This window comes from Chionomys nivalis, chromosome 7, assembly GCF_950005125.1.
Source record: "Chionomys nivalis chromosome 7, mChiNiv1.1, whole genome shotgun sequence".
Taxonomy (NCBI): Eukaryota; Metazoa; Chordata; class Mammalia; order Rodentia; family Cricetidae; genus Chionomys; species Chionomys nivalis.
This window is the reverse complement of record NC_080092.1, coordinates 34,287,699-34,431,877: the sequence shown is the minus strand read 5'-3', so window position 1 is coordinate 34,431,877 and position 144,179 is coordinate 34,287,699. Positions and strand designations below refer to the sequence as shown.

Sequence of the window (144,179 nt, the reverse complement as noted above, 5' to 3'; positions counted from 1 at the left end):
TATAAGCACTAATACTGTTTTGCAGAGACGCATTGTTCAGCCTAACAAACACAAACTGTTATTAGTGGTACATTTGTTAGCACTGATGAGGCCTAGATCACCCAGATTTGGCAACAAGATGAAAACAGGCTGAATTTTCCCCCTTCTAAGCTGTTCAGCTTCTGAAAAAAATTAGTATAATGTGTTGAATGCTCCACACAAGTCTAAATTAGTCTTAAAAACTCCTTTGTGATTCCTCTCCCATTGAAGACTTTAAATATCGTTATCCTTCTTTAATAGAACAATTCGTCAATGCAGTCCTCTAAAAGGTAAGCAATGGAGACAAACTAGACGGGGGGGGGGATGGTGATACAAAGAACACTCCAGCAGAATTAATATACTGATATTGTACTAGGCACTTAGTAGGTGCTTAAGAAATGATGTTCTATTCGCTGGAATTCCTTTGTGTTTACAGAGTAAGTCCTTTCAGTACTGTAGGAAGATTTTAAAAATCAGGAATGCTTAATCATCGTTTTCAGTTTTATTTGAGGACTTGGGAGCTCCCAGGAAAAAGATTTCCTTTTCAGACTCCTGCTTCAGACTTCGACACAGCACCACCTACTGCCAGCGTGTGGCATCTTTTCTCACATCATCCCCAAAGCTCTACGCGAAGATCAAAGCATTTGTTTACCAACATTCTACCAGACCTACTGTGTGGGACAGACTCTACTGTATCAGACAGACCCTGGGCATCTAAGTATGATCAGAGACTCAAGAATAAATAGGGTGCGCCGGGCAGTGGTGGCGCACGCCTTTAATCCCAGCGCTCGGGAGGCAGAGGCAGAGGCAGGCAGATCTCTGTGAGTTCGAAACCAGCCTGGTCTACAAGAGCTAGTTCAAGGACAGGCTCCAAAACCACAGAGAAACCCTGTCTCGAAAAGCCAAAAAAAAAAAAAAGAATAAATAGGGTGATGCCCACCCCAGATACAGGTACCTTCCCCATCTGCACTCAGACACGCGCGCACGTGCGCGCGCACACACACACACACACACACCCCTAACACAGGCCCCAGGCCTCTCTTAGCCCTGACCTCCCTGTGTTGTGTTGGAACCTTTGATCTCTGGTCATAAAAGCAGCTCCAAATTGGAGAGCAAACAAAGCTTAGGTAGGTTCTCAGCTCAAGGGTGCTCACCCTACAGCAAACAGGTTGTATCCTCTTGTCAACCGGAAATGCAATTAAGCTATTGATCTGACTGCAAAATGGGCATTGATAAATCAATACAATGCAGATGTCGTAGATAAACGTTGCACGTCATCAGGAGGCACACGTGTGTGAATGATTCCGACATGGACTGGTATCGGGGATCTCCCACCTCAATGTCTAAGAATGCCAAAACCCAGTAGGATGTATAGCGGCCTTTCCCCCCTAAATTACTGCTGTTCTCTCATTCATTTCACAGATACCTTTTGTGTGCCTGGCTGGATGCCTGGTCTGGGCACACTGGGACAACGGAGCCTCCTCACTGTTCCCAAGGGCTCATAACCTAGAGAAAAACTAGCAGAATCTTCTCCTTGTGACATGGGACACCCTGGTTCAGGAAAACCCCTGTGGTGTGCATGCTGCAGTTTGCAACCTCAGTGACATCAGTGGCCTCTGAGATCGGCCTTTGTTCCTAGCTCGGCTCGGCTTTATAGCTGAGAGCATATAGGCTTTGAAAGGCTTGGAGTGTGGGGGAGGGGATGGCCCTGGCAACTGTGAGGCCCTGGGTTCTGATCCAGGACATCCATGTAAAAAGCCAAGCGTATAAACTTAGCTATAGAGAGGTGGAGATGAGAGAGGCCCTGAAGCCTTTGGTGGCGCACACCTTTGATCCCAGCACTTGGGAGGCAGAGGCAGGCAGATCTGAGTTCGAGGCCAGCCTGGTCTATAGAGTCGAGTTCTGGGCTACACAGAGAAATGCTGCCTTGAAAACAACAAAGAAAAAGAAAGAAAAAAGAGGGCTCTGAAGCTTCTAGCCAGCAGACTAACTGGTGAGTGAACTCCTAAGTCTGTGAGAGACCCTGTCTCAGAAAACAAAATGAATGGCTAGTAGGATGGTCCAGTGGGGGAGGGCACTTGCCATCAAGACTACCAACCTGAGTTTGATCCCTCGGACCTACACGGTGACAGGAGAAAAGCCATTCTGACCTCCACACATGTGCTGTGGTATGCACATGTACACACACACACACACAAAGAAAGGCTGAGTGAAGAGGCAGCAAATGTTGAGTGGAATTTGAACCCAGAGCACCAAGTTTTAAAGCTATACTTCTTCATGGCAGAGCCTGAGACCTGACCTTGGACTAAGGTTTCCCTACAACCACAGACATCATCCATCCCAGAGCAGTCAAGTCCACCAGCTACAGAAGAATGGGAAGTCCTGAGGGAGCGCTGCCTGACCTTAACAGCCCAGGACTGAGGCAGCCTCTCATGGGCAGGCGGACTGGATATTCAGATACTCCAAGCACCTACCCAACGTCCATGACCACCAATGCCCTTCTGATAAGAAGCCTGGTGCCGTGTAGGCACACTATGCAGTGAAGGACTGGCCCATGTCCCAGTCCCACCACAGGATGTAAAGCTCAATTAACTTCAGACCAATTAGGATGATTTTGTTCCTTCTGTTGATGGATGATTTAGAAAGAAACACATGACAAAATTCTGGCCAAGGAGACACTGCTCAGAAACACGGGACTGCTGGAGGAGCAGCCGGGAGCGGTCTCTTAGCGCTTAAATAGAGAGGCACAGATCGTTTCCATCCGCCAGACTGGCAAAGCACCAGGAGACTGAGAACACGTGTTGGAGTGGGGAAGTGGGCCCTTTAAATATTGCTGACGGGAACATGAACTGTACGGATCCTAGAAGGGAATTTGAAGATCGCTGTCAAGGTTAGTAATGTACGTCCCTTTTGCCTGAGCCATTCCACCTCTGGGAATTTATTCTACAAGAATGCTAACATATTCGCAGAATTGGTTATAATAGCATACTGAAAACAACCTAAATATCTATCAAAAGATGACAGGTTAAACAAATAAGGTTAGATCCACAGAATGCAATATGACATCGCTATAAAACCATAGTAAAGGTACATTTTATATGTCAAAATATTTCGATAGGCGATAAAAACAAAATGTCAGAAAATGCATACAATATGCTATTGTTTGGGAAAATAGGGAGAGAATAGAGAAAACCATACATTTATATTGTCTTGTTCATTGTTACATAAAGTAGTTATGGAAGAATATGAAGCCCAATTTACAAACAGATAAAGGCAAGACTACAAGGGACGCATTCTATTATGCGCCTTTTACATTTACAAACTTTTGCAGGTAACACTTACTCAAACAATTAGGTATCTGAAAAAGAGAGTGGAGGGCTTGCTCCAGATGGCTTAGTCAGAAAATTAAGCATGGGCGCTTGGATCCCCAGAACCTGCATGAATAGTCAGGGGTGGTGGTACATGCACTTAGAACCCCCCCACACACACACAGAGTTGTGGAAGCAGCCGTAGGCAGAATCCTAGGGCCTGATGGCCAGCCAGACGACCTAGTTAGAAAGTTGAACAACCGCTGAGGTTGTCCTCTGTCCTCTACACACTGTACACACCCACAGGGGCGGGGGAGCACAGCCATTACAGTACACACCTGAGTCCCAGCACTCCAGAAGCAGACCCAGAAGGATTGCCACTAATTCCAGGACAGGCCGGTCTACCTACTGAGTTCTAGGACAGATAGCAGGGGTCTTCCGCTTTTCTCCCTGAGGACATCCCCCTGTAAGAACATGGGCTAGCAGGACCAGTTGATGTCTGTAAGGAAACATTCCCTGCTGAACTTAAGAGGACCACTGCACACACAAAAGCACAGCGGCTGTGATTGCTCAGGAGAAAGCCAGACAAGAGGCCAGCATGGGTAGAGAAGGGAGCCATCAGTGGGCAGAGGAGGGAGTCATCAAGTCCCACCCCTAACTGAAGAGTCAAATTCATCCGCGAGCATCACATATTGAGTCCTTAGCAACCGTTATGTGATGGGTCAAGGATGAGTCTGAAAGCCTTAGGCCCTTGTTCTCATCATGTCTGTCCTTTACTGGTGAAGAACTTTTTAAAGTATGGCTTAAGGGCGGGGGGAGTGGGGGTGGGTGCTGGAGAGATGGCTCGGAGATTAAGAGCATTTACTGCTCTTGTAGAGGACCTGGGTTCAAGTCCCAGCACTCATATCAGGTAATTCAAAGCCACCTATAATTCCATTTACAGAGGATCCGACATCCTCTGGCCTCTCCAGGCACCTACTTATACATGATGCAGATCAACTCACAAATACAAATAAATAAGAATGATAAATATTAAATAAATAAAGTATAACAGAAAACCTCACCAACACACTAAATCAGGAAGAGAGAATTCCAGAGCATGTAGACAAAGCTGCCACATTAGGCCATTCAGATAGTAATAAAGGAACAAAAATTTTGAACAATACATGCAAGACCGGGGCTGGAGAGATGGCTCAGCAGTTAAGAGCACTGGCTGGCTGCTCTTCCAGAGGACCCAGGTTCAATTCCTAGCACCCACAAGGCAGCTCACAACTGTCCAGTTCCAGGGGATGTGACATCTGACACCTTCACACCAATTCATACAAAATAAAGCTAAATAATTATATATAAAAAAAAGACATGCGTACTCTGGGACACAATTAAAAGATAATAGTTACATATTTTTTCTCTAGAAGAAGGTACAGATTAGAACCATAGAATCCTAATGCTATCGTCTGAATGTGAGTGTCCCCAACAGGCTCATGTGTTAAAATTCTTTATCCCCAGATGTCCATGCTGTTGTGGAATCTTTGAATTATAGACTCTAGCTGGCGGATATGGACCTCTAATAGCAGATCTTGACCATTATAGCCGGGCCTTACTTTGGTCCAAGCTTCCTGTCCCCTGATCCACCAAGATGTGAGCCGGCTACACCGCAAGCTCCTGCCACCACAGACGGAAGCTGATACTCTCACCACATTGGCCACCTGTCAATATGGCCAGACAGTCCTTAAAACCATGACACTGTGTCTTTGTTTCTGTCAGGTATCCATCACATCGACAAGAAGTAACTAATATCTACACACTAAAAGGATCAAACAAATCCCAAATTGCACACATACATGACCATAAAAGCACTGCCCCATGCCATATGAGAGCTGAAATACCAAAAGATAGAACAAAGATAGAACATTGAAAACTGCAACAACTCACTTAGAAAGACAAACAACCGAGGGGTACTGATGAGTTGGCCACGTACCTGTCTAGCATGCACAAAGCCTTGGGTTCAATTCCCAGCATCACAGAAAACTGGCCATGGTGGCACATGCCTACAATCCTAGCACTTGGGAGGTGGAGGCAGGAATATGAGACGTCCAGGATCATCCTTGTTTATATAACAAATTTTAAAAATCTTATCAAAAATATATACACATTTATTTGTTTATAATATGTGTGTATGTGTGAGCATATACACACATTATAGATATAGAGATAGATTGATAGATAGATAGATACACACACACACACATATATCAACAAAAAAAAGGCAAACTTACCAGGATAGCAGCAGATTTGCAACAGAACTCAGAGCTAGGTGAGCATGGAATGGCATTATTCGAGCCCTGAAAGAGAATAAGTGCAATCCAGATTGCTATCCCAGCAATTATCTTCCAGAATAAAAACAGAAATAAAATCTTTACAAGATAAGCATAAACTAAAGAATTCATGGTCACTAAGTCAACACTAGAGAAGACACAGGAAGATCTGCAGAGATGAGAGAGATAAGCACGACCAACAGCAGCACAGGAAAGAACTAAATCCCACTGAAAGGGTAAATAAGGAAATGAAAATTAGGAAAGCATCATATATTAGGGACAAAAAAATCTCAAGAACTAGTATATACTTTTCAGTTATAACTCTGAACATGAACACCCTTAATGCTCCAAAGAAAAGGCGCAGACTAAGCCCAGCATCGTGGTACGTGCCTGCAATCTCAACACTTGGGAGGCTGGGGCGAGAATATTGTGCATCCAAGGCCAGCCTTGGCTACACAGAGAAACTCTGTAAAGGGAAAACTATGGAGGCTGGACAGATGGCTCAACAGTTAAGAGCTCTTTAGTGACCTAAAGCAACTTAGGGGGGAGTTTATTGACTTTAACACCTCCAGATCACAGCCCATCACTGGGGGAAGTCAGGGCAGGAACCTGAAGCAGAAACCACGAAAGAACACGACTGGCTAGCTCATTGCAGGCTTTTGTATACAGACTAACACCATCCGCTTAGGGAATGGGGATGTCCATGGTGAGCTGGGTCCTCCCACATCAATTATCAATCAAGACAATTTCCCACAGACATGCCTACAGGCCAACTGAATCTGGGCATCCTTCAACTGAAATTCCCTCTCAGATGACTGTAGGCTCTGTCAAGGTAACAGTTCAAACTGACTAGGACACTAGCCCATGCCACCGGGAGGGTGAGGAATCAACCTCATGGTCATGTGGGGCAGGCCCTTGAAGGAGATATTAAGACACTGTCCCTTTCTGGTGTAAAACACAAGCCCCAGGGAAACCCCAAAGACTGTGATGAAAAAGCTCTCCAATGAAGATCTGCTAGCAAACAGTGGTCCAAATGGGGAGGCACTGGAAGCCTCTTTCATGACTGCAACCAAAACAAACAAAGCAAGAAGGTTTCCTGGTGTAATTGAAATAGTCAGAGACTGTCAGTTCTGACGTGGAGCTTGGGAAATAATCTGTAACTGGTACATAGGAAGTAAAACAAATGAAAGAGAGATGGAGCAATTATTAATTTCTGGGGACATTAAAAACTGTAAAAGAGAACAGTGTAATCCTAGTACTTACAGTAGCATGTGGCTCACTGTGAAAGATGGCTACGTGTACATAAAAATGTAAACATTGAATACTGATTCGACCTGGATAAAGATTTAATGTGCTCCAGAGGATGGAGGAGGGGCTCTGGGGAGGCAGAGAGGCTGTCTCCCCTTCCACAAAGGGAAACTCAGTGAACGGATCATACCTAACCACTCTTAGAAGTCAAGAAATGGCTGCTAATTTCAGTTGTACAGAAATGTGGCGAAAACGTAAACAGTAGAATAAAAGTGCTTAAATATTGGAGCAGGTGCTTCTTCGTGCTTCAGCAGACGCCATTTTCTTTTAAGTTCAGTGGTGGTTGTATTTAGGTACCCATGTACCTAGAGCCTGGATCATTAAAAAGTATCTAGCTAGAAAGTGGCAGATCTCTGAGTAGGTGAGATCTGTTTACATTTCCTGTCAGCTGTGACTCAACTGAAGACCCAACACCTGACTTCAGGAACTTAAAATCCAGCCAAGACCCAGAAAATGGCTGCCTCTCCTGCTGCGCTGTGACATGGGGAACACAAACACGCGGCACATGCTGTGTCATGTAGGCTGCAGAGCTAGGGGCAGGTTGTTTAGACAAATGTATGCACACACATACACACACACAGAATCTGTATCAGCACACACCCCTTGAAGTAGCCTGTCGATTATCAGCAGGCTCGAAGGTCATTAGAACGAACCTTCTTCCTCAGAATCAGAAGATTGTAAAAGCAGGAACTCAAACAATAGAACTGTGGTTACTGATCAAAAGCATGGACAAGTCTGAGTCTCATTCCTGCATGGAGACATGGCATTCTCAACTGCCCACAAGATGGCAAGAATGTTAGAAGCCATACACATAACACTGTCCCCTTTTAAAAGCTAATCCAATGGACCTACCAATCACCTAGACAGGAAGTGATCCCCAGGAAGCTGTTCCATAAACTTTAAAAAGGAAGAGAAGGGTTGCCACAATGGTCTCTCTGATCACTAGCCGGTCTCTGTTCCTCAGTATTCCCTTGGTCGTGCCCACGCTCATGCCTTGAGGGTGCCCACTTGGCAACCAACTCCATCTCCTACACTACGGCCTGTGGATTCTTTGACAGAGATCACAGGGACCAGGGAGCTGAGGCTATCCCACAGCAAGATCCCAGTAACATTCCAATCAACAATTAAGAGAAAATTCGATATAATCCTTGCTGCGTCTTTCCTCCTCTCCTCATCTCCTCCCTCCCACCTTTCTCTTCTTTTGACACAGGGCCTCATGGAGCCCAGGCTGGCCTCAAATTTGCTATGTATTCCAGAGGGGCCTCCACCAACTAAGTTATAGTTGGACAGTAATTCAGCCTCTGGACTCTCCATAGTTCCCACCTCTTCCAAGTATGTTCAACTGCCAACTGAAAAAATTATATCTTTTTTTTAAATTTTCATCTTAACAATTATTAGCATACGCTATACAAATATAAATGCTGCAACAGTTCAAAACAATAAGGTGTTGGCAGTTATCTCCAAGGTAAATTTTTTTTGGTAAGCTATGCAAGTTGTAAATAATTATATACTGTGTTGGTTACTATTTTGCTATTGCTGTGATAAAACACTGTGACCAAGACAACCTATAGAAGGAAAGCTGTAAAGGGGCTTACAGTTTGAGGGAGCACGGCAGCAGGAACAGCTGAGGGCTCACATCTCAAAAACTGCATGCAGGAGACAGACAGGACACACTAGAAATTGCGTTAATTTTTTGAAACCTGGAAGCACACCCTGAGTGGCATGCCTCCTCCAGTAAGGCCACACCTCCTAATCCTTCCCAAACAGTTCTACCAACTGGGGACCAAGTATTCAAACTTATGAGCCTATGGGAGCTGTTTCCATTCAAACCACATGTACTAGATTCTGTTTTCAAACACCTCTCTCTCTCTCTCTCACGCGCGCACACACACACACACACACATTATACACACACAGTATGTGGGTGTAAAAATTTGTACTGGTTACCCTTCCATTGGTGTGATAAAACACAAAAGTGACTTATGAGAGAGTATATTTTGCCTTGTGGTTCCAAAGGGATAAGAACCCATCGTGGCTGCAAAGCGTGGCAGCAAGCACGGGCATGGAGGCTGGAGCAGGAAACTGAGACCTCTCATGCTTAGCCACAGACATGAAGCAGAGAGAACTGTAAGTGGTTAAAGAATTTAAACCCTCAAAGCCCTCCTCTGGCAGCATTTTTCCTCTGGCAAGGCCATATCTCAAAAACCTCCCAAAGCCATCAAATGGGGACCAAAGTTCAAATGCTAGGTCAATGAGGGACATTTTTCATTGAAACCACCACAAAATTGATCAATATCAGATTGTAAATTAGGAAAGAGCTTCATATGAGGCCTTACAAACTGCAGGTCAGGAAACATGGATTTGGCAAAATGAAGGTGTTTTCCAAGAAGAGAACAAGGGCCTTGGGTTTAGGGAAAGCAAAGTCCTACAATGGGTGATACAAGCGAGGGTGGAAGTCTAGGAGTCCACAGTCGATGGGTCAAACTGTGGGCACAGCTGCAGTCAAAAACCTGCCAGATAATCCTGACTTGATCTTAAAATGTTCTATCTCTGACCAAAGTTATTCCATGAGCTCATCAAACTCACTAGAAGATTGAAATAAAACCTACCAAGTCACAGTTCTGGGCCTCTCTGCAGGGAGAGGAGGGATGAGGTTGGGGGTGGGTGGAGGCAATCCCGGGGTTTGTTCTAGTTCTCCAAGGAACAATGGAAGCAATTGTATAAGGACAAAAAATAATTTTCCTTCTGCCTTCTCAAGTTCTAAGCTGGAAACCCTGTAGGAAAAGACAGATGAACCAGAGGAAAATCAAACAGAAGGCATGAGCCTGTTGATCTCATGCACACATGGCAAAGGCGTAAGGTCAAAGGAATTCAAAAGCAGCAACTCAGAACTCTGACGCCTATTGCACGTTTACTAGGGAAGTGTTGAGAGTGGCAAGAACCTGAAGTCTCTAGGAATGACCAACCATGGGAGAGAAATATATGGAAATTAATCAGTTGATAAACTACTCAGCAAGACTTGCTATATAGATCCCCTCAGTGTAGGCTGCAGGCTAGTAAGGATGTAAATTTTCATCTCTGGTGGTTGACTTCTGGCAAAAAGCTTGTATTGGATCTGTTTCTTCTTATCTCGTGGGTGTGTGTGTGCATGTAGGTACACATGTGCATGCATGCAGGTGGAAGCCAGAGGCCAACCTTGAGTATAATTTAGGGTATCATCTACTTTGTTTCTTTGTTATTATTTTTACACTTATTTATCTACCAACTTCTCAGGAAGTCGCCATGTATGTGCCACAGCACGTGTGTGGACATCGGAGGGCCATTTGCAGGAGTCAGCTCAGCCCCTCCACCATGCAAGTTCCAAGTTCCAAATTCAGGACATGAGCTTTGGCAGCAAGAGCCTCCATCTGCTGAACTTCTGCCTTGCATTTGGCTCTTACTGACCTGCAGTTTGCTGAGGGGGCTAGGCTGTCTGGCTTGTGAGGCCCTGAGATCCACCTGGGTCTGCCTCCCCCGCTCTGGAGTTACAAATGTGCACTGCCATGCCCAGCTTGTGTTCTTTGGGTTCTGTGAGATCAAACCTGGGTCCTTGTGCTTGCTTGCCAAGCACTTTACTGATTGTGCTCTCTCCCCCAGGGCTCTTCTCAATGACCTTTAGCTGAGAATATATCTTCCAAAGTGGACCATTTGTGAAGAGCACATTCTGCTGCTTCATAGTATAGCACAGGAACCAAGTATCTAGCTCAGGGTCAGCCTGACCAGACTCTAAGCCCAGCTATGTGACCTCATACCAGGCATCACCATACACACATACACACACACACACACACACACGTATGTTTGGGAAGGTCAGCCTTAAGGTCAGTCTCAAGCGAGAGAGGCAAGGTAAAGGGCAAAACACACCCTTAAGTTGGACTTCCAAGCCTAGAGTCCTAGCTAGCGTCATCCATTCCTCTTCAAAGCCTCCATCTTCTCACTTGCTGGCTAGACACAGAGAGTTGAAACTAAATGGTATCAGGAAAGTTCCTAGCTGCTGTGCTGGCCTCAGCTCCACGTCCTATCAAGTCCTGAACCTTGGGTGACCCCACTGCCAAGTCCACAGACTGCTGTGGAGTCTGAATCCTGCTCCCAACCCTTACTGCTCTGGGACAATGGTCTGTACCCTGTCGCTTGTATTTTAAATAAACACTGATTGGCCAGTAGCCAGGTAGGAAGCAGAGGTGCAGTGACCAGACAAGAAGTAGAAGCGGGGGCAATGAGAATTCTGGGAAGAGGGAAGTTTCAGTCTGCAGTCGTCACCCAGACACAGAGGAAGCCAGACACAGATGTGACTGCCTCGCCAAAAAAGGCACCAAGCCACGTGGCTAACATAAACAAAAATTATGGGCTAATATAAGTTATAATTAGTTAATAAGAAGCCTGAGATAATAGGCTAATCAGTTTATTAATTAATATAGACCTCTGTGTAATTTCTTTGGGACTGAATGACTGCGGGACCAGGTGGGACAGAAACCTCAGTCAACACCCGACCCTTCCTGAGCCCACCTCTAGAGCCACTGCCATGTGAAGGCCCTGAGGCCTCCCAGGCCCACATGCCACCTCCCTTCCTCCCTCAGAACTGACAGTTGGGGTATTGTTTCCCAGTATGGCAGAATACAAGTCAACAATTTCAACAGTCATGGCTTTCAGAACAGTGCCCCCTCTGATCCCAGCCAGGCCCCAGTTGCCTCAAACCCTCTCTTCACATGCCCATGTTCTCAAAGCCTACGTCTGGGCTCTGGGCCAAGTGGCAGCTGCCACCCTCTGAGGACAGATTCCCCTGAGGTTGCCACCCACCTTGCTGGGAACCAGGCTCCCTGTCAGAACACCACATTTCAGAGGCCACAGGTGTCCGCTCACCTTCCTCCCTCTCTTTAAACCACTCTACACAAAGCCGCTTTTATCTGGTTCAAAAGATAGGCCTTAAAAGCTTTCAGTCTTTGCAGTGGCTTCTCAGGTTCTGGTCTCTTTCAGATGATAATAGTTTTAATTATAACAATCATTATAGCATAATACCTCCAATTTAGGCAATCAGCTCCATTCAGAGTATTCAAATAGAGGAGGCTGAGGGTGTAGAACTGAGACTCACTCTGTATTGGTCCCAGAAAAGAAACTCCTGAGCATGACAGGTGCCCGCTGCTTCCTGGGGCAGAAGACTACTCTGTGTAGAAATGCCTGAGCCATCCCCACCCCAAAAACAGACCTCCAGGGAACCTCCCCCCCGGGGATTCCAAAACAGGAATTCCTGAGACCTCTGCAGAATAACCCTAGATGTGTCCCTGATACCCAGAGAAGATTTTAAGCCCCTGGTCCTCTCGTACCAGGCTCCACGCTCATCTTGCACAAGATGCTTGTATGCTCCATCTGCAGCTGGCCCAGACATGCACTCTCCCTGCATGTAAGATGCACCCAGGCCTGGTGAGGTGGCTCAGCAGATAAAGGTGCTTGCAACCATGCCTGAACACCTGAGTTCAATCCCCAAGACCCTCATGGCAGAGGAGCAAATCAACTCCCACATCCCACAAGCTTCCCTCCAACCTCCACTCGCACACCGTGGTAAGCATGTCCCAATTGCAATAGATAAGTAAATATAATCAAAGAAAGAACTGCCATGCCAGTCGGGCACCATTTGGCTAATAATCACATGTAGTGATTGAATAAAAACGGCCCTCATAGCCAGGTGATGATGGCATATGGCTTTAATCCCAGCACTTGGGAGGCAAAGGTAGGCAGATCTCTTGAGTTTGAGGCCAGTCTGGTCTAGAGAGTGAGTTCAGGACATCCAGGGATACACAGAGAAACTCTGTCTCGAAAAACAAGAAACAAAAGAAAAAAAGACTGCTCCCCATAGACTTATATATTTTAATGTCTAGTCATCTGGGAACAGAACTACTTGAGAGGTATTAAGAGGTATGGCCTTGTTGGAGGAAGTGTGTCACTGGGGTGTGGACTTTGGGGGTTTCAGAAACTCAAACCAGGCCCAATGTCTCTCTTCCTGCTGCCTGTGGATCCAGATGAAGAACTCTCAGCTACTTCTCCAGCACCATGTCTGCCTGTGTGCCACCATGTTTCCCACCATGAAGACAATAGACTAAACCTCTAAAACTGCAAGCAAGCACCAGCTAAATGCTTTCCTTTTTAAGAGTTGCCATAGTCATGGTGTCTCTTCATAGCAACAGAACACTGACTGCAATGGTAGAAATAAAACGCTGCAGGTCCCCGAGTGGCAGTAGTGGGCAGCGGACGATGAGGGGCAGCAGGTCCCAGGCAGGGAGTCACAAAGCAGGTGAGAGACCTCAGCGGGTCAGCTGGTCCCACAAGGAGGCACAGCAGGTGAGAGACAGAGACCTACAGGCACGCCATGTAGGGTAAGGTTGGATATTTATTTAGTGGGTTATGGAGAAGAAAGGGAAAGGGGGAAGAGGAGAAGGGGGACGAGCAGAGAGAGGCAGAGAGAGAGAGAGAGAGAGAGAGAGAGAGAGAGAGAGAAACACAGAGAGAGAAACAGAGAGGGGGAGGAGAGGAAAAGAGAAAGAAGAGAAGCTACCTCTTCGGGAGAGAGATGGAAAAGAAGGAGCTCAGGCTGGAAGTGGAAGGAAGATCCGCTTGCCTCTTTTGGATTGGGGAGAGAGCGGGTGGGGCTTGTCTCTTAAATGGATAGGACAGACCATTACACTAACTAAAACACCACGTTAGCAGGTTGACCAGTTGTCCCAACCCATCTGAAATCTCAATTCCAGCTCATGTGCTTTTGGAATGTTCCTAGAAGTCCCAATCAAACTAAGATAGTTGGTCACCTAATTTGCAGGGCACAGACATTCAGCAGTGACCACACCTTCACCGAAGCTCACCAAGCTAGAGGACTAGAGGGAAATGACAGCCTATCAGACACCAACACGGTTATCTTAGTGTTTTAAGGATGCTAAAGCAGTTACCATAAACAGGGTAACTTAGTAATGGGGTGATGGCTCGGCTAGTGACATGCTTCCTCACATGCGTGAGGACCTGAGCCCAATTCTCTAAAATGCACATTTTAAAAAGAAGTCACATGTGGTGGCACACATTTATAACCCCAGTGATGGAGAATCAGAGGCAGGGGAACTCTGGACTTGCTGGCCAGCCAGCCTAGCCTACTTGGTGAGCTTCAAGCCAAAGAGACTGTCTCAAAAAACCAGCTGGACAGTGGCTGAGGAATGATTACAGCCGAGGTTGTCCTCTGGCCTCTGGGGGCGCACACCTACACACATACACACCTACACACATACACACCTACACACATACACACAGAAAAAGGAAATCAAACATGGAAATCATTCCCTCACACACTAGGAAGCCAGAAGTTCAAAATCAAGATTTGCTGGTGCTTCCTGCAGTCAGTAGCAGAGCTAAGTCTCTCTTAGCTGAAGATAGGGGCAACCATCTAGGAGCTCTGGGCTTTGGGTCACATCACTCCAATCTCTGTCTCCATCTTGGCACGATCACTATCCCTACTTCTCCCTGAGTCTCTACCTCCATCTAAGATATTGGATGTCTTACATTAAAGTTATTTACTTTAATACTCAACTGCAAATCTAGACAGGATTTCATCTCAAGATCCTTAACTAATTACATCCACAACAAAGCCTGTTTTCAATCAGCTCACAGCCCAAAGTTCTCATTGTACGTGTATTTGGAGGAACACTACTTAGCCTATTATAAGAATGAATTCATAAATGCCAGTTGGGATCTTATAAAAATCTAATGAGAATTGGAAAGCCTTATTCAGCCATCCATCCATCCATCCATCCACCCACCCACCCACCCATCCATCCACCCATCCATCCATCTATCCATCCATCCACCCACCCACCCACCCATCCATCCATCCATCTATCCATCCATCCATCTATCCATCCATCTATTCATCCACTGCATAAATGTTCACCTATTTCACATCCTGTTTATAGGAATCCCTCTACGTGGTGAGTGGGAAAAAAGAGTCAGGCATGAGGTTAGCTCCAGGAGAAACTAACCAACAGCTTCCTAAAAACAGGACATAAAGAATAACAGGTGATGGTAGTCACCCCAGCTCGGTCTGGTCAATATCAGGAAAATCATGTGTAAAGATACTTGGGGATTGTTAACTGTAGCTCGTTAGGCTTAACACCTTCAAAGATCTCCTCCCCAAGAAAGTATGCACAGTGTTTCCCTTCACTCTGTAAACTTAACAACTTTAGAGATACCTAAATCATTAAACATATTTATATTAGTTACTTTGTTATTGTGATAAAATACCATAACCAAAAGCAACTTAAGGAGAAAAGTATGTTTTATTGTTCCAGAGGGACAGCTCATAATGGCTAGAGAAGCAAGGCAAGGGGGACAGGGAACAGAGAAAGCACATCTCAACTGTACGCATAAAGGTACAAAGAGAACTAGATGTGGGGTGAAGGCAGAACCCTCAAAACTCATCCCCAGTGACACACTTCCTCCAGCCAGGCTCCATCCACTTATGACTGTATAACCTCCCCAGACAGTGCCATCAAGTGGAGACAAAGTGTTCAAATATGTGAGCCTCTGGGGGACATTTCTCATTCAAGTCATCTTCCGTCTGACGCATGGACTTAGAACAGACTGAAGTCTCGATAGCATGAGCTGAGAAAAGCATATTCCTTCCCCAGGAGTCAGAGGTAGGTGGATCTCTGTAAATTTGAGGCCAGAGTTAGATAGCGATACCCTGCCTCAAAATTTTAAAAAATTACATATTTTATATGTGTGTGAGAGGCAGTGTGGCCCTCTAGCAGAAGGCAGAGGATAACCTGCAGAGATGGTTCTAGCAGAAGGCAGAGGATAACCTGCAGGGATGGTTCTAGCAGAAGGCAGAGGATAACCTGCAGAGATGGTTCTAGCAGAAGGCAGAGGATAACCTGCAGAGATGGTTCTAGCAGAAGGCAGAGGATAACCTGCAGAGATGGTTCTCCCCTCTACCTTGTGGTCTCAGGGGTCACACTCAGATCATACAGCTTGGGAGAAGCACTTCCACCCACTGAGCCATATTGCCAGCCCCGGTTGCACTTTCTTACAAGTGGATTCTCACCCTCTCATCTCAACTAGACCTCCATGGTATCCCGATTTTCTGTGGGGGAAAATGTGTGTTTCCAGTTCTCTGACCCCCACAGTCAGTGTCTTAAACCCAATCTTCCTCTCTGGGTAAAACAATGCCCCAACCACAGACCTTTTAACAGACTGAATTCTTGGTAAAATGGGCTCCTGAGAAAAGCATGCACGCCTCCTTTCCCAGTGCCCATAGCAGAGGAGTAGATAACAAGGAAAAGGAAGATGAGCGCCATGCTTATATCTCCTGCTTATAGCAGAATGAAATATTCCCTTTCTCCCTAGCCTTCTACTCTTAGATCCAGAGCAGTCACCAACATAAGCGTTGGAACCACAAAGGAACCTTTCTTTCCTTGCCACCAACAGTTGCTCCCTTATAAGGAGCAGGCAACCTGGGACTCATAAACCTTGGGTCATTACTAGCCAACGTGTTCCTTTCCCCAGGACTGTAACCTTTCCGGTAGCCACAGCTGGGCCACAGCTCCCTTCGAGATAAACGTGCACGTCAGGGTTAATGCATTCCCCAATCACATGCTCTCACAAGGAGCCCCGCATGTGTAACCTCAGCTCTGTCTGGCTTCTTCTCCCATGCCATGCCCAGAACATTGCAGAAGACAGTGGGGCTTGGCTTTCCCATCCCTCTTCAGTCTGAAAACTGACTCCTCCCAAGGCCCAGGCCACAGACACCTGTTTGGTACCCACATAGCTCCTGACTTAGATGTTCTATCCCAACTCCAAACACCAAGTCACCAAACTGGACACAGGAGAGTGGCCTCATCACCTCGAAGACAATCACTTGTGTAAAAATTAATCTGCTTTTTTCCTCCATGTTTCCAATCCTGGCAGAGCCCCCTGTGTCTTCAGACATGGTTCCCCAGCCACCAGAGGACACATGAAACTGAGATGCACCCCCAAAAAACTGACACATCCATAGAGTCTGAACCCCTTTCTCACTCTCATACTCTAGCCTCCCAGCCCCTCCCGAGATGTGCCCCCAGCACTCCAGGCCTGGGAAGGTCAGGATGTCCAGGGTTATTCAATTTACTGCTTTGTTTGTTCCGTTTTCATTTTGACTTTGGTCCTTCTTGGCAAGGGCCTGTGGCCCAGGCTGATCTGGTACTGGCTATAAAGCCCAGGAGGCCTTCAAAGGAACTCAGTCCTCCTTCCCCAGCCTCCCAAGTGCTGGAATCCCATGTGTGAGCCATTCTTTCTTAAAAGGCCATAAAGCTGGGTTTGGTGGTACACCTGTGTAATCTCAGTACTTGAGAAGTTCGGGGCAGGAGGAGTTTAGCAAGATCAAGGCCAGGCTAATCCACATAGTGAGTGCTGGGTTTGCACAGTGAGATTTTTGGGGTTGTTTCTTTTTAAAGGGGAGACACTAGGGGCTGGAGAGACGGCTCAGCAGTTTCGAGCACTCACTAGTCTTACAGAGAACAAGGGTTCAATTCCCAGCACCCACAAGGCAGCTCATAATAGTCTATGAAAAAAATACTTTTTAAAAAGAAGCCAGGAATTGACAGCAGGAGCTTTGCAGCTAAACTTTGGGTTCAAATCACAGGTTCCTTTTCAGTAGCTCTCTACCCATTGGCAAACTTGCTGCTCTACTTTGCTCCTCTGTCTCTATGGTAAACACCTTGAGCAAAAGCTACCTGGGGAAGAAAGGATTATTTCGGCTTACATGTTGTACTTCATCACCAAGGGAAGCCAGGGCGGGAACTGAAGTGGACCCACAGAAGAACGCTATTCACTGGTCCCTCGGTCAGCTCTCTTATACAACCCAGGCCCTCCTACCCAGGGGCAGCACCAGCCACAGTGGGGTGGGTGGGCCCTCCCATGTCATTATTAATCAGGAAAATTCCCCACAGACAAACCCACAGGCCAACCTGATGGAGGTCATTCCTCACTCTAGACTCCCTCTTCCCAGGAAACTCCAGTTTGTGTCAAGTCGACAAAAAGCAACCAGGACATGGCCAACACACAAGCTGACCCTCTCTGTAGCCTGACTTCTTCATCTGTGAAAACAGCTAGAGACATAAGGATGGCTCAGTTCACCTGAGATGACTTAAATCAGACCAGGAGCATTGCCACATACCTTAAGTCTCAGCACTCAGAAGAGCTGAGGCAGAAGGATCACCGGAACAAGCTCCAGACCAGCCTGGGCTATAGAGCAAAGCCCTGTCTCAGAAGAAAAGAAGAAAAAAAAACTGCCGGGCGGTGGTGGCGCACGCCTTTAATCCCAGCACTCGGGAGGCAGAGGCAGGCAGATCTCTGTGAGTTCAAGGCCAGCCTGGTCTACAAGAGTTAGTTCCAGGACAGGCTCCAAAGCTACAGAGAAACCCTGTCTCGAAAAACAAACAAAAGAAAGAAAGAAAGAAAGAAAGAAAGAAAGAAAGAAAGAAAGAAAGAAAGAAAGAAAGAAAGAAAGAAAAGGGAACAAAGATGGAAAAGAGGGAGGGAAGGCTGGTTTTGAGTCATTCTTTTGACAATCATTTTCTGTTTCCCATCATGCTTTTCACTTGGCCTTCCCAGCACTCCATGCAGTTGGTTAAGTGCCTGTCTTCTGCATGAGGGTTATTTGCTGACTGCTGAGGCGTAGGCCCCATGAGTGAGCACAACCCGACGCCTGGCATGGTGCCCGGCACACATGGGCACTCAATAATGAACACTTGTTGATTAAAAAGTAATAATCACCTGCTGCTTATAGCTTTTAGGGTCATTGTCCTGGTGGCAGGGCTGAGCAGGAGGTAGGCAGTGGGGACAGATTCGGCAGTAACTAGTTGAGACCCTGCCAAGGACAGGTGGGTAGGGCAGCCGGAGACCCTCCCAAACACAGCCAGGGATGAATTAAAGCCGGAAGCGCCACACAGCCATGGACAGGTTTCTCAAACTTTCTTTGCTTGTATTTCTCCACCTCTAAAATTCCAGCGGGACACCTTCAGTCTAGTTAAAGCAATACCCCCCAGCGGGAAATGCAGAGAAAAGCTGGACCCCACTCTGGCGGCTCACAGAGGCTCCTGGCAGTACCTGGCATCTGCGGTGCCATCTGTAGCGTATGTAAATCCATGCAATTAATAGTCCCCAGAATCTTACTGCAGCCATTTTTCTTCAGGAATGTGTTTGGATGCAGAACTGGCGGCATGTTCTAGAGACACATTTACATTTTCTTATCTCTAGGAGTTCAACTGCCGTAACTAATGCTAGATTAATATGTTGCTCGTTGAACAACTTCTTTAAGCAACATCACTTGCACAATCTGGGGGTGAGGGGGGAACAAGGCCAAGGTTGAGAAGGGCCAGGCAAGATAAGCGGGGCTAATGTCTATGTCTCCCTCAAGACTAATTTCTGTGTCTCCCTCAAGAGTCTCGCTATATTGTTCTAGCTGAGCAATTGAGTCTGAGCCAAAGGATCGATTTTCTAGCCCCAGTAAACCTGGGTCTTGGCCAGGTCAAGTCCATGCAGGATACCTGGAGGAAAGTTCCTAATCCCCACCCTCAACAAGGCCCTGACCTACCCAGGCTCTAAGTCACCTAGCTCCAAAATTCTGTATGAGGTAAATCTCTACATACAGCTTAAAGGAACCGAAATCAAGAACCAGTCGGGGAGGGGCCTGCTGAGGAGAAAGAAGTCTGGCTTCCAGCAGCTGTCCCCGCTGGCCACGCAGGTATCCAATGTCCTCTAGTCCCCCCTACCTACAATTGTCTGGGCTCTCTTCGGGCTCTGGGAATAGCACCCATGCCCATGGCAAGCACAGGGTGATAACTATCCAGAAAGGCTTAAAAACTGAAGGCTCGGGGACATTTCTCCATCTCCCTGCGAGCAAGACAGACAGAGCGTCTCTGGAGTCACACTCAAACCCTGGGGAGTGGCAACTCCACCTCCACACTAGATATCACCTTGTGTTCTACACATGTAGCTTAGAAATCTACCTCAAATCTCCCAGGACTTGAAAAACCCAACCACTAATATCTTCCTCCCCACCTGTACCACTAAAAGCCTCATCTAACAGGATGTGATGACACACCTTTAATCCTAGCGTGTGGGGAACGGGCAGAGCTATGTGAGGTCAAGGCCCCCTGGTCTCCACAGTGAGTTCCATGCAAGCCAGGAGTCTCTCTGTCTCTTTGTCACTCTGTGTCTCTCTATCTCTCTCTGTCTCTGTGTGTCTCTCTGTCTCTGTCTGTGTCTGTCTCTCCTCCCTCCCTTTCTCTCTCTCCCTTTCTCTCTCTCTCTCTCTCTCTCTCTCTCTCTCTCTCTCTCTCTCTCTCTCACACACACACACACACACACACACAGCCTCATTTACCAGGAAGGGACTGAGGGTCCTGGACCCGGCAAGTCTGAATTCTTCCTTGTGAAGGTGTCCACCCAGCAATACCTGCTGCTCAACATTTTGTGGACAGTCGGGTGCAACCAGACGACACAGGAACAGGAGGTCTCACCCCTCCTTCTCCAGTTTGGTGGTCCTAGAAAGGCTCATCAGGGTCTACAGAGGTACTGCTGGCCAGATCCCCCTGCAATGCCTTGGCTGGGAACAGGGAGGTTAATAAAAACAGGAAGAGGGGCTCCCGAGGGACAGTTCTTGGCTGCCTCTGAAGTTTACAAAAGCAAGGCTTCTGATGCGTCAAAGGCGCCCGTCAAGGCCAGGGTGAATTATTACGCTGCAGGTTAGCAGGACACTCTGTCTGCAGCGCCTTGGGACTTGGGTAATTGTATTTTATCTGTTTGCCAAGAGTTTTCAGTAAACTCTTTTAATGTACTTTAAACCTCAACAGCCCCAAATAGCAATGCATGCCTTCCTAGCTTATGCACCGGGCACTGAATAAACACAGGGTGATGTATGGGGCTGGCAAGAACGCTATTTATATATTTACACCCTCTCCCAAAACACACATTCATCTTAATGACATGACTTAACACATAACCAAAAAAGGAGCCCTGTGAAGGTCATGGTCACAGATGCTTCTCCAAGATGGCTCCTCAGCTTCTCCTCTCCCCAGACATCAGAGGAAATCAGACATCCTGCTCTTCCCTTGGGAACCAGAACCTGACAAGAAAACCATCTCAGACCTCACTCCCCCAACTACAGGGACCAAATAACATGTGGATCCAATAACACTCACACACGGACCTCAGCAACAGGACACCCCACATCACATTGCATTCAATCCTTCCTCTAACCAGGACAAGTGGAGAAAGAATAGGGAAAAGGGAGAGGCAGAGAAAGAGAGGGACTGTGGAGCTGATGAGGGAGGAGGAAGGAGGACCCAAGGAGTGGACACATAGGAAAGGGATGTAGACAGGAAAAAGCTGAGCTTATGTGGCCTCCATGATCCTACCCCAACTCTTCAAACCAAGGGCCCTATTCAGGGAGCAGAGGTAAGGAAAGCCAGAGACCAGATCTCAGGTCCCATTCAGCCCCCTGTTCTTGGGAGGACTTGAGGGTCTCCTCTTCTGTCCCCTCAGATCTTCATCTAAAGCACAGGGAGTTGGACCACATCCTTTCAAACATTCTTCACTCTCAACTCACCACTGCATGCGGGTCCTGTCATTGGTCTCCCTGGACCACTCTGACCCTCCCACAGCATAGCCTCTGAATAGGAGCCACAGAGAACCCATTAAAATGTAAATCAAGCCGGGTGATGGTGGTGGTGGTGGTGGTGGTGGTGGTAGCGCCTTTAATCCCAGCACTCGGGAGGCAGAGGCAGGCAGATCTCTGTGAGTTTGAGACCAGCCTGATCTACAGAGGGAATTCGGGGACAGGATCCAAAGCTATGGAGAAAAAAAAAAAGAAAAAAAAAAGATGTAAATCAATTGGTAGCTCAGTAGGTAGAGGAGTTGCCTAGCATGCATGAAGCCCTAGGTTCAACCCCCAGCACTGTATAAACAGTGCACAATGGTCCATGATTTTTATCCTAGCACTCAGGAGGCCAGAGTTCAAGGTGACCCTGGAATAAATAGCACACTGAAGGCCAGCTGTGGATGCATAAGAACGATCTCCAAAAAACATGCATATACATTACATATATTACTCAGGGTCTGGTGAGTCCTTACCCAGAATGCCCCTCCTCAGAATTTTCCCTATGGCCTACTCCTCCACCTTCTCCATAAAACCATCACAGGCAACCCCATCCTGAGGCTTCACCTTCCTCTGATTTCTATTCTCTACTTTGTACTTATAGTTGTGCCCTGCTTGTATCCTGAAAATTACGTTCTTCTTCTCCTGAATTAAGCCTCTCTTGTGGCCTGAACCACACTTGCATAGGACATCACTGACCTAAAGGGAAAAGTCACCTGGGAAGCAGTTCTGACCACCAGCGGGGACCACCCTTTCCTCTCTCAATGTCACTCTCCCATCCTGTCTGAAAAGACTGTGTTTTTATTCCTGAATGGCATAGCAAGTGAGAGAGCCATACCCTTCTCTCAAGCCATGAGCCTCTGAGCGGCTCCTGTCCCCGTTGGCTAGGGCCTCGGACAATGGCTAGAGGGGCCAGCCCTTCTTGCTCCAGAGGCCACACAATGTCCTAGACTAGAGAAGTCACTAAGTCAGAAGACGAGTCTTGACAGTGTGGAGCCCGGAGCAAGAGTCTCACAGACTTTCTGACTGTGTCCCTAGCACTCAGTGGCAGGATCCGGGCTCCAGGACACAGGGTGTGGTTGTCTGAGAACACGGCTGAGGTGTGGGCCACAGCATCTGGAGATGTGACACTTGGTTTTCAAAAAAAATGAGCCTCGTGCTGCTGACACTAATGACTCTCGGATCTGTCACCCTTAAAAATATCCAAAGTCACCGGTTGTCGCTGCATTTTTAGCACACTCTGACTATTTCCAAGCTGAATGTAAGGCGGGGGTGCTAGGGTTCAAATACAACCAGGGATCATCGCTGAGCCAGCTGCTACCTCCCCACCCCCATGTACCCTGGACTCCCCAAGGCTACTTCTTGACTTGAGGGTCACCTGAACTTGATGGGTTTCCTCTCTCCTCTGAGTAACTTGGGCTGGCATAGAGAGAGATTCAAAGACTATATAGGGAGGATGCAGGGGTTCATACTCTCCTGCAGCCTGCTCCTCCCCAATCATGCAGGGGAGGACAATAGATGCTGCAGTGATTGATATTATATTATATTATATTATATTATATTATATTTATTATATTATATAATCATATTTATATATGTAGCTGATACTATATAATATTATAATATGATGGTATATTATAATAATATGATATAATAGCTAATATTATAGTACTATGAACTTGACAGGATCTGGAATCATCTAGGAGACAAACTCCTAGGTGTGCCTATAAGGAAGTTTCTAGAATGGACCAACCAAGTTAGGAAGACCTCCTCGGTGGGGGTGGTACTATCCCATGGACTGGGATGCCTGGCTGACTATAAAGGACAACGTGGGCTGAGAAGCAGCATTCATCTGCTCTGCTTCCTGACTGTGGGTGCAATGTGGCCAGCCGCACTTGACCTGGCCAAGACTGGACAGTAGAACTGCCCTCCCACCATGTCCTTGGGTCTCAAGGACAAAACGGGAAACTCCCAGTGCGGGCCACACACCCTCTCCCATACAGCTTGGTTTATGGATTTTTAGGTCCTCCCCATCACGGCCAAGGATGGTTGGGTAAATAAATCTGACTCCGTTAGACCTTCGAGCCAGAAGGTCAGAGAGGATTTAGCCCCTCTGCTGCCGTCAACAGTGAGTTTCAGCAAAGGCAGCTTAAATCATGAAGCCTTTGGGGAGAAGCTGTGGGGTGATGGATGTACTCACTCTAAGGGCTAGATGGGAGCTGGAAATCAAAACGAAAAAGGAGCACATGCTAGACAGAGTGGCCTCTGTCCAGACCCCTGCCAGGGACTGCCATGGCCGTCTCAGAATGGGCCAGCAGCCAGCAGACCGGCATTGTCGGACTTAGCTGTCCAGTCTGGGTACAGAGAGTTGTGTGACTGGTGAGCGCAGGACCAGAGATGGCCTGTCACAGGCTCACATGGTCTTCCAGCACTGGCCTTCTCTACCTCAGGAGGAAGTTAAGGCCATCTAACAATCCGGCCTGTGAGCAAGCGGAACAAGTGTCTCTTTTACGTGAGTGTTGAGGCTTCTCAAAGTCAAGGGTACAAGAGATCCCAGACCAAGAGGAGCTGCCTCCAAGGTTTAAAATTGGATGCCCTGTCCTATAGGGGCCTAACTTCCCAGGGAGTTCTCAGCTGCAGTTGGAAGGAGGACTCTGGGGTGTGGCTCACTCAGGAGTTTGGAGAAGAGAGAATGGTTAAAGCTGCTTTCTGGATCCCTGGGGGTAGTTCAGGCAGGCAGGGACAAGAGAGACAGCACTGTCCATGGCTAATCTCACCCTAGTTTAAAATGCCTGTTGTCCTTGGAGTAAAACCAGGGGCACGGTCCTGGAAGCTCTGCAAGGAAGAGACACTGTAAACATCATAAAGAGCCCAGACAGTGGCCCTACAACAGGAACTTCCCGTCTCTTCTCCCCTTCAGCTCTCTGCCCCTCTGCTTCCTCCATGGTTCTTCCTTCTGCTTCTCCACTGTTCATACCCATCCATTCGTAGCCACTCCTTTCTTCTTATTTTTAAAAATATTTCATTTTATGTGAATGAGTGTTTTGCCTGCATGCATGACTGTGCAGACAGTGTGCATGTCCGATGCCCACAGAAGCCAGAAGAGGCTATCAGGTTCCCTGGAACTGGAGTTACAGTTGTGAGTCACCATGTAAGTACTAGGAATCAAACCTGGGTCCTCCATGCTCTTAATCACTGAGTCATCTCTCTGGCCCTTACATCCTCTCCTTTTCTTGAAATGAAGTCTAGTATTGACCGAGGCTGATCTTAAACTCTCAGGTTGAAGTGATCCTCCTGCCTCAGTCTCTGTATTCGTTACTTTCTCATGACCGTGAAAAACACTGACATGAAGCAACTTAAGGGATAAAAGGTGTATTTGAGTTCATGGTTCAAGGGGACACAGCCCATGATGGTAGAGAAGGCACGGTGGCAGGAAAAGGTCTTAGCTGCGGAAGCAGAAGGATGTGACTGCTTGCCCAGTGCGGAGCCCAGCCCAGGGGATGGTACCACTTACACTCAGGATGAGTTTTCCCTCTTCAGTTAAACCTCCCTAGAAACGCTCTCACAGACATGCCCAGTGCCTGAGTATCCAAGTTATCCGCATAGCTGAGACCGTGGCACACGCCACCTTACCTCGCTTGGTCCATTTTTATGGAGGGTAGCTCAGCATGTGCCATCTCTGCAGTGGCTCTGTTATGAAAGGACCTTCCTGCTAAACAAAGCGCCGCCACCAACAGAATTCTCTGGCACTGCAAAGTCTGTGAGGGCAAAGCCAAGGCCATGTGTTCCCAGGGCTAATCCCTGTTGTCTGCATAAGTCATTCTTAAAATTTTTCATGGATGACTTATGAAATAAAATTGGCATGGACATCTGACTATGGAACCCCAATTTTAAAAAAAAAAGTATAATTCTAAATAATACAAACTAAAACGACATCTTGATATTCATTGTCTATAAATAAAACTTCAGCAAGAATTACATTATAATGAAACATAGGTGGAATAGCAACAAATGTTTTGAAAGTCACTAAGTTACAACTGGAAAGCTTTTAAAAATAAAGCCTTGGAGCTGCAGATATGTCCCTGCTGCTCAGAGCACATACTGCTCTTGCAGAGGACCTGAGTTCAGTTCCCAGCACACATACCAAACCCCTCACAACCTCCTGTGACTCCAGCCGCAAGGGGATCTGATGCCCCCTTCTGGCCGCCACAGGTACCACATCATTGTGTGTGTTCCATGTACACGTGTGCACACACCATTGAAAATAAAGTAAATCTCCAGGCATGGTGACACACACCTTTAGTCCTAGCACTCGGGGCGCAGAGGCAGGCAGGTCTCTGAGTTTGAGGCCAACCTGGTCTGCTAAGTGAGTTCCAGGATGTCCAGAGCTATGCAGAGAAACCCTGCCTCTAAAAACCAAAAACCAAAACAAACAAAGTAAATCATTTTTTAATGAAACAGTACTGACATCAGAGCTCAAACACCACAGCCACAAACAGACACAAAAAAGATGGATAGAAATGCTCCTGCCGGTGCCTTCCACCTGTGAGTGATAGATGAAGACGATTGGAAATGATGGAGACGTTATGGACCTAAGAAGTGTGACAAATGGACCAATGGCTGGCATGGGGAGGAAACTGTTTCCTACGGCCACAGTAACAGCAGCAGACTGGGTAGGTCAGAACAGAAGTCTGCCAGGAGGAGAGGGCAGCAGGGCAGAGGAAGCAGCTTCCTCTGAGGTCCCCTGCAGGAGTCTGTTCTCAGGCATCCCTGCCTTCTTACGGCCAACCCTTGCTATTCCTTAGTCTGGATGCTTTGTTTCCATCTTCATACAAGAACACTAGTCACAATGGGTTAGGTCGCCTCTCATGACTCCACCTGAACCTGGTTACTTTTCCAAAGGCTCCAGTTTCCAAATGACGTGACGTTCACAGAAGCCTAGACTTCAACATATCATTTGGAAAGACACAATTCAACCCATAAAAGGGCCCAAGGGCAAAGCAAGAGATGCATTTCCTTATTAAGAAATAAAAAGGAGCCAGGTGGTAGAGACATACACAGAGACAGGTGGATCTCTGAGTTAGAGGCCAGCTTGGTCTACAAAGTTAGTTCCAGAAGTTACACAGAGAAAAGAAAGAGGAGGAGGAGGAAGAGGAGGAGGAGGAGGAGGAGGAGGAGGAGGAGGAGAAGAAGAAGAAGAAGAAGAAGAAGAAGAAGAAGAAGAAGAAGAAGAAGAAGAAGAAGAAGAAGAAGAAGAAGAAGAAGAAAAGAGAGGGGAGAAGGAAGGAAGGGAAAAAGGAAGGAAAGGGAGCTGAGTATGTTGAAGTATGCCTTTAATCCCAACACCCAGGAGCTAGAAGTAGGAAGGTCTCTGTGAGTTCAAGGACAGCTTGGTCTACAAAGTGAATTCCAGGACAGTCAGGGCTGTTACACAGAGAAACTCTATCTATAAAAAAAAACAGAAACAAAAACAAATAAACAAAAGAAGACATAAAAAGGAAGTGTTTGGGAGATGGCTCAGTTGGTAAAGCACTTGCTTTGCAAGTATGAGGAGCTATGATCCCTAAAACCCATATGAAAAAGCCAGGCACCAAGACATGTGTGTGTAATTCCAGCACTAGGGAGAGAGAGACAAACAGAATCCCTGGAGCTTGCTGGTCATCTGCCCCAGCTAAAGAAGCGAGCTGTAGCTTCAATTAGAGACCGTGCCTCAAAATAGACGGTGGAGAGAAACGGAGGAAGGCACATAACATTGACCTCTGGCCTCCACACACATGCACAGTGTGCCTGCATGCACACACACATACAAACATGTACACAAATATGCCCATGAAAAAAGACACGTGCTTTTTGGAAGGCTGCAGTAGTGTCGGGTGCAGTGGCTCAGCCTCTCTGCAGCCATACTGTGACATCCACAAATAAATGGAATCAATATCCTACTCGACTCTTAACAAATCTCCTCTATAGTATTTACTGTGGCTCCTGTTTTGTTTCTGTTCTTACTTGTTTATATATTTATCCTTTCTTTGATCAATGGACTAATGGCTTTGTGGGTTTCCTCAAAGTCCTACTTATTGGGTTTGCCCATCAATTCTCATTTTTTTTCCTGTCTCATTTAATCAGCTTTATTATGCATTAGTTTCCTGACAGTCCTGGCTTCTTTCTTGTATCTCTAAGACCTTTAGAGACTTGGGTTACTAAGAGCATGTATTTTTCTTACTGGGTTTATTGTTATGTGTTTCCTGTGCATGTTTACATGTGTGTGGGCACACATGTGTGCAGGTGCACATGCATGTATATGAGCATGCATGTGGAGGCCAAAGGTTGACATCCCATGTCTTCCTTGTTCACTTTCCAGCTTGCTCTGGTAATTCCACCACTGTCTCTTGAGCATGGGAATTACAGGCAAGCTGTCATTCCCAGCAGCTTTCATAGGTTCTGGGTATTCAAACTCTGACCTCACATGAACATGTCAAGCACTTTGCCCACTGAACCATCTCCCCAGACCTGTTCACTGTGTTTAATTCTCCCTAGAGATGTGAGGCTTTAGAATAACACAATTTTGCTAAATGAATTGTTTGCTAACATCCCATGTATTTTAATACAGTGTTTTTGTAAAGATTTACTATTATTTTTAAGTAAGTGTGTGTGTGTGTGTGTGTGTGTGTGTGTGTGTGGCTATGTGCATATGATCACAAGTGCCAGGGAGGCCGGAAGAGGGCATTGGATCCGTTGAAGTTAGAATTACACACATTTTTGAGCCATGCAAAATGGATGCTGGGAACTAAACTCAGGTCCTCTGCAAAACAGCATACAGTTTTAACCGCTGAACCATCTCTCCCACCCCTGTACAGGCATATCTTCTTAATCATTCTGACTTTTTTGTCCTGGATTTTCTTCTTGGCTTTTGTGCCTTTTAAGGTAATTTTTAAAAAATACCCATGTAGTAAGGTACCCAACATTACATCTTTTATTTCTGTCTAAATTTCTTGAGGGGGGGGGGCTGGAGAGATGGCTCAGTGGTTAAGAGCATTGCCTGCTCTTCCAAAGGTCCTGAGTTCAATTCCCAGCAACCACATGGTGGCTCACAACCATCTGTAATGAGATCTGGTGCCCTCTTCTGGCCTGCAGGCATACACACAGGCAGAATATTGTACATAATAAGTAAATAAATAAATATTTTTAAAAAAATAATAAAATAAATAAATAAATTTCTTGTGTGTGGTGGAGACCTATGAGCCTACTGGAGGATTTTGGAGACCCATAACCACCAAACAACCAAAGATACAGCTAGCCTGGACGCTGTATCTCCTGTGGCATTCGGCTGGGCCATGCTCAGAGCACTCACGCTGGCTTCTTGCTCTGTCCCCACTAGCTCCCATGGTCACATATGCATTTGCTCTAGTGACGTGGTCCTGCCTGTTCATAACACACCCTCCTGCCTAAAGAGAGAACACAGGGTGAGTACCGCTACAGAGAGAGAATCTTGTTATTCTCTGCTGCTTCTGGTTCTTAGCTGTGTTATTTTACTTCTCAGAGCATTCTGCCTTAGGCTAGTTCTTATTCACACCTCTGGGCTTAGTTTAACAGGTGGAATGTGAGCAGACACTAAGCTCCAGGCTCTATGCCAAGACCTAACACACATTACTTTGCTTAACTCTCACAATGACCTACAGGCTAGCCCTCTGTTCCATTCCACAGAGGCAGAGATTGAGGTAGAGAACGTTCACTCATTCTCAGTCCCTCAGACTAGGGAACAGGGTTTTAAACCTGGAGCCACCTGACCTCTTCATCTTCAAGGCTTTGACTTTAACGCCACTGACCTGAAGTCCACCTCTGCCCCTGGAATTTCTACCAACCCACCTGGGTTTGTGGCTCTTCAGCCATAGTCCTCCAGCTGGACTGGTTTTTAGTTGCTCACTCTTGGTTTCTGTCACTAGATAAGGAGATTTTGGAGGTTGTCCTGGAACTTGCTTGAAGTCCCAACACTCAGGAGGCAAAAGCAGGTGGTGTGAGTCATTTGAGGCCAGCCTGGTTTACAAAGCAAGTTCCAGGACAGCCAGAGATGTTAAACAGAGAAACCCTGTATCCAAAAAAAAAAAGCATTTAGGTTGTAAAGGACATAGAATTCAATATGAAGTCAATAAATACTGGCTGGACTAATGGATAAATGAATAGATGGGCAGATAGGTAGGTGAACAGATTTATGAGTAGATGAATAAGTAGATGAACAGAAAAATGAACAGGTTGATAGAAAGATGGGTGGGTGGTTAGATGAAAAGACATAATGATAGATAGATGAGTGAATAGATAGGGGATGGACAGGTAGGTTGAGGGATGAGTGGACACATGGATGGGTGGATGGAAGGAAGAAAGGATGGATGATGGACGGATGGGGGATGGATGGATGGGGGATGGATGGATGGATGGGGGATGGATGGATGATGGATGCATGGATGATGGATGGATGGATGGATGGATGGATGGATGGATGGATGGATGGATGGATGGGGATGGATGGATGATGGATGCATGGATGATGGATGGATGGATGATGGATGCATGGATGATGGATGCATGGATGATGGATGCATGGATGATAGATTGATGGACGGATGGACAGATGGATGGATGATGATGGATGGATGATGGATTGATGGACGGATTGATGGATGGATGAATGGATGATGGATGGATGGATGATGGATGGATAGATAGAGTTGGTGAACAGGTATGATAGATGTTAAATGCTGGGAAACAGACAGTAATAACACATCTGGCCTCCTCAGGAAGCAATCACTCTAGAAGAGGAAAAGCAAGCCAAGGATAAGATGCCAGAGCCTGGGAGAGGATGAAGTGTACAACAGCTTAGTGTGACCAGCTGGCCAAAGGTTGGTTCACAGGCACAGGCTCAGTGAGAGCTCCTCAGTCAAAGGAATTCCAGATCTGGAACTGTCCCTGGACTGGATGCTTCTTACAGTCTGCCCTAACCCCAAGACGAGAGGGTAGCCTCCCTACTACAGTCCCTTCTGCCTGTTCAGCAATCTGAACTACTAGATAGGATTGTGTTTGCTAAGGGACAAGCAGGCCCCAGCAAACTGCAACACGCTGCAGGTGAAGGGAGAGACCATTCCACCATTGCAGTTGCAGCTACCAGCAGACCAGCACCCAGCGGAGGGTGTCTTGGAGCCCAGGCTTGGTTTAGCTACAGCAGAAAAGAGCAGAAGTTGCAGGGTGGGAAGCTAGTTTAGGGCCTTGTGATAATCTTCAGAAAAGGGAGTTGAGAGTGTTTACAAATGATGTACACAGAGCCGCAATCGCTATGGTTACCTTGATGCTACAGGTGAGAGAAGGGTACACAGTAGAGATTAGGCATCTCAGTCTCTGGCTAGCCACAGCGATATTACGCTTGTCTTGGAGGGTCAGGTGCCCCCAACATAGCAGGAATAGGGAGTTGAATCCCCCCAAGGAGCTGCTGCCTCTCTAGAACAAGTCTGTAGAAACCCAGAGAAAATTCGGGGCCCTCGGGTGGCAGAAGCGGGTGTAAAACAGGCTGAAAATTACAAACTGTCAGAGAAGTTTTCTGCCTAGTTACACTTTAGCTATTTGGATCCCCAACATTAATTTGAATATTAATCATTTTGAAAAAACACATTCACACAAATATTTTTTTCCTTTTAAACACCTGTCACCAAGATCCTGATAAATGGTTTGCTCGGCAGCACTGCCTGCACCCTGAATCCTGAATGGCAATCCTTTTTCTGAGAACCCCACAGATTCCTCCTTCTACAGGGGCCTTGGAAAGTGCTGACTCTCCCTCTTGGCAGGTCCGGTGGCTCTGCTCTACCCATGACTTCCTCCACAGGAGGTAACTCTGCTTTTCAGCCATCTCCTCTACAAGACATCGTCCACCAGCTCTCGCACGCTGATTGCTGGGTAAGTCTGCGGACCACTTCCTAGCCAAGGTAACCAAGCATCCCAAAGATGCTGAGTCCTCCATTGTCCTGCATCCCTAGGGACATGTAAGCTGGGCCTGTGAGTCTGATCCAGAGGACACTGGAGATAGTGAGGATGTCCTGTCTTAGACTCTCAGCCTTATCTGGTCAGGCCTCATAGGGGAAGTTCTGCTGAGAAGGTTCTGGATATTAATAACACTCACGCTAACAGGCAGAGTGCTGATGATGCTCATAGACATGATGGTTAGCACTTATTAAGCCTTCTCTACCTGTCAGGCCCTATGCTACCTTTTCAAAGGCTTCATGTCATGCAACCAGTGCCACACAGTTCCAGGAGACACGACTGTGTCTCCCCTCCATTACACAGCTGAGAAAACAGAGGCCTGGCCACATGGCAGCATCAGAAATGAACCTAGGTCTGAGCTGAGGGCTTGAGCCACGCTGCCCTCACCAGATTCTCTCACTCCCATGGTACTTGGTACTTCAGCTTGGTCCTACAACCCTGACCACTGGTTTATCCTTCCTGGCTGCCTTCCCTCGTACCTCCCCATCTGTTCCCATGAAGAGAGTATTGTATCTCCCCATGACCTCACCAGCAGCCCCCTGACACCCAGATACCGTTCTTACTGCCACCCCAGAATCCCCTCCAGCTACAGGTCAGAATCCCCATGTAGATGAGGGCTTTTTCAGTGGAGCAGGACTGAGAGACCGAGCCCTTCTTCCTAGGGATCCTGGTTGAGTACATGCTGTGGCAACTGACCCTCCTCCCTCCTCCTTCTGGTCTGAGGGTCCAAGGCTGCTCTCTGATGAAACCTTGATTCTCCTGCCCTCACCAATGGAGTATCTCAGACAGAAGTGTATGTCAGAGCCAGTTTTACACCGGGGTCAGAAGTTATTGTCACAAGCAGCTACAGTGGCTCCTGGGAATAGCATACCAAGGGGTAGGGGTGGAGGGTGGTGAGAGACTGAACCCCGGGCAGGCTGCCTGGCATGTGATCTGAGGCTGGACTGCCTTTGCAGAGGTGGAAGGCAAGTACGGACTTACCCTTAGATAGCAGAGCTCTCTGTGGTTTGTTGAATGCAATTCATCATTTCATTTCCTCCTCCCAAAAGCACAGTGTGGGGAGCAGACTCTGAAATAGTATGCCCGGCTTATAACTGGACAAGCTGAGCCTTATTATCTTGTTCTGGTGGTGGTGATGGTGGTGGTGGTGGTGGGCAGCAGTGGTGGCAGTGGGGGGTGATGAGGGGGTGGTGATGGTGGTGATGGTGGGGGGGGTGGCAGTGGGGGGATGGGGGGTGATGAGGGGGTGGTGATGGTGGTGATGGAGGGGGTGGCAGTGGGGGGTTGGGGGGGTGATGAGGGAGTGGGGGGGTGTACGCACATTCAGGCACACAAGGGTGAACATATGTGCAAGTGCATGTGGAAGTCAGAAATCAGCTTCAGATGCTGTTCCTCAGGACGCAGTCTTCTTTGGTTTTTCTTTTGGTTTATTTATATATTACTAATAGTGTGTGTGTGTGTGTGTGTGTGTGTGTGTGTGTGAGAGAGAGAGAGAGAGAGAGAGAGAGAGAGAGAGAGAGAGAGAGAATTTAGGTGGCATTTCTCGTCTTCCACTTTGTAAGGTCTCTCTTACTGTTTCTACCCCGATACACATACCAGGACAGGTGGCCTGCTAACTACAAGGCAAGTCTCCTGTCTCTACCTCCCTTTCCACCACAGGAGTACTGGAATCAAAGGTGCATGGTACCAGCTCTGTTCTCTTTTAACCCACATTCCAGGGGTCAGACTCAGATCATCACTCCCCTGGGGCAAGCGCTTTCACAAGCTAAGGCATCTTGACAAGCCTTGTTTATTGAGGCAGGGTCTCTCAGTGAGCTAGAACTTACTCGTTCATCTAGGCTGGCTGCCCAGCAAGCCCCTGGGATTCTCTTGTCTCCAGGCCCCCAGAAGAAGTGTATGTCACTGTGCCCAGAGTTAAACTCAGGTCCTCGAGTTTGCAAAGCAGGCACTTGGCTGACTGAGCTCTCCCCTGTGCTTTGAGACAAGATCCCGCTGGCTTTGAACCTACAAGGCCCATCAGCAAATTCTCTTCTGTAACTCTCTTCCTAGCATGAGGTCACTCAAAGACGCTTTCTCAAGCAAGGTAGACACTTGTCTGCATTTGTGATCATGCTGAAGGAGTCATTGTGACCCTATCCATGGCTTACCAAGCAGTTGCATGCATCTCTAATTCAGATTTGAGAGGGAGAAGCCAATTGCCATTTGTGACCAGCTCATTCTCAGAAGCAAGCAAGCTCCTCCATGACAAATTAAAGTACTTGTGACCCCCCCCACCCTAAGGCAGACTTGGTCCCTTGCAGTCACGTCCTGAGTGCCATGGTGGCCCGTGCTGGGCCCCTGCTGCACGGCCAGGGCCTCCCTCTGTGCCCCATGGGATGGAGAAGCTAATTTATTTGGATATGTGACAGCTAACAGGCTTATCTAACTATAGTAAAATAATTTTCTGAATTATTCATGTGATATTTGAAATCATGATTGTAGGAACAAATTAGCTGCCCCAAAACTGGAAGTGAAGTCTCCTCATTAATAATGCATTGGGCAGGGCAGAGGGGTACAGAGGACCGAGCCTGGAGCACATTGAAGGGAAAGCCTGGCTCCCAGAGGGCCCCTTCCCACACAGGCATCACACGCAGGGAAGCCTGGGTGACACACGAATATCATCTCCCTTTGAGGATGGGTCTGCTGAAGAAATCTTTTTCCATTACCTACCCCTACCTGGACAGTATCCTCAAGACTTGCCTTTCTCATCCCACCAAGAGTGCTCCCTCCGCCCCCTTAGATGTTCCAAGAGCCAGGAAGGCCTGGCTCTGAGCTGTGCCGGTCCTTCTGAGCTAGAAGAGTCTAGCAGAGAGTACCAGTACCATGTTGTCACCCTCCCCCTCTCATTCCTCTCTCGTCCTGGAATATCTGTAGGGAAGTGGGAAGAATTAGGAGGGCCAGGAGATAATGCAGTATGTAAGAGTGCACCAGTGAGGACCAGAGTTCAAATCCCCAAGCACCCACATAAAAAGTCCGTCATGATAAAATACATGCCTATGATCTGAGCACTATGGGAGAAAGAGACAGAAGAATTGCCAGGGCTTGATGGAAGCTAGCCCAATGCTAGGTTTAGTGAGAGACCTCATCTCAAAGTCATAAAACAGAGAGTGATAGGCAGGATATCCCATGTCCTCCTCTGGCTTCCACATGCCGGCATGTGGACACAGGTACCCACACGTACACAAGCATACACACAACACACACACACTTTCTCTATGTGGCCAGAGACGACACAAGACCCTAAAGTCACAGCTATCTGGAAGGGACTCACTAGTGAAGCAAGGTCACCAGTACCAACTCCTATTTCCCCCTTCTCTGTTAGATCTGGTTTGCATTGGTTGGAGGATGTTGCATAACTTTGCAACTGTAAAATAATCCTGGCCAGTCCAGCAGCCCCTTCACCTAAGTGTCCCCCTTTGGCCAATGAGACTAGTGACATCTGATGCCAGGAGACCATTGTAGATGGAACTAATGAGAGCTCAGCCAGAGAGGCTCTCGGGTAAGTACCAGTGTAGCACGGTGAATCAGTGTGCCCGATTAATTCATTTGCCTAATTATACTGTAATTGTCCCACAGCAAGCAGACAATTACAATATCAGTAATGTTCTCTTTAGCCACAGTCTCTAGTGCCAAGTTATGGCTCATGTCCTGGGTCTTCCAGGCATCCTAGATAGGAGAAGTTGGCGATGAAGAGTCTCCAACCTTCTGCCTCCAGAGGCCAGTTTAGAAGACCATGTGGTTCTATACTCGGGACTGGATCTAGCCTTGCAAATGATTAGCCAGTGCCCTGTCTAGCTGTAATGCAAAGAATTTGCTAGAACCCCCCAAAAGCTGCATTCGCAGATCTAGCTGGAGCCCTTGCAGGCCCCTGCACTGAGGGCAGAGAGCAGGAGAGCTGTGAAAAGGGACGCATGGTCGTCACCTGGGGCCTTCGTCATGCTGGAAAAGGTCTTACCCCTGTAGGTCAGAGAGCTGGCCCTCCAGGGGGGCTCATAGGATGGGGATGCTTTGTGTTGTTTTAAATGACGTCATCTTATCCCGCCTCTTACCCACAATGTCTGGAACCACATCTAAAGGCATCACCAGCTATGAGCCCACTGGTCACCCGCAGCCAAACAATCTGGCCATGCACCAATAAAAGGGAAGTCTCCATCCACAGACAGGAAGGAGAGACAGGCAAGCTCAGGTCATCTTGCTTCTTAATAACTCAGCTGTGAAGGTACCTCACTCCTAAAGGTGGTAAATAATCTCTGTGCTTTTTAAAAAAAAAAAAATTAAAAAAAGGCAGTGGTGGTGCACACCTTTAATCCCAGAACACAGGAGGCAGGGATGGCTCTGTAGGTAAAGTACGGCTACACAGTCATAGGACCTGAATCCAGAGATCCAGAATCCACATGAAAAGTCAGACAAGGAGCACCTGTCCACTATTCCTGAGCTGAGGAGGCAGGCGCTGAAGGCTGGAGTTTGCTGGATAGCCAGTCTGACCAAGTCAGCAAGCTTCAAGTTCAGTGTGAGACCTTGTCTCAAAAATTAAAAGAAAGCTACAGAGAAACCCTGCCTCAAACAAGAAAGAAAAAAAGAAAGAAAGAAAGAAGGAAGGAAGGAAGGAAGGAAGGAAGGAAGGAAGGAAAAGAAGAAGGAATGAGAGAGGGAGGGAGGGAAAGAAGGAAGGGAGGGAGGGGGAGAGAGAGAGAGAGAGAGAGAGAGAGAGAGAGAGAGAGAGAGAGAGAGAGAGAGAGAGAGAAGAAACAGAAGGAACGGGTCAACTGTTAAGAGAGCACCGGCTGCCCTCCCAGAGTTTGGGTCCCAGCATCCACATGGTGGCTAACAACCATCTGTAACTCCAGCTCTAAGGGATTCAACACCCTCTTTTTTTTTTTTTTTTTTTTTTTTTGGTTTTTCGAGATAGGGTTTCTCTGTGACTTTGGAGCCTGTCCTGGAACTAGCTCTGTAGACCAGGCTGGTTTCAAACTCACAGAGATCTGCCTTCCTCTGCCTCCTGAGTGCTGGGATTAAAGGCATGAGCCACCATCGCCCGGCTTCAACACCCTCTTCTTGCCTCCACAGGCACTAGGCAGGCACACAGTACATGGACGTTCAGGCAAAAACTCACACACATAAAATAATAAAAATTAAGAAAGGGAGAAAGAAAGGGGGAATGATTAAGGAAGACACCGACACAGCGTCACACACGTGATAACACACACACAAAATGAGTATCAAGCATGTTTGAAATCCATGTCAAATGGTAGCACCGAGTAAAGGCGTTTGCCACCAAAATGACTTCAGAGCTGAGCGTGTACACCTGTCAGCTGTTGCGACCTCAGCCAGGCAGGTGACTTTGAGTGATGGTTTGAGCCCAGAACAATGACAGAGGCCTCAAATGTTTAGGAGGCCTACTGGAAATGAACTGTTCCTGGATTCCTCCTGGCAGGACTTGTGGCACCCCCCTGGTAATCCAAGGCTGACAGAGAAGGGTGGGTAAGGGACAGTCAGATACCTGGTTCCTTGCAAATTCTGGCCCAAAGTAATTGCAACTATGGATGGGTGGCATTTCCCAGCAGCCCTTGCAAACTTACTCATCTTTCACAGATCTCAGCTCCTGCATCACCTCCTCCCAGGAGCCTTCTTCCTGTGCTCAGTGACTAGGCCTGACCGCCACACTGTAGGCTGTCCAACACCATGGGTGCTTCCGCTCAGGTGGCATCAGACTTCACAGATGGCTCATGGCATGTGCTCAGTCAACACTCCTGGACTGGGTGAGGGAGAGCTGAGTGGATGTTTCTCCATCTTTGGGCTGTAAACAGAGAAGAGGCTTTGGAACTGACCGTAGGTCAGAGATAAGGGTCACAACAATGGGGCTCCACCCCACTAGGCCCTCAGTTTCAAGCACAGTAACAGAGCAGACACCAACATCTGGAAAGGTCCCACTCCAGGAGACCTTCACTCTGATGATGGAGACAGGAAGCAACTCAAGGAGTCTCCACTCGGGTACCCAGGGAAGCTGTGTGCAGAGATTCCAGCTGAGGAGGCTGCAGCTGGAGCCCGTAAGAGACACTAGTGGTGCCACTAACTTTAAAAGCAACTAGCCAGAAACCTCAGTGGTCAGGAAGAGGAAAACAGAAAGAGGCCTGGACCTCTCACCGTTGCCAAGCCAGCGTCAGTCCGTGAGGCATAAAGTAGGTCTCCGGCTCCCCAGCGGGAAGGAGCTGTGTATTTTTATAACTGGGTTTGAATACTGTCGGGTGATAAGCGCATAACACTTCTGTCCCCTAGGGTGTGGCCTCAATTTATGAGCCTTATTTCTGACTGAAGGAAAGAAGCTCTGGATCTAATGACACTGATATCCAAAGATCCTCTGAGCCTCAGAATGTGGCACTAGAAAATCAGACATATCATCAAGGTGGGTGGCCTGCACGGTAGGTGCCCAGCCAGGCTCAAGCCTAGGAACCCATGCCTTCAGGAGGGAATGTCCAGCTGTGGCTGTCTCCTGTCTTCCTTCTCCTCCACAGCTTATCTCCCCTGGCTAACTTGGTCTTCTCATCTAATGATTCCAAAAAGCAGGCTGGCCTCATAAGGAATGAGAGGTTATAAAGAGGGGGCCCCAAGGGCACCTGGAGCACCAACAACTCCTCATCCCTTTTCCTGGGTTCCACACATAGAGTTCATGACACTACAGAGACATTAGGGCCTTCAGAAAGAGGCTCATCTAGCCCAAGAGACAGCCTAAGGAGTGGCAGGTGACAGAGGCATTCTAAGGTGGCAGTCGGTCCATCCCACATGGCCAAATCAGACTGAGCACGCCCGTGCTGTGTAAGATAGGAGCAGCCCCACCCACTGGGCCTTCACTACCAGGTGGGTAAAGAAGGTGCAAATGCTTCGGAAGGCCTCCCTTCTCAGTGCACATCCACCACTTACTGCATTTCCCAGGAACCACTGAAGATAGGTGCGGTCACAAGCCTGAATTGCCACCAATGGTACTCGCCATTGTCAACTTGACTGTTTAGAATCGCCTAAGAGACGTACTTCAAGTCATTTCTAGAGAGGTTTAACTGAGAAGGGCAGACTCAAGACTCATTCTTAATGTGGGCAGCACCATCCCACAGGCTGGGGTTCCTGGCTAAAGACATGCATCTCTCTCTCTCTCTCTCTCTCTCTCTCTCTCTCTCTCTCTCTCTCTCTCTCTCTCTCTCTTTCTCTCTCTCTCTCCTTCCTGACTATGGACACAATGTGACTGGCTGCCTCACGGTCTAGCCTCCATCAACAAACCCAACATGAGGGACTGTACTCTCAACCCATGAGCCAGCATAGACTCTTCCTTCCTTAGGAAGGGTGTGTGTGTGTGTGTACATAAATGTGTGTGCATATATAGGTGGCAGGCTTGTGGAGGTCAGAGGTCCACCCTGGATGTCATTCCTCACCTTTCAGCTTCAGGCTGGAACATCCCCTGGCCCCTAAAATCTAGCTCCTTTACCTCTCACAGCCATGGGGAGAGAAGCCCCAACACTCCAGGAGCCTGAACCTGACCTCTACACAGAAACCCTTCAAGGGGCTCTTTGTGCCCTCTGGATCTCAGATCCTCAACCTGTGACAGAGAAGTGCTGGGAGCTGCCCATGGTGCTGTCAAAACTGAATGGCACACTGTTCTGCTTGCTTTAAAGTCAAGCAACAGTGGCACTTTTGTTTGCCTGCCTGCCTGTCTTTATTTTTATTTTCATCCATCCATTCATCCATTCATCCATCCATGTCTAGACAAAGCCTCTTCATGTATCCCTCTCAGTTAAGGATGACCTTGAACTCCTGTTTCTCCTGTCTCTACCTCCTAGTGGCGATGTAGTAGAATTGCAGGCACATACTACCATGCCCAATTTATGTGGTGCTAGAAATTGAATCCAGGGCTTCATTCAAGGAATCTACCAACTGAGTCACATCCCCAGCCCCACTTTGGTGGTGGTTGTTGTTTTCATAATGGAACCCCGAGTCTGGAGAATTGACTGTCACATGGCCCCAGACACCTGCCTCACTGCAGACAGTGACGACCTAAGGCAGTTGTCCTGTTGCTCAGAGTAACTTGCGATTCTCTTACAAACAGCACTGTGAGGATGACCTGTGGGCCTAGGAAGGAACCCCTCACCTCAGATATGTACAGTAAAGGATGGCAAGGGTTTAGCTGAGGGGCTACCCAAAGCCACTCTGCAAACAAGCACTAGTTCAATTAAAAATCACCCAGTATTCTTAGTGGGACACATCCAAGATGGAGAGGTGGTATTCTTGCATCTCTGTGTTCTTCTCTCTGCAACATCCCAGAAGCAGCGGCTAGACTAACCTATGCTTCAGTCAGGGCCCAGCAGCTAATGCTAGCCAGAGAATATGGCCAGACAGTCCTTCACTGACAGCCATGCTCTTTCAGGGTAGCAGTCTGTCTTAGTTAGGGTTTCTGTTGCTGTGAAGAGATACCATGGCCTCAGCAACTCTTATTAAAAAAAAAAAAAAAAAAAAAAAAAAAACATTTAATTGGGGTGGCTTACAGTTTCAGAGGTTTAGTCAGTTATCACATGGTGGGACACGGCAGCATGCAGGTAGACATGGTGCTAGGGAGGTAGCTGAGAGTTCTACATCTGGATCCATAGGCAACAGGAAGTCAATTGTGTGTACCACATTGGGTCTCAAAGCCCACCCCCACTGTGACACACTTTATCCAACAAGGCCACACCTACTGCAACAAAGCCACACCTCCTAGTAGCGCCACACCCTTTGGGGGACGTTTTCTTTCAAAGCATCACACAGTGATACAGTGAACTACCTGACCCAATACCATGTGATTCTGCCGAGCTCAGCAGGTGGATGGGCTAATGAATGGCCCTGCTCTCTGAGATGGCGACAATACTACCACAGAAAGTCAGAAGGGCTGCCAACTGTCCCACTTGGAGGGCTGTCAAGAGACGGCTAGTGAGGTAGACCACCTGGAAGATGGAGATGTTAGGGTCTCAGTGTGAGCAGGTACAGGGCACACTCAGAGAGCCCAGAGTCCTCCCACTTCCCCAAAGAGGCCATCATACTTCATACACTTAGCAGACTGGCCACAGAGACACCAGCAGTTTGCAAAGCATTGGAGGCCAGGTCAATCAGACAGGTGCCCACAGTATCTGCCAGCACAGAAGCTCCAGGGGCCTCCTTCTGCAACCTGAAACTCATTAAATGTCTGGAGGGGTTACCAGGCCCAGAGTCATTACGAGAGACATCATTTCAGCTGCTCCTTGGTCCCATGGTTCTAAGGAATTGCTTTAGCTTTTGGCTTTTGTTTTGTTGTTGTTGTTGTTGTTGTGGTGGTGGTGGTGGTGGTGGTGGTGGTGGTGGTGGTGGTGGTGGTGGTGGTGGTGGTGGTGGTGGTGGTGGTGGTGGTGGTGTGTATGTGTGTGTGTTGTACATGAAAAGGCAGTACCCAGATTTGCCAGAAGACGGCATCAGATCCTCTATAAGCGCGGAACTCAACCTTGGCACCATCTGTACAGACCCCTGGACTCTGTTTAATGCTGAAAACATCTCCACTCTGCACAAAACGCCTGATCTGCCCTCCCCTGCCCACCATTCCTCACTGTCCTCTCCCACTTTAGTTCAAGTCAAGAAATAGTTCCCTTGCCTTCACCCAAGTGGCAGGCAATAGCTTTCTTCTCTGCCTGACAATGAATCAACTGACAAGCACTGTGGCAAGCCAGAGCCTAAAGGTCACCCTTAGTTCTAAATAAGCTGATTTAGGGACCATGAGTCAAATATGGGGACAAGAAGCCGGAAAGATAGCTCACTAGGTGAAGGTACTTGCCACCAAAGCTGAGGGTTCGAGTTCAATCTCTAGGACCCACGTGGGAGAATGAGAGGACCAACTCCTACAAGATATCTTCTAGTTTCTATATGCATACACATGTTAATACATAAATATCATACACATACATATACACTTACATACACAAAGACAGAAATCCGGGGTGATAGCTCAGTCAATAAAATGCTTGCCTTGTAGGCTTGGGTACCTGAATTTGATTCCCCAGAACCCGTGCTTTTGTTTTTGTTTTTGAAATCCAGTCTTGGAGGACCGTGCTTAGAATCTTACGTGGGGGATTTTGATACATTTTCTTTCTAGGGCTTCCTGGCCATAGCTTCTTTGGTGAATTCCAGACCAATAACTGCCCCTGACAAGGTGACTGACACCTGAGGCTGATGCAAAGGATTTCCACACACACAGCACTAGAAAACAAAAATAAATCTGAGGAAAACTGTTTTTTCTTCATGGTCTGCCTTGCAGTCAGTCACTCAGGAGACCTGGAGAGCAGTCACAAGTACATGCTGGCCAAGGGCTCTGGAGCGAAGAGACCAATGGGGGCAGCTGCTTCTCAGCACCCATTGGGAACGAAATCCAGGACACCTCCACAGATACCTAAATCTATGGATACTCAGGTTCCTTCTACAGAACAGCGCCATGTTTGTACATAGCCTCTGCTCATCCTCTGGGTACCTAACATGAGTCTGGATGACTTACAATGCCTAAACAATGTAAACGCGGTGCATGGAGCTGTCATACCGTGCTGCGTGGGGAATACTGACAAGACAGGCGCTGCCACAAGTTCAGTACAGGTGCATTTCTCCCCCAGGAATTTACAAGCTGTGGTTGATTAAATCCATGGATGCAGAACCCACAGACTAATAAGGGGAAGACTAGGGATGTAGTTCAATGGGTAGAGTGCTTGCCCAGCATACGTGAAGGTCCTGGCATGGTGGCCCATACCCACAACCCCAGCACTTGGGAGGCAGAGAAAGGATGATCAGAAGTTCAAGTCCATCCTCAGCTACCTTGTGAGTTTGAGGCCAGCCTGAGTTGTATGGTACCCTGACTCGATAAATTAACTAATTAATTAAAAAGGACTGTAAGCCAGGCGGTGGTGGCGCACGCCTTTAATCCCAGCACTCGGGAGGCGGAGGCAGGCGGATCTCTGTGAGTTCGAGGCCAGCCTGGTCTACAAGAGCTAGTTCCAGGACAGGCTCCAAAACCACAGAGAAACCCTGTCTCGAAAAACCAAAAAAAAAAAAAAAAAAAAAAAAAAGCAGACTGTATACACTACGTTCACTTTGTCTCTGTTGGGAAAAACAAGAGGTGAACCAAGAAGCAAGGAAGAATGGGGAGCCAGACACATGGGAAGTGACATGTTCCTTACGTTGACAGCATTTGCAAAGTTACAAGCTGGCAGGGGAGTGTGGTGGTTTGAATGAAAATGGCCCCCACAGGCACATGTGGAATGGCACTATTAGGAGCTGTGGCCTTGTTGGAGTGGGTGTGGCCTTGTTGGAGTGGATGTGGTTTTGTTGGAGTGGGTGTGACCTTGTTAGAGGAATTATGTCACTGTGAGTAGGCTTCAAGGTTTCAGAAGCTCAAGCCAGGACCAGTGGCTCACTCTCTATTCCTGCTGCCTGCCGATCTAGATGATGAACTCTCAGCTACCTCTCCAACACTGTCTGCCTGAGTGCAGCCGTGCTTCCCATCATGATGATAATGAACCAAACCTCTGGACTGTAAGCCAGCTCCAATTAAATGTTTTCCTTTGTAAGGGTTGCCACGGCATGGTGTCTCTTCATAATAATAGAATCCCTGAGACAAAGAGAGAAGGCAGAACAGGAGTGGTCAAGACCACGGGTTTTCAGAACAGACCTCAGCCAGTTTCTTGCTTCACCCCTTCTAACTCTATATCACGTAAGCTCCCTAGTCTCTTTGAGCCTCCATCTCACCCTATATAAAATGGAGGTAACCATGACCCTGCCTCCTGGGGAGGCTGAGAAACCAAATGAGATCATTCACTTTGAGGATATAGCCCAGTGCCTGGCCCTGGTGGTGGTGGCCATGGAGTGATCACAGAGCCCTTCCTTTAAGGTACCGCAGTACAAGAGGCAGGAGGTCACTGAATGTGACACATGGGAGCAGAGCTGGGTTTTGGGGACATTTATGAGCTGCTATGACAAAGGGTTTGGTCTGAAGGAAGCAGCGTGGAGGTCAGTATCCAGGAGAAAGCGACATTGCTCCCGAATGAGGGGCAGGAAGGAGAAGGAGAGGGATGAGAGTCTCAGGAAGGAACACGGCCTCAGCATGCATGAAATGGGCAGGGGTGGCAACAGGCTCATTGAAAACCCAGGACACACCTGTAATCCCAGCACATGGCGGGGACAGAGATGGGGGATCCAGAGTTCAGAGTCATCCTTGGCTACATTATAAATTCAAGGTCAGCCTGGGTCACACGAAACCCTTTCTCAAAATAAGTAAGTAAATAAATAAATCTCTGCCTTTTGGCTCCTGCACTCTGGTGGACCAGACAACAACAAACAAGGTTCAAGAGCAAAGCACAGTGTTTTAAAATGAAAATGAAAGAAAAGGACCGGCAAGATGGCTCAGCCAGGAAAGATGCTTGCCACCAACCCTGACGACCTGAGTTCAATCTCTGAGTCCCATACTATGGAAGGTGAAAATCGACTCTAGCAAGTTGGCCTCTGACCTACACACACACATAGACACATACACACACACACAAATAATAAATAAATAAATAAATAAATAAATAAATAAATAAATAAATAAAGGAACAGAAAGAAAACGGTGAAGGGGAATGAGCGGCCACATCTGAGTAAAGCTGTGGTCAAATCAATTGAGAGTAAAGGAGAACAATGGACAGGAAATAAGGGTAGGCTGGGGCTGGACTGCTGTGGAATAAGGCTGTGGTTAAAGTAGGGAACCGTGTGTCCCATTGGCTGAACCTCCACACTCCCCAGGGGTCCCCCAGATTCACACTTACATCCCCATTTGAGCTATGGAGGTCATCCCAGCTGGCCTAGAACTGGTCTGGGCTGTGTTACTGGCCTAGTGGGTGGATCTGTACACTGTACACAGCTGGGGCCTCGGCACAGCGGGGAGTTTCGCTGGTAAATAGGATTGCTTCACAATTACAGGTCTGAGGCATTTCCAGCAATCTGTACCAGCTCAAGAGCATCATTTATTGATAACAGGGAGATGGATGATTGGCAGCTGGCCTTAGAGAGGCCTTCAAAAGACAGCACCATCAAACAGGCTGGAGCTACCGCGAGAATCCACCTCTGGCCGACACGGTCTAAGAAGCCCTCGCCAAGACTCCCGGTCAGAACTCCTATCCGAGAGTCCCACATGCATGCCGCTAACCCAGGATAGAAGGTACAGGAGAATGGCTTTTCCCACAGGGACACCTCCCGGTTCAGAGCAGTCTTTCCGGACCATGCTGCAGTGGCAGCTCCTTTGTGGAATGCTGCTGCTGTGTCGCAGCCTGTCACACAAAATCAGTAAGTTTGGAAGCATCAGTGCACGGGTCTTGTGGATCTTCAGTCACCACACCCTGGCTAACAGCTGCGGTGGGTGTGCGCTCAGCCCTCTTCCTGCCTCTGGATCACAATGAGAGTTTCTCTGCTACTTTAAATTACAGGCTTGGATTAGGCCACACGACAACCCCCCTCCGTGTGTGTGTGTGTGTGTGTGTGTGTGTGTGTGTGTGCATGTGTACACTCTGGGGAACCAAACCCAGGGCCCTCACGCATGCTAGGCAAGCATTCTACCACTGAGCTACATCCCCTACATCCCCAGGTCTCACTGCAGTCGCCTTCAATTTTTTCCTCTCACTCTGGACTCCAGAACTAGGCCCTGCTGATGAGACAAGGCCAGCAAAGCTCCCAAGAGCTTCCAACCTGTAGGGGGAATAAAAAAGTTCTCTGAATTAAAAACCTGTGGCCATGGAAACTGAAATTTAAAAATCCGACTTTTCTAAGCAAATTGAAGCTTATGCAATTAAGCAAATGAATGGCTAACGAAATGATTATAAAGCACTTTGCAGAAAGCCCATGTAAATGAAGGCAGAAGATAATGAGACATGGCAATGGTCTCCCTCTTATCACTTGTTATTGGGAGGGTGCTGCTCTAAGTCCTCCTGCAGGGACACAGGGCATCAGTATTCAAAGACATGTCAGTGTCTCGACAGCTCCAAAGCTGAACCCTTTGGGAGAAACTGGAGGTCTTCACCGCAGGGCGTGAGATTTGCTTGTAAGTCTAGATGTCCGTCTTATCTCATTGGGCAGGCAATCAGCCTGGCTTCATATAGGACAACTGGGGGAGCCTCAAGCAAGGGAACCTCGAAGACCCTCTTCCCCAACAAAGCAACCTGCAGCCAGATGGACTTAAAACTTCTGATGCTTGAGAGTATCTGCACGTGCCCCAGATAGCTGGGAACAAGGACTCCGCAACGCCTATGTCCATCACAAAGATGGCAAAGCAGACATCACTGTGAGCTGCTGGGTGGAAGTAGCAAGAGATAGAGCTGTCCTCCGTCGGCTTGAACAAAAGAAAGCTTCTCATAGGGAGAGGGACTCAAGGCAGCGGCAGCTGAGCACCTCGGAAGGAGACTCTGGGGACAGGTATGCTAGGAGCAGAAGCTTCACGGGAGCAGGTGAGCACTGCCCTACTTTTACTGCTTATTTCAAAGCGTGAAGTTCCCATGGCCAAAATCAGTAGGCCTCCTGCACTGCCTCCATCCCTTCCCTACAGTTCCACCCTGGACATCCAGGTCTACCGTGTAACATGGTCTCTAGCTCCTCACAGGTCAGGACCACAGGCCATCCATCAGTTCAAAAGAAACTTCTAGAACTACCTCCATCCTATTTCCTTCTACCCCAGATCCATCTGTGCTTGAGGGTACCTCGGGGAGCAAACAGTCATTCCATAGACTGATGCTCCACCAAGCATGCCTCCCCTGTCTTCCACCATTAAATTCTCCAACTGTGCTCAACCACAGACGGGACGTCTAGGTCACATTCCCTCCCTAAGGCTCGGGTACCACTGCAGAAAGGGGAACAGAAAGATTGCAAGAGCCAGAGGTCAGGAAGGACCAGGGTGAAAACGTGTCTCCTGAACACGACAGGACCACTGTCATGTGCTTATGATGCATGAACTCACAGCACCTGAGGTCGCAGCACAAGACCTGCAGCAGATCAAGACAGTCAGTGTTTCTAGCATGGAAAGGGCGCTCATGAGACCCCAGCCCTAACTGAGGCGCTACGAGTAATTTATGGCTTCTGGGGGAGGGAGACCCGGTTTTTTTTAAGGGTGTGGGTCTTAGTAGGCTGACCATGCTCCAGTGGATGGCTCTACACCCAGGAAGATACATACAGACACCACAAACTGGAGTCGATGGGCTAATTGTTTACAAATATATATACATATATTAAAATGTTAAATATTTGTTTAAATATATGTATTTTTTTAAAGAGGACAAGAGTTGGGGGGGGTAAGGAGGTGGGGGTAGACCTGGGAGGAGTTAGGGACAAGCTGGAGTGAGGCTGAGGAAAATACATATATGAAATTCTCAGAGAATAAAAATATTTTAAAGATTTTTTTCCCCACTGTAGCTACAACTTATCAACAAATAAACTGTAATGTGTGGGTGGCACTTGGGAAATGGCTCAGTGCGTGAGCGTGTTTCCAGCAAGCGCCTTAGCCCACTAAGCCATCTCATCAGCCCCACTTTGGGAAGGGTTGGACCTCGGGTTGGTCCTACAAAGAGAAGCCCTAGTGAACACAACGTCAGACTTGGACAAAGCCCTGCCAACTCTGGCCTCCATGCCATCCTGATCTCCATGCTAGCCTGGCCTCCATGCCATCCTGGTCATGCTGGAGCAAGCATTAATGCACTCAACCAACAGACAAGGGAACTGAGGCTGACAGAGATTAAGATGACCAAGTCTTGGTTCCAAGCTGGTCTTAGACACTCCGATCTTACAATCTTGAATGGACTTTGAATAAGATGAGCTTGGAATTTTTCTGGAGCTTTGTGGTGGCGAATGCTGGAGTCAGCCCCAGTTCCCTTCCCTAAGCACCACACAACTCAGTTCTGTCTGACCTCCATAGCCCACCAGGAGCCCAAGCTCGTGAGCACCGCATCACAGGGTCTTCTAGGCTTTAGTAGTCTACATAGGAGTTTGTTAAATTTGATAGGGCTTTGTCTTGTTAATAAATCAGTAGTGTACAGGGCTAGGATGTAGCTCAGTTGGTAGAGTTCTTGCCTACCATGTGCGAAGCCCTGGGTTCCCATGCCACCACCACATAAGGCCAGTTTAGTAGCACACGCCTACAATCCCAGAACTGAGAAGCAGAGTCATCCTTGGATACCTCAAGGCCGGTTTGAGCTACATTAATCCCTACCAGAAAGAAAGAAAGAAAGAAAGAAAGAAAGAAAGAAAGAAAGAAAGAAAGAAAGAAAGAAAGAAAGAAAGAAAGATGGCAATAACTGTCAGACAACAATTTTTTTAATCTTATTTATTTTCTTAATGTATGAGTGCTTTGTATGTACACCTGCAGGCCAGAAGAGAGCATCGGAGCCTATTATAGGTGGTTGTGAGCCACCATGTGGATGCTGAGAATTGAACTCAGGACCGCCAAAAGAGCAACCAGTGTGTTCCTAATCCCTGAGCCATCTCTCCAGACCCCAGGCAACATTTATGAATTGCTTGTTATATGCCAGCTACTAAGGAAGAAATGATTTATAAGGCAAAGAATTATCAACGCTAGGGAAGGATATATGGGACATCAAATACAACTTTTTTAAAATACCACATTAAAAATATTTTATTACATTTATTTGCGTGTGCACAAGTGTGTACATATGCATGCACATGCGTGTCTATGCTAGTGCACAAGTGTGGAAATTAGAAGACAACTTATGAGAATCAGTTCTCCCTTTCCACCATGTGAGACCCTGGTATCGAACTCGAGACAAGAGGCTTAGGGCAATCTCTGTTACTCACTGAGCCACCTTAGAGGCCAGAGCACAACTTCTTTAATGTCTTTAAACTGACCTGATACCATCATGGTGTCACATGCATGAGCAACTGTGTTAGCCCCTGGGCTCCTCTAGCAGGGAGGAGGCTGAATTCAATCAGGTACTGGAATGGTGGACCCAGTACCTGGGTCCCTTCTCCATCTGTCCTTTAGTTTCTGCCCTTTGAGAGGGATCCAGGAGCCTTTTCTTGCTGCCAGGAGCTGGGTACAGGGCCCAGAACACGCTCAGCCTGCCCCAGCCCAGTGCCCTTGAGTGGCCCCTCCTTCCCATGCTCTGTTGGAGATAACCCTGGTACCCAACTAACCATGGAAAGCACTTAAGAGATGTAAGTGCCCATGATTGGGGCCCATAAATTACCAGGGACGAGCCCTGAGTGCTGTAATGAGTCAATTGTGCAGCTTCTCCATAACGAACAATTATCTCCTTGGCCCTGCAGCCACCCACTCTCACCCCGAAGAGTGCAGAAGCCACTGACCGAGGTCACTGGGCTCTTTGGAAGGTTGCAGGTGACAATCAAAGGCAGCACTGGGTCCCTGATCAGATGCTGACTGAAAAGACTGTAAGGCACCTTTGGGGATGTTTGACAAGGAATTAGTGTCAGGAAACTATTATGTGCGATCATGGCATTACAGTTGTATATGAGTGTTTATCTTATTTTCACAGATGCAGACTGAAATAGGGATAAAATAGTGTGATGTCTGTAATATGGGTTTTTTTAGTTTAATAGTATATATGCATTTATCATGTAGATCGGGGATGTATATTACAACACTTATGTGAAGGTCAGAAGACAACTTAGGAAAGTTCTCTCTATCCACCCAGGGATTAGAACTCAGTTTGTCTGCCTTGACAGCAGGTACCTTTAACCACTGAGTCCTCTCACCAGCCCCATGCAATGTGTGCTTAAATAATTTGGGAAATGCCAGCCAGTAGTGGCGCATGCCTTAAGTCACAGCACGTGGGAGGCAGAGGTAGGCAGATCTCTGAGTTTGAAGCCAGCCTGGTTTACAGAGTGAGTTTTAGGACAGTCAGGGTTACACAGAGAAACCCTATCTTGAAAACCCAAATAAATAAGCAAAAAGCTAATAAAAATGCCATAAGACTCCTTATTCTGTTACTATAAAAACTTTATGAAACTGCTTCAACATTGAAACATGAAATCTGGGGAGATCAGAATCTGTCTTCTGTCAGTGTTGCATATACTGTGTGGGACTTTCAAAAGAGGAGAATCAACCCAAATGTCATTTTAGGCTCTCTGGCAGCAGGGAGGGACAGCTTCTGGAAACTGAGCCTTGAACCTCCATTCAGAAGCATATTTATTGATTGTACACAAAGGCTGTGTTTGGGGTACAACAAGTTCCTCATACCAAAGCCCCTTCGATCTATTCTATATGTTCTCTGAAGGAAACCATCACAGCCTGTAACCTTGGTCCTTATTGTGTAGTGTTTGCAGTATCCGATAATGCAGGACCTCCAAGTGAGCCTCGATAGTCCTGTTACTAAAGCCATGCAATGGATAGAGAAGGCTTTCAGAAAAACAACTCTATAAATCATAGACAACTATCACTCTTCTCTGCTATGATTTTTCCAAGGTCTAGGTACCTCCAGCAAACACTATTACATCCTACTGTTGCTTAGATACAGTGAGAAACAATTACTTCATTCTAATGTTTACCCTAGATACAACAACTCTACTAGATTCTACAGACTTACCAGGCCATGAGCATTGGTATTTGGCCCCATTTTATGCTACCCCCTTTCACATAAGAACTGTGTCTTTGCGCTGACATTAGGAAACACTGTTACCCTCTCTGACACAAGAACTGTGTGTGTCTTTGACTGACATTAGGAACCACACATTCAACCAGACACCATGTAGCACACACACACACCTGCAGTCCAAGTACTTAGGAAGCTCAGGCCCAAGGATCATGGGTTTGAAACCATAGTGGCTACATAAGACTCTAGACTCTGGGCTGGGCATGTTGGTGCCCACCTTTAATCCTAGCGCTCGGAAGGCAGAGACAGGCAGATCTTTGTAAGTTCGAGGCCAGTCAGAGCTACACAAAGAAATCCTGTCTCAAAAGACCAAAAATAATAGATAGATAGATAGATAGATAGATAGATAGATAGATAGATAGATAGATCGATCTAGGCTCTGTTTCAAAGAAAGGTGCCAGAAGGGGGGGGGGGGCAGCAATGAGTGGTAGCTCACACATACAATCCCAGTGCTTGGGAGGCAGAGACAGGAAAACTGTCATGAGTTTGAGGCCAGTCTGTTTCACAAAGTGAGTTCCAGGCCGTCCTGAGCTACAGTGTAAGATAAGAGGGGAGGGGAGAAAATGGGGGGGGGATGCACATCCAACTGTTAGGGGATAACTTACAAATATACCTATTGTTATATTTAATAAGGTGGCTGAGCCTTCTCCCCACCACCTGAATGTCCCTCTGAGGAAGCACCCACCAGGCCAGCCTCTAGCCAGGTCCCTCCTGCCTGGCCCAGGCTTCCCCAGCCTCTCTCCACCCTGACAAGGGACTCATTCGCCTGACCATTTATCCTCAAATTGATTTTACTATAAACCCACATGGCACTCCCCTCCCAGGCCAGGACAAGAAACCTCTATTGATCATATTGGGATAAGGTTTGTTGTTTAAAAAAAAAAAAAATGCCTGAAACATCGAAATGGAGTGGGCTCTTTGTGGGTTCATCAATCACCCGAGATAATGCCGCAAATGATCAGGGCTCCTTAACCACCTGGAAAATACGGCTCCAAAAAGCAGCTCTGAACAAGGAGTCCCAGCTCCCTTCCACCCCAACCCATTCCACCTCTCCCATTCCCCATCTCCCCGACCCACCCCACTCTCCCCACCCCCATGGCTACCATTTAAACAGCGCCATCAATAAATATTGCTCTTTGCTGAGCAAAAGAGGGAAGCTGTGTCTGTCCCCTTCAGAAAGTTTCCTCAAAGTCACTTTGCCCCAGTGGCAACATGGTGGGTTTTTTTTTCCTCAAGCAGTAAATACATCCCAATTACGAGCCATGTCATGTTAGCTTTTACAGTTCACTAGTCACAAACTTTCTGGAACGTCATTGCCAACCAGCGTCTTTCCCTAATCGGAATTTATGGTTCTGTTTGGCCCACGAGTCAGAAGAAGGAGGGTCAGAGAAGTTCTGTTGTTCAGGGGCGGGAGGGCTCCGCTCAGGCCCAAGGACGGATGCCCTGCCTGCTCTCAGCTACAGTGGTTTCTGTAGAAACCTGTCCCCTGAGGTCTTCTTCCTCCTGACCTTGGCCACCACTCCTAGTTCGCCTTCTCAAAGGTTCCAAAACCCAGTGGCAGCAAAAAACACTCAGGAAAAGCCTGTAGTCACGAGTTCTCGAGAGGCCTGAGCTTTGACATGCAGACCTGAACTCTGAGCCCCTAGGAGCTGGCTTTCCCTGGGATCTACCTGCGCAGCCTAGGTGACTTTATCTCACGCCTACATTCTCGTCCCTTCGTGCTCAGAGTGGGCCATGCAGCTGATGAGCCTCAGTAAGTCAGATCAGAGCAGGGAAGATACAGAGGAGCTGGGGGGATGGCTTGCTGGGGACAGTGTTTTCTGCACAAGCCTGAGGACTTGAGTTTGGAGCCCCAGAACTGGTGATGTCAAAGTTGGTGTGATAGTGTGAGTCTAGAACTCTAGTGCAGCGGTTCTCAACCTAGGGGTCAAATGACCCTTTCATGGGGGTCACCTAAGACCATCAGTGTAGGCGGAGACTGCTCATTCACTTCCTGGCCACTCAAACGTAAACAATCACACAGAAACTGTATTAATTACAACACTATTAAGCCTATTAGCTTAGGTGTATTCCTAGCTAGCTCTTACATCTTGAATTAACCCGTTTCTATTCAGCTGTGTATCACCACAAGGCTGAATAAGGTTCTGGCTGGCGTCTTTCTCCTTCGGAAGCTACAAGGCATCTCCTTGACTCTACCTACTCTCTCTATATATATCTTTTCCAGCCTGGTTATATTCTGCCTGACATAGGCCAAAATGACTTTATTCATTAACCAGTAAAAGCAACATATATACAGAAGGACATACCACATCACATCAGAAAAGAGATATTCATTACAATTTATAACAGTAGCAAAATTACAGTTATGAAGGAGCAGCAAAAATGATTTTATGGTTGGGGTCACCACAACATGAGGAGCTGCATTAAAGAGTCACATTAGGAAAGCTGAGAACCACTGCCGTAGTGGAAGCAAGCTCCAGGTTCAGTGAGGAACCTTTTCTCAAAAAAAAAAATAAGACGGTGGGCTGAAGAGATGGCTTCTGGGTTAGCAGCGACTGCTGTTCTTACAGAGGACCTGATTTTAATTCCCAGCACCCACAATGGGCAGCTCACAACCACCTGTAACTCCAGCTCCAGGCATCAGCGGCCCTCTTCTGGTCTCCATGGGCCTGAACTCACGTACATATAACCACACAAAGACACACATACACACAACTTAAAATAATCTTTAAAAGCTAAGATAAAAAGCAATAGATGAAAATTCCTGAAGTTGGCCTCTGCCCACCACACTTGCATGGACAAGCACACTCACACACACATGCACATGTTATGGAAACCTAACACCAAAGAGTCTCCCGGGTGCTGGGAGAGGTGAGAGAACCCCTCTTTGTGCATATGCTGGGAGAGAGGGTAGGAAGATTTACATGTGGCCAGGACCCATGGGAAGACTGAGAAGGTCACACACACAACTCCTTACAGCCTTTACAGGTTGGATAACAGTACTCTAACCCCTGTCTGTGCAATCGTCCGAGAGTGGTCTCTGAGTCCCCAGATCATCAGGGAAGCAGCCACCACAGTTATGCGTGTTTACAGGACATTTGCAGGTAGATGTCCATAGGACATTTCTTTCCACAATATGACCTTTGAGCCGAAGACTGTAACTGTTTCTCCCTAGGGTTTGTCTCTCTAAGACAAGAGGAAAGAGTTTGACGACAGGCAGGAATCAGCACACTTAAACAAAATTTAACTTGTTCTCTTTCTACATAATCATATAGTTTCTAGGCAAAGATTTCCATTAAGCCTCTAACACAGAGTAATAATTTGATTTTGTTAGGTGTATATACCAGAGGACAAATTAGGGGGCTAGAGAGATGGTTCAGCAGTCAAGAGCACTGACTGCTCTTCCAGAGGAATCTAGCACCATCATGGCAGCTCAAAATCCCCTGAACTCCAACTCCAGGAGATCTGACATTCTCCGAGGACACTGCACAAATGTGGTACCCATACATATAAGGGCTATACATACATACATACACAAAATAGATGCCCATTATTGTCTCTTGACACACACACACTCCCTCACACACTCTTACACACTCTCTCTTACACATATACTCACACACTCTCTTACACACTCACACTCTCGCTTACACACAAATACACACTGTCTCTTACACATGCGCGCACGCGCACACACACACACACAAAGGAGAGGGAAGACAGAATCTTCCCTAGCCTTAGCCTATAAGGAGATGGTGGAGACAGAACAAGGTTCTTCTCCGTAAAGTAGCTCATCTGAAGCGGTGACGGCACAGTTATACCTGGAACATCCCGGGCTGGGAGACAAAGGACACAGGGATCCACCTCTAGGAAGCTTCTGGCCAGATTTGGGCAAATTCCACATCAGAAAGAATAACAACCTCATAGAGAGTCTAACACATGGGGGGGGTCCATGATGGAAGAGGACAGGAAGGATACCCTCACAGAGAGTCTAACACATTGCGGGGGTCCATGGTGGAAAAGGGCAGGAAGGCAACGAAAGATCTTTTCTGTACCAAAGAATGCCAGCTAAGGCACAGAGAGAAAATGCTACAACTAGGAAGCTGGTGGGGGCAAGGAAAGAGAGGGTGGTGGTATGGGGGTGGTAATGGGGGCATGCCTAACCTACAATATACATTTTACGAGATTTTAAAAATAATAAAATAAAAATCAAAAAAAAAATAAAAATAAAATAAAAATCAAAAAGGGAAGTAAAGGGAGGAAGAAAAAGGGAAGGAGAAGAAAAGGAAAATGAAAAAAAGAAAATAGGGAGTAGGGGAGGGAAAGAACAGAAGGGAGGAGGAAGGAAGAAAGCACTGGATCCAACAAGGATTATGAATACAATCTAAAACTGTGGTTGGGGTGCAGCTCAGTGTAGAGTACTTGCCTAGCAAGCTGGAGGCTGTAGTTTCTGGTCCTCAAAATCAAAACAGGGTAATTTTTAAAAGGCTAAAACTCAGGCTCTCTGTGAGCTGGCATTGAGAGGAAAGGATCTAGGAGTCCCACAAGACCAGGCCACTAGGAGAACTGTGACAGAAACTGGACCATGGTCGGGCTCAGGGTTGGGACAGCATCCAGAGAAGGCTCTGGACAATCAGAGCTCATCCCAGGGTGTGGTACACGAGGGAGCTAGTGAGGGTCCCATCCTGGGACCCAGATGCATTCTGGAGTCAGGCAGGGTCCAGGGCCCACAGGGCAAGGACGGCATGTACAGCCCCCCTTCCCCTGCACAGGGCTGGGCCCCAGCTGGCGGGTTCTGTCACTCCTATTTCACGCTAGTTCACTCCAGCACTGCTGCAAATTCTCCTAATGAGTAACAGGTGTCTCTTGCCAAGTCTACACAGAGCAGCAGCCCCTTCGGGAGCCAGGCATAATCCACGCAGCTATCTCCAGGGTAGAGAAACGACTGCGATCCACACCGTCCCTTTCAAACGCCGCAGCAGAACACCCTGCTCTGTCTGGTCGGGACAGAAGCAATGGAGAGGCTTGGGGCTGGACACTGCCCATCTGTTCCTCTCTTCCAGGGCCACCTCACGTCTGCTGCTTGGTTGTCCCCTAGGGAAGACCTCATCCACACCTGTCCACTGCTCCAGCCTCCTGGCCACATTGTCCCTCCACAGGTGTGGAAACAGACATCTGTCTTCGTCAGCCTCTGAGACCAGCAGGTGCTTGAGCTGGGAGGGCTGTGTCAAGAGTAACATAAGGTACAAAAGCCAATTGTCACCTGTCACCAAGTGCCGGTCTCCTGTCTCTTTCAGCGCTGTCTGAGGGCTTCTGACCTATTCTGCCTCTCTCTTCCCTGGGGACAAGCTGAACTCCTGCTTTTGAGTTCCTAGGAAACTTCCAGTCTCAGACAAAGGGCGCCATCGCTGGGAGAAGTGGGCCTGTGTGGTGATTGTTTGTGACTAGTTTTAGTATTTACAATAACATTTTTCATGAGTTGGGGGGAGAGTCTGTCACTGAAGGAAATGAAATGCAAATTAATAACTGTGAAGATCATAACATGATGAAATAGGACACAGGGCTGAAGGACTAATGAATTAAGTACCGTTAAAGCCTGGAGGAAAAAATGTCTTCCAAAAGCAAACATCTAAGTCAGGTGAGGTAACACACACCTGTGATTCCAGCATTTGGGAGGTGGAGGCAGGAGGATTCCTAGTTCAAGGCTATCTTTTGTTACATAATGAGTTTGACGCCAAACTGGGATAATGAGATACACACATAAAAAGAAAAAAAAGTAAATAGAGAAAGAGATTAAGAATAATATGGGTCAGTGAGGCCACTCTGCAAGTAAACAGCTTGTCACCAGACCTGACGACCTGAATATCATCCCCAGAACCCACATGGTGGACGACGGAGAGACCAGATTCCTGAGAGTTGTCCGCTAATACCTCTCTCTCTCTCTCTCTCTCTCTCTCTCTCTCTCTCTCTCTCTCTCTCTCTCTCTCCACCCTGCCTTTTCCTGATCAAGCATTCATGTTCAAGGCCCTCTAACCCTCCCACGCCCTTTTCCAAGACTCAGCCCATTGGTTCGCCTCCATCATGGCTCTTTGGGGTGGACAGCACAGATATGGACTTGTTATTTCCTCCCTTTAAGACAAATAAGTAAATCCTGCTGGGCAGAGCAGAAGCCACTATGGAAAGAGGACTTGGACCCCATAGAACAGGTGTTCAGCTGGGACCAATCCTGGGACTGGAGGAAAGGGACTCTCCCTCATATTGGATGGCACGGTGGGGCATCACTGCTGTCGGGATGCTTCCTATGACAAATGACAAAAACCCAGCTCAGAGCTGGGCTGAGGGCAGAGACTTAGAATCCAAGCTACTTGAGAGGCTAAAGGAGGAGGATCACGCATGCAAGGCCTGCCTGAGCTACAGAGTGAGTTTAAGACCAGCCTAGACTGGATGAGTTATGTCTCAAAATAAAAAGGAAAAAAAGAGGATTAGGGATGTAGTTCAGTGGGGGAGAGCTTGCTGGTGTGTCTACCACCATCTCCAAGCCTCGGCCCTCAGCTCTGTCACTGCAGGCTCTTCACACCCTCCCACCAAAGCTTCTTCTGCCTGAGGGTTTGCAGTCTGTTTCCACCTCCTCCCAATCCTTCATCAAACACCTCACCTGACTGACCGGGAAAGGGTCTGGCTGGCTCCCAGGGCCAGGTTACACCGTCACTGTGGGGAAGCCGTTGGTCACGTGACACCCACAGTCAAGGGCCGAGAACAAGGAGAGCATGCACGCCTGCTTGTTCTCCACTGGCCTGGCTAGTCTTGTTTCAACTCCACACAAGCTAGAGTTGCCTGAAAGGAGAGAACCTCAGTTGAGAAAAATGCCTTCTAAGATCCAGCTGTAAGGCATTTCCTTAATTAGTGATTGATGGAGGAGGGCCCAGCCCATTGTGGGTGGTGCCATTCCTGGGCTGGTGATCCTGAATTCTATAAGAAAGTAGGTTGGAGGCCAGAGAGATGGCTCAGAGGTTAAGAGCACTGGCTGCTCTTCCAGAGGTCCTGAGTTCAGTTCCCATCTGTAGTGAGATCTGGTGCCCTCTTCTGGCATGTGTATATATAATATATTAATAAATCTTTTTTGATTTTTTTTTTTTTTTTTTTTTTTTTTTTTGGTTTTTCAAGACAGGGTTTTTCTGTAGCTTTGGAGCCTGTCCTGGAACTCACTCTGTAGACCAGCCTGGCCTTAAATTCAGAAATCCACCTGCCTCTGCCTCCCGAGTGCTGGGATTAAAGGCATGTGACACCACTACCCATAAATTAATAAATCTTAAAAAAAATAATAATAAATTTTTTAAAAAGCAGGCTGAGCAAGCCATAGGAAGCAAGCCAATAAAAAGCACTCCTTCATGGCCTCTGCATCGGTTCCTGCTTCCAGGCTCCTTCCCTGCTTGAGTTCCTGTCCTGACTTCCTTTGATGATGAACTGTGATGTGGAAGCATAAGACCAAGTTGCCTTGGTCATGGTGTTTCATCACAGCAATAAAAACCCTAAGGAAAACATCCACTCTATAGAGGATGCCCCACCTGGCAATGGTGCCTACACTCATCAAGATGATTTCCCACACACTTGCCGAGAGGCCAATCTAGTCGAGACAATGGCAATTGAGACGCCTCCCTTCCAAGGTAATTCAAGACTGTGAAACTGACGAACCAACCCCTTCCTGATCATCCGCTTCCATCTTCCTCTGCTGCCCGAAGTGAGTTCTACCCCCTTCAGCTTTTTGTCCCAACCACTCTGTTGCTTGAACCCACAGGCACCCAGCAGGTGCTGTTATTCTGAAATAACTTCCTTGGAAACTCCTGCCCACCGTCCCCTGGGGCACAGTAGGGTCCTTGGGATTCAGAGATATGAGATCAGGGCCTTGGGACCAAGAGCAAACAAAGGTTCTTTCTTCAGGCAGATGTTTCCTACTTCCTTGGTCAGCTCAGGCCAAGCGGTTGACACCAAAGCTGTGATGTTGCACAGTCCTGTAAGATGGAGGTCATGGTGCCAGCAAGGCCAGCTCTCGCAAGACCTTCTCCGGGCTGCCAAGCAGCTATGCTATATTCTATTTCTTCCCACAGTGGAGAAAAGGAGCCCTGGTATCTCTTCCTAGAGAGCACTGTCCCATCCTGAGGGTCTCCTCCGCATGAGTCCATCTGAGTGACCCTCCACTATCGTCATGTAACGAGGTAAGAACTCAGCGTTTGACTCTGTATGGCACTCAGTACGCAGCACCCTCCTGAAAACACCAAATGCAAAGAACAGCCCCCAGCAACTGAGTGACAGAGGAAACGGCCTACCGAGCCGTTGTCTCACACAGACCTTGGCCCTCTCTGTTGATGGCCTCCACCCAGCTCAATCACACCTGTTAGCCTGACTGTAGTCACCTGGCCAACAGGATCTCCCTACTCAACAAGAATATCACCACACAAGCCCACAGGGAGGGCCAGCCCAGGTCCGGACATATGCTTGGCAACAAAGCAACAGCGAGGCCATGTTGATGCAGCTGCCTCATAAATCCCAGCTAGAAGATGCCTTTCTCATCCCAAAGGCTAGAGGAGCCATGGTGGGGGAGCCACAGAGCCACATGAGTGGGTGCCAGGGTCAGGCAGATTGCCCCCTTCCCCCAGCGCCCAATCACAAAGCCACCTGTGCCCATGAGCCCCTTACAGACGTAGATTCCATTCCCCTACAAATGTCTATGATTGTAGCAAATGAGGACTGAGAGACACGAGAGCCTGCTCAGTTCTGTGGAAGATGCCACCTGGTGTTTGGGGGCGTTTCAGAGAGCTGTGTTAGCCACCTGTCAGGGATGGTGAGAGAAGCAGATGGAGCTCTTTGGAGAAGCATCAGACAAGTGCGAGATGAATCTGCACGGAGAAGGTAATGCAGTCAGGCCAGGGGAGCTGTGGGCGGGGGCGCTGAGCAAGAACCTAGTGATCTGCTGCTCCACTGGGCTCCAGGAGGGCAGCGGCGGAGTCAGCCCCTTCCCCAGCAGGCTCCCTCAGCGCCTGTCTCCTAGGGAGCTGACAGAAGCATCTTAAGGAAGGAAAGGTTCAGTCTGAGAGTAGAGCCCGACATGAAGAGACAGGCAGCAAGCAGCAGGGAGGGGAGGCAGCCAGTCACACTGGGCCCCCATTAGGAGACAAAGAGATGAATGCTGGTGTTTGGCTCAATTTCTCCTTCTTATTTTCATCTGCACCCAAACTCTGAAGATGGTGCACCTCACATTCAGGGTAGGGCTTCCCTCTTCATTTGAACCTTTCTAGAAATAGTCTCAGAGAATTAGCCAAAAGAGTGTTTCCAAAGGTGACTCAAAATCCAGTCACGCTGACAGTGAGGACTGGTAATCACAGAGGCCCAATAATCCCGAAGCCATCAAGTGCAGGAGGCCACATGGACCTTGTGACCAGATCCTAGATTATAACCCTATTTTCCAACCACATCCTCCCCTCCCCAACAGCATGGTTGGGAATGGTGAAGCGGGAACTGTCTTAGTTAGGGTTTCTATTGCTGTGAAGAGACACCATGACCATAGCAACTCCTATAAAGGAAAACATGTACTTTAGTGGCAGCTTACAGCTCAGAGGATCAGTCCATTATCATCATGGTGGGACATGGCAGCATGCAGGCAGACATGGTGCTAGAGCAGGAACTGAGAGACTTGACATCTTGACTCACAGGCAACAGGAAGTGGTCTGTCTCACTGGGCATGGCTTGGGCATATATGAGACCTCAAAGCCCGCCTCCACAGTGATACACTTCCTCCCACAAGGCCACACCTTCTAAGAGTGCCACTCCCTTTGGGGGCCATTTTCTTTCACACCACCACAGGGGCTTTTGTTTTAATGAAGAAATCATGGCATCCAACTTATCCACTATGGGGAGGGCAAAGAGAGGGGGGCCAGCTTCAAAGATCCAAAATTAAAAGGAAATAAAAGACACAAGGAAGGCAGTGAGATGGCTCAACAGGATGGCTGCTTGCCACCAAGACTGACAACCTGAGTTCAAGTCCCAGGATTCACAAGGGAGGAAGAAACTGTCAGGGACCAACCTTGACAAAAACACCTCTTGCCAGGGTAGGGCTGTGGGTATTTAGAAATATTAGTAAAGAATACGAAGACGTGTGGAAATAATAAAACAGAAAATCATAGAATAGGGGGCTGGAGAGATGGCTCAGAGGTTAAGAGCATTGCCTGCTCTTCCAAAGGTCCTGAGTTCAATTCCCAGCAACCACATGGTGGCTCACAACCATCTGTAATGGGGTCTGGTGCCCTCTGCTGGCCTGCAGGTATACACACAGACAATATTGCATACATGATAAATAAATGAGTAAATAAATAAATAAATATTTTTTAAAAAAGAAAATCATAGAATAGTACCGGGAGGGAGTGCCAGTGAATACTGAAATCCACCCGGCGTTTAATTTCCAATTGCTTAAAATACCCAACCACAAGAGGTAGGAGTAAGATAAAAACTTCATTAACATGATACAAGGAAACGAACAAACCAGTTGAAGGTCACGGGCTACATCCCTAGTTAAACATTCTGCTGCTAGAACAAAACAAGTCATGCTCACACCCTAGACCAAAACATTCTTTCTGTAGGCAAACCATTCCCTGGGTGGAATCCAATGGTATCTCCTTAAGGGAACTGGAACCTCATTTGGATCCTAGACTTTTGTTTGAGATAGAACTATATCTATTTCTCTATTCCTGAAATACAAGTATGATGGATATCAGCCACACCTGTCTGTCACCTTGACAGAGCACAACTCTCTGATCTGAATCTAGATGGGGCCTTTGTTTGAGATAGGAACACAATAACCTTGAAGGAATAGAGGTAGGTTCCAACTCTCTGACCTTTTGTCAAGGTGGATGTAGGTTCACATTTTTGGGCCTCCACAAGAAACAACGCCTGCAAGTTGTTCTTGACCTCAACATACGTGCTGTAGCGCAGATCCATGTGCATACACATATGCGCGTGCGTGCACACACACATACACACACACATACACACATAAGTAAATTACTGAGAGCAGAAAATTAAATAGACGGTTTGGAATTTTAAAAAGAGTTCACTTACACAGCCTGAAACTCGTGACCCTCCAGCCTCACCCTCCCAAGTGCTGTGTGCTACCATGTACAGTTAGATTATCCTTATTTTCTTTTTTTTAATTATTTATTTATATTTATTTTATATCCATTGGTGTTTTTCCTGCATGCATGTCTGTATGTGGGATTCCTTGGGACTGGAGTTACAGACAGCTATAAGCTGCCACGGTGTGCTGGGACTTGAATCCAGCTCATCAGGAAGAACTGACAATGCTCTTAACCGCCAGGCCATCCCTCCAACCCTATTCTCATTTTCTTTCATGGAAAAAAGCCCAGCCCTTCACTGTCTCCTTCCACACGGTCAGTATATGTCTCCTTAAAGGAACAATCTTTTCTGTGATTTGATCACAATTGTGTGGGTTTCCATCCTGACCTAGACATTTCTAGGGCCAGGGGGCACACAGCAGACAGAAGGAACAGAACCTCAGTTCTTCCAGAGTTTCTGGCTCTGAGTGGACAAGACGTACCTAGCACCCACATGATTAAACACACGGCTGTTAACAGCAGGTCTAGACTCTGATGGGGCATGGAAGGTGTCTGAATGATGACATGTTTGAATGACAAAACCTCTGACTCCTAAGCAGGTCACTTGGACTATAGCTTGAGAAAGGACAAAGCCAGATATACGTCACCATCACCTCTGGTCTTCACCAGTGGAAGTTATGCTGGTGACAGCGACAGATCACAATGACCCAGGCCAAGGTCACAAATAACAGGCTTTCTCCCCCTTTGCCCACAGCTGGCCTCCAATTCACTTCAGGAAGGAAGAAGAAAGCCAGGAATGTGGGAACTGGGGATTCCACATGCGACAACTCTCAGCTTCCTTTGTTTTCTGATTAAAATAGAAAAGCAGAGACCAACAGAGAGTAATATAATGACCCTCGTGCTGATCAATGGGCTTGAAATTCTAGTAAAAACCTTTGAAGGTAACTGAATGAAAGTCACTTCATAGTCTCTTGTTTGGACATCCAAAGACCCCCAGATATCAGTCATGTGCCATGGGACCTACACAGGCTACAGACATGAAGAACTGGAGGACAGGCTGCCTAGTGTGCCTGTCTGGGGCTAAACATTCAGAGTGTTTTCTTGCACTCTGAATTTGGGTGGAAAACTCTAACAATTCCTTCATTCCTGAGACCATATTCCTAGCCTCCAAGGCTGGGGGTGCGGTGCCTCAGCTTGGGCCAAGCATCACTTACCCTGTGTTAGTGCCCAGAAATTGGGTGGCTTTGGACAACTGAAACTTGTTCTTTCACAGTTATGGATGCTAAGTCCAAAGTTAAGATGCCAATAAAATCCCAGATGGAGCCCTTCCACACCTGCCAACCAGCTTCCGGTATAGCCGCAGTCTTCAGCTCCACCGCTCCTTTATGAGCTACTATTCTTGTTGCCATGACCAAATAAAACACCTGCCAAGAACCAACCAAAGGAAGGAAGGGCTTATTTTAACTCACAGTCTCTCATGGATTCCTCAAGCAGGAATCCAAGTTTCCTGGTTAGAAAACTTCAAGGCCCACCCCCAATGACTCACTTCCTCCCCAATGACCCACTTTCTCCAGCAAGCCTCCACCTACTGAAGATTCCACAACCTCTCAAGACAGCACCATGGGCTGAGGACCAAGCGTTCAGACATATGCAACTATGGGAGACATTTCACATCCAAACTACAACTCCCATCTGCCTCCATTGCCGTGACCTTCCTATGACACAGTCTGATGTAGGACGACCCATTCAACCCCACCTTGTTTTAATGAACTGCATCAGCCAAGGCCCTAGCTCTAATAAGGTCATATTCTAAAGTGCTGGGCATTAGGCTTTAACTTTCTGAGTGACTTCATCCAACCCTAGCACTTCCACCCCTGAAACTCTCACCATCACCAGCCCCTTCGCCCCTTCTTCATCAACATCTCAGCTTTAGCAGAAGGGGAAAAGTTCTGGAAAGATGAACAGAAACTTACCAGCTGCTAAAACTGCAAAGAGCTCCAGTATGTGTGGTAACAGGATTGGCCCATCCACACTCCCCATGGCATCTCTGGTTCCCTGGGAGACAACGAGAACTGTGCTGGCTAGTTTTAGGTCAACTTGACCCAAGCTAGAGTCATGGGAGAAAAAAGGGCCTCAGCTGAGAAAATTCTTCTATAAGATTGGGCGTAGGCAAGTCTGTAGGGCACTTTCTTAGTGAAAGGTGAGAGGGCCCAGCCTATGGTGGGTGGTGCTATTCCTGGGCTGGTTGTCCTGGGTTCATAAGAAAGCAGGCTAAGCCAGGTGTGGTGATACACACCTTTAATCCCAGCACTTAGGAGGCAGAAGCAGGTAGATCTTTATGAGTTCGAGGCCAGACTGGTTCTACAGAGAACTGTCTTCCAGGACAGCTACACAGAGAAACACTGTCTCAAAAAGAAAGAAAAAGAGAGGGTGGGAGGGAGGAAGGGAGGGAAGAAGGGAGGGAGGGAAGAAAGTAAAAGAAAAAGAAAGGAAAGGAAAGGAAAGGAAAGGAAAGGAAAGGAAAGGAAAGGAAAGGAAAGGAAAGGAAAGGAAAGGAAAGGAAAGGAAAGGAGGCTGAACAAATCATTAGGAGCAAGGCAAAAAGCAGCAATCTTCCATGGCCTCTGTGTCAGTTCCTGCCTCCAGGTTCCTGCCCTGTTGGAGTTCCTGCCTGACTTCCTTCCATGATGAACTGTGATATGGAAGCGTGAACCAAACAAACCTTTTCCTCCCCAAGTTGCTCTGGCCATGGTGTTCCATCACATAACAGAAACCCTAACTAGTACAAGAACTTCCATTATAAATCACAAGACACATTCTCTCCTCAGGGGCCACTCGGGCAAGGCCTGCAGCCCAAAAAGCTCCGCTGGCTACAGCAGTCCCCTTGCTAGGAGAAACGTTCTGGTGACTAAGAGCCCAACTGTGAGTCACAGCCAGTCCCTCCACCGGAGGATGTGCCATCTCCTCCCTGTTCCAATGACATTTTGAGTTTCTCTTCTCGCCACTTCAGATGTGGCGGGTGGAGGTGGACGGGAGCCTTGAGCTAAACACGCGCAGGGAAGTGTCAGGTGCAACAATCCTGAATTGGAAGCATTCAGAACACCCACCCAAAAGATGGGGTGTATGAAGCCCAAGCCGAAAGAACCACAGAACCAGAACCCCCCACCCCTGGGGCACTCACAGAACCAGTCCACCCCAGGCAGCCTGGTCTACGCTTGTCTGAGTTAAGGTCCTTTCACACTGTGCCGGGCAGTTTTTGTTTGTTAATTTTGTATTTAAGTCCCAATATCAACATTTATAGACTCCAAAACTTAAGCAGTTGATCAGCCTCTTTGTGTCTCTCAGTTCCCCTCTGTGTCAGCCAGGAAACCGGGAGGACCACATTGCCCTTACCTAGGAAGGCCTCGCCCTCTATAACCTGCCACAGTAACCCAGGGCTCTCTTTCTGTGCCCTTGGACCTGGGCAGCCAATGAGTTCAATGTTCGGCACAGCCGCCATCTCTCTGCCTTCCTGTTCCTACCTGGAAAAGACTACGGCCCCCAAGGATCCCATGACCTATGACCTCAGGGCTTCGTGGCACAATGTCCCAGCTGGCCTCCCACTGCCTTCAGCTGGATCCAGTGGCCAGATGTTTCTAGAAGGTGGGAAAAAGTCACCATTGTAAGGATATGTGTTTCCGGTTCTATGAAGTGTGTGCTCCGTTAGATTTTCTTTCCTCCCTCATTGCACACCCGTGTGCCAAGCTCCGTAGTAGGTGCTGGGGCCATGGGACAGCGGTCATTATTTCAGATGACTTATTAAGAAAAAAACAAAGCACCCACGGCCTGCTCATGCACACTTCGTTCGCAGGAAAGTGTTTGCAAAACACAACAGACATCAATAACGCTGCCGGTGAAAGGGTAAATCTTCAAAGCCCGCCTTCCCGTCCTGGGGAACTAAGACGCTTGATTCGCTTCTCCGGGAGCTCAGAAGTTTCCAAATAGATAACAGAATCCCCAAGTCCATTAAGCAAGGTAATTTACAGCCGTGGCAGGCCAAATGCAGGGAAATACATTAGAGTTTTTCCCCATTTGGCTTGTAGACTAGACATTATTCTGAGCACACTCGCGCGATGAATGCTGTTAGGTGACGAGGAGGAAGTCGGTTAGTGGCCCTAACGAGTTGATGCCCCCCGCTCCCCTGCAGGGCATCAATTCTAAGTGAGAGTTGCATGAGGAGATAAGATTCTCAAGGCCCTGACACAGACGCTGGGGACCTCATTGCCAGCCCATTAAATGGGCATCACCGGACACCGCAACAAGAAGGGGGAGAGAAGGAGACTCGCTTTGACTCATTCTTCAAGCTATCCCTGGAGTTGAGAAACAAAGAGGCAATTTCAAATACAAGGCTGCAAAAACAGTCAGAGGCCCTAGGGAGTATTTGGGGAGAAGAATTAAACCATAACACGTTATTAAACACAAAGCAAAAAATGCTAAATGTTTTTTCACTTTTCATGTTTTGAAAGCCAGCTGAGAGTTTTGACTCTTTTCTCAGCCTTTCTCTCCATGGTACACCTTCCATTCCCACCCCCTCACACACACACACACACACACACCCCAAGTATTAGAGGACATGTCCAGAGGTGGCAGAGAGCCAGGCTGGTGAGTAAGGGACCACAGACAGCACAGATTTCTTGGTTGTTTGTTTTGTTTTCCAAACTATGGTTTCTCTGTATAGCTGTCCTGGAACTCACTCTGTAGACCAGGCTGACCTCAAACTCAGAGATCCACCTGGCTCTGCCTCCTGGATGCTGGGATTTAAGGTGTGTGCCACATAGATGCTTTTTATATTATATCTTAGCCCAGCTTAGAGCAACCTTAGAGATGAGAGACGGGAGCTGGAGAAATGGCTCCACAGTTAAGAGCACTGCCTGCTTTTGCAGAGGTCCCGAATTCAGTCCCCAGCACCCATAACTCCAGCCCCAAGGGATCTCATCCCTCTTCTTGTCTCTGTAGGCACCCACACACACAGACACAAACATACACATAAATAAAAATCATCTTTTTTTAAAAGCTGGTATTCTCTGGATTTAACCTTTTTGTGAGCACTTCTGTGATGTCGTCAGAGAACCAGCATGGGACACTGAGTTGCCTTTCCCACTGGCTCACTGCCTGACTTCTTCCTCAGCTTCTGGGACATTGGAGAGCCCATCTGTCCCTGCAGTCACCTTCCCCGCTAAGGATGCCTTCTCCTATCCAGGATGGCCCCTGTTCCAAGTGCTCATATCTATTCTACAAGAACACTTGGGTATCCAGGCCAAGCTCACCTCCTCTTGGCCCCTCCCCCTTTTCTGTCCCCCCCCCCTTCTCATCCCACCCAGCCCTTCGTTCCTCACTTCCTCAGCCCTCCCCCACCTCCATACACCAAATCAAGCTAATCCAAATGTCTTCCTGAGGTCCTTGATAGGCTAGCAGTTTTGGCATGCTCAGATGAAATAGGTAAAAAGTTTCTATTTTGAATCATCAAGATGGCTCACTGGATAAACTGTCATTGAGCCTGAAAACCCAGGTTCAAGCCTTTGGGACCCACATAGTGTAGGGAGAAAATCACCTCCCACAAGTTGTTCTCTGAACCCCACACTCAAGCTGGGAGATGTGTGTGCCCACATCTATACACACATAATAAAAAATGTAGAAGATTTTAATTTGTTTAATATGCATAGTCAATTACATTCACATGAGTATATGACACCGGCATCAGGCAGAGGACCAGGCGACAGCAGAATGGCAGCGATTGCATTGTCATCATTTGCTGTTTTTACTGCTTGAGTTCATCTGCCATGCATGTGTTAGCAACCAAAAATAAAATGTAGCACACTTTAAATCTTATTTTATATATATATATCCTTTGAGACAGGCTATACACTGTATAGTCCAGGCTGGTCTATAACTCACTGTGTAGCCAAGACTATCCTCAAACTCACAGCAATCCTCCTGCCTCACGTTCCTGAGAGCCAGGATTGCAGGTGTGTGCCACTACCATGCCTGATTCAAACTGGATTTTTTTCAGAATGTCTCTTTTCTTCCTGATCTTGCCGGACTGTGTCCAATGGAGTCTTTTCAGAGCCCAAACTCAGGGGTCTGCATTGTCTTGGAGATAACGGAACAGAGAAAGGAGCCAGGAACCCCACTAGTGATGAGTGTTGAGAAGCTGAGCAAATTCCTTCCCTTTCTGCCTCAGTTTCCCCATCTCACTATTCCAAGGAGTGAATTCTAACAGACCAAAGTCTGCAGAATAGCTTTCTTGAATTTAAGGGACAAAGCCACTCCTCCCACTTCTAACACTAGCTGGAGTTGGGGACAGGACAGTGCAGTGTGGGTGTTGTACTCGATGACAAAGCTCCGTGTCCCTCCAGATCAGGTGGGTGGCAGCAGCTGTCAGGGGAAACTTGTCTTCAGCTTGTCAGCCAGTCTCTTCAGAGCCTGTCCCCTAAAGTGCTAGCTCCAGAACTCAGTCCCTGAGAGATCTCCCATTGAGCCAACCTCTACCGCTTAGGGTCACATTACATAATAGCTACCACAGATAGAAAGATCACTATGCACACTACAGTATCTGACATACATATTATATCACATGTGGTACCTACATCACAGGATTCTCTTTTTAGCCTTTTTTGTATTTATTTATTTATTTATTTACAATTTGCTGTGTATACCATAGCATTCTTGTGGTGGTCCGAGAAAAACTTGCAGGAATTGGTTCACTCCTTCCACCATGTAAATCCCAGCAATCAAACTCAGGTAGTCATAGGGTCCTTATGAGAATTAAATTGGTTAATCCATGTGAAGAACCCTGTCCATACTGGAGCGTTCAAGAAACACACTGTTGGTATTAATATCCAGAGTAATATCAGTATCAGTATAAGCCAGAGACACAACTGGTCCTAATGACTGTCCTGGTCAGAAATTGTGGGATCTTTTCTCCCGTGTCTCAAGCATTGAAAGGCAAATCTCCCTGAGACAGTCAACGGGGGAGGGTGCACTATCTCCTGTGCAGCTCACAGATACCCTCAAGGCTGTGTGTGTGTGTGTGTGTGTGTGTGTGTGTGTGTGTGTGTGCAGCTTCCCTGGGCTCTGAACTCAGCACAATGGCAGCTGGACTAGAGGAGAAGCTCAGGTATGGGCAGCCAGAGACCTAAAACATGGGTGCTCCAGTTGCTGTGAAATGGCCCTCACAGGTTCATATGTTTGAACACTTGGTCTCTAGTTGGTGGCATTGTTTTTTGGTTTTTTTGTTTTGTTTGGAATGCAGTTGAACCTTTGAGACTGGCCTGACTGGAGAAGTGGGTGCTAAGATTGAGCCTTGAAGGCTATATCTATTTCAGCTTCCAGTATGTGTTGTCTGTTTCCTACTCTACCAAGATATGAGGAGACTTGGCTTCATGCTCCTGGAAACATGCCATGAACTCCGCCATGAACTCCGCCATGAACTCCGCCATGAACTCCACCATGCCCGCTCACTCCACCATGAACTCCACCATGAACTCCGCCATGAAATCCTCCAGGAAGTCCGCCACGAACTCTGCCATGCCTTCCTCGCCAGTAAGCTGACTTCTCACACTGTGACCTGAGATGAGCCCCTCCTCCCTCCAGTTGCTCCTGCCAGTATCTTTCCATTGCCAGTTCTCTGCCTGCAGCTTCCAGGAGGTCCACTCTCACTGCCCAGCACTAGACACCCGGTTATCTCGGAGTCACAAGTCCAGGATGGATGAGCATCTGCTTCCAGTAGGGGCCCAGGGGACAGTGGAGGGTTTGGAGAGACTACAAAGAGGACTCGGGGTAATTTGAGCATGTGAATTGTTGTGGCCTGAATTACGACATGCACCTCATGGCTGCCCAGCCATGGTGCTATTGTGGAAGGCTGTGGAACCTTCAGAACTTGTCTTGCTGGAACAACTGGGCCACTGAGGGCAGACCTTGAGATTACATAGTCTGGTCCCACTTCCTGTCTGTCCTGACTGCAGAAGCCATGTGACCCCAGCCACCCCACACTCCTCCACCATGCCTTCCCTGCCACGAAGGACTGGGGCCTCAATTTGTCATTCAATGAAATCTTCTTTGCTTGAGCTTTCACTAGTTATCTTGTGAGAGCAACTATAAGAGCGAGCCACATGGGGGCTGGAGAGGTGGCTCAGTGGTTAAGGGCTCCATCTGATCTTCCAGAGGACCTGGGTTCAATTCCCAGCACCCACATGTGACTCCAGATTCAGGGGATCCCACACCTTCATCACACAGACATACATGCAGGCAAAACACGAATTACATAAAACAAATAAATTATATTTCAAAAAAAGAATCAGACTTAGCTGATCAATACAAAACGAATTCAATAGTATTTCTTTAAAAATCCAGGTGGTGGTGGCACGCGCCTTTAATCTGTAAAATCAAGGCCATCCTGGTCGACATAGTGAGTTCCAGGACAGCCATGGCTGTTACACAGAAAAACCCTTTCTTGAAAGAAACAAAAGTAACCCACATCCGTACCACAGTAGGCGCCTCCGAGACTAGGGGCTGCACACCTGCTGGTTTGAGATCATCAAGTCAGAGCCTCAGAGATGAGTTAGGGAGGCCTGGGTTCTGATTCTGAACCTCCAAATGCCTCACAGAAGCTGGTGTGTGTGTGTGTGTGTGTGTGTGTGTGTGTGTGTGTGAGAGAGAGAGAGAGAGAGAGAGAGAGAGAGAGAGAGAGAGAGCGAGCAATGATTTAATGAGCTGTTTATAAGAGCATGAGTGAGGGTCATTTCTGCGAACATGGACAACCTATGATGGCTATGCCACTGAAGAAAATGCCTCACCCTGCTGGTGCAGCCACTATCGTTACCCAGACTATCTTTGCTACAACAAAACTTTTTCATATATATATATATCCAGCCTTTGGAATCCCAAACAGGCACCAATGTTGTCGTACACGTGCCACAAACCCGCACCTGGAACCAGAGCGTCCTGCCTCTCGCCACAGGTGGGGGTGTGGTGGGGGTGGCCAGAGTCTGGCTCCACCACATTCCACCAAAACTCATTCCCTTCATCTTCAAAATGGGCCCTGGGCCCTGTGGGTCCCCAGGCTCCAAGAGAAAAGGACGGGACTATCCCATGGACTTCAGGTCACATCAGCGCTAGCTATCCCGGACTTGCCTGCTGGCCCAGCCACGGATGCCTGTCCCTCAACCACGGTGCCCATCCCGGGTACCAGTACATCCTCAGTCTCTGATTCCTACCAGGTGACTCTTTGTACATCTCTAAAGAAGGAGCTGTCAAGTTCCTTTCATGAAGGGCTGGAGAGATGGCTCAGAGGTTAAGAGCACTGGCTGCTCTTCCAGAGGTCCTGAATTTAATTCCCAGCAACCACATGGTGGCTCACAGCCATCTGTAATGAGATCTGGCGCCCTCTTCTGGTGTGTGGGCATATATGGAGGCAGAATGTTATATACATAATAAATAAATCATTAAAAAATTGATAAAACACATCTTCCAGTTGATGATTATGCTTAGGCAACAAGATACGATAGAAAGTTAGCATTTAAAAAAAAAAAAAGTTCCTGTCCTGAAATCGCTTAGCACCATCAGCTGAGGCCAAGCCACCCCTCAGGCCCATGGCTGTCCTCCACCCTTGTTGTTATTGCTGTCTTTATTTTTCGAGACAGGGTTTCCCTGTGTGTCGCCCTAACAGTCCTGGAACTCACTCTGTAGACCAGGCTGACCTCAAACTCACAGAGATCCGCCTGCCTCTGCTTCCTTAGTGCTAGGATTAAAGGTGTGTGCCATCACCACGATGGACGCCAGTGCCTGAACTCAGGATAAATTTCAAGAATGATGGATTGCTGGCTCCTGGGCTTCTCCCAGGTTTGGGGACATAAGGGTGGCAGTAGGAGTTTCTTCTGTATACCTGTCTGTTGTAGGCTTGAATTCACCGTCAAAGCCAGCAACATCATTCCAGGATCTAGGGGTGGAAAAAAATCGCTAACGCTCCCTTCTTCCTAAAAGTATAGAGAAATTTCACTCTACGGTGTAGTCACACTGCCCTCTGCTGGACAAATTTAGCATGACAACAACGAGGGCTTGTGTTTGTGGGCCTTAGTCTCTAAGCAAGCGCAGGGTAAGTACTCAGTAAAGGTTTGTTTTGTTTAGTTATTTGCCATGAGCAACTCCTAGGCATCAGAGAAGGGAGAAAGGAGTTTGGTCTGATAAAGGCAAGAATATAGAGGTCCTGGACCAGGCTTAGGAAGTGAATAGAATCAGGCAAGGCTGAAGGAAAGAGGGCGTGGGCCCTGGCTGAGGAGCCAGAAGGACGTATGCCACTTCCTGCTAGAAGCTAATGTCCATGGGCTCTGCTTAGAGGTGGATGGCGAAGCTGCTACATATACCCTGTGGGCCTTCCCACTGCCTCGGCAAGGCTCTGGCCAGCCCTGTCACCTGGAGCGTGCACCTATGTGCTGAGTCCGCTGTCCTCACTCTCAGAACAGACCTTCCGCACCCCTGCAGTCCCCAGAGCTCCCACACTGTGAGCCCCTCTGACTCAGCTTGACTGACGCTCTACTGGACTGAATCTCAAATGAGCCAACGTGACCTTGCTGTTTCCAGTTCCATCGAGATAAGAAAACCCCACAAGAAGTCATTCAGAGAGTTAATAATTTAACAATGCAATAGACCTTGTAATTAAAAATAAGCTGAAGGAGGCCACAAAGTGATTACAGCCATGTTTCAAGGGCCAATTACATCTGACTCGCTGAGTCAGAAGAGAGAAAGGGAATGGGGCCCACCAGGCCTCAGTGAGGTCACCAAACATGAGTGTCATTTCTAGTCCATGCAAACACCTCGGGTGCACGCGGACAACACCGGCAGACATCTGTTTTCCCCGAGAACTTGGACCTGTCCCCTCTCCCCTGTCCCTTCTCCCTTTTCTGGGGCATTTCTGAAAAGTCTCAAGCTTCGCCCCACTCCACCCTTTAGCCTCCCCTCCCTGGTGAGCTCTAGCGAGTATTATCCAATGGCCTCCTTCTTTTCTGTCCCATGCCAATGAATAAAGCAGTGTTCTCTCCCCAAGCCCAGCATCCATGCCTACCCCGCTGAGAACGGGGGAGCCTTGCAGCCATGGCCCAGGTCACAGCTACTGCCCCCCGAGGCTCTATGATGCCTACCCCGCTGAGAACGGGGGAGCCTTGCAGCCATGGCCCAAGTCACAGCTACTGCCCCCCGAGGCTCTATGATGCCTACCCCGCTGAGAACGGGGGAGCCTTGCAGCCATGGCCCAGGTCACTGCTACTGCCCCCCGAGGCCCTATGCAGTTTTCTCTGTCTTCACAGAGTTCAGTGACCCACTCTACCCTCAAATCACAGCATCCCACTGGGTACAAATATTTGTATTTGGAGGCTTTCGGGAATGTAATTTCCAGACCTAATTGTTCTCTTTAATTTTTAATGCATAAGCTTCTGTCGTCTTCATTAATCCTGGTCATCATACCACAGATATTTCCTCCCTAAAAATAAATATGTCTTCTGATAAGTCTCGGCTTATCCACAGACGGCACCGTACGTATAAACATCACCCTGCCAGGAGTGATGGAGGAGCGGGTTACAGCGGGAGGTGCAGAGAGTAAAGGTGGGCACAGGACAAGGAATGGCCAAGGCGCATACCACGCTGAACCCCAACCTGGCGGCTTTATTCACCAATGTGTCCAAAACAACTCCTCAAACGACAGCCCTACCTTCTCCTTTTCTATACTGGAGTCAGAGGACCCAAAGACCATGACCAAGGAAGGAAGTCAGGAGTATAACTCCACGATGCAAAGAGGAAGTCAGGCCTGTGCTTCTGCAGGCCTAGCAGCTTCCTGAAGCCTGAGGCACAGGGCCTTTCAGACCCCCATTCATGAAAAACTGAAGTTTCAGAGAAAATTCAGGCACAGGAACCTCAAGACCCATGCCAATTCCTGCCCCAGTGTACGGGGGCACAGGAAAGAGAACTACCACTTTCTACTTCTTAGAAACTTACCCACGGGTGGGGGTGGAGTGCTAGAAGGCTACTGCTCCCACAGAAGACTGTTTGGGTCCCAGGGCCCATACTAGGTGGCTAATGTACCACACCAGCTCCAGGGGATCCAATGCACTCTTCTGGGTTCTGTGAGCACCTGCAATCACATGCACACACACATATGCACACGCACACACACATATAAATAAAAATAAATCTTACTGCTGGGCAGTGGTGGCACACTCCTTTAATCCCAGCAGTCAGGAGGCAGAGGCAGGTGGATCTCTACGAGTTTGAGATCAGCCTGGTCTACAGAGTAAGTTCCAGGACATCCACGGCTGTTACACAGAGAAACCCTATCTCAAAAAAATCAATAAACAAACAAATAAACCTTACAGAGAGAGACTGAGGAGACTGAGGGATTTTGAAGATGCTGAGAGGCCAGGACCAGCCACCCTCATGGCAGTTGTCCCAAAACACTAAGTGGTCCATATACTGTGTTCTTCTAAGAAAGGGAGTTCACTGTAAGGCTTTTTCTCAATTGTCTTTGGTGCTAAGACTTGACCAGAGAGCAATTTAAGTGCTGAGGCTTGAAGAATCTTGCCCTTGCCCGTGCCCTGTATCTGTAACTCAGCCCAAGGCCTGACTTGGTATGCGCCATCATTAAATGTGTTTGGTGTGAATGGGCTGCCTATGGGTTCCTGGGGCTGAAGGAGAAGCCAAGCTCTCATTACTCTGTAGGTACAGTATGTCTCGGTGCCAGGCTCTATGCTGGTGTTTGACTTGGCTGAGCCACCTTCCTAATGAACTCAAAGACATCCCTTGTGGGCCCCTTCTTCTGGAACACTGCTTGTTGATATGTGGTTTTTCTGCCTGCAGGCCCAAAGCCAAGAACCTGGCTTATGTGTCACAGGCATTCAGCATTCACCTTAGAGAAGACGGTTTTCATCCCGCCCTCCGCAGAGCACCAGGACAGCCTCAGCCTTGGCCTCCTTGTAAACAGGCAGAATCGGATACTTAATGAGAGACAAACAGACTTTCTGGCTGACAACAACAAGGCCAATGACTCCCAGGATCCCAAATACTCTTACCAGGTCACGTGGGGGAACCGCCTCTGCCTGCAGTGTGACTGCGAAAGCTCACACACACATTCTCCAGCCCACCACGGCCCTGTATTGCTGCTCGTGGGCACCCGACTGAGGCACGGGACCAGGGAGGGAGGCTGGCTCCTCCTCATGCCAGTCTCAGCACCTCTACCAACACATGGTTCGCTTTGTCCAGAAATAACCAGCAAAAGGGGGTTAGGGTGAAGTTGGGGATGTAGCTCAGTTGGTAGAGTGTTCACCTTCCATGCACAAAGCCCTGAGTTCGACCCCCAGCACAGCGTGAACCAGGCCTGGTGGCATGTGTCTGGAATGCCAGCACTTGGGAGACAGAGGTAGAAACAGGAGCATCAGAAGTTCAAAGTCATCCTTAGCTACATAGAGGTCAGCCTGGGTAGCTGCCTCAACAGAAGGAAGGGAAAGGAGACGAAGGAAAGGGAGGGAGGAAAGAAGGGGAGGAGAAACGGGGGAGGGGAGAAAGATCTCTATGATGGAGTATGGCCCTTCTACCACAAACAACTATAAAACAGGGGCCAGAGAAACAGCTCACAGGCAAAGGTACACTCCATGCAAGCCTGGAGACTTCGATCTCTAAAACACACAGAAGTGGAAAAGGAGAGCCGGGCGGTGGTGGCGCACGCCTTTAATCCCAGTACTTGGGAGGCAGAGGCAGGTGGATCTCTGTGAGTTCGAGACCAGCCTGGTCTACAAGAGCTAGCTCTAGGACAGGCACCAAAGCTACACAGAGAAACCCCGTCTCGAAAAACAAAAAAGAAAAAAGAAAGTGAAAAAGGAGAGCCAACTTCACAAGTCGCCTCTGACCTCCAAAGCACATGTCCACATGCATACCATGTACACACACAATAATAAACAAACTAGAAATAAAATGAACAGAGCCTACAGGACCCATGTGGACTCCAATATGGGCATTGTGGAAGCCCCAGAAGTAGAGAGGCAAGAAGGAATAAAAGAATATTTGAAGAAATAATGACCAAAAAGCTTCACATTGGACTAAGAACTCAGCACTCAGGAGGCAGAAGCAGGCAGATCTCTCTGAGTTCAGCCTGTCTACAAGCAAGCTCCAGAGTAGCCAGGGCTGCACAGAGAGACCCTGTCTCAAACTATGAACACACACATCAAGGCAGTAGCTCACCAAAACTCCGAGTAGGATGAACTCAGGAGGTCCTCGCCACCATGACACCCTAGACCAAGCTGTGAAAAGAAAAAGACGAGGACCTTGAAGAAGCAAGGCGAAGCAACTCACCACATGCAAGGGACCCCAGCGAGGTTACAGGCAGGGTCTCATCGGGGACTCAGGAAACTGAAGACAATGCCACAAGCAAGGTGCTGAAAGAGCTGCTGGCCGCGATACACACTTATAAATCCCAGCCCTTGGGAGACTGAGGCGGAAGGATTGCCTGAGCTACATGGTGAGGACAAAGTCAGCCAGGACTGCATAGCAAGACCCTGTGCTCGGTATCTAAGAAGCTTGCTGCTTCTCCAGGGATTCCAAGTTCAGTTCCCGGCACCGACATCATGTGGATATCAGGGGACAAATTGTATGAGTCACTTTTTCTCTTTGATCATAAAGGTTCCAGGGCTTGAACTTAGATCATCAGGCTTGGTGGCAGATGCCTTTACCTGCTGGGCCATCTCATCGGCTTTATTTTACGTGTGTGTGTGCGCGCGCGTATGCGTGCGCACACGTGTTTCTCACAGAAGCCAGGAGGGGGAGTTGGATTCCTTGGGCTGGAGGTATAGGCATTTGTAAACCACCTGATGTCGGTGCCGGGAACTGAACTTGGAATCCCTGGAGAAGCAGCAAGCTTCTCCTGGAACTGTAGTTAGAGAAGTTTGTCCGCTGCCATGTGGGTGCTGAGACTCAAACCTGGTCCTCTGGAAGAGTAAGTAGCTCTTAACCAGTGAGCATTTTCCTGGGCTCCTTTATTTTAACGATGTTTATTATTTAGCCATTAATCCCAGCACTCACAAGGCAGATCTCTGAGTTCAAGACCAGCCTGGTCTACAGAGAGGGTTCCAGGACAACCTGAGCAATGTTACACAGAGAAACCCTGTCTCAAAAAAAAAAAAAAAAGAAAAGAAAAAAAAAAGAAAAGTATATTTTTTAACTAAGTGTGTCTGTGTGTGGGCAGGTGTCTGCAACATTCAGATGAGGGCATCAGATTCCCTGGAGCTGACAGTTGTGAGCAGCCATGTGGGTGCTGGGAACTGAACTTGGGTCCTCTGCAAAGCCAGTAGGTGCTCTCAACACTGAGCTGTCTCTCCTGCCCCACTGGGAAACATGTTGTGCTCCACTGCAGCTTTACTTTTTTATTGTATTTACTGTCTATAAGATGTGTGTGTGTGCAGAATGCATGGGCCATGGCATGTATGTGAAGGTCAGAGGATAACTTTAGGGAATCAGTTCTTCCATCTCTCACTTGGGGCTCAAACTTCACTTGTCAGACTCAGTAGCACGCACTTTGACCTGCTGAGCCCCTTTCTAGTTTGAATACTCATTTTCCCCATGGCTGACAGGCTGGTTGTTCGCCGATGTCACCAGCATATCGCATCCTTTCTCCCTTTGCAAAGCTGTCGTTTTTATTTTATGTGTGGCTGTTTTGCCTGTTCATGTGTGTGCACCATATGTGTGCAGTGCTGGTGGAGTCCAGAGGAGGGCATGTGATCCCCTGGATCTGGAGTTCCAGACTCTTGTTAGCAGCCACGTGGACAGTGGGGACTGAACCCGGGGCCTCTGGAAGAACAGTCAGTACTCTTAACTACTGAACCATCTCGCCAGCCTGCCTCGCATCCTTTCTTAAAGCCATTTTCTTCACTTATTTGAAGTTACTCTACCCTAACAAAGTGTTTCAAACATTAAGAATAAAGACATCACAGCTATAAACATATGTAAGTTAAACAACAGAGGCCCAGAATGTATGAAGCAACCTGTGGACAGACGGGAACTAGACAGTGTTGTACTAATAACTGGAAACTTCCACAGACCACTTCATTAATGGATAGAAGAGCTAAATGAAAGAGCAGTAAATGGAGCTGGAAGATGGCTCAGCAGTTAAGAAAATGTACTTCTTAAACCCGCATAATTCCTAACTACATTCTAAGTATTTCTCCTTATACTTATAGATAAGACAGGTCTCACCCCCCATTAAGAACATCAAGCAACAGATGGAGACCATTACAGAAAAACCACAACCATCAAAAGGCAGAGAACATGTGACCCTGTGCTGCCCAGTGGGGGCCTCGGATTCCGAGCTGAGCACAACTGAAATCTACAACTCCTGTCCCTAAGCCCTATGACTGTGGGAAAACGGCTCCCGTAGGCTCATGGGGGTGGCACTATTTGAAAGGATCAGGGCGGGTGGTCTGGGAGGAAGCATGGGCATGGGCTTTCACTCTGCCTGCTGCCTGCAGATCCAGCTGTAGAACTCTTGGCTCCTTCTCCAGCACTGTGTCTGCCTGTGTTCTGCCAATACGATAATGGACTAAACCTCTGAACCTGTAAGCCATTCTCAATTAAATGTTTTTCTTTATAAGAGCTGGTATGGTCACGGTGTCCTAAGACACCGCAGAAAGGTTGTAATGGTCAGAAGACCATAAGTTTGCTGTGTGGTTGCATCTCCTAGAAATGTCAGAGAAGCTCTATGTCAGGCCTCATCAACATGGCCTAAACACCACCAGGACAAGCACACACCAGTAGATATGTTAACATGGAATGGGGAAATCTTAGGGCCTCGACCCTGAATAAAGAGCTACAGGCAACTAAAAGGTGCTAAGCTGGAAAAGAAATCTTGCCAAGCAAAGGCGGAAAGTGTGCACCTGAGAGTGGTCCTGCGGCCTGCATCTTACTCACTCCTCACTCCCCAAGCAGAGGAGCCTAAAGTCAGTTTCTCTCTCCTCCCACCTCTCCATCCCTCCTTCTCTCTCTCTCTCCATCCCCCTCCTTCCCCCATCCCATTGGCCCATTGTTTCAAGACAAGGAGGGAGAAGAATGCGACTGGAAAGCTCTCTCTCCATCACCTAGCAGGGTCACACACATCTGGAAGGCTCAGCATGGCACAAACCTAACCCTGACCAACCGTGTGCCTCAGAAGCCCTAGGACTATAGCCCACTCCTGCAGTTTCCTAAAGAACTCCCCCTCTGGTGGGCCCAAGGCTTGTACTCGCCCTTCTACGGCCAATGACAAGGTAAGAAATTTCTCCACCTATGACATCTTTGGGAACAACTAATCCACTTACTTTTCCCAATAGCTCTAAGAACTAATCAATTACCCATCTCACTCAGTACAAAGTTCAAGTTTGCCCAGCACTGGCTTCAACCCACACTTCTCCTTTCCCTCCATGACTTCCTCATCTAATTTCCCAGCAGATGAGCTAAGAGCAGCATGGACCAGCACTACCTCAGCTCCAGAGAGGACGGAGCAGCATGGACCAGCACTACCTCAGCTCCAGAGAGGACGGAGCAGCATGGACCAGAACTACCTCAGCTCCAGAGAGACGGAGCAGCATGGACCAGCACTACCTCAGCTTCCGTGAGGATGGGACATTTAAGTCAGCCCTTGAGATACCTCTCTTCCTCCCAAGGAACAGACATGAATGTATTGACTTCTCCCTAAGATTGAAAATGGGAGGCCTCAGCCTGGAGGCCAGATCTAGCGGGGGAATCCAGCACAGGCCCTGTGACTCCAAGGCACACTGTAGCTCCCACCCAAGGGTGCTATCTCCCTGGGGAGCCTCAGGTGCCATGCTATCCACATATGCGCCAGGAAGTGTGGCACAAAAGAAGGGTGACAGGCGTGCCAGGACGTGAGTCAGCGGAAGACAGCGTCTCTGGAGTTCACAACTAGGTTTCACTACAAAAGTACTAGGGCGACAGATGGCTCTGTAGCAGGGGCCTTAAAGGCCTTTCGTGAGCAGGCGCTAAACATGTCTGGGCTCCAACAGGGTTGCAGGAGCACTAGGTTTAGGGCTCATCAGGTAAAAACTGCTGCTTGCCCCAGATCAGACCTCAGCAACATAGATGGCAGGCCACCACTACAGAAGGCTAGAGACCTGTCGGTATGGCCCCCACTCTGACCCCAACATCTCCCCTCCTAAGTTAGACCGCAAATGAACAGAGCCCGAGTTAAGGACTGTGACATTGTGAATCTGGCTGGAGTTCTGCCCCGGCAGGCTACACAAATCTCAACTGCTTCATGGGGATCCCAGAATGGGTACAAGCAGCTGCAGCATCAAACCAGGCGGAAAAACTCAAGTGCAGCCTCCTCAACACACCCGTCACATCCAAACACCACGGAGGCCTCACCATCAGCGGGCTCAATCTTCCCAGAGGGCTGTGCAGGTGTCACCACTCTGCAGGCAGGTTCCTACCCACCCTGCAGGCAGGTGTGTCCTCACCGCTAGCAGCTGCAGGAGACCAGGTGTCAACTATACAATCCTGGGAGGAGCCAGGGACTGCTTTGCTCCTAATTCCTCAGATACTGTAATTTAAATAAGGCTTAAAGGAATGTGGGAACTGCCAGGCTGGGGGTGGGGAAAGCAACAGCCACTTCCTGGTCAAGCACAGTCTGTGGAACAATCCACAGGAGCAGCCCTCACCCCAAAGATACCTTAGCCAGGCCAGGCATGGCGACACATGCAAGATCTTGTCTCAAAAAATGAAAGACAGACAGACAGGCCTGCCCACAGACAAACACTGTTTCCTCCTGCCTGACAAGTTTTACCACGTGCCTCTTCAGCTAACAAAGAGAGAAGTCATGCAGTGCCAACCCTGGGCAGAGGTTCCAGGTGGCCAGTCTGGATCCATCAGTGCTGAGGTTCAAATGTGGATCATGGGTCCCTCACCCAGCAGTTCAGGTGCCTGTCTGACCCCAGCATGACCTGGTACTCCCAAAGTCGGAAGCTACTGCAGGCAACACCTTTAGCACCTACCAGCACCAGGAGGTTCCTGGGAAGCCCAGATCGGCCACCAGGGACACAGACAAGGAGCCCACACCAGGAAACCCTGCACTGACCTGCACCTGCAAGCCTTTTTTGCCATCTCAGTTTGCTGGTGTTAGCAGACGTCAGCACCCAGTGACAACCTGGGCCTAAGGAAGCATTCAGAATGCAAGTGGCATCCTAGAGGCAGAGTTCCTTGGCTGAAAAGGGGCTTGCAACAACTGGCTGGGGCTCACTTCCTCCCAGCACAGGCCTGCTGTAACCACCAAAAGTCAGCACTGTAATAAACACACTGATAAAAGCACAGATTTATATCTTTGCCATTTATTTCTTAAAATCTTATTCAAAATATTAAATAATACAATTTCAAATATGAAAAAAACTACTGCAATAAAACAGTCCAGGTACATTTCACTACGCTGCCCATCCTTCGGACAGTCACCTGTCCTGAGGGGAGGACAGCGCTGCTGCTTCTGTGCTCACACAGGGAGCATGGCTGCTGGCTCGCCTGGGCTCTGCAGAGCATACAGAGAAGGCTATGCTTTCTGGAGAGTTGCAGTGAAGCTCGGTGGTCAACCATGGTTCAAATCACACATTTACATTCTGACCAACTCTAAAAGACAGGCTAACATGAAATACGTAAAGAATTCCAGTTTGGGGGGGCAACATAATGAAACACGGTAGGGAGTCTGAATGTCACTGCTATATTCAGATTATCACGTTAACTGCAGGATCGAGACATGGCATCATTTAAGTGATAATGGTCTCTAAAGTCTCTTCAAATTTACTGTGCAGCAAGAAATAAACTGAAAAAACTCTGACTGGAGTTTTAAACTCTGCTCATCGCCTGAACCCTTGGAACCTGGGCTGAAATCAATTGCTGACTGACGTAACTGCTGTTCTACCAACTTCCACCGAAGCGCCATCCAGCAGCCCTAGCCAATGGCTGATATCACCTATCATCTGGCTGCCTTCACTGGGAACTGCAGGCCATTTTGCAGGAATTCCTAACCAGCTTAACGTGTGGTGAGTGAAGCAGCGGCCACGTCATCTTACACTGTCTCAAGTGCCAAAAAACACCCGAAGCGGGTTTCTTCTTAATAATTACATTTATTCACTGTGTGTATAAGCATGTGTGTAGGTGCACGAATGCCATGCACACATGTGGAGGTCAGAGAACAACCTGCAAGAATTCACTCTGTCCTTCTACCATGCAGGTCCTGGGGACTGAACCCGGGCTGTCAGGCTTGGCAGCAGGCGCCCTCACTGACTGAGCCCGCCTTGCCATCCATCTTTCAAAGCAGTTTGGAAAGAGTGGCAAACATGTTGCTGTAAAACAAAGAAATATATCATGATATCCTTGTATAATAAAGTTTGTACCACACACAAACAAAAATATGTTTGAAAATAGGCTATTTGGAAGTGGGTGGGGCAGCCACACCTGCAGTACCAGCATTTGAGAATCCAACGACCAACTGTTCGAGGCCAGCCTAGGCTGGTCAGTAAGACCCCATCTCAAAATTAGGAATAGAATAACAGAAAGAGGAAAACCAGCTTTGGACAGCAGCGAGTGATGAAAAACAGCAGTGCTGGGCCCCATGAGACTTTAGTTCTGGTGTGGGGTCTTTCAAAGGGAACAGTGCTGCCAGAGGCACGATAAATGGAAAATAATAACTACTACAAAAAATATACAATAAGGTTTAACTCACACTTCAGATACCTGATTGAATCTAGCTCTAAAGAACAGATTAAAAAATTATATATTCCTTGTTTGTGACATTTAGTTCCCAAAGCACCAAGGCAAAAGAGAGGGCCCCCTCTTGGTTAAGCGCCACTTCCTGTGGCAGAATTTGCACGACATCATATAAAAGTCAAGCAAATAAAATGACAGAAGAAGCAGACTCCAATCACAGTGCTTTAGAAAATATAATCATTGGTGATCTTCAGAGAAGGCATGGCCTCATTCACATTCTGGTCTAAACGACGGTACTCCACCGTTTTAGAACATAAGCCATCACGCCACTTCCTGCTTTGAACCAGAAGGAAGATCTGAAATAAAACAAAGCAATTAGACACGCCAAAGAGAAAGCTTATCTGGTAGTGGTTTTGTAACAAGAGCAGGATCTTGCTTAGGCTTTGGGACACAAAACTAATTATCACAATAATAAAATGACACCCATTTCCAGCCTGTGAACAAGGCTGAATGATGCTTCTCAGTGGGCATGGAGTGGAGACCAGGAGACTACCTGCCCCCCAAGTTTCAGCACACAGCTCAGGTCAGTTAAGAAGGGACTCCAGGGGTTTGTCTGCTGCTTTCTGTCACTGGGTCACCAACACTCAGAGCTGAAAGACATTTTGAAATTAACTGGTCCATGTTGTAATTTTTCAGGTAAGAAAATTAATGCCTCAACGAGGAAGATAGACAGCTTGAGTCACAAGGCAAGTCACAAGAACCACGCTCTCGAGAGGATCATCTATTGAGAAAGCTGTGCCTGCACTCCTCTAGCATTCCGAAAGGCGCATAGCCCCCATTAGCTTATACCTAGGTTATTAGGTTACTCCTTAACACAGGAAAGCAATTCCAGCACAGACATGGTCATCATGAACCAAAACTTGGAATCATCTAACTGTCCAATAGGATCAGAGCACAATCAATTATGCAAATATAAAACCATATTTTTAAATAGTATGTTATGGTGGCTAAGTGGACAGGGAAACCTAATGAGACCTCAACCCTACACAAAGAAATACAGGCAACTAAGAAATGTTGAGAACTGGAAAGAGCACACCAATTGCTTATTCAATACTAAACAGTCAGCTCTGAAAACATACACAAGTCAGGCAGTGGCACGTCTTTAATCCCAGCACTCAGGAGGCAGAGGCAGGTGGATCTCTCTGAGTTTGAGGCCAGTCTGGTCTACAGAGCTAATTCTAGGACAGTTAGGGCTACACAGAGAAACCCTATCTCAAAAAACAAAACAAAACAAACAAACAACAACAACAACAAAATCACAGCATGGGCTGGAGAGAGAGCTCAGTGGTTAAGAGCACTGCCTGCTCTTCCAAAGGTCCTGAGTTCAATTCCCAGCAACCACATGGTGGCTCACAACCATCTGTAATGAGATCTGGTGCCCTCTTCTGGCCTGCAGACATACATGCAGACAGAAAACTGAGAATACATAATAATAAATCAAAAAAAAAAAAATTACGGCATGTAGCCAAGTGGTGGTGGCGCATGCCTTCAATCCCAGAACTTGGGAGGCAGAGGCAGGTGGATCTCAGTGAGTTCAAGGTCAACCTGCTCTACACAGTGAGTTCAAGGACAGCCAGGGCTACACAGAGAAACCCTGTCTTGAGAAAGAAAAAAAAAAAAATTACAGCATGCATGTATATGTATATTTGTGGACCAGAAATACACTAAAATATTTTTTAATGCTCTGAGTAGCAGCTTAAATTTTTTTTTCCCCTAAAGTCTTCAGATTTCTGAATTTTCTACATTAAACATATTGTTCTGGGCATCTGGTTTTTTTTTTTAATGGCCAGATCCATTTATTTATTTATCTTACTTACTTACTTAATTACTTATTGCCAGAACCTCTGGAACAGGAGTTACAGGTTATAAACCTGTGGGTGGTAGGAATAGAAACCTAGTCCTCTGCAAAACCAGCCAATGCTCTTAATCACCGAGCCATCTCGCCATCCCTGGTTGTGTGTTTAGTTTGGAGACAGTTTTGCATACTCTAGTTTGGCCTTGAACAACAGTGGTCCACCTGCCTCTACCTCTACCTCCCAAGTGTCAAGATGCCAAAATTACAAGCATGTACCTACCACTACACCTGGCTATACATAAAGACCTTTTATTTCCTCCTTTTTTGGTGGAGGGGGGAGCATGAGGGGCATGGTCTTATATATATATTCCAAGCTAGCCTGACCCTCAATATGCAGTCAGAGATGACAATGAAAAGCCTTGAATCTCTGATCCTCCTGATTCTCCTGTTACTACAGAAGTGTGCTGTAATCTCAGGTTTATGTAGTGCTCGGAAGTGAGCCCAGGGCTTCATGGATGCTAAGAAAGCATTCCTATCAATGGAGCCACATCCTCAGCCCAATTCTCGTACAACCAGAAAATAACATTACTGTCAAATCATTGTCAACACATAATAAATTAAAAGGAGTATTCAATTAGTATTCTTGCCCCACAAGTATTCCCACCAAACTATCATTACTAAATTAAGAAATGCAAGACAGATGAGGAGCGCATGCCTTTGACCCCAGGACTTGGAAGGGAGACAGAAACAGGTGGATCTTTGAGTTCAAAGGTCAGCTTGATCTACACAGTGAATACCATACAGCCAGGGCTATATAGTAAGACCCTGTCTGAAAAATAAGTAACTCGCTAGACTTTGGCTTCATTTATTATGGGGGGAAAACAAGTAATTTCCTAGAAGCACATGGAGCATTATCCCCATTGTCTAATGTACCAGAGCCGCAGCTTCAATAGAAATGCTACCGTTTTATCACCACGGTCAACCCGACTGAAAGGATTTACACAGTATGGCTGAGACAATGGAGCACTACAGAAGGGGCTAAAATCCCAACTTACCTTCCTTTTGTTGTGGTACGTTACATAAACAACAGCTGCACAGAAAGCAAAAATAAGGAGATGGAAAAAGAAATGGCTATCTTCTCTGTTTGGGGGCGGGAGCTTCACCACCTTCACTGAGTCCTCAAAGCCCCTGAAGTGCCTGTCCTCTCTGCTTATCTCTATGTTTATATTATCATCAGGCTCCTCGTCCCTGGGGTTGGTGGTCCAGTCGTAGTCTGGCTCTCCATAGTCCCCATTGTCCAGAGTGTCTTTGGCTGTGGATGGGGAACTGTTGAGTGCCAGAAGATCCTCCTCCTCCATGCTGGGATCTTCATTGCTATCAGCCTCGTCCTGGGACACAGAAGGAGCAGTGGAGAGGGTGGGTGCCACAGAGGTGCCTCCATTTTTCTGTGTACTGGCTGGCAGCGGAGAAGTGGTGCTGATCTGGGAAACAGAAGGTTTGGTGCTGTTTCCAGCTGTCAGTGCAGCTGGAGGAGAAGTAGTGGGGTTGCGTGGCATGTTCTCTACAGTACCTGAAAAACAAAAGCACCCCAACATTGCCAACTTTTTCTCTCTAGTAAGAGAAAACAGCATTTATCAATTTTTTTACTAAGCATTTCTCTTCAGTATAATAAATTCCTGCAGCTTTCTCTTAAGATCCAGTGAAGTCTCAATGGCCAGCATTCAATTACATTTCTTCTTGGTCAGTTAATCTCAGGTAATAATTATTTTGCTCAGTAACAAATTGAACAAAGCAAAAAACTCACTGCGGCACAGTCTGCTACTCAAAGAGCAAACAAACATTTGATTTCAGGTCGGGCAAAGTCAGCCCAGACAACCTACTGTTTCCCTTTACCAAAGAATGGATTTCAGCCAGTCTTGTCCAGGCTCCACTTCACCCCCACAGCAGAAAGAGAGGAGGCTAATCCTAGGTCAAGGCACGTACACACACACATACACACACACGCACACACAAGCTAGAACTAAGCACACTATGAGACAGGTACTTAGAAACTGCTTTTGCTAAAAACTGGCCCCTCAACTGGAGCTCAGAAAGTGACCACGCTTAAAAGCCTTCATTTCTCTGTGTCCTGCTTCCCTCTACAGGTAAGATAAGCACTCAGGACACATCTGTCAGGTCTGCATCATCCCCTTTCAAGGCTGCAAGCAGAGAAATAAGTTGCTGCCCTAACCCTGCAGGCACTCAAGTCTGCTGAGCAGACCCTCCAAGGACAGAGCAGTGGCTCACTGGGGAGATGGTGCACCCCGAAACAGAAGTGCATCCCCCAAACCACCATGTCTCCTCAAGCAATAGGTCTTCTGACTTGCAGAATCAAACTAGAAACAAGAATCCCAGACCACATCCTGAACAGGATGCTCAGTTATGCGCAATCTGCCCCCTCCCTGCCCCATGCATAAACTTAAAAGGTTTTAGGATCCCGAAAAGAGGACTTTGGGGTCACTGCTCCCCTTTCTTGGTTTCTACCTCTTCCCAGTATGGCCACATTAATTCTCTGCTTTTCACCAGTCCTTGATCTAATTTGCATATTGGGGTAGGTGGCAGAGCCTAGTTTGCCAGGGCAGCCAGAGTTCAGGCTTTTACTCTAAAAATTCCTGTTTCAAGCGCATAACCAGCACACAAGGCTACAGAGTAGTTGTTGACAGCATTTCTAAGTCATACTTGAAGATTCTTCAAAAATAAATAAAATTTAAAAAATTTACAAAACATCAAAATTCTAAGGGATGGGAACCTGAAACTAGAACCTGCAAGCTAAATTACAGCCCACTTTAAAAATAAAGGCAGGGCCGGGGGGTGGTGGCGCACGCCTTTAATCCCAGCACTCGGGAGGCAGAGGCAGGCAGATCTCTGTGAGTTCGAGACCAGCCTGGTCTACAAGAGCTAGTTCCAGGACAGGCTCCAAAACCACAGAGAAACCCTGTCTCGAAAAACCAAAAAATAAATAAATAAATAATAATAAAAAAAATAAAGGCAGCCTCCGGGTGGAAAATGAAGCCAAATGCTTGCACAATCTTCCAGCCTGTGCCTCTACTTCCTCAGGGAGGTCTGCTAAAGTACAGCTAAGACTTCCAGAAGGAACTCCACACAGTAGAAAGAACCAATGCGGTCTAGTCCAGAGGACAGCTGCTGAAGCTGAACAGGCCAGTCTCTAGCTGAATGTCGCCTCTGCTGAAGAACTTTGGGGCCACCTTTAATTACTCTTCAAACAAACAAACATACCTTGTTATGTGTGCTCTAAACCTTCAGACTATAAAGACAAGTCCCAGGCCTTCACAAATATGCACACACAGAGAAAACAACTGTTCATATGAACACTGTCTCTTTTAAGTAACACAGTTGACATCTACTTTGTACACAGAAAAGGGGATAGGGTCTTAATAGGACAGAAGTCTCCCAGAAAAATACTTTCTAACAACAAAAATTCTTTCAAAAGACAGTAGGATTAGGGATGTAGTCTAGTATTTGTGGGGCACTAGGTTTGATTCCTAGCACCAGAAAAATAAATATTAAGATAGTAAATTAGAGCCAAGCATAGCAATACACACGAGCGATACCAGCATGGAGCAGAGGAGGCAGGAGGCTCTGGAGTTAAAGGTTACCCTTAGTCTTCACAGTTACATCGAGGGTACCCTGAGCTATATGAGACCCTGTCTCTAAAACAAACAAACAAGTCAGTCTTCCTGTCTAACTTTTTGGAGTGTCTCTAAAGGACCTGAGCTGGGACGGGCAGGGGTGACTACACAGAAACCCTCACTGGGCCCTGGGGAATCTCCTCAGGCATCCCTGTTGGTCTAACAGAAACCTGATTCCTTCTAAACACACTGGTCCTGCAGCCCTTCTACTCCACAGCTGGCTTCTCTCCCGCAGCCTTGCAGATTGGAGGAGGGGTGCAGCCCTCTACGCACACCTATCACCAACTCCTAGAAGGCCCCTCATTCTAAGACTTTAGCTGCTAATTACAGGGTCCTCACTCAGCTAAAGAGCTCCTATCTGGATTTCAAAATCCTCCTCTCTTCTGCTGAGTCAGCCCAACCTACCCCATGGCCTCTGGGTCCACCATGACCTGCTCTCCCCCACACCCTCTGCAGCACACGGCTTCCGGGAATGCTGGTGGCTTTCTGATTCATTCGCTGGTTTTCTCAATCCATTAAGGCTTAAACACCCACCCTCCCTTTTTCAGCCCCTGGTGGCCACCACCAAATCTTACCGATAAAATCTCTTCTCCTGCCATGCACAAAAATCAAGTCCAAATGGATTAAAGACCTCAATATTAGTCCGAAGACACTGAACCTGATCGAAGAGAAAGTGGGAAGTACTCTACAACACATGGGCACAGGAAACCACTTCCTACGTATAACTCCAGCAGCACAGACATTAAGGATATCATTGAATAAAAGGGACCTCCTGAGACCGAGAAGCTTCTGTAAAGCAAATGACACTGTCACCAAGACAAAAAGGCAACCCACTGACTGGGAGAAGATCTTCACCAACCCCGCAACTGACAAAGGTCTGATCTCCAAAATATATAAAGAACTCAAGAAATTAGACCATAAAAGGCTAATCAACCCAATTATAAAATGGGGCACTGAGCTGAACAGAAAATTCTCAACAGAAGAAGTTCAAATGGCCAAAAGACACTTAAGATCATGCTCAACTTCCTTAGCGATCAGGGAAATGCAAATCAAGACAACTTTAAGATACCATCTTACACCTGTCAGAATGGCTAAAATAAAAAACACCAATGATAGCCTTTGCTGGAGAGGTTGTGGAGAAAGGGGTACACTCATCCATTGCTGGTGGGAATGCAAACTTGTGCAACCACTTTGGAAAGCAATATGGCGGTTTCTCAGGAAATTCGGGATCAACCTACCCCTGGACCCAGCAATACTACTCTTGGCAATATACCCAAGAGATGCCCTATCATACAACAAAAGTATATGCTCAACTATGTTTATAGCAGCATTGTTTGTAATAGCCAGAACCTGAAAACAACCTAGATGCTCTTCAATGGAAGAATGGATGAAGAAAGTATGGAATATATACATATTAGAGTACTACTCAGCAGTAAAAAACAATGACTTCCTGAATTTTGCATACAAATGGACAGAAATAGAAAACACTATCCTGAGTGAGGTAAGCCAGACCCAAAAAGAGGAACATGGGATGTACTCACTCATATTTGGTTTCTAGCCATAAATAAAGGACATTGAGCCTTTAATTCGTGATCCTAGAGAAGCTAAATAAGAAAGTGAACCCAAAGGAAAACATATAAGCATCCTCCTGAATATTAACCTTCATCAGGCGATGAAAGGAGACAGAGACAGAGACCCACATTGGAGCACCGGACTGAAAGCTCAAGGTCCAAATCAGGAGCAAAAGGAAAGAGAGCACAAGCAAGGAACTCAGGACCGCGAGGGGTGCACCCACACACTGAGACAATGGGGATGTTCTATCGGGAACTCACCAAGGCCAGCTGGCCTGGGTCTGAAAAAGCATGGGATAAAACCGGACTCGCTGAACATAGCGGACAGTGAGGACTACTGAGAACTCAACAACAATGGCAATGGGTTTTTGATCCTACTGCACGTACTGGCTCTGTGGGAGCCTACGCAGTTTGGATGCTCACCTTACTAGACCTGGATGGAGGTGGGTGGTCCTTAGTCTTCGCACAGGGCAGGGAACCCTGATTGATCTTTGGGCTGACGAGGGAGGGGGACTTGATCGGGGGAGGGGGAGGGAAATGGGAGGCGGTGGCGGGGAGGAGGCATAAATCTTTAATAAATAAACAAACAAACAAAAAAAAAATCTCTTCTCCTAACAGGGTTCAGTGCTGTGGCCAATGCACAGTTGCCTTCACGCTCACACACTGCCTCACTCATCTGGCAAGGGCGTGCGTCTGTCCCCAAGTACACCACGTAGCTGCCCACAGCTTTCATTTCATCTGAAATTCAATGTGGAAGCTTCTACACTCTGCTTAACACTAAGCACTTATTCTGTAATTTCCTAGTCCATTTCCTTCCTGCTCCCTGAAGCGTCCTGACACTTCCAACACCTTCTCTGGTACTCTCCACCCCACCCCCACCCCGTCACCCGGTGACAACCACTGTCTAACTTCTCTCAGAAAAATGATCATCCGAAGAGAACTTCCACAAGCCACCAGACGCTGCTCATTCAGGCTCTACAGGTGAGCAGCCTCCTCTGCCACACGTTCCTCCACGCTCCAGCTCACCGCAGGGCAGCAGCGATGCACCAGGCAGCCACAGACGGAACCCTCTGAAATAACAGGCACTAACCCTGCCTCCTGTCAAATCTCCTCAGGTTCTCTACCCCAGCAACAGTAAGGAATGATGGACCCAGCTGTGTGAGACAAGGTCCTGGGTTCAACCCCCAACACTCACAGAAGTTAGGAAGAGCACGTGGGGGAGCTGCTGCTGTTTACACTGCAAGACCGACAACATGTGTAAAGTCCATCAGTGTAATCCACACACTATCGAGCCAGAGAAACCCACAGGGAACTTTTACACCTTAAACAAAAATTAACTAAGCATAAGTCATGCAAAATATAAAAAATTAAAGGATAAAACTAGAAAAAGACAAAGGAGAAAAGTCTTTGATATCTGGAGCTGGGAAAGGAGTTCTTAAATTTCACCCAAAAGTGAAAGCAGAATGCATTAAAGGGAAAACTGGCAACTGCTAGTCTCCAAAAGACAAAATTCTTGTTCTGTCAGAGTCTCACAAGATAAAAAGACAGCCACTTGCAAGTCCCATACCCAACAAAGTATGTGTTCCTAAAATAAAGAACTCTCAGAATTCAAAAGTGAAGGAAGCAAACTAATCCAACTAGAACAAAAGACATGGTGGAAACAAAGAACCCTGAGTTCCTCTGGCCTCCATTCACACTCTGGCACCGCACCCCACCCTACACACACACAAATAAATAAATGCCTATACCTAGCACCAAGCATAAGAGTTGAAGGTTTTCACTTCCATGCAATGGCTAGTCCAAGTCACCATCCTCTCAGCTTTGCAAGTGACCAGTCTTATCTCCACTCCAACCCCACTGCCATCTTGTAGAAACTTACAGAAGTTTCTACACATTCCTCTACGTAAAACTTCCTTTAGCGGGCTCGAGAGATGGCTCGGCGGTTAAGACGACACACTGCTTTCCAGAGGAACAGATTTCTGTTCCCAACACCCATACAGGGTGGCTCACAACCACCTGCAACTCAACAATGCTCGGCCCTCGGCTGACACCCACCACACATGTCCACAGACAGCAGGCAGGCAGGCAAACAGCACACAATTTTTTTTAACCCTTTAAGCTCCCCTTTCTTGAAAATGCCAGTCTTAGTAACTGTCCACAAGATCCAATCTGAGGGACAGAGAAGTGGCTGGGCAAGTAAGGGAGTCTGTACTTTAGAACTCACACGGTGGAAGGAAGAACTCCTCGGTCCTATACAGAGAGAGAGAGAGAGAGAGAGAGAGAGAGAGAGAGAGAGAACCAACAATCTGATCTTCCCTTTGGCCACTTCCTAATCTCCCTAACTGCTCCCCATACCATCTTCTGAAAAGGTCACACCACTCAAAGAACAAACACAAACCGCACTCACAACCAACCTGATCTCCTCACAATGCACACTACACCCTAAAGAGCATCTCTACACCACTCTGTGCCTCCTCAAAGGCCCTTCCCTCAATCTGTCAGGCGGGCTCCCTCCTCATCGGTGAATGCCTACACCAACGTACCCAGGAAGCCAGGACATAAAATGTGGAAGAAACACACCAGTATAGCACAGGAAAACAAGCCAAGGTTTTACCTGGACCACCTGATGCAAAGATGAGTCGATCTAGTCAGATAAAGAAAACTCAGGACCAGGGAAGTCAGACAGCTCCGACTTCACGGACTTCATGTCTGAGCTTCACAAACAGAGGTATCACTGAGAGATGGCTAAATGTCCCTTCTGGACCCCATCCAAATTGGTACTGCCCCTAGTTTAAAGGCAACAGGTGTAGGCGTGTGTGAGAGAGAGACACACACACAAGCTTAAGAGTGGGGGGTGGTTATGGGTGACACACACCTAGGTGCAGTACCCACAGAGGCCAGGGGTGTCAGATCCCTCCTAGAGCTGCCGTTAGATGATTAAATAATCAAAGCAATTACGTCTGCATCCACCGGGATATCCTCGCTATATTCTACAACGATAGAAAAGCCCTGGAAACGCCAGTCCTTCCCCACAAACTCCAAAATCCTCCTGGTAGGACAGTCGGTTGCCTGTCTTCAGTGTTGTTGAGGAAACTGTGCACGCAACCCAGCACCGAAATAAAGGAATCAGTGATTGGCTGGATCGTTCCCCTTGGCAAAGAAAACGATCCTTGATCACGCTACTTTTCATCTGAAGAAAAAAACAAAAAACTCAACAAAGATTTGGGGAGAGAAGGATGGCAGCTTGGACGGAATGAAAAACATAACTACTCAAATATTGCTTAACTATTAAGTTCTCAACAGTAGGGTTTCCCCACTAAATCTCTGCCACAGTTTACAGATTTCCTTTTCAATAAAGGCTTTAATATCCTGATTTATGTTGTAACATCTGCAAAAACTTCTGTCTCAAATACTCAAATACTACAGATCCACTAGAATGAGGCAAAGGTGTTCTAGTTAAATCTCAAGGCAGGAGGGGTGGGTGTCACTACTGACAAAGACTGCCCTTTGTTTCTAAACTCCGCTCCTCCTCCCAAGACCCTCAGCAGTCCAGAGCCCCTGGACTCCGCCTCTGTCAACAGCCCCAGAACCACCCAGAGATGGAACCCACAAATAGTTGCCCCCTCTTCCACTCTGAAATAATCAGTTCAGTCCGGGCACTGGGTCACTGACGCTGTCTTAATCTCTGACCTCACCTTTTCCAGGACAAAACAAAACAAAAACTTGCCTAGCCTTGCTTGCCCCCCAACCTCAATCCCCTCTCTAGACGACATAGCTCTCCCCAACCCCGGCCATCACTTCAGGCTGTCTCCCAACCAATCCACAAGACCTCCGAACGCCCCATTCTCAAGCACTGTGGGGACCTCCCGCCCCCACCCCGAGCGCTCTTCCTCCAAGGAGCGTACTCTTCGCGACTCTGTCCACGCCACAGCCACCTCCCGTCCCCGCCCACCCACTCGGGTTCCGGAATCTCACGACCCCACTTATCGGGCCTGGAGAGACCGCACTGGGAGCGCTCCAGACGCCCGGGCCCAGCTTCGGCCGCAGGAACTCGGCGGGTGAGAAGCGCCGTGAGTCGGCGGCGCTCGGTCCCCACTGAGCCCGGCCCGCACCCTCGCCGCCATCCCGCGTCCATTACCAGAGCACAGGACGGGCGCGAGCAGCAACGCCAGCACCAGCAACCGCGTCAGCGCTCCGAGGCCCCGGGTGCCCGGCCCGGGAAGCATCTTCTCTCGCGCAGCCCGGCTCATCCTGCCCAGGGCGGCGGCAGCCATAACGGACTGGGCCCCCGAGCCTGCGCTGTTGCTAGGTCCTGCGTGGTGACGTCAGGTACACGTCTGCAGGCGCGCGCCCGAAGCAGCTACGTCCCTACGCGATGACGCAACATCCCTGAAGCTGGAGAGGACAAGAAGTTCAACCCAGGAGGACTGCACAGAGGAGCTGAGAAAGATGGTTTATTTTCAACTGCTTCTTGTTATTGCCATCATCGTCTTTGAGATTTATTTTAGGGGCTGGAGAGGTGGCTCATCTGTTAAGAGAGCTAACTGATCCTCCAGAGGACCTGGGTTCTATTTCCAGTACCCATGCAACTGGTGCAGAGACACACAGGCAAAACACCCAGACACATAGTTAAATAGGTTTTTTTTAAGATTGTATGTATAGGCCTGAGAGATGGTTCAGCTGTTGAGAGCACTTGCTACTTTTGCAGAGAACTGGGTTCCCAGCACCCAGGTTAGGCAGTTCACAACTGCCCCCAATGCCAAGGGATCTGACCCCCTCTTCTGGCCTCCACAGGCACTACGCACTTCACGCCTAAACTAAAAATAAATCTTACTTTGCTTTTTCAAAATACGGTTTCTCTGTATAAGGACCGCTCACGAGTTTCCTCGTTTTTTCACACTCCATCTGTTATGAATGTTAGGTGTCGATACACAGTCTTGTCCATATCGAATGAAGCAATCGCACTGGTGGAAACCATGCAGGCTAAAAAAAAAAAAAAAAAAAAAAAACCTGTATAATTGCACAAACCCATTACAGTTACATTGTGTTTTGGTCATTCAAATAGTCTTTATCTTCAAGTTCCTGACGCTTTTAGAAATGCCCTTTCTCGGCCGGTGGCGCACGCCTTTAATCCCCGCACTACAGAGACAGAGGCAGGTGGATCTCCATGAGTTCCAGGCCAGCCTGGCCTACGGGAGCTAGTTCCAGGACAGACTCCAAAGCTACAGAGAGACCCTGTCTCGAAAAATTAAAAAAAGAAAAAAAGAAACGCCCTTTCTCAGAAAAGAAGGAAAAACAACTGATGTACTTCCAGAAGTATTTAACAATAATTTATCAGATATTCCCAGTGATATCAAAGATGTGAATAGCTGGTTTGACGATTCTACTGACAGTGAAATTATTAGACCTGTAAGGACGGGCAAGGAGGCAGTGCTTCCAAAAGATCCCTACACTGATGAAGCCACTGGTAATTGTTGGTCAGGAATTGACACACCGCCACACTCACAGATGTGTGAAGGTCATGCTGGGGTCACTACATTTCTGTCTCAGTGTTACTCTGTACTCTCTGTGACCAATTTCTTTCTTTTTTTTTTTTTTTTTTTTTTGGTGGTGAATTGTTTGAGATGCTGTACAAAGAGCCGTTCAACTATCACGTTCAAACTGCAATGAAACACAAAACACCATCTAAAACACTCAAGTGATTTTCAGTTACACAGAAGAACATCAGGAAATTCCTTGGCCTAATCTGATGGATCAAACAAGAAAAGATACTTTGAAAGACTAGGTTAATATAGGTTAATAGAGAGTCATCTTTAATAGTCAAGCTTGTGGTCATGTTAGTTAGATTTTCTAGATTTATAGGGATATATTTCAGTTAGATAGGTATTCTTCAAGTCTTTCAGAGACCTTCAGAATGTGGCACTTAAATGTTTTAATAACTTAGAACAATGAGACATCTGCTCCTAGCAGCACCAGCTACTTTAAGAGGAAGATGGACATCGAAGAGGCTCCTTATGGAGTTTGATAGCCATTTGGGCAAGAAACTGCTCTTGCCTGGACTGCTTCACTGTACATGCAGAACCCGCAGAGAAATGACTCTTGAACTTGCCTAAAGGTGAGATGGTCCTTTGGGGTTCCTGCTTCATAAAAGAGTCTGTGAAAAGCCGGGCGGTGGTGGCGCACGCCTTTAATCCCAGCACTCGGGAGGCAGAGGCAGGCGGATCTCTGTGAGTTCGAGACCAGCCTGGTCTACAAGAGCTAGTTCCAGGACAGGCTCCAAAACCACAGAGAAACCCTGTCTCGAAAAACCAAAAAAAAAAAAAAAAAAAAAAAAAGAGTCTGTGAGACATTCTGTAGGATACAGAAGAAAGTGACTGAACTGTCTTTGAATTTTCCTGCTTCATGGAAAAGTCTGCTGGATACTATGGGCCTGTAGGCTGAAGATGGATGCCCCAGTGGTATAGAAGAACTTTGGGTAACTGTCCAGGCAGCAAGATGTCTATGTCATTTCTAGAGTTTTGGAAGTTCCTTACAATGCACTTTCTGCTTACTTAGGTAATATTATATCCTTCTGGAGTCTTTGATGGAGTTGAAGATTATAGTTATAATTATAGTTTTCCCTAGTTATGATAAAAGATAAAGTAGATATAAATATTGTAACTGTAATTTTTGCTTGATAACTGTTTTGTTATATGTAATTTTACTATGTTAAAGCTAAAGCCTTCCTTTTTGTTTAAACAGAAAAGGGGAAATGGTGTAGGAGATCCTTCTGTTTGTGTGTCGCTTTCATTGGTTAATAAAGAAACTGCCTTGGCCTAGTTGATAGGGTGGAACTTATGTAGGCAGAGAAGACAGAACTGAATGCTGGGAAGAAGGGCAGAGTGAGAGAAGCCATGGATCTTCTGCCTGAGACGGACACTGGCTAGAATCTTGCTGGTAAGCCACAGTCACGTGGCAATACAAAGATTAATTAGAAATGGGTTAAATTAAGATGTAGGAATTAGCCAATAAGAAACTAGAGCTAATGGGCCAAGAAATGTTTTAATGAATACAGTTTCTGTGTGGTTATTTCGGGTGTAAGCTAGCCAAGCGGCAGAATAAACTAGCTGCCCCTCCATACAAAACGTTGTCCAGGGAAATAGAAGGAAGTCTAGATACTTACGTAAACTTTGTTAAGATGGGCGTGGTGGTGCACATCTTTAATCCCAGCACTCGGGAGGGGAGGCAGGCGAATCTCTGTGAGTCTGAGACCAGCATGATCTACAAAGTGAGTTCCAGGACAGTCAAATATAGAGTAACCCTGTCTCAAAAATTTTTGTTTGGTCCCTCTTCATAGAGGAAAATGTTTTACGCAGTACCATACATTAAAAAAAAAAAACACTAGGAACTTCAATTGTTTAGTTGTTTAATTGTTTTTGTAAGTAAAAATATTATATTATTGAAAAACAACACCTAAAATGCACTATGATCTGTAATTACGATGATTTAAATCATGTGCAATTTGCCCAAAATGTATCATCCCTGGTGTATGTCTTAGCTATGTCTATGTGGCACTCAGTGTGTCAAAGGCATGCGCCACCATGCCCAGCAAAAACTGAATGTTAAAATTGTGTGTAGGAGGCCGGAGAGATGGCTCAGAAGTTAGAAGCACTGGCCACTCTTCCAGAGGTCCTAAGTTCAAGTCCCAGCAACCACATGGTGGCTCACAACCATTTATAAGATCTGGTGCCCTCTTCTGGCCTGCAGGAATACATGCAGGCAGAACATTGTATGCATAATTAATAAATACAATCTAAAAGAACGTTGTATGTAAGTGCATGTGCCTTCAGATGCCAGAAGAGGGCGTGAGAGCCCTGAAGGGGGAGTTAGATGAGCCATGAGTGTGAAGTGGATGCTGAAAACCACTGATATTCTTAACTGCTGAGTAATTTCTCCAGTACCCTCTTGTTGTTAAAAAAAAAAAAAAAAAAAAAAAACAAGATCTCATGTAGCCCAGGCTAGCCTCCAAATCCCTTTGTACCCAAGGATGACTTTGAACTCCTGCACCTCCACCTCCCAGGTGCTGGAATTACAGGCATGAACCACTATCCCGGTTTATCCTTTAGTGTTTCCTTAACTATTTAACATTTCTCTATAGTTAAGGGTGCATCAATAAACAAAGCAAACTCAAGCCAGCCTTTGCAGGCCCTGCTTCCCCATGAGGCACACTGTAGAGTGGATAGGACGTAACAGTGCGATAGTGTTATGAAAGAAAAGCAAGAACATTGCCAAAAGTCAGAATGAACGACTGCCATTGAGAATAGCCTCAAATTTCCCAAAAATATATTACTATCCCTTTTTTACATTTTGTAAAACAAAGCCCTCAGTATATGAAAATGTAAATTTAGAACGTTTGCATAGGGCCTTGGTACAGAGTTTGTGTCTGTGGGTACGTTGTGTGACTGTCTCCTAAACAAACAGCTATAGGTTTCAATTCCTCTGTTCCACTTTATTAATTTTCAGGAAAATCGGTGTAGCATAAAGCTGTCATTTATGGTGCCCAGTTTCACTGCCATCTCTTCGCCTTCCAAAGAGAGCGGAGCTGCCTCTGCAGGATAGAGAAGGGCTTGTGTTCTCCCAAATCTGATATATTTGGCCCCAGGACAGCTCAAAAACAGACTCAGTGTTAGAACTAAAAAGTCAGTCATCCCAACTCAGTCTACCCAAGTCCGTGCGCATGGAATGGTGCCCAAACCATCCAGGTCAGCACACAAAGGTCCTGTCCTTCCAAATGCCCTAAGCTTTGCTTTCTGCTGGTCCAGAAAATACCAGTGTTCAGAGAATAACCTCAGTCCTGCATTCTGCCTGTTTAGAGGTAGTTTTCAGATGAGTGACTTCTGTGACACCCTCCGTCCTCCTCCCTAATCTACTGTGTTCTTTTCTCCTCAGTGACAGATTAAACTCATTTTTTGTTGTTATCTCAGTTTGGTTTGGTTTTCTTCATGACAGAGTTTCTCTGTGTAGCCCAGGCTGGCGTTGAACTCAGAGATCCTCCTTCCTCTGCCTCCCAAGTGCTAGGACTAAAGGCGTGCGCCGCCACCACCCAGCTTCAGATTTATTTTTAAGTACGAGAATGTGTCCTGTGGAATTTCTGTGAGTACAGAATCATCAGAGACTGAATGAAAAAGGAAAGGACCCGACTGCTCCTGGGTACAGTGGAGGAGAACTTTAGATAAAAGGAAGAAAGAAAAGCATAGCCAGAGGCAGAGACATCTGGGAGAGTCCAGAGTGCAGGCAACCAGACTGAGCTGGGCCATATGGGGAGAGGAGGAGGGGAGAGGAGAAAGGAGAGGGAGACCAGGTGCAGCAGGTAAGAGGGCAAAGGTACAAAAGAGCAGATAACCAAATTGTCTAGATTATATAGGGAAGAGCCTCTGGGGAAAGCAGTCCAACCCTGCACTGGAGGGGGTTGGGGGCTGTACCAGCCATACCCTGTAACAGGTAAGGACTGAGGGATGTTGGGAGAACCTGGCCAGGTCCACTTGATTTGTTAAATATGCACCACAGCCATTTGTCCCATGGTGGCATCAGATCCCCTGGAACTGGAATTACAGTTGTGAGCCACTGTGCGGGTGCCAAGAATCAATCACGAGTTCTCTGCAAGAACAGTCAGTGTTCTAACTGCTGAGCCACCCAGCTCATCTAAATTCTTTTAATTAATGAGTTATTATGAACTGAAGGCATTTTACAGTGATATTTCATCCAACACACTGCATACTGCAGGCAGACACTCAATAAGTAACTAGTGAATTAAATCCCCCTATACTCGGGGACTTTAGTACACTGCACAGCATTTAATACTATGCCTGGCCCTTGACTATATGGAATGAGTTCCAGGACAGCCAGGGCTGTCTCAAAAAAAACAAAAATAAAAATAAGCTTGTTTCTTAGATCTGATGTAAGCTGCAAAACTTGAAAATGTTTTTCAACCTACACTAAACTTTCACCCTCATTCACGCAACATCTGTCCTTAGACTTTCTAGCAATGTTTAACAGCAGACTCATCCCTGTGAACATCTTTTTTGTTTTGTTTTTTGTTTTTTTCAAGATAGGGTTTCGGGCCGGGCGGTGGTGGCACACACCTTTAATCCCAGCACTCAGGAGGCAGAGGCAGGTGGATTTCTGTGAGTTCGAGACCAGCCTGGTCTACAAGAGCTAGTTCTGGGATGGGCACCAAAGCTACAGAGAAACCCTGTCTAGAAAAACCAAAAAAAAAAAAAAAAAAAAACAGGGTTTCTCTGTAGCTTTGGAGCCTGTCCTAGAACTAGCTCTTATAGACCAGGCTGGCCTCGAACTCACAGAAATCCACCTGCCTCTGCCCTCCTGAGTGCTGGGATTAAAGGCGTGCGCCACCATGGCCCGGCTCCTGGGAACATCTTACCTCTATATAAAAAGGACCTCAAGAGGCCAGCATGGGCTGCTCTCTCTCAAGTCCCGACTTAGGGTGAGACAGCCAGCTGGCCAGACCTGGGTGCACCCCAAAATATAACTTGCTTTAATTGGACAATTATGAATTTCGTCTTTTCTCCTCGTGATTCTCAGGTCTAAAAGTCTCACTATATATCTTTTTATCTTTTTGTCTCAGTCTTGAAGGTGCTGGGATGTATCATCTACCACACCCAACCATAAGTAAAAATATTTACTTTTATTTATGTGTGTGTGTCACGTGTGTGGTACCTAGGCACAGCAGAAGAGGGAGTCAGATACCCCAAATCCAGAGCTACAGGTAGTTGTGAGCAGCCTCAGATCCACCACAGGAATAGGAAGCACTGAGGAAGCCCTGAGCCACCTCTCCAGCCTCCGGAGTGCTCTTTTATGCAATCAGGTCAGTGATGATTTGTGAGACACCAAGAGCAAAACATATCAATGCACAGAATGCAAAGGAAAAAAGTACAAATCTAAACCAATGCCCTGGCCAGACAGGGTTTCTCTGCGTAGTCCTGGCTGTCCTGGAATTCACACTGTAGACCAGGCTGGCCACAGACTCACAGAGATCCGCCTGCCTCTGCCTCCCGAGTGCTGGGATTAAAGGCCTGCGCCACCACCGCCCGGCCCATATTTTTCTTAAGAAAAGCAACAAGAGGATGAGGTTTCAATATTTTATTCAAGTTTTATTTTAAGTGATGTTAATTACAGCATTTGAAGGGGAGGAGCTAATTCCACACAAATGGAAGACTCTCTAATGTACCCATTAAACTGCTAAAAAAAGAGTGGTGTGGCTTTAACAGGTCACTTTAGATCCCTAGTGTTGTCATGGTGACCACAATCACCTGCCCAGCTTAAAGCTGTCTCATACTCTAGTGCAATGGTGAGAGAGAGAGAGAGAGAGAGAGAGAGAGAGAGAGAGAGAGAGAGAGAGAGAGAGAGAGAGAGAGAAAAGAAAAAAACCATGCCACAACACAAGGAAGAATGAAGTCCTAAATGATGGCTCCATTGGCCCACTCTCTCCACCCTAAAATGGCACAAAGGAAATAGCTAACCAGAAGAGTGCTTTTGGTGTAAAACAGGTAACTGGGCAAGGACAGGAAGAGGCCACGGAGATCTGTCTGGGAAAGGTCCTCTCACACAGGTATGTGTGCACATGCTTCTCAGCAGTTAGGATCGAGACACCAAGGTTGCTCAGGAAGTCACAATTTCACCTGTGGACTCGATACAGATTTACAAAGGGCCTGCATATTCCGAGCTTCCACTTGTGGCCTGGCATCTCTAGAGGGTCTCCTCCCCAGACCACGTCTACAGCTAAAAGGACCCTTTCAGGAATGGGGTGTCTGCTGTACCTCTGAAATGGTAAACACCAGAAAGCCGAGTCATCCTTAACCTGGAGATCTAACGTGGTATTTATCGATTCTCACATCCCCAACGTACAACATTAAAAGGTTCACTAAATTCTGAAGGTAGCTATACTGCAAAATAGTTTAAAATTAATGATTGTACAATATTCATTTATGCTTGAAATTCTAGTCCTAGACCAAGCTTGTGGCCACCTGCATTGACGTTCTTGCCATCCAGCAGAGCTGACAGCGTCAGCTTAATACCTGTGGGGGGATGAGAAAGACATGGATGTGGGGAGGGAGGGGTGACAGTTGGAGGAAGGAGGAGGAAGAAGGGGGAAGAGACAAAGAAAAAAAAGGTTAACCCCAAAGTCTGAATTTGTTCCAGCTACAATCAGCAGTGGCCAAACAGCCAAACAAAGGAACCCTTCAGAGCATAAACCCTGCTGAAACACCCACTTTCCTGTCCCCTTTCGTGTTCCCCCATTACAATGAGCATTTGACCTCTGGTACCACACAGTAAACAGCTTGAGCAATACTGTCTTGGAGGGAAACCCTATCCTGTATCAGCCTTCCGTTCATCTTGGTTATGTGTACGCACCCATACCCGTGCACACACAAACAATAAACTCCTTTTCCTGAGACTTACTTGTAACTTTAGATCGAACAGGCTGATGTTCCCAGGAGGAACCTGATTCTCACATCACATAATCAGCTTTGAGGGTTCAAAAATGGGATTAGCCCCTGGAGCCCTCACACACCAGTGAGTGGCTGGGACAGCTACGCAGAATAGAGGCACTAACCACCATCTCTACACCCTTGTCTTTCTATAGTGAGGATGATTGACAGGTTAAACCTGCCAGCAGCCTGGAGACAACAAGTATCAGACCCCAGGAAAAGGATGGAAGGAAATGACCAGGATGTAACATCATATACATGGTATTTACCGGAAATAACCAGGATGTAACATCTTATACATGGTATTTACCGGTGCTTCCTTTCTGGCTTGCTATTTCTCATCCACCTTTTTTCTTCTGACAATGATCAAACTCCTTTATAAACATTCAACTACAGACACTTACATACATTCATTTACAGCGCCCCACAGCAATAGCAAAAATCCGCAAAATGTAGCCATTACTTTTTTCGTAAGACAGAGAAGTAACTAGCTTCAGACAGGCGATACGTACCTGGCTTGAGGGTCTGAGTGTACCCTAAGCCTATCAGGCTAGAGTTGTTCACTTTGGCCTGAAAGGAAAAAGATAGGCCCAATGAAAAGAGCGTCCCACAACCGTGAAAAACAGCACCCCCACGTGTCTGCCTCCAGATGGGTGAGGGCTTCTTCTCAGGTCCCAGCCGTCAGATGCAAACTGTGCTCACAGCCATCTCCTAAGACTCAAATGCAGGTGCACGTGCCTTCCTGCCCCTGTGACCTCCCAAGGACAGACAGAGCGAGGAGACTAAGGGCTCTTGGCAGGCCATGCCCCTCGAACTCTTTCTTTAGGCTCCCAACAAGGAGGCCCCTGTCCTTTGGTGTTACATGCATGGCTGATGTTGAGGGAGCCAAATCCTGTTCCCAGGTCAGGATACTTAAAACAGACTGTGAGTTACACCAACCAGCAGGAAATTTCTACATGATACTTCCTCATTCCACCCCAAAAGGGTGGCTTCCTATAGGGTAACAACAGAAGCCAGTTCAACAGGGTTCGCCACAAAACCTGTGCAGTTCGGGGCTCTGACCAGTGCCACAGGGTAGGCAAGACAAGATGCCCACTGAGCAACTAACTGGCTTTGTCTTTTTAGAGATGCGCTCTCACGATGCAGTTCAGGGTTATATTTGAACTCTTGCTATATCACGGCCAAGAAAGGCCTTGAACTTCTGATTCTTCTGCCTGCTGTTTCTGTTGTGCTGGGGATCAGGCAGCAGGCTTCCTGCACCCCCAGCAAGCAAGCACTCTCCCAACTGAGCTACAGCCCTGGCCTTGTTTTGGTTTGCTCTCCCCCCCCCCCATAATATGGCTTAAGCCCAGGCTCCTGTGCATGCTAGGCAAAGGCTCTACCATTCGAATACATCATCCTGACCACTGAGACTTTAATGTGGACCATAGGGACTGAGAACAAAATGAAAACAAGAGCAAAAATAAAACATTTAAGGGATCCCTCCTTACAGTTTGCATGATGGGACAGGACGGGTTAGAGAAAGAGGCTCAATAGCACAGCAGTCTACTCAAAGCCAGGTCTGGGAACGTACTTTCTCTGCGCTGGGTGCCTTTAAGGAAGGTTACCCGATCAACCTCCACAAGCGTTCCGCTCCTCCAAAATAAAAACCAAGCAGGTGCCAGGCATGGTGGCGCACACCTTTAATCCCAGCACTCAGGAGGCAGAGGCAGGTGGACCTCTGAGTTCAAGGCTAGCCTGGTCTACAGAGACAGCCAGGGCTACACAGAAAAACCCTGTCTCCAAAAAATAAAAGAGCCACCAGTTGTGGTGGCACATGACTTTAACCCCAGTAACTGGTGAGGCGGAGGTGCATGGATCTTTGTGAAGTCTATATAGTGAGTTCCTGACCAGACAAGACCACACAGTAAAACTGTGCTCCCCTTCTGTGCACCCCTTCCCCCCCCCAATAAAAAAGAAATAAAAAAAAGATTTTTTTTTTTTTGAGGTATCCGTTTCAAGTGGAATTAAGCACAAGAATGGTCTTGGCCCAATGAGAACCTTTAAGCTGGAGCACAGAATGCTCTCAATCATGAGCCATGTGATTCATGAGTACCCACCGAAAAGCAGGCGTCAGGGTCGACCTGGTACTTGGCTGCTATCCCAAAGCGAGTGTTACTGTTCCCCGCTGTCCAGGCGAGATTGACAGCGGTCTCCAACTTCTTGTTCACCTTCTGGTAGATGGAGCCACCAAACTCCGTCCCATCATTCCTACAAGGAAGCACAGCAATAGATGTCCAGCTGCCCGAGGACACAGGCTGAAATGTCACCAGCACCAATAGAAGAACAGGGGTGCCAGAAACAGACTGAACAAAGTTCTCACCAACCCCTGGGAACTCTTAAAGGCAGCCCACACAACCACCAGACCAACACAAAACCTCAAGTTGCCTTCCAAATGCTCTTTTAAAAATGGGGCGGAAGTGGTTAAGAGTACTTGCTGCTTTTCCAAAGAACCCAAATCTATCAACCTATAACAACTGCCCTTAACTCCAGTTCCAGAGGCTCCGATGCCCTCTTGTGGCCTCCATGGGCACCTGCACACATGTGACACACACACAGACACACGCATACACATGAATAAAAACAAACTGGCTTTTTAAAAATGGAAGCAGAAACTAGAACATTGGGATTCTACAAAACTTTCTATTTTCTATGGCTTGTGTCTTTACTTTTGTAAATGATTCTGTTGAAGAAGGCGGGAGGGAAGCAAAGTCCAAGAGACATGTCCAACAAGAAAGCCCAGACCCCACATTCCCTGGAAGACAAGTGCTGTGGTTTGGATACAAACGAAGAGAACAGGCTCCCTGCGAGCTGTACTCTAGGCTACACCGGGACAGAGGTGTTCACACAAATAAATGCTTTCATTGTTATCAGTGGAAACAGTATTTGTTTAGAGCAATACCATTACTGGTCTGAATAAGACATTACTTCTTTAGCACCCTCTAGTGGAAAGAACAAGTTAACGCTTCATGGAACTAACCCAAAATTAACTGCCCCCCTTTTTTCTTTTTTATGTATGGAGGCTAGGGTGTACCCTTCGGGGGCCAAAAGAGAGTGTTGGAGCCCCTAAAGTGGTTGTAAGCCATGCTGGGAACCAAACTTGTATCCTCTCTGAGAGCAGTAAGTGTTCTTATCTGATGAGGCGTCCCTCCAGCCTCAAATAAGATTATTTTTATGGTTGAAAATTTTGATTCCCTCAAAACATCAACGTCCTTCAGCCTCCCAGTCCAGTGATAGACTCTCTCCAACCTAACATGCAACCTCTCTGCCCATCATACCACCGTCCAGTCAGTATACTGCTAAGCACATTAACAAAGAGAAAATCCTATGCATTCCTGGTTATCCACCATGGGATGGGAAAAAATGCTAACAGGCCCTTTAGCTCATCTGACCCAAATGACCGAAAAGTGATCTTCAGGAAAAATGAAAAGACACCACCCTAGCCAACATATGACACTCTGCAACATTCTGAATGAGACTGGCCCCTGTTTGAATATTTGGTCCTCAGTTAGTAGAACTGTTTGAGAAGGATTGGGAGGTGTGGCCTTGTTGGAGGAGGTGTGTCACTGGGGGCTTTGAGGTTTTAATACTCCCACCATTCCCAGGGCACTCTCTTTTGCTCTGCCTCTTGGTTGTGGATCAAGATGTGAGCTCTCAGCTGTTGTGGTGCTGTGCCTTTGCTACGCCGCCATGGACTCTCAACACCTTCTTTTATAAGCTGCTTTGGCTATGGCATTTTGTCACAGCACTAGAAAAGTGACTGAGACACCCCCCCACACACACACTTACACATTAGTATGAAGCTGGAATTCATCCGTCTTGTAGCCAACTGCAAAGTTGCTCTGGGTCACTCGGGACTTGGAGGTCTCAAAATTCATTTGGTAGCCAGCTAGCCAGCCCTCATAGCCAAGTACCAGGGCACCCCGGATCGAGGGCCCAGCGATGTCAAAGTCCACATCACAGCCCAGGTTGATATGCTCCCTCTTGTACCCTGTCTTGATTTTAGCATTTTTTTTCCTAAAAGAAAAAGAAAAAAAAATGTATTAAAAAAGCCAAGCTAACTTACATTGACACAATCATGCTAAGAACTATGCAAACATGTTGTCTGGTCTCAGGAGGTGGTAGGGAATAGAAGCGAGGCTGGTGGCCAGTTAACCCTAAACAGCTGCTGAGCCACAAGCAAGATGCAACTTCTCCTGAGCTCAAATCTTGTCTGCAAAAGGCTGCATCAACACTGTGCTGTGCACACCATGGGAAGTGAGCGCCAACCTTTTCCAGCCTCTCCCTATGCTCAACACAACACCCTACACTGGCATCTATTAGGCATGTTTGTTGTCTGCCAGACCTACAGAAGAGCCGCATATCACAAAGCTACCCAAGCAGCAATTTGAGGAAGATGGTCACCTTTGTGGCTCACCAAGTAGGCAGCAAAAAAAGAAATAGCAGATCCCTGGGGCTGGAGAGGAGGCTCGGAAGCTAAAAGTGCTTGTGCAGAAGATTGGGATTCAGTTTCTAACACCCACACTGGTAGCTCACAACTGCCTGCAACTCCAGTTCCTGGGGATCTAACACTTTTCTAGCCTCTGCAGGTACCTGCCTCTATATGGTAAGCGCGCGCACATACACACACAAGTAATAAATCTTTCCCCTGCTTACTGAGTGCAGTAGGAGAACTCTCACGCCATGGTTGTGAGACCCCACTTGAGTTCACAGCAGAGAGTTCTGGATACTGATGAGGAACCTGAGTCCCTCACTCATGGAGGCTGGAAGTCCTGATCTCAGGTCCAGTGATGCCAGATTCTTCGCATCTAAGACCAGTTAGTTCAGTGTCTGTCAACTATTTCTCAAGACCCAGTGTCCCTCAGCAAAGGTAGGTGAGTCGTAATTTTTATCCAAAGCAAACCCCAGAGAATAAGAGAGTATCTACTGGGCTGAGTAGATGGCTCAGTGGATAAAGCGCTTACCAGACAAGCTGAAAGACCCAAGTTCAAATCCCCAGAGCCCAATATATATAACAAAAGTATATGCAATCCCAGTAAATCTCTCTAGGGAAATGGGATGGAGAGACAGGAGGCTCACTGAAGCCAGCTAGCCTGGCATATATAGCAATGAACAAAAGAAATTCTGGAGAGATGGCTCAGTAGTTAAGAGCACTGACTGCTCTTCCAGAGGACCTGAGTTCAATTCCTAGCACCCACATGGTAACCCATACCTGCCTATAACTGCAGTTCCAGGGGATACAACACCTTTACAGAGACATACATGCAGGCAACACACCAATGCACATAAAATAAAAATAAATAAATCATTAAAAAAAGAAAGAAATCCTACCCCAAGAAGGTGAAAGAGAAGAGCAAACCTGAAGCCACCCTCTGACCCCCACAAGTGCACTGTGGGGGATGCACACATGCAATACACACACAAAGACATTAAAATAAAAAATTTTTTGGAGATCGAACCTATCAAATAAAATTGAAACTATATCACATGATTGCAAAAAAGATGATTCCCTGGCCAATGGCTTTCTCAGTCTAGCCCACAGAAACCAGGTCTGGACAGAGTGGCGAGGACCACACAGACTTGCCTGCTCCTGGCCCTATTCACAGCGAGATTAAAGCATGCAGACCATAGGCTCTAAAAGCATTCCCTCCCCAGAGGCCCTGCTGTTTTGTGGGAAGTGACCAGTTACAGATTCAGGGCAGGAAACATACAAAGGAAGCCTGAAGTCACTCTCCAAGCCACCAGAGATTACCAGGAACTGGGCAAATGGATCTGATCGTTAAAATAAGAAGGTTCCCACCCAGGAGCTTCACAGACAGGAAAATGTGAGCACTGATAAAAACAGTACTGACAACAGACCAAAATATAGCAGAAGATTAGTTTAGTGCCAGTAATACAGCTTAGGGTAGTGGTGCTTTCTGCCAAGGCTAACGACCTCAGTTGGGTCCCCAGAACCCACAAGATGGAAGAAGAAACACCCCCCAAGGCTGAGGCAAGATGATCATAGCTTGGAGGCCAGCCTGAGCTACATAGTCAGATCCTCTCTGAAAAAAACATGAGTGGCACACACCTGGACATGGAGGCAGGAGGATGGGAGTTCAAGGCCAGCCTTAGTTACGCAGAAACTCAAGTCCAGCCGGGTGGTGGTGGCACATGCCTTTAATCCCAGCACTCAGGAGGCAGAGGCAGGTGGATCTCTGTGAGTTTGAGGCCAGCCTGGTCTACAAGAGCCAGGACAGGTCTACTTTGGAGCCAGGACAGGCTCCAAAGTTACAGAGAAACCCTGTCTCGAAAGCCCCCCCCCCAAAAAAGAGGAAGAAAGAAAGAAAGAAAGAAAGAAAGAAAGAAAGAAAGAAAGAAAGAAAGAAAGAAAGAAACTCAAGTCCAGACTGGGCTACATGAGACCTTCTCTCAAAAGACAAAAACAATGAAAAGCAGCTATTAACCAAAGTGCAATGCCTGCGGCAGAATCTCTGACCAGCCACAGGCACCACCCACACCGATTCATACAAAGCCTCTACTCATGTCTCATGGGATTCTAGCCAGGGGTCCACGCGTCCAAAGAAAAAGGACAGAGACAGAGCTAGGGTGACTCAGCCATCCCCAAGTCTCTGCTCCTCGTGAAGCTAGGGAAACTCTCCTTTCTCAAATGTCACTGGGATTTTTTTAAGCTACTTAAGCGGGGGTGCTAATTTGACAAGCACTCAAAAGAGACATGACACACAGTGATGGTTAGCAAGCAGGCTTTATCTGTGGAAGGCAACACTTGCGGGGGTACTAATCCCTCAGTGGGGTCTGAAGTTCCGCCTAGCTGTGGCCCACATTTGGCTAAGGGTGGCCAGTGTTTTCCAGGCATCATCAGAGCTTCAGAAAGCCAGTGTTCATTTCCACTCTGTCGAGAGCCATCAAAGCTCACCACTACCCAGCACACCTTGTGCCTATGGCTCTACCCTATAAACAGCCTACCCAAGGCTCCTAGGAGGAATGGCCAGCAGCAGGACTAGGGAACAAAGCCTTCAGACAAAGCTCTCCTAAAACAAGAAACACAGATGAGCTCAAACGGAGATGAGCTCCTCAGAAGCCCGGACATATCAACCTGACAGAGCTCCAACTGTCACAACTGAGACGCAAGCCACGGCGTGCATGATGTAATGGAACATAACTCACAGAATAAACGTCCATGAATCTATCCTAACAGAAAAACTGATCAGGAACTGGCAAGGTGGCTCAGCAGGTAGAGGTGGTTGCAGCCAAACCTGATGACCTGAGTCGAATCCCTGGGATTAACATGGAGAAAAGAGAAAACCAAACCCAGCAAGTTGTTCTGATGTCCACATGTACACTGTGGAGCACACACATACACGTACGTGCGCACACGTGCACACACACATACATACACATGAACAAATGTGGGGGAGGGAGGTTAAATAATAAAGGACTAGAGAGATGGTTCAGCAGTCAAGAGCACTGGGTGCTCTTGCAGACCACATGGGCTTCATTCCCACACGGTGGCTCACAACCAACTCTAACTCCAGTCCCAGGACATCCAGTGCTCTCCTAATCTCAGTAGGTACCAGGCACGCACACGATGCACATACATACATGTAGACAAAACACTCACGCACATAAAGATAAATATATCTAAATAAAATCTAAGAATAAAAAACCTGGTTCAGGAAGTGAGGGAGTAGGACAGCCCTTCCCTACAGGAAACCCCATGAGAAAGACAGGGATGATGGGAATAACTACCTAAAATAATGATGGAGAAAAGGATGTGACCCAAAGCATGATGGGAAAGCACATTGTGTCTTAGTACCTCCCAGCTTCGTATCTACCGAGAACAAAGCTAGAGACTAGCAGAGTTCCCGGGGAGGGAGCCAGCAGATGTCACATTAGCCACAAGATCAAGGTTAGTATCACGGGTAAAGACACACGTGGCGGTCTTCCTGACAGCATGTACCGTGGATACAATGAGGTGCCACTTCTTCAGAGGCCAAAAAATACACAACCTGAATGTAATCAGAAAGAATTAGCAGGGTAATCCAAGCAGAAGGTCATTCCGCCAAGAACTCTCAGCCATTCTTCAAAAATGTTCAGGTCACAAGAGAAAAAGACGCAGAGTGTGTCCCAGGAAGAGACCGCAAGGGAGACTGAGTGCCCGGTGCAATGGAAGAGCCAGAACTGGATCCCGAGCCAGAGCGAGAACATCAGCAGGGCGACGGTTAACAGTGCGGTACCAACGTTCGCTTGCTGGCACTCATCTTCACCACAGTTGCTCAATGACACGGACACAGTCTGCAAACTGCATCGCTGGGCCATTTGGTCATTAAGCAAACATCATGGGGTGCACTTAACAGAAACCCCAGATGGCCGTGGTTAATCACTCAATCACGGCCTCCTGGTGCACCCAAGGGACAGAGCATGCATAAGATGCCCAAGGCAGGCAATGGAACCCAGCACAGGCATTCACAGGAAACATTTTATAAGGAACACGCTTTAATGGGAAAACGCACAGTGAGTACATGAGCCATTCACACACTCAGTCTGTATCACCACCAAACACCGTGACATGTGCACACCTGTACATGCTAGACTTTTATGGAGAGGTGGCGGAGTGGGTGCTGTTTATGTCAATTATTGCACACTCAGGAAATACACTCTGCCTCGACGGCAATAGGAATGTTTGAGCTGTTATCATCTCAAGTCCCTATAGTGCGTGATTGAAATATTATGTAGCAAATGGCTGTATATTCTTTTTTTGTTTTGTTTTGTTTTTCGAGACAGGGTTTCTCTGTGGCTTTGAAGCCTGTCCTGGAACTAGCTCCCATAGACCAGGCTGGCCTCAAACTCAGAGATCCCCTGCCTCTGCCTCCTGAGTGCTGGCTGGGATTAAAGGCGTGCGCTACCACTGCCCAGCTTAAATGGCTGTATATTCTATATACATTATGAGCTATGTTATAATGTGATGGTAGACAGAAGATTTCAACAGAGAAGGAGCTAGGGGTGAAAGAGAAGAGAATTCTACATGTTACTTTTATCACAATTTTCTATATAAAAACTGCAAAAGTTATTTCAAAATAAAAGGTTAACCTGAGGGGGCTAGAGAGATGACTCAACAGTTGAGAGCACTGGCTGCTCTCGCGAAGGACCCAGGTTCAGTTCCCAGCACCCACACAGCAGCTCACACCTTTAATCTCAGCGCTAGGGAGGCATAGACAGGCAATCAAAAAAAGGAAGAAGAAAAAAAAAAAAAAACAGCCCAGAATCACAAAAAATAAAAACACATGCCATGAACTGTGAATATTAAAGATGATGCAGATGGTAAATTTTATACATGTTTTGCCAAACCAAAAGCCTGCCAAACCAAAAACCTGCTAAACCAAAAAAGGAAGACATGAGATTTAGTAAAAGCCTAGACTCGATCATCAGTGGGCAAAACAAGCTTCCCCTGATTTAGGAGACTCACCACTCCGAGGAGTGTAGACTATTCTAGAAGGGAAACGTTCTGTCTGGTCCTGTACAGCCTCAGGAGCTGAGGAAAGCCAGCTTGCTCTCTTTGCCCTTTGATGTGTCAACAACCAACAGGCCTAATCTGTTTCTGGCAGAGATCTCAGTGTCTCAGAAAACTGGGAGAAGGGCCCTCCATACCTACAAAACAGGCAGCAGTGACCAGAAGCCCCTGCTTCCAAATGCCACTTCTGCCCTTCAGCCTTGGCCACATTTGTTACTGGCAGCTTTAAATAAAACACATCAACAGGACAGAAAGCTTGCGCTGCAGTCATACATACAATGGGCATCGTGGGATCCTGGAACACTGGTCTGAGTCCTCTGCTACCAAGGACAATCCTCAGCCCCGGGGACACAGCTCAGTGGGTAGAGTGCTCACCTGGGAGCACAAACCCCGGCTTTGACCCTTACCACCCTCAGAAACTGGATCACACACCCGTGATCCCAGTACTTGGGAGGTGGAAGCAGGAGGGTCAGAAGTTCAAGGTTGTCCCTGCCTACTTAATGAGTTCAAGGCCAGCTGGGGCTACAGAAGACTCAGTGTCAAAAGGAAAATGGAAGCTCCTTGGGGCAAACAGCATCCTGACCCAGGCAACCTCGGTCTCCAAATAGCAGAGGAACACACAAGACCATGTGTTAGATAAATGTATTTTCTAATGCTTACTACAGCACAGCCCATTAACAGATGGGTATCTGTGTCCTGGCCTAAACACCACCGCAGAACTCACAGAACATACAGAGCTCAGACCAAGGCAGCCCTATTGTTGTCTCGTTAGTTTCTATTCTTTGATATGGAATCTCACTATAGCCCTGGCTGGCCCTGACCCCTCCCCACCCCCCAGTCACCCAGTTTAGAGGCTACCTTTAACGTGATGTCACCCTTAACACCAAAATCCTTTGTCATGAAGGACTTCCAAGGCCCACAACATCCTAAAATGTCCTCGTGGGACAAAGGTGAGACCCTTACCCAGTGTTAGGTGAGAAGGATGAGTCAAAGGTCAGCTTCAGCCCACGCGCGAGCTGCATGGAAGAGAGAGGTGGTACAGGTTAGCTGAGTGAAGGGCCGTGGATGCTGTGATGGGAATGGGTGGAGCCAGCACTTCCGGCGGGGAGGCCTTACCTGATCTTCCACGGTGATCTCGGTACCCAGGGTGTTGTCTGTGTTCCACTTTTCTGTAAACGTCAGGCCGTACTCAGTCCATCGATACTTGGTTTCCAGACTGCCGTTCACTTTGGTGGTCTCTGTGTTGGCGGAGCCTGAGCTGGTAAATTCCTTAAAGGAAAGAGAGTCTCAGCCCACAGTCCAGCCTGCCCTCAGTGCCTCTCCAGGACCTTAAGCAACAGAGAGTCCCCGGCATATCCAACCAGAATTATTTCTACAGTTCAGTTAGATACTGAAAATACAAAGGACTGAAAGATCCTGCTACCAAAAGGAAGCTTCTGGGGAGTTCTTTGGCAGACAGCTTCCTTCTTCCCCACAGCCCTTAAAGTCTGCATAAGAAGCCACCCAGCTTCCAGCTGCCTCCAGCCTCAGACAGAGAGAGTCACAGAGTGAAAGCTGACACAGAATTCTAAACCCACACTCTTCCTTCCAACAATCTAAAAACAAGAATGTTCTCTAAATAATAATGAAACATTAAAACCATAGGTGGCACACATCTTTAATCCCAGCACTTAGGAGGCAGAGGCAGGCGGATCTCGGTGAGTTTGAGGCCAGCCTGGTCTACAAATCAAGTTTCAGAACAGCCAGGACTGTTACACAAAGAAACCCTGTTTCAAACGCCCCTCACACACAGACAAAAATATAGGTAGAACATGCCTTTAATCTGGTCTACACAATGAGTTCTAGGGCATCCAGGGTCACGTCTCAAAAAATGAAACTAAACCAAAATGAAGTAAATAAACAAAAGCAGATGTCAACAGAGCTGAAGACAGCTCAGCAGTAAAGAGCACTTATTGCTCTTGAAGAAGATATGGGTTTGAATCCCAGCACCCACAATGCAGTTCACAGTGACCTGTAAAAGTAACCCCAGTTCCAGGGGATGCAATACCCTCTTTTGGCCTCCCCAGGTTCTTTCATACATATGGTACATACAAACTCATGCAGGCACAAACACACGAACACATATGCGCACACACACAAAACTCTTAAAAAAAAGCAGCTGAGCAGTGGTGGCACAAGCCTTTAGTCCCAGGACAGCCTGGTCCACAGAATGAGTTCCAGGACATCCAGAACTACAGAGAAACTCTGTCTCAAAAAACTAAAAAAACTAAAGAAAAAAAAGAAGAAAGGAGGGGAGGGAGGGACAGAGAGAAAAAGAGAGAGAGGAAGGAAGGAAGGAAGGAAGGAAGGAAGGAAGGAAGGAAGGAAGGAAGGAAAGAAGGAAGGGAAGGAAAGAAGGAAGGAAAGAAGGAAGGAAGAAGGAAGGAAGCTGGAGAGATGGCTCAGTGGATAAGAGCACTGGCTGCTCTTCCAGAGGACCCAGCTTCAGTTCCCAGCACCCACATGGCAACTCACAACTGTAACTCCAGTTCTAGGGGATCTAACACCTTCACACCAATGCACATAAAATAAAGTTAAATAAATTATTTTTTTAAAAAAAAAAGAAGAGAAGGGGGCTGGAGAGATGGCTCAGTGGTTAAGAGCATTGGCTGCTCTTCCAGAGGTCCTGAGTTCAATTCCCAGCAACCACATGGTGGCTCATAACCATCTGTAATGAGGTCTGGTGCCCTCTTCTGGCCTGCAGGCATACATGGAGGCAAAATGTTGTATACATAATAAGTAAATAAATCTTTAAAAAAAGAGAGAGAGAGAGAGAAAAAGAAAGGCCAACTTTAAAGTAAGAAACATCAAGGAGTAACCAGGCTAGAGGTTAAGGTCAATGGCAGAGCATGTGCCTACAGTGTGTTAGGGCCAGAGTTTGATTTCCTTCCAATACCACAAAATAACTTGTAAAAAAGCAAGAAACATAACGGCAAGTTTACCAGAGGCCACTCTCATTTTCCTATGACTATCAGCAGCTACTATAACCCCAGACCACCTATCACACAGATAAGATGACAGACAAGCACAAAGGGCACAATCCAAATAGGCAACTGCTTCCGGCTCAGCCAGTCTGGCCACAGCACCCCCTACTGGCCAGAAACAAATATACTGTCCCGTGCAAGCAGAGCAACTTACCAATCCATTCTCCGACTTCGTTTTCAAATCAAGTTTTATTAAGCCAAAGCCTAAAAAAGAAAAAAAAAAAAAAAACCAAACAAGTTAACTAACCAAGCCAGAGGGGTTGGAGCTGCAGCTCAGTGGTAGAACGATTGCTAGCAAGCTCAAGACCCTAGGTTGGATCCCCAGCACTAGAAAAATAAAAACCTGAAGCCAGGACACCTCTGCCTTCCTCCTGGCCATCTGGAGATGCTTACGGAAACTCACTACAAGCCCTAAGCGCTGGGGGCACCTGGCACCTGCTGTTGCTTACGGGAAGCCGATGCAACAGGGGCACACTGAGAACGCAGGCCCCACCTGTGCCCATGCAGGGCCGGGGAGAAGAGAGTGGGGAGATTCCCAGCAGCTGGCAGAGACACGGTCATCAGGGCTGGTAGGCCCGTCAGGCTAAATTTAGAATGCCATTCTTCTACTGGGGCAGACGCAGCGTCAGCTACTTGTCCTGCAATGCCTAAGCCTCGCCACTGGGTGGCGCACAGCCGCAGGAAGCGCATCTTTTTGACTGCACAGCTGGGAACTGACCATCAAGTGTCTCAAATACCATTTGTAGGTAAAAGTCCCTCCATTCCTCCATCCCTCCCGACTCCCTCCTCCAACACTCACCATAGCCCTTGGTGAAGACATCCCTGGCAGACTTGCCAAGATCAGCATATGTGGGAGGCACAGCCATCTTCTGCCACAATAAAAGAAGCACCAATATGAATGAATGCATCGGTAATTATGGAAATTAGTTTACCACCAGTAAAAGTTATTTGATATAATTAAACAACCAATAAAAACCACCGAGCTCTAAAAGTCCCAGGCATCTTTCCCTGCCGGGTGTGGGTGTGACGTCTCGCCCTTCCTCTGAGGCCAGAAGTGCAGGAACTTAGTGATCGACCTGACTTTAGCAGCCCCAGGCCTAAGCACGGACCCAGAGCACAGGGAGCTTCAGTCAATATTTGACAATGAATGAACTTTGAAAGACACGTTCCCAGGAGCCAGCTACATTGTTGAACCGCAGAACTCTCGCCAACACGACATATCTTCTTACCAACATCGGCTGTTTCAGCCGGTGACTGCGCAGAGGGGAACCAGAGTTCCCCACAGCGATCAATGTATTCCACACACACGGCTCTGATTTCATTCTCTTGACTGGTATCAATGAGTACGTTCACGTGCCACCTCTAGGCCAGCTTTTCACATCATCTTCACATTTCGGGGACCACTTTTACAGTATGACAAGCTAGGTAAGCAACTCCTCACATGAAAAGAAACCCATCCACATGCTACAAAAGGGAATCCAGGGCCCACGGGATGGCTGGGTGGCTCTTTAGCCTTTTGCTACCAAGCCTGAGTTCAGTCCTTGGGACCCACAGGGCAGAGCTCCCTAAACAGGTTGTCCTCTGACCTCTGCAACCCACTCACACATTCACACACATACATAAAACAACTAAATATAATTTTAAAAAATTGTAAAAAAATAAAAAGTTTTTTTTTGTTTGTTTTTGAGGTCCTATCTTTCTTGGAACTCACTCTGTAGACCAGGCTGACCTCAAACCCACAGATCCGCCTGTCTCCTGGAGTACTGGGATTGAAGACGGGCACCAGCAACACCCGGCAATTATTTTCATTAATATTTTTTTAAAATATTTATTTATTTATTTATTATGTATACAATATTCTGTCTGTGTGTATGCCTGCAGGCCAGAAGAGGGCACCAGACCCTGTTACAGATGGTTGTGAGCCACCATATGGTTGCTGGGAATTGAACTCAGAACCTTTGGAAGAGCAGGCAATGCTCTTAACCTCTGAGCCATCGCTCCAGCCCCATCATTAATATTTTTTTAATTAATGAAAACAGTAGGGGCTGGAGAACAGCACTCAGCAGCTCCCTGCTTGCTTCCTGGCTGTGACCCATTGCCAAGACCCTGCTGCCTTGACCTCCCGCCCCACATACGGCACCTCCCACTCCGTGTATGGCACACACACACACCTGCATACAGCACCTCCTACCCCATGTATGGCACACACACACACACCTGCATACAGCACCTCTTGCCCCATGTATGGCACACACACACACACCTGCATACAGCACCTCCTGCCCCATGTATGGCACCTCCCGCTCCATGTATGGTGCACACACACACACACACACACACACACACACACACACCTGCATACAGCATCTCCTGCCCCGTATATAGCACCCTTGAACACTGAGCCAGGACAAACTGCCTCAAGTAGCTTTGGTCAGAATATTTTCTCACGGCCTCAGGTCACTAAGTAGCCCTGGATGACCTTGAACTCCTGATACCCCCCAGCCTCTGGGATTACAGGAATGTGCTGTTCCACCAAGCAAGGCTTTAAACATTTATTGCACTCCAGTGTGACTTTGGCTTTTAAAAGTTTATTCATTTTTATTTTATGCATTTACCTGCATGTATGTAAATGCACAACACTCATGCCTGGTGCCGGAGGAGGCCAAAAGGGGGAAAGTCAGTAACTATCTGGAACTCCTTAGAAGTGGAGCTACAGATAGTTAAATTTCCGTGGAAGATGGGATTCTGTAAGAGCAGCATGTACTTGCTGAGCCACTTCTAGCCCCACTGGGCCTTTATTTTTAAAAGCAACTATCAGCCAGGCAGTGGTACTGCACACCTTTAATGCAGCATTTGGGAGGCAGAGACAGGAAGGTCTCTGAGTTTGAGGCCAGCCTGGCTTACAGAGGGAGTTCTAGAACAGCCAGGGCTACACACTGAGAAACCCTGTCTTGAAAACAAAAACAAAAAACAAAACAAAACAAAAGCCACTATCAAAGTACTATCTGGGGAGCTGAGCCTAGAGCCCAGGGGTAGCATACCCACTAAGCATACATGGGGCCCTGGGTTCCATCAATAGTATCATCAAATTAAAAACTCTTCTTTTTAGCTTTTCTTTTTTTTAATGTGTCTGTGGGTGAGTACGCACACATGGGTGCAGGTACCCTAGGAGGCCAGAAGAGGGTGCTGGTGGTTACACATGACTGAGTCAAATATTTATTCAGCATCTCAGTGGTCAGGGAACGAGAGTAACTGTAATGGTCTCCACTGTAAGGATGACATTATATTCCTGGAAGTTTTTTTTGTTTTTTTTTTTTTGGTTTTTTTTTTTTTTTTTTTTTGGTTTTTCGAGACAGGGTTTCTCTGTGGCTTTGGAGCCTGTCCTGGAACTAGCTCTGTAGACCAGGCTGGTCTTGAACTCCCAGAGATCCGCCTGCCTCTGCCTCCCGAGTACTGGGATTAAAGGCGTGCACCACCACCGCCCGGCTTCCTGGAAGGTTTTATATCGACAAGCTGTATAGAAAAAATTTAAATCCTGCTCTGGGACAGCGCACACTGTGACTTCTGTCCTAGAAGAGAAGGCACCAGGAATCAAAGTCCCATCTCAGCATCATTAACTTCAGTAACCTAAAGAGTGGTTCCCCTTTTTGTCCCTCTTCCTGAGGCAGGGTCTCATGTAGTTCAGGTTGGCCTGGAACTTTCTATTATAGCAAAGGATAACCTTGCATTTCTAATCCTCTACCCCTGAACTGCTGAGATTACAGGCCTCCTTTGTACTTTGCTGGGGTTAAACTTAGGGTTTTGTGTACAATGGCAGGCACTTTGCCAACTGAGCTAAATTTCCAGCCTGGTTCCTTTCACTTTTAAGATATCGTACACATAAATTACCAAACTGAATCTGCATATATGCCACGACACATGTACACCTGGTGTGACACACGCATGCCTGGTGTGACACACGCATGCCTGGTGTGACATATGTACGCACTCTCAAACAGGAATATACTTGTATGTTCCTGGCAAGTGGGAACCCCCTGGGAAAGACTTCAGGTGATCCCAGGAAACAGTCAATATCAACTGACCAAAGTCTTCCCTTCAGAGACCACAGAGAGCCCAGAGCAGGGCCAGCAAGATAACCCAGCAGGAAAAGGCACCTGCTGCCACACCTGACAATCTCAGTGGGATCCTTGAAACAAGCAGGGTGGAAAGTAGAACCAACTCCCAAAAGTTACCTTGTGACCTCCACATAATAAATCAACCTATCAATAAATAAATAATTGTCATTTAAAAAATTAAAAAACAGCCCACAACCAAACTCAGTGCATACTATAGTAGACCCAACCATGGGATCCAATGCTGTCCGCAGTCCGGACTGGACTTCACATGTTCAGAGGCTCTGCTCATCCTGCCCTACTCTCAGCTCTTCTAGAACTGGGGACTCTCCTCTTCCCACCAGCCCCTTCCAGCAGGCACACGTACCCCAGTGGCAGGCAGCAGACTTCACACCCAGGCCTGGAAAAATGGCACACACACCTCAGGCCAGATGGGCCTGACCCTTCCTAAGAAAAGTCAGCAGCATTCAGCCCTGGGCTGGAAGGTAACACAGCCCAGCAGACCTGCAGAGCATCTCAGTAGAGAGCCCAGAACATTCCCCATCTCTGCCTGGGTTAAAGAGCTATCTGTGAAAACACAAACACAGGGATATGGAGAGATGGCTCCTTGTTTAAGAGCACTTTGCTGCTCTTGCAGGGGACCCAGGTTCAATTCCCAGCACCCACATGGTGGCTCACAACTGTCCATAACTCCAATTCCGGGGGAATCTAATGCACATAGTGTACACACACACATGCAGACAAAACATTTATACATATATAAAATAAAACAGATTTAAGAAATGAACAAAATAAAGCAAACAAAAAGAGCCATCTGTAGACAGAGCTGTCTCTCCCCAACAGGTGGGAACAGAGGGACCAGGCCCACCTGAAGGATCCAAGGTCGCTAAAACCCACACTCTGACTGATTTTTAGGATTTCATTTTATATTTGTGTATACACCTGTGTGTGTGTGAATGCGTGTATGTGACGTATGCGCCACATGTGCTGAGGTGCCTGCAGAGACCAGAAGACACCATATCTCTTGGAGCTAGCTAGAGTTACAGGAACTACCCAAAGTGGGAGGTGGGAACCAAACTCAGGTCCAGTGTTAAAACACACCCTTATTCCCAGCACTCAGGAGGCCAACGTGGACTGCAAGTGAGTTCCAGGACAACCAGGGTCACAGAGAAACCGTATTTAAAAATAATAAATAAATAAAGTAAAACAGCAGAGCTCTTAACCCCTGAGCCATCTTGATAGTGTGCCTGCCCACATATGTGCCTGATTTTCAGTTTTTAATTTTTTGTTTTTTCTTTTGAGACAGGGTCTTATACAGCCCAGGCTGGCCTCAAACTCACTACGTGGACAGGGATGTCCTTGAACTTCTCATCTTCCTGTCTCCATCTGAGAGCGCTAGGAGACCAAGCATTTGGGATGTGTGCAGTGTTGGGGAGCTGTGTCTCCAGTCTGTCAGAGGCCAGGTCTTTCCTGCTACTCTTCCCTGACCTCCAGAAAAGTCTGCCCCCAGGACCCACCCTGCAGACAGGCACCTCTGCATCTAGACCGGATCCCACCTTGAGTAAACGGCAGAGCGCTCACTATTTAGTGTTCCCCAAACGCGTCTTTTGACACTAATCCCAAGCCCAGCATGGAAAGCCACCTGCTAAAAAAGAAAAAGAAAAAAAAAAAAAAAACCACAGCAAACATCAGCTAAATTATCAGCACTAAGGAGATTAGTGTCCAGGACAAGAGATGGGACGCCAGCGCTGGGGGGGGGGGGCAGGCTCTATGGGGTCCCCTCTGACTATTCTACCATGCTGCCTTTATTTGGCACCTGCTGCATGTAAGTGAACTTGCAGCACACAAAAACAGTTCTAGCTGCCAACGCTTTACGTCAGCCACTGAGGATACCAGCTTTCCCACTTGCAAGTTAACACCCTTTCCTAAGACCCATGAACAGAGAGGGGAACATAATGTCCCCAAGTCCAGGCCGTTAAGACAAGGTGACAGGCTTGTCCACATCCAGCCTGGAAGGTGTGCCCTCCGGGGGAAGGGGAATATATACAGGAGAGTCAAATTTTCTCTTGGGCCAGAGGCAACACCCCTCTGAGCATCATCAAATGCCCCCTGCTACTAGGTTTCAGTGGCTTCCCCTTCTGCCCTCCAGGCACCCATGCCCCATCCTGTGATGTGTTTATCCAACAGGATTAAGGGCAGCCTGAGACAAGAGGAGGGTTCTGCCTCTCCAGTGCAGCACAATCTCCCGACAAAAATAAACAGCACCCATAAGACACCCATTTCCTCACATCTCAGAACTCACTCAGAAAGGCCTCCCTGGTGGGAACAAAGCGCAGGCTCCTCAGTCAGAGAGTGAGGGCTAGAAAGGAATGCATCCTCTCACTCTCTTAACCCTGCCTGGAGGTAGAAGCCAGCACTCCGAGGCCTTCCTCCCACCAGAAGGTCAGTCATCAGGCACTGTGGATACACAGCTGTCTCCACAGAACGGCCCTCTGCAGCATCACCTACACCCCTTCAGAAGCTGGCCCTGAGCATGAAGCAGAGCAGCCCAAGACAGGCCAGGCAGCCAGCCCCGCACACAGTCAGGCAGCCAGCCCCGCACACAGTCAGGCAGCCAGCCCCGCACACAGTCAGGCAGCCAGCCCAGCACACAGTCAGTCAGACAGTCAGCCCAGCACACAGTCAGCCAGACAGTCAGCCCAGCACACAGTCAGCCAGACAGTCAGCCCAGCACACAGTCAGCCAGACAGTCAGCCCAGCACACAGTCAGCCAACCCCGCACACAATCAGAAGGCGGCCTGAAAAGACTACAGCTCTGCCTGGGTGTTGGAACCGAAGCACGGCCTGGGGGCTTCATGTCAGTAAAAGGTAAGAACACAGCAGGGTGGGTAGGGCGCGTCAAAGCAGATCAGCTTCGAAGAGGACCAGCAAGTCACAAGCGGCAGAGCTCCCCGCCTCCCCTCCAGTCTGCCAGCCTACCAACCCAAGTCTTCCCTGGCCGACCTTGAACAAATAAAGCCAACCCCTCCAGCCTAAGGAATGGATACCCAGCCATACTGGAAGCTCTGAGGGGAAGGATTGTATATCACCTAGCAGGCTACACAACACACTTACATAAACCCCATCGTGGGGCCTGGGGGGTGGGGTGGGGGGAACGGCAACATCTTCCTGACTCATCAACTATGTGACAGCTGCTCATTCACTCCGCTCCCACCCTCCCCTCCTCCTCCCACACCCTGAACTCAAGGCTCCTCAGAGCCTTAAGCATATGTTTGTCCAAATGCATCTACAGATGTCAAAGCCTGGCATATAATGGGCATTCGTGAGCAAACACGCAATGGGTGGTGCATGTGAGATTTTTAATTACATGTATTTAGTGAGTCTGTGTGTGCCATGGTACACCTGTGGCGGTCAAAGGGCAACCTGCAGTTCTAAGTTCTCTCCTCCCACCATGTGGGTTCTGGGAACCGAACTCGGGTCTTCAGACCTGGCAGCAAAAGCCTTTAGCTTTAGTGAGCCTTCTCATCAGCCAAAAAAGTAGTATTGCAAGTTGCGTTTTCTGAGTGCTTTTTGCCGCAACAGCTTCAGAGAGCTTCAGAGGGGTGGGAGGAGACTCAGCTGGGAGAGGGTTTGCCTAGCATTAGCACAAGGCCCGGAGCACTATCCTCAGCAGTGCAGAAACCAGGCTTGGTAGCACAGGACTATGATCCCAGCCCTCGGGAGGTAGAGGCAGAAGGAATAGAAGAGATTCAAGGTCAGCGTTGGTCACAGAGTGAGTTCAAAACCAGCCTAAACCACATAAGACCCTGTTTCAAAAATGGAGGGGAGGAGAGGCTGGAGAGATGGTTCAGAGGTTAAAAATACTCGCTGGTCTTGCAGAGGACCTGGATTTGAGCCCCAACTCCCACACGGGGCTCACAGCTATCTATAGCTATCTACAATGCTAGCCGTCCTCTTCTAGGCTTCTGTGGACACGTGATACACACACATGCGCAAAAGCAAAGCACTTGCAAACAGAAAATTTAAGGGAAGGAAGAAGGGCAGAGAATAAAAGGGGCGGGGAGGGAGCGGGTGGGAAGCTCGGGATGAACCAGGGCTATTAGGCCCACTGCTTAGTAAAGAGTATCATTGTAACAAAAGGAGGAAAGTAGAAACTCTGTCTGACAATAGGAACAAGAAAATTACAATGTAACCAGGAAGTAGGCACTTCCCACGCAAGGCAGCTGCGGAGCCAGAGTAGACTAGACCGGGAGACCCCCAGAGCAGGAACCTCTCTAAGGAAGAGGGGAGCCCAGGCTGAGGGACCCAGTACCCTCAGAGTTTACTGTTTCAGGTCTCAACACCAGGCACGGGTTTCATTCCAGGAGTCACTGCAGAGTGACAACCCCAAGACTGGCAAAATGCCAATGTTGAGATCCAGGAAACAGGGTGTGGATACAGTCCCTTCGGAGGGCAATAAAGGGACAATGAACTCAGCCTTAATCTTACTCCTAGGAACACACCCCACTGTAGCGTTCTCAGCACCCAAAAACCTATGCTCACTGCTTAACCACACCAAGCCTAGAGGTGAAGTTACCAACATGCTCGTCATTAGGAAAATGAACCAAGAGCAGGGTACTAACAGACTAAGGACTACCAAATAGTCATTGTAACGATGAGGTGGGGTGGATGTGGAGGCAGAAGCCCAAAATTCCAGCACTGGACAGGGAAGCAGAAGGATTAAAAGTTCAAGGTCATCCTTGACTGCGTAGGGAATTTGAGAAACCTGAGTTAGGAGACTGTCTCAAAACAATAAAAATAGTGGTAGATTTGTATGTGAGAATTTAGAACACTAAGTACAGCTGAATGAAAAAAGAAATCCAAAAAAAAAAAAAGAAAAGAAAAATCCAAGCTGTGTGGCGGCATACGCCTTTAAGTCCCAGCTCTTCAAAGGCAGCTGCAAGCAGAACTGTGAGTTCAAGGACAGCCTAGTCGACCTAGTGAGAGCTGCACAGTGAGACATTATCTCAAAAAAAAATAAAAAGAAAACAGTGCACCACAGGAAATTTCTAACTCCTCGTCATTAATGTAAGGTCCTTTTACATGTGCCTCTTTACACATTTGCCAACTTGTGAGCGAGCGGAAGGGAACAGGAAAGATGGGTCCCATGAACAGGATGGCTGCCTCGGAGGAACAGGGAGTCAGGAAGGTAGATATGAGGGTCAGATGTGGTTTCCATTTTTCATTCTACTTCATTATTTTTTTTATATTTATTTATTTGTTTGTTATGTATACAATATTCTGTCTGTGTGTATGACTGCAGGTCAGAAGAGGGCACCAGACCTCATTACAGATGGTTGTGAGCCACCATGTGGTTGCCGTGAAGAGCAGAAGATACCGGAAGTCAGCAATGTTCCAATATGTCATGACAGTCAAGATGTCAGAGGGCTAGAGGAAAGGCAGAGAGGCCAAGAGCACTGTCTGCTCTTCACAGGACTGAGCTGGGTTTCCAGCACCTACATGGTGGCTTACAACCATCAATAAAACCAGCTCCAGGGCTCCTGGGCCCTCTTCTGGCTTCTTGGGAACTGCACACACATAGCGCACATACAGAATATAAAATAAAAAATAAATCTTTGTGTGTGCATTGAGACAGGGTTTTCTGTAGCTTTGGAGCCCGTCCTGGAACTTGCTCTGCAGTCCAGGCTGGCCTTGAACTTACAGAGATCTGCTTGTTTCTGCCTCCTGAGTGCTGGGATTAAAGGCATGAACCACCACCACTTGGCTTTTTTTTTTTTTTTCTTAAGAGAAGAGACTGGAGAGATGGCTGGTTCTAGAGGACCTGGGTTCAATTCCCAGCACCCACATGGTAGCTTAAAACTGTCTGTAACTCCAATTCCAAGAGATCCAATGCCCTTTGGGGACACCAGGTATACAAATGGTACACATACATACATACATACATACATGCATGCAGTCAAAACACCCATTGATATAAAATAAAGTTTTAAGATGCTGGAAGGAAAAGAGCTATATAGATAGTGTCCATATTGGTTCTAAGAACCAATTAAAACTCGAGACAGTAGCCCTATCACTGGGCAAGGCCTATAGGGGCACATTCCATTCCCAAGGAACCACCAACATCTGAGCCACTCTGCCCAGGAGGCAAGAGCAGGGCAGAACTCCTTAACTCCAGTGTATGTGAGAATTGCGCCAGGGCAAACTGCCTGGGAGCAGGCAGCAATGCTCTACAAAAAAGACCAGGCTCATTCTTCACTATGTACCCATCAGAACCCCAAAACTGACATAGACTCTACCTGTGGGTGTCACAGGCATCAGGGTGACTGTGGATATCACACCCAGTCAGGAAATAAAGTCTTCTGAATGCTGATAACACCCGCAGAGAGCTCAGACCCCCCCACCTCCAAAAGCCAGGGGGAAACAGGACAACTTCCCAAAGAACAGAAGCCACCCTGCTACAGCATCTCCCAGACCATCCAGGTAGCTATAGGTGATTAGGGAAGGACATCAGGAAGGCAGAGGAGCCCCCAGGTATGAAAAGACCCACAGCCACACCCTTTCTCAGGTACCCTAAATCCCAGTCCCATTTTTGCAAATGACTTCACTATACGCAGGGATAACCAGACAATAGTGTGCTAGATACTGTCAGGAGTCAAACCAACACAGTGACCAAACTCCCCCATCACCATCCAGGAGTCCCCTCTGAAGGAGAGAATCATGGGACAACTTTTGGCTCTGCTGTTTCTCCAACAGTTTTGGGTGGTTTGCCAGAGCAGAAATGGACCCAAGCGGTATCAGGGGATGGAGAGATGGCTCAGCAGTTAAGTGCACTGGCTGCTTTTGCAGAGGGCCACAGTTTGGTTCTCAGCACCCACGTAAGGGCTGAAAACCACCTGTAACTCCATTTTAAGGGGATCCGATGCTCTCTTCCGGACCTAGATGAATGTGGTGTGCTAACATATGTTCAGGGAGAACACACACAATGAAAATAAAAGAGGCCAGGTTCAATTACAGCAAAATCAGCTACCTATCCCCAGCCATTGGGACCGAGGTGGGGGGTATGGGGGCGGAGATTCAACCTCCCAGAGGAAAGCAGGCTCAGCTCAGGAGTTCCCACACATACAACAGACAGACATAAACATAAACACACACACACACACCAGCACAGCACTATCTTTGCAGCAAAGGCAGTCCAGGGAACAGTCACCGGATCCAGAGCTAGCAAGGCACTGGCCCTTGCTCTGGAAGCAGGCTATGTTCCCAAAGCAGCTGCCCTCCCTCCCCCCTCCAGAGTCTCACAGGGGGCAGCCTGGCTTTCCAGGCGTTGCTTCTATTTTAAAACACTCTGGAAGCTGGGACACCACCAGCAGCACAGTCTTCCAAAAGGCTTGGGAGAATACAGCTGACTCAGGGCAGCCTGCCTACCCACTCACCCACCCGTGAAGAAGGGAAGGCTAATGCAGGCAGCCAGCACTTTAGGGTCGAAGGTCTAGGCACAGGCACCTCAAGAGCCCTGACAGGAGCATGGGGGTTAACACAGACAGTTCTTTAAGCACTCGGCCTTGGGAATCAATAGCATCTGGACCCACATCCTACTCCCCTTTCTAGGTAAAAGACCCCAGGTTAGTCAGTCTCTCTGACCCCATTTTTCATCAATATAAAGCATTTAATACTGTGGCTAGAACACAGCAAGCATGAAACAAACACAACCAGAATTCTATCAAGATGATAGATGATAAGTCAAATTATTGGTTAATGAGCAGATGGATAGTGTTTTTGTTTGGTTGGTTGGTTGGTTGGTTTTGTTTTTTCTGTGTAGCCCTGGCAGTCCTGGAACTCACTCTGTAGATCAGGCTAGCCTTGAATTCACAGAGACCTGCCTGCCTCTGCCTCCCAATCTGCCTCTGTCTCTCCCTTTAATCCCAAGTGATGGGATTAAAGTTATAAACCATCACTGCTCAGTTTATTTTTGTTGGAGACAAGGTATAAAGTAGCCCATCAGTGAGTCTCAAACTCATTAGGTCACCAAGAATAACCTTGAACTTGATCCTTCTGCCTCCACCTCTACCAGAGTGTATGCCCCATCAGACTGACTTTCTACAGTGCTGGAGATGGGACCCAGGGCTTCCTATATGCTGGACAAGCATTCTACTGTGCTCCATGCTCACCCAATAGCTTCTGTCGCTGTGTCTGTGGCCAGGGATCTCACCAAGCCCTTGTTTTGCACATTCACTATTATAATAATGGTTTCTGAGCATCATGTCAAAGACTCACTCTGACCCACAGGGTCCAGAGTCCACCTTGTCCATAAAGAGGAATTGTTCAGCTGGATGCTGTCTGGCAGGTCCTGGAAGAGCACCTCCCGTGTCATCCCAGGGAAAACCAGCCCTTCTAAGACTCAGCTCCAAGGTCCTTGCTGGAAACAGGACTGATTCATCTGGGCACTGTCCACTGCAGATGGCCAACACCAGCTACATATCTCTTCCTCTGTTCCTGACCAGACGGTGATTTCTACTTTACAAACTCACACCTACGAGCTCCTCAAAGCACAGCAGCAGTGCAGTATGGGGGTAAGAGCAGAGAACTACCCTGTGCCAGCCGCCAAGGATACACAGTAGGGTCACAGAGTGGCCAACAGCGACAATCACACTTCTACAGCGGACCCTGGTGTGATGGAACACAGCTACAATCCCAAAACTCAGGTGGAGACAGGAAGATGGGAAAGGTGTCCTCCGGCCTCTACATGGGCTGCCACCTCCAAACAAATAACTTTTTAAAAGCAAAAGCAAAAAAAGAAAAAAGAAAAAAAAAGAAAAAAAAACACAATGAAATAACTAAACCAGCAAATAAAAGAAACCCTCCATAACAGAAAAAAACAAGACATAGGAAAGTTACTTAACCTGAGCTAGACCCTGTGCCTCTTGTCAATCTGATCAGTGTTGAGAACCCAGGCTGCCCTCTGGAGTTTTTTCTTTCTCAGCTCTAGGTAAAGTGCTTAGATCCCGTGACTAACAGTGAAATGAAGGTCTGTGCCCAGGCACAGCTGAGCATGCTTCCAACCTCCTTTCTTGATGACTACCACGGGAACCTGGGAAAAGCACAAAGCTACAGACCACAACCTTTCTGGAATCCTGGGGGGATGACCTCCTGGCTTTAGCAGTTCTCGGCCGGTGTCCCTCGGTCACTACCACCGGAGGTGTCCCTCATACCGTGGGAAATTTCTTTAAGAGTAAAGGGCCTCAGATCACCTTGACGATGGGGAGTGGGGAGTGAGGAGTGGGCAGGGTTACTCTTACCACAACCATCTCAAGAGTCCAGAGTCTACACCTGCCTCTGGTCCAGCATGAGTACTCTGTGGTCCCAAACAGCCCATCTAAAGCCTTATTCTAGAGATCAGAAAAAAAAGCAATCACCTGGGAGCACCCACTGCTACAGCGCGGGGAGGGGGTGGGCACCTTACTCAAAGCCACAGGACAGTGGGCACCACCCCACAGACACCTGTCAGAAAGGGAAAGTGCATCAGGCCTAAGACCTTGGCCAGAATCCCATTCACCCGCGTCACTCTAGCTCCAAGCCCAGAAACACCCGTTTGACAAGTCCCCACAAGAACTGGAAAGTTGTGGAATGTCAGAGTTGGTTCTCATCTCTCATGGCTACCGCTGTAGGTGAATATGTGCCCTATAGCTCTTTAAACGTCAGTGATTCTGTGAGGCCAGGATAGCTTCCAGAAGTGAGTGAGATGCCCCTGTCTCCTAATGGGTGTTCAAGAGTCCACAGTTGAATGTGGACCAACCATGTGCCACTTGCTAGGGTAGTGAAGGGTGGTATGGAAAAAAATGGAGAGATGGCTCAGGGGTTAAGAGTGCATACTGCTCTTGCCAAGGTCCCAAGTTTGATTCCCAGACCCACATCGGGCGGTTCACAACTGCCTATAACTCCGATTCAGGGGATCCAATACCCTATTTGTGAACTCTGAGGGCCCCTGCATGCATACACACAAATTCACATAGGCACAGACACGTACATTTAAATAGACACTTTTAAAAATAAATTTAGTCCAGCCGGGCGGTGGTGGCGCACGCCTTTAATCCCAGCACTTGGGAGGCAGAGGCAGGCGGATCTCTGTGAGTTCGAGACCGGCCTGGTCTACAAGAGCTAGTTCCAGGACAGGCTCCAAAACCACAGAGAAACCCTGTCTCGAAAAATAAAAAAAAAATTAAAAAAAATGAATTTAGTCCCACAGACCTTTCTTACCCACCTACTGTGGGCCAAGTGGTTCCACCCAAGATCCTGAAGACAAAGCTGCCTGGGTAAAGAAGCCCTTCACCCATCTCTCTGGTCAAGGGGAGGGGTCTTTAGACGGCACAGGACTGGGCTAAGCCCAGATTCTTCCTGCAAGCCAGCTGGGTCTGCAGTCTGACCTGATGCTCCCTACCTGACAGCTGACAGTGTTTCATAAATTATCCTCCAGTTACTCAATACCTGGCGGTGCACAAATGTTTGTTACTAACATTGTATCAATGGTATTAAAATGACAGAACTAGACTTGAGTTCCTTCCAGGACACATGTGAAACAAATGGTCTGGTGAGCAGGGGGGGTGCCGGGGTGAATTCAGTCCTCCTCAAAAGTGTCAAAGTTTCTAAGGTGTCCTTCTGCATGCCAAAAGGCTTCTTGTTAATCGAATCATTTTATTCTTTCCCACAAACTCAATGGAGTATATATAATTGCTCCTAATTCTCAGATGAAAAAAAACCCTGAAGTTTGAAATCTTCCTACCAGTGTGACCTTGGACAAACCACGCAGAGTTGTGGGCCTCCAATCAGATGTCAGGCCCTGAAAACAGTTTCCCGAATGCACAGTCGCATTTGACGACACAGAACAAGGAATCCATCCCTAAGGCCAAGGAGGCCAAGGCATACGGCTCCTCTTGGGGTCTTGCCTCCAGTCTAGGTCCAGGTGCTAGTCCCTGAGGCCTAAGTCCACCCAGGACAGCCCATTCCGTCTGGGAAGGCAGTGGCATGCGCGGGAGGGACCCAGCGCCACCTACACCGGGTGTGGGCCGACAGGGAGTGTAGGGGCCAGGGGCACCAGGGTATGGCCATGCCTGGAGTTCGTCCTCTCAGCGGAGGAAGCTGGGTCTGCACAGACTCTCGGGGCTGGCGGGGAAGAGCTTGGGCTAAGGAAGGGTCTCTCTTCCAGATCCACGCCGAAAGATCTAGAGCCAGAGGGCGCAGCCGGGGAAGGTCACCTACACCCGCGGCCCGCGGGGCCTGCACGCGGCTGCCCTTGCCCTTCCGCTCGTCTGTCCAGATCGCCCCTCTCTCCCAACTGCAGATGTTTTGCATGCTCTGACTCGGATCTCTCCCTCCGGAGATCCGCTCGGCGCCCGCCCTCCAGGCCTCCTCTACCCGCCCGCTGACCCTCCAGGCCCGCGATGATCCTCCCTGGTTCACCCTTCCCTGGGCCCTTCTCCTAGGCCTTGCGCCCTCGCCCGATCGTCCCTCGATCGCCTCCCTCGAGATTCCCCAGAAGCGCTGCCCGAGGCCCCCAGGGACTCAGGCATTGCCCGGGCCCTCTCGGCTGCGCCTACCTCGGAGGTGGTGACGGCGGGAGCAGCGACAGCTACGGCGGGGGCTGCGGCGAGGAGGCTGCGAGCGCAGGGAGCGGGCCGAGGGAGGAGCGGCGCGGATCACGGCGGCGCGGACACGCCCCAGCTCTGCGCGCCCGGCCCCGAAGCTCCACCCCCGGCTCCACCTCGGACAGCGCCCAGATCTGTCCCGGGGTCTTCCTCCCACCCCTCGCGCAATGCTCTGACCCTCAGTGGCTCTGTGACCGTGTGCGACAGCGCGTAAAGGCCTGCGTGCACCCGGGCACGGAGCGATAGGGAAGCGTGGGGCTGACGTGCGTGAGGTGTGTGCGTGCGCGGGGACACGCGGGTCACTGCTAGAGCCTCCAGGCTGCTGGAAGCATTTGGGAAGACGGGGGAGGGGAGCTTCCGGTACACTGAGCGGTGGCCTGGGGACCTCAGCGGATAGGGGCGCCGGAGTCTTGTGGCTCCTTGCGCAGCCTCGAGACTGCGAGTCATCCCGAGGCCCAGTGGGGACACTGGGGCTCCGGAGGTGGCACTGCATAGAGCAGAGCGGCTATGGTCTTGCGTTCCGACCTCGCTACACCAGGTTTCCGGAGCCTGCGACACGCCCGCGTGCGTCAACGAGTGATTTGCGAATTAAACTCCCCTGACAGCCGGCTCTGCACTGCAAATTTGCGTGCTATTTTTCCCTCGTGGCGAAGCCGCTAGCCGCCATTTCCCAAGCAATTGAGAAACTAGAAAAGGCAAAGTGAGTTTGGGGGGACTCCCTGCCGAATCTCAGTGCGTGGAGAGGTCACGCGGGTTCTGGATGTCTGCCCTCCTGCAGTGTGGCGCGAATCGTCACTTTCTCCCAGCCTGGCATCAGCACGTGGTCTCCTTCCCTAGAGTGGCTCTCAGCGTCCCGTGCCAAACCAAATCAAAACAAGCGTGAAGAATCTGTGTAATCGAGGGTGAATGAGGATCTTACACCCTTTTCCTGCAACTAGCAGACGTCCTAGGAGAATCCAGGCATTTGGGGTCCAGCGAAGAAAGCGCCAGTTGGTTGGTTGCTCACAGCCAGTTGTGGCTGAATAAGGCAGCTGGGATACTGGCGGCCGCTCTGGGTTTAAAATGCTGTTCCAGTGGGCTGAAAGAAGGGAACTGATAAGGGTGTGTGTGTGTGTTCGCGCGCGCGCGCTTCGGAGCAGCCAGACATAGAGTCCAGTGGTACAGAGCTTGCTTAGCATTTGGAAGAACCCGAGTTCAAGCCACAGTTTTTCTATAACTTCCCAAGTCTGCAGATCTACCTGAGAACAAAGACCCAACCCACTCCCAGAGTAAGGCAAGCCTAGGTAAGCTGCTGAGTCATTGGGGAGCTAGAAGGTGAGACAGAGTCCGAAGGACAAGACCGAGAGACAGGGAAGACTTGTCTCCAAGAGTCTTACATTTGGCCCTGGGCTCTGATGCCCAGTTGTGGGGCAAAAAGCCAATGCTCAAGGTCCTCCTCACCCTCCAAGTACCAGCCCAGCATCCCTTTCAGGTCCCCCAGCCTGGAGAGCTCTAGTGGCTTCCCCTGTCCTCCCCAGCTGCCCCAGGTAGAGTTTGAAATCACCAAGACAGCTTCCAGGCAGCTTTTGGCTGTGTGGCCATAGGCACAAAGTCTGGCTGCTCAGAGCCTCAACTTGGGAATGTTGGTGTTAGCTTAAAATGAAACACATGGGGCAGGGGATGAGGCAGACTAAGACTCAGAGAGCGGTTTGTGTCGCTTTTCCTGGAGAGGATAAACAGCTACTCACTGATGGCCAACTGAAGCGTTCCACCCAGAGTCTCCCTTGGCAAACCAAGGAAGGTGTGAAGGCATTTACAAGGTGACTCAAGGTAGCTGAGAAACCCAGCCCATCATAGTTCCCAGCCCCCAAAGCTGCGTATGTCCCTGGAACAGTGCACAGCTAGCAGGCTGTTCAACCCGAGTCTCCAGCGACTGTTGGCTATCTAGTTAGGGATCCCACGAGTCTGATAACTGAACTTCCCAAGTCTCATATCTTTCAACAGCTTCCTGGTTTTTTATTTTACTTTCTGGTGCTGGGGAGGAAACCTAGGACCTGGAGCTTGCTAGGCAGCTTCCTGCCCTTTATGTATCTCTTTCCTTCCAGAAGGGAATGTTAGCTGCACACGAAAGGTAAAGAAAATCAGCTTGGATAGGGAGTGAGCCCTTGGGTGACTCATTGATCCTTCCCAGTCACAGCCTTTAGGGGGAGGTAGCAGCAGGTCCCCTCCTCTCCCAGCCTGCCTAAGCTGATTGGGCAGGGACAGAAAACCTGACCCAACCCCGACCAGTAGGGTTCTTCCTTGCAAATTTGAACTAAGAAAAATCAGCGTCAGAGAGAAACAAGGGGATGGTCCTGGAGTCGGCAAGCTCCTCCGCTCGCTTTGCATCTCTGTCCGCCCTGAAAAGCAAGCAAAGCACTGTGGGATTGCAAGAGGCTTTAGACCCGTTTCCTCATGTACCCACCCCCAGAGCTAGTCAATTCCGTGTGAATCCAGAGAGGTCTTGCTGACTTGTGGGGACATGCCAGCCCTACCATAGTTTCTCTTGGGATAAACGACCCAGTATCACTTCCAGAGTGTGTGCTTCTTTGGAGGAGGCAGTGTCATGTGACAGAGCCCTGCTCTCCTCTCCCCCCCCCCCCCCCCCCCCCCGAGGAGGAACCAGTGAGACCCTGGAGGAGATCTCTAGCTGTGGAAATAGAGTTCCCTAAAATCCCACCTGGGGCGGAGGTCAGCAGTGGCTAGAGTATGATGCCACTAGCCTCCCCTGCCGCTTCCCAGCTGAGACAGTAGGTTCCCAGCTGTGTGTGTTTGTGTGTGTGTGTGCCTAGTTTACATTGGATTTTTTTTTTTTTTTTTTGGTACTAAACTTGGTTGCTGCCTTCCTCCACACAGAACAAAGTAAACCATCTAGGGAGGGATTTAGGGAGTTATGAGTGTAAGACTAGTTTACTCTATTACTTTAGAGGCTAGATCAGTTCAGTGTATCCTTGGCCACATAGTGAGCTCAAAGTCAGCATAGGCTACATGAAACCCTGTCTTGATTATATATATTCACCTTAGGGAAATTCTTTTTTATACTAGATATGTATTTGTAATTATATTTTCAATTTTTATTTATGTATGCACAGGTTAAGGACAGCTTGCAGGGGTCCCCATTCTTTGATTTCTCCATCTGGGTCCTGGGGATTGATGAGCCCTCAGTCCTGTCCCACCCCCATCATCTGCAGCCTGCTAAAGTGTTCCAGAGATTTCTGTGGTGAAATCCTCATTCATAATTGTTAATGGGAACAATCATAATGCTGTCCGCGTTATTGTGACCACGTTACAGACTACAGGCAGGTTATGGCAAGCCAGACAATGGCAAGAGATTCCCATTCTAGTTATGGGGCCCTGTAAGTATATTCCTTAAGGCAGGGTCTTTCTTTCTTTTTTTTTTTTAATATTTTTATGGTTTATTTAACTTTATGTGCATTGGTATGAAGGTGTCAGATCCCCTGCAACTGTAACTTCAGACAGTTGTGAGCTGCCATATGGGTGCTGGGAATTGAACCTGGGTCCTCTGAAAGAGCAGTCAGTGCTCTTAACCACTCAGCCATTTCTCCAGCCCCAAGGCAGGGTCTTTCTATATCTGAAGCTGACCTTTAACTCATGGTGATCCTCCTGCTCAGCCTCCTAACTGTTGGGATCACGGGTATGTACCACCATACCACCATATCCAGCAATGATGCTTTTTTTATTTATTTATTTATTTTTTGGTTTTTCGAGACAGGGTTTCTCTGTGGTTTTGGAGCCTGTCCTGGAACTAGCTCTTGTAGACCAGGCTGGTCTCGAACTCACAGAGATCCGCCTGCCTCTGCTTCCCAAGTGCTGGGATTAAAGGCGTGCGCCACCACCGCCCGGCAATGATGCTTTTTTTAAAGATCCATTTATTTTACTTTTTGTATGTTGCCTATATACATGTCTATGTGCCACATGCATGCCTGGTGTCCCCGGAGGTCAGAAGGTAGTGTCAGATTCCTGGTGTTCTGGATGGTTGTAAACCATAAAGTGGATACTAAGAATTACAAACCACCAAGTTCGTGCTAAGGATTGAGCCCAGGTCCTTTGCAAGAGCAATCAGTGCTCTTAACTACTAAGGCTTGTCTCCACCCACCAGCAAGGATATTTTTGTTTTGTTTGTTTGGTTGGGTTTTTTTAAATATTTATTTATTTATTATGTATACAATATTCTGTCTGTGTGCATTTTTTGCAGGCCAGAAGAGGGTACCAGACCTCTTTACAGATGGTTGTGAGCCACCATGTGGTTGCCGGGAATTGAACTCAGGACCTTTGGAAGAACAGGCAATGCTCTTAACCACTGAGCCATCTCTCCAGCCCTTGGTTTTGTTTTTTTTGAGACAGGGTCTCTCTATGTAGTCCTGGTTACCTGGAGTTCACTATGTAAACCAAGCTGGTCTCAACTCACAGAAATCCTCCTGTCTCTGCCCCCTGAGTCCTGAGATTAAAGGCGTACACTACCATGCCTGGCTAAGGATCTTTTTTAAAACCTATTTTCCTGGGACTGGAGATGTCTCAGGGGTTAAGAGCACTTCCTGCTCATCCAGAAGACTTGAGTTCAGTTCCCAGCACCCACATCAGGAAGCTCATCACTTGTAACTCCAGCTACAGAGGTTCTGATGTTCTCTTCTGGCTTCTGCAGGTATCTGCACTCATGTGACACACATTCACAAACACGCACATTTACATATATAAATGAAACCAAAAAAAATTGAAAAGAACTTTCCTGAAGTGTGGTTGGAATATATAAAAACTATACATGCTTAATACATAAAATTCCCACCTTTCAGCTGTGTTTGGTGGTACACATCTTTAAATCCAGCATTTAGGAGGCAGAGGCAGGTGAATCTCTGTGAGTTCGAGGCCAGCCTGGTCTAAAGAGTAAATCCCAAGACAGCCAGAGCTACTCAGAGAAGCCCTGTCTCGAAATAAAAAGAAGAGAAAAGAAAAAACAAAAACAACAACATAAAATGTTTCCATGACTTTAGATACAAACATCCAGGAAACCATCACCATCAACAACCTGTACAGATGATGATCACATCCCTTTGTTTTCTTTTCTTTTTTTTTTTAATATTTATTTATTTATTTATTATGTATACAACATTCTGTTTGTGTGTATGCCTGCAGGCCAGAAGAGGGCACCAGACCTCATTACAGATGGTTGTGAGCCACCATGTGGTTGCTGGGAATTGAACTCAGGACCTTTGGAAGAGCAGGCAATGCTCTTAACCTCTGAACCATCTCTCCAGCCCTCCTTTTGTTTTCTTGTGATTGCTCTTTTTAGAGACATGAGAGATGGCTCAGCCATTAAAAACACTGGTTGTCCTTACAGAGGGCCCAGGTCCCATTTCCAGCTTTTTTTTTTTTTTTGGTTTTTTGAGACAGGGTTTCTCTGTAGCTTTGGAGCCTGTCCTAGAACTAGCTCTTGTAGACCAGGCTGGCCTCGAACTCACAGAGATCTGCCTGCCTCTGCCTCCCAAGTGCTGGGATTAAAGGTGTGCGCCACCACTGCCCGGCCATTTCCAGCTTTTTTTTTTATGGTGCCTAATAAACGTCTGTGATTTCAGTTCCATGCAATCTGGTCTCTGTGGACACCAGGCAATTGTGTGGTACATCTACATACATGCAGCAAGCGCTCACACACATAACATTCAACTAAAGAAATCTGGGATTGGAGAGATGGTTCAGGGTTTAAGAGCACTGACCGCTCTTCCAAGGGACCTGGGTTCAATTCCCAGCGCCCACGTGGTGACTCACAGTCACCTGTACTTCCAGTCAGTCCTAGAGGACCCAACACCCTCCTCTGTGAGCACTGCACAAACATGATACAGTCATACAGGCAGGCAAAAAATTCCATACATATAAAAACATAATTATTACTATTTATTAATTAGTAATTATTAATAATTATATTTATTTTTATAATAAATAGAAGAAAAAACTAAAGAAATCTTTTGAAAAAGAACTATTTGCTATTTATTATTAGGAGGTGTGGGGCGCACGAAGAATGTGTGTGAGCGTGAGAAGGCGATGTGTGATCAGCTCTCTTCTGCACACAGATTAAATACAGGTAGGCCAGCTTGCACACCAGACATCTCTACCCACTCACCCATCTCACCTGTCTTTTGTTTTGCTGCCTTTGCTGCATCAAAATGATTCTGAGTTGGAGTGAGGCCACTCACTATTTCCGCTATTGGGTAGCAAACCCAGGCCTCCATCTGCCCGCCCTGGTAGCTGCGAGGTTCTTGGATTGGAATCTGAGTGTAGAAGAATCAGTTGATGGAGGCTGCATTCCTACCAGAGACCTTTGAGCTAAGGACACCACTGAGCCGAGAAAAGACCAGCGTTTCTCCTTTCCTCAGCACATTCTGGCCAGTGTGTGTGTGTGTGTGTGTGTGTGTGTGTGTGTGTGTGTGTGTGTGTCTAAGATTCCATAGTACCGCAAGGACAAGCATTGTCTTCTCAGGCTACACAATGAATAGAAAGATGGGGTCTGCCCCAGAGACGAAGCTGCACCTGCCTCTGTCACTTGACTTAGTGACACAAGTCTTTGAAGAACCTGACCAAGTCACCTGTTACCATGGCCTCTGCTAACAGGCGCAACTTCATGTTTGTGTTGTTGTTGTTTTGCTCTTGTCCTTATGGTTATTGTTATTGTTTTTAGACAGAGTCTCACTATGTAGCGCTGGCTGTCCTGAAACTCACTAAGTAGACCAGCCAGGCCTTGAACTCAAAGAGATCCATCTGCCTCTGCTTTCGAAACGCTGGAAACAAAAGTGCGTGCCACTTCACGGCTGTTTGTTTTGTTTTTCTTGAGACATGGTCTCTTGTAGCCAGGCTGGCCTCAAATTCACTATTAAGTAGTCAAGGATGACCTGAACTCCTGATCCTCTTGCCTCCACTCCTAGTGCAGGGATTATAGGCATGAGCTACCATACACAGTTTGTGCAGTGGTGTGGCCTGACCCCTGGGGCTGCCTGCATGCTAGATGCTAAGCTCGACCCCCTCCCTGAGCTACGTCCTCGGCCCAGTGGTCACTTCCTCCGCTCCTAGCCAAAGGCAGGTTCTTTCTTCTGTGTTTCTTCTTCATTCATCTCTTTGCTTCCTTCACGGAATTACAGACTAATCACAGTTTTGCTAACTTCCTTATTGGGATAAATGTCGTCCAGGGGTCAGGGATGGCTTTGACTTGTCTGCCTCATCTTTTTTTCAGAACACTGTCTTGTGACTGGTGTCCGACACACCACCCGTGGATGATGGGTGACCCTCAGCATGAAAGCAGGTGACCAGCCCACTGGGCTCCTGTGTCCTGCATTCTACTGTAGATGTGGACAGCTGAAGACCGTGCCCTGGGGGTTCAGTCTTCCCATAAGAATGGACTCTGCAGGGCTGGAGAGATGGCTCAGGGGTTAAGAGCATTGCCTGCCCTTCCAGAGGTCCTGAGTTCAATTCCCAGCAACCACATGGTGGCTCACAACCATCTGTAATGAGGTCTGGTGCCCTCTTCCTGACTGTAGGCATCCACAGACTGAATATTGTATACATAATAAATAAATAAATATTTTTTAAAAAAACAACATTTTAAAAAAATGGACTCTGCAGCCTGATGCAGGCTGGGGGTTGAACTTATCCACATACGAGTGAAGAATTCAACCCTGTCCAGAGAGAGGTCTGGACTTTGCCCCAGCTCCAGAAAGCACTGCCCAAGGGGAGGATCTTCATTTAGAGAGAGTTAGCCACACAGGATAAATCAACAATGTGGTTATGGGCTTTGACCCAACATATGCAGCTGGACCTTGGAAGGTCTGGAGGACTGGGGTTGGCTTCACGGGCAGCGAGTAGGAAACCTCAATACACATTCTAGATAGAAAGGCAAGGGATGGTGCTCTGTGTGAGTTTGCACACGGGGAGAGTGGTGGAGGCCAACTGAGGCTCCATCTGCAGAAGCCAGCAGACAGCTCCTTGGGGGTCCTCCTGGCCTTGCCCACCCTACTCTTCCCTGGGTTGGCTTTACCTGAGACTGTGAGGAAGGCAGAGGTCTCAATGAGTTCTAAAATATGAGCCTTGGGGATCCCTAGATTTGCAGTTGGTGTCAGCACAGAGGGGGTGTGGGTGTGGCCTAATAGACTGTTTCCTATGTTAAGAGCAGTGTCTGTATTACCTCCATTATGGTAATGCCATACCTCCATGCATATCAGACACACACACACAGACACATGCACGCATGCACGCACGCGCGCGCACGCACGCACACACACAAATTGAGATCAGATGTCAAACTAGGCACTATGGCACTATGCTGACTGAAAAGTCTGGACCCCCTCAGGCATCCTCAGCAGAGGGGCTCATTGTTGCCCAGTGGCCCCTCCTACAATGCCTCGCTCTCTGTCCCTCCAGGGAGAGGTTCTTTCCTTTTGATCTTGGCAATGACTAGTAGGCAGACAGTAAGTCAGCAGCCACGTTTGTTGGCTTCTGGGTGCTCTAGAAGAAAGAGGCAGGAGACTGAGCTTCAGGGCTCACTGTGACATGCCCTAACTTCTTCCCCCCAAACCCATAGGCCCATCCTCTCTCTTAAACCCACCATTTTCCAGGTGCAGGGCACACACTGTGGAGCCCAGGACACAGCCCTTCTTGCCAGAGCCACCAGCCTCGGATGCCTTTCCAGGATTATAAGTTTCAGGTTCTAGTCTAAAGTTAGCAGCTCTGCTGCCTGGGCTCACAAAACGAGTCGGTCTGTGACTCTTACATAAGCAGGTCAGACTTTTGCTCCTCCTCAGCCCCGCAGCTCCTCCCTGAAGCTTTCCTGCTCACTATGCCAAAGCTGCCTCTATGAGGGACACCTCCCCTGCTCTCCACAGACTAAGTCCCAATCACACACTTTATAATTCTATCTGCCAGTGGAGAGAAAGAGAGAGGGGAGAGAGCAAGTGCCAGGTCTTGGGGTGGCTGCCAAGTGATCCTGCAGGACTAGAGGAGACCGAACCCCCTGCCCAGCCTGTAAAGGGAAACATAGAAGATTGATTGTTTCCAAAGCCTTCTATGGAAATCAAACCACAAAGATCCTAAGAGATACAAAGTCCCTGTGGTGGTTCCAATGAGAATGGTCCCCATAGGCTCATGTGTGTTGTGGAATATTATTTTAAGACAATAAATGTGTTACTTTTGCTTATACTGTGGAAGGTGTTGCTTTCTTTTATGCTTCATTTGTTTAACTCTGTGAAGCAGTGTTACTTTGCCTAGCTAAAACACCTGATTAGTCTAATAAAGAGCTGAACGGCCAATAGCCAGGCAGGAGAAAGGATAGGTGGGGCTGTCAGGCAGAGAGAATAAATAGGAGGAGATTCAGGAAACAGAAAAGTAGATCAAGGAGCGAGAAAAGAAGAGGCCAGCCACCCAGCCACACAGCAATCAACGGAGAAAGAAGAAAGGTATATAGAACTAGAGAAAGATAAAAGCCCAGAGGCAAAACGTAGATGGGATAATGATTTCCAGTTAAGAAAAACTGGCTAGAAAGAAGCCAAGCTAAGGCCTGGCATTCATAAGGAAGAATAAGACTCAGTGTGTATTTATTTGGAAGCTGGGTGGCTGCCTTCCCCCCAAGAGTAAAGAGTAATAAAACAACCAACACCCAACTACACATATGTTTGAATCTTGGTCCCCTGTTTGGGAAGGATTAGGAGATGCATCTTTTATAGGAGTTGCCTTTGTCCTAATGTCTCTTCACAGCAGTGGAAAAATAACTAAAGCAGTACCCTAGAGGGAAAGCCAGTTGAAGAAAAATCCCAATTTGAAGCCAGGCATGGTGGTTCATGCCTATAGTCCCAGCTCTCAGGGGAGCAGGCAAGAAGATTGCAGAGAATTTTTAAACAGCCTGGGTTACATAGTGAGTTCCAGACTAGCCTGGACTACAGATGCTGTCTTAAAGACAAACCACAAACTGAGTCATGTCTATAATCCCAGCACTTGGGAGGTACAGGTAAAAGAATCAGGGACCCAAGGTTATCCTCAGCCAATGCAGCATCCCAGGCCAGCCTGGGTACCCTGTCTCAAAAAAAAAAAATCCCAATTTCAATTTTGTGTTTTGTTATTGATGATGTTTGGGTTTGGGTTTTTTATTTATTTGCTTGTTTGTTTGTTTGTTTGTTTGTTTGTTTTGAGACAGGATCTCACTATGTATCCTGGCTGGCTTAGAACTCACAGGATGGTTTTGAACTCACAGAGATCCATGTGCTTCTGCTTCCCGGATACTGGGGCTAAAGGAGATTGCCACTGTGCCCTGAAGAAATCTCAGCTTGGTGGAGAGAAATGGAGAGAACTAGATTCTGAAAAGGTTACACACCCAAGAGTCCTGGAAGGAAGGCTGGGGATGCTGCTCGTGGGCTTCACCCCACCTCAAGGGTCTCCGCCTCTCTTTGGGAAGTGTGGCTGTCACTCAGGTTCCCCCCAGGGACCTTAAGGTACCTGAGAGCTGCCGGCCTGAAGAGTGTGTGCCCTTAGCAAGAGGAAAGAAATCCAGAGTGGGGCTGTGTTCAGAACATGGCTGCTGTTCCTCCATACCACATTCTCTGTTTTCTCTGGTGGCTTAGCCTGTTGAAGCCTGTGCCATGTGGCTCAGGTTGGCCTTGAACTTGTGGCAATCCTTCTGCCTCAAACCCTGAAGTGCTAGGACTACAAGCAGGCGCTATCACACTCAGCCTGTCTTTAAAATAATCCAGAACTTTTTTCTCCTTTATCTTCTTTGGAAATAAGGATCCTTTTGTATTCTAGAAGGCTTAGAAATTGTCCTGCCTCAGCATCTTAAACGTTGTGATTACAAGTATACACTACCATTCTAAGAACTTTAGGACATTAAAAAAAATTTTTTCCCCAGGAGTGATGATGCACATCTTTAATTCCATCACTTGGGAGACAGATGTTGAAATAGGAGTGGCGGGCTGCGTCCCACCACCCAGTTCCCGGCCACCGGCTAGCTTTACCCAAATTAATTACATGGAAACTGTATTCTTTTAAACACTGCCTGGCCCATTATATCTAGCCTCTTATTGGATAATTCTCACATCTTGCTTTAATCCATATTTAGTAATCTGTGTAGCACCACGAGGTGGCTTACCAGGAAAGATCTTAACCTGTGTCTGTCTCAGGTGGGAGAATCATGGCGACTGCCTGACTCGGCTTCTTTCTTCCAGCATTCTGTTCTGTCTACTCTGCCTATATAATTTTCTGTCCTATCAAAGGCCAAGGCAGTTTCATGATTAACCAATGAAAGTAACACATAGACAAATGACCTTCCTCCATCAGACAGAGGCAGAGTGAATCAATGTCTCGGTGTCTCAAATAAGAAAAACCCACTTTAAAAAAAATGCGGCCATAGAGATGACTCAGCAGTTAAAGTACTTCCTATTCTTGCAGAAGGCCCAAGTTCTGTTTCTAGTACCCACATGGTGGCCCACAACCATCTACACCAAGGGATGTGGTGCCCTTGTCTGGCCTCTTTGGGCACCAAGTGTGCACATTTATGTATTTGCAGGCAAAATACTCATACATATAAAATAAAAATAAATAACTATTTTTAAATACTATGTGTGTGTGTGCAAATGCGTGTGAGCCCCAGAGTGGAGACAGAGATAACTTGCTGAAGTTGGCTCTGTTCTCTCCTTCCATTACGTGGGTTCCAGGGATTGAACTCAGGGTGTCAGGCTTGGAAGCAGGTAGTTTCACCCTCTGAGCCATCTCACTGGCCCAGATGGTTTTCCGGGTTTTTGAAACCTGTATGTCTTTGAGTGTCTATGTGTATGTACACTTGAGGTCTTGTACCTGCCATGGCCAGAAGAGGGCACGAGCTTCCTTGGAGCTGGAGTTACAGATGGTTGCAGGCTGCCCAGAGTGAGGGCTACAAACCGAACTCAGGGCCTCTGCAAGAGCAGAGCTCCACCTTAACTGCTGAGCCATCTTTCCTGCATTTAGTTCGTTGGTACTGCTATCACTGACTGGCTAGGTTATGATAAAGAGAAACAGATGTCTCACAGCTGTAGAAACTGGCAAGTATCGTACCAGACCTAGCAGGAGCTTCTCCGTGCATCTTCCCGCAGTGGGGGACATCACATGATGGCGGGGTGAAGGTTGGGTGAGCAAGAGAATACAGCTCCTGCTACACTGGCATTAATCATCACATGAGGTCAGAGTTCTCGAGATTTAATGACCTCTGTAGTCACCTTAGCAGTTAAGTTTCAACCTAACTTTTGGAGAGGACAAACAGTGAACTTTAACCCTTGTCTTAGTTACTTTTCTATTGCTGTGAAGAGACACCATCCCAAGGCATCTTATAAAAGGAGCTTGCTTACTATTTCAGTCCAAGACCGTCACGCAGGGAGTGCGGCAGCAGGCAGGCATATCCCTGGAGGAGTAGCTGAGGGTTTATATCCTGAACCATAAACACATGGCAGAGGGAGGGGGGGAGAGGGAGGGAGGGAGGGAGGGATGGAGGGAGGGAGGGAGGGAGGGAGGGAGGGAGGGAGACTGGACCTGACCTTGGGTTTTTTAAACCTCAAAGCCCACCCCCTCCTCAAAAGTTCACCAACTAAGGACCAAGCATTCAAATATATAATCCAAAGCCAGACAGTGATGGCACACACCTTTAATCTCAGCATTCAGGAGGCAGAGGCAAGTAGATCTCTGAGTTTGAGGCTAGCCTTATTGTGAAATATTAGTTTAACTATGCAAAGATGTGTTGCATTGTTTCACCTTGCCTGTCTAAGGCACCTGATTGGTCTAATAAAAAGCTGAATGACCAGTAACGAGGGAGGATGTATATAGGTGGGACCTCAGGCAGGGAGAGTAAATAGGAGGAGGAATTTAGGCTCAGAGAAGAAAGAAAAGGAGACACCAGGGAGATGCCAGTAGACAGCCAGACAGAGATGGAAGAACCAGGAAAGTAGGACATACAGAATAAAAGAAAGGTAAAAAGCCCAGAGGCAAGATGTAAATGAGGAGAAACGGGTTAAATTAAGTTAAGAGAGCCAGCGGGACAAGTCTACTCTAAGGCTGAGCATTCATAATTAATAATTATTCTCCATGTCTTTATTTGGGAGCTGGTTGGCAGCCCAGAGAAAATTCCAAATACAAGCCTGGTGTACAGAGTGAGTTCCATGACAGCCAGAGCTACACAGAGAAACCCTGTCTCGAACACACACACACATACACACACACAAAGATATGGGGGCCATTCTCATTCAAACCATCACAGCCCTGTGTCTTCTTCAGGGTCTGGGACCCGCATGCCAGGAGGAGGCACGCCTGTGCCTGGATGTCTTTTTGCCTCTCAGCTTCTGTGCTGTCCCTCCCTCTCAGAGGTCCTTCACTCATCTAGTTTTTCTTTTTTTAAGAAAGCAGGAAATTCCCTTGCAAAGTACATGTCTTTTTTTAAGATTTATTTATTTATTTATTATGCATACAGTATTCTGCCTGCACGTGTCCCTGCAAACCAGAAAAGGGCACCAGATCTCATTACAGATGGTTGTGAGCCACCATGTGTTCATGGGAACTGAACTCATGACCTCTGGAAGAGCAGCCAGCGCTCTTAACCTTTGAGCCATCTCTCCAGCCCCTCACCTAGTTTTTGATCCACGTCTTTTTTTTTTTTAATATTTATTTATTTATTATGTGTACAATGTTCTGTCTGTGTGTATGCCTGCAGGCCAGAAGAGGGCACCAGACCTCATTACAGATGGTTGTAAGCCACTACGTGGTTGCTGGGAATTGAACTCAAGACCTTTGGAAGAGCAGGCAATGCTCTTAACCTCTGAGTCATCTCTCCAGCCCCTCACCTAGTTTTTGATCCACGTCTTGCTCCCCCCAGCATTAAGAACTGAGTCAGAACAGGATGTGGGAGAAGCAGACACTGTCGCTTCTCTTGCAGACCTCACTAAAGGATTAGACGGACTTTGCTCA

General features: G+C 47.6%; 2 protein-coding genes across 4 annotated transcripts; both read right to left on the bottom strand.

Moving 5' to 3' along the window:
* Positions 1-80,884: 80,884 nt before the first annotated feature.
* Positions 80,885-93,689, bottom strand: C7H5orf15 (chromosome 7 C5orf15 homolog). The gene is made up of 3 exons (XM_057776690.1): positions 93,517-93,689; positions 85,174-85,688; positions 80,885-82,619 (listed from the first exon to the last, which is right to left on the bottom strand). The coding sequence occupies exons 1-3, from the start codon at positions 93,650-93,652 to the stop codon at positions 82,488-82,490; spliced, it is 783 nt and encodes a 260-aa protein (XP_057632673.1). The 5' UTR covers positions 93,653-93,689; the 3' UTR covers positions 80,885-82,487.
* Positions 93,690-100,502: 6,813 nt separating this feature from the next.
* On the bottom strand, positions 100,503-130,440 carry Vdac1 (voltage dependent anion channel 1). Of its 3 annotated transcripts, none has more exons than XM_057776102.1 (9): positions 130,143-130,440; positions 115,239-115,308; positions 114,594-114,643; positions 112,533-112,685; positions 112,380-112,432; positions 105,695-105,922; positions 103,966-104,116; positions 102,379-102,436; positions 100,503-101,452 (listed from the first exon to the last, which is right to left on the bottom strand). In XM_057776102.1, the coding sequence occupies exons 2-9, from the start codon at positions 115,303-115,305 to the stop codon at positions 101,361-101,363; spliced, it is 852 nt and encodes a 283-aa protein (XP_057632085.1). In that variant the 5' UTR covers positions 115,306-115,308; positions 130,143-130,440; the 3' UTR covers positions 100,503-101,360. The 3 variants fall into 3 exon arrangements, with proteins under 3 accessions (XP_057632085.1, XP_057632086.1, XP_057632084.1); XM_057776103.1 differs by having other exon boundaries at positions 115,239-115,305; XM_057776101.1 differs by lacking the exon at positions 130,143-130,440 and adding an exon at positions 127,848-127,937.
* Positions 130,441-144,179: the final 13,739 nt, after the last annotated feature.

Coding starts and splice junctions, on each gene's coding strand:
- C7H5orf15 (XM_057776690.1), bottom strand. CDS start 93,652: ATGGCTGCCGCCGCCCTGGGCAGGATGAGCCGGGCTGCGCGAGAGAAG. Junction 85,689..93,516: donor CGCGCCCGTCCTGTGCTCTG/GTAATGGACGCG, acceptor TTTGTTTTTCAG/GTACTGTAGAGAACATGCCA. Junction 82,620..85,173: donor CGTACCACAACAAAAGGAAG/GTAAGTTGGGAT, acceptor GTTTTATTTCAG/ATCTTCCTTCTGGTTCAAAG.
- Vdac1 (XM_057776101.1), bottom strand. Junction 114,644..115,238: donor TGTCTTCACCAAGGGCTATG/GTGAGTGTTGGA, acceptor TTTCTTTTTTAG/GCTTTGGCTTAATAAAACTT. Junction 105,923..112,379: donor TCCTTCTCACCTAACACTGG/GTAAGGGTCTCA, acceptor TTTTTCTTTTAG/GAAAAAAAATGCTAAAATCA.